We start from the raw sequence: 144179 nt of genomic DNA, 5'->3' as shown, positions 1-144179 counted from the left end.
ACACATCCCATTTTTTTTTAACAGAAAACAGAGGTGTTTTTTGCAAAGTGCCTACCAGTAGATTTTGGCACCTAGCTCATCCGGCACCTAGGGAAACCTACCAAACCTGTGCATTTTTGAAAACTAGAGACCTAGGGGAATCCAAGATGGGGTGACTTGTGGGGCTCTGACCAGGTTCTGTTATCCAGAATCCTTTGCAAACCTCAAAATGTGGCTAAAAAATCACATTTTCCTCATATTTCGGTGACAGAAAGTTCTGGAATCTGAGAGGAGCCACAAATTTCCTTCCACCCAGCGTTTCCCCAAGTCTCCCGATAAAAATGATTCCTCACTTGTGTGTGTAGGCCTAGCGCCAGCGACAGGAAATGCCCCAAAACACAACGTGGACACATCCCATTTTTTGGCAGAAAACAGAGGTGTTTTTTGCAAAGTGCCTACCTGTAGATTTTGGCCTCTAGCTCAGCCGGCACCTAGGGAAACCTACCAAACCTGTGCATTTATGAAAACTAGAGACCTAGGGGAATCCAAGATTAGGTGACTTGTGGGGCTCTGACCAGGATCTGTTACCCAGAATCCTTTACAAACCTCAAAATTTGGCTAAAAAAACATATTTTCCTCACATTTTGGTGACAGAAAGTTCTGGAATCTGAGAGGAGCCACACATTTCCTTCCACCCAGCGTTCCCCCAAGTCTCCCGATAAAAATGGTACCTCACTTGTGTGGGTAGGCCTAGCGCCCACAAAAGGAAATGGCCCAAAACATAACATTGACACATCACATTTTTTCACAGAAAACAGTGCCTACCTGTGGATTTTGGCCTCTAGCTCAGCCAGGACCTGGAGAAACCTAGCAAACCAGCACATTTCTGAAAACTAGACATCTAGGGGAATCCAAGATGGGGTGACTTGTGGGGCTCTGACCAGGTTCTGTTATCCAGAATCCTTTGCAAACCTCAAAATTTGGCTAAAAAAACACATTTTCCTCACATTTCGGTGATAGAAAGTTCTGGAATCTGAGAGGAGCCACAAATTTCCTTCCACCCAGCGTTCCCCCAAGTCTCCCGATAAAAATGGTACCTCACTTGTGTGGGTAGGCCTAGCGCCCACAAAAGGAAATGGCCCAAAACACAACATGGACACATCCCATTTTTTCACAGAAAACAGTGCCTACCTGTGGATTTTGGCCTCTAGCTCAGCCAGCACCTGGGGAAACCTAGCAAACCAGCACAATTCTGAAAACTAGACATCTAGGGGAATCCAAGATGGGGTGACTTGTGGGGCTCTGACCAGGTTCTGTTACCCAGAATCCTTTGCAAACCTCAAAATTTGGCCAACAAAACACTTTTTTATTCTCATTTCGGTGACAGAAAGTTCTGGAATCTGAGAGGAGCCACAAATTTCCTTCCACCCAGCATTCCCCCAAGTCTCCCGATACAAATGGTACCTCACTTGTGTGGGTAGGCCTAGCGCCCACGAATGGAAATGGCCCAAAACACAACGTGGACACATCCCATTTTTTTTTAACAGAAAACAGAGGTGTTTTTTGCAAAGTGCCTACCAGTAGATTTTGGCACCTAGCTCATCCGGCACCTAGGGAAACCTACCAAACCTGTGCATTTTTGAAAACTAGAGACCTAGGGGAATCCAAGATGGGGTGACTTGTGGGGCTCTGACCAGGTTCTGTTATCCAGAATCCTTTGCAAACCTCAAAATGTGGCTAAAAAATCACATTTTCCTCATATTTCGGTGACAGAAAGTTCTGGAATCTGAGAGGAGCCACAAATTTCCTTCCACCCAGCGTTTCCCCAAGTCTCCCGATAAAAATGATTCCTCACTTGTGTGTGTAGGCCTAGCGCCAGCGACAGGAAATGCCCCAAAACACAACGTGGACACATCCCATTTTTTGGCAGAAAACAGAGGTGTTTTTTGCAAAGTGCCTACCTGTAGATTTTGGCCTCTAGCTCAGCCGGCACCTAGGGAAACCTACCAAACCTGTGCATTTATGAAAACTAGAGACCTAGGGGAATCCAAGATGAGGTGACTTGTGGGGCTCTGACCAGGATCTGTTACCCAGAATCCTTTACAAACCTCAAAATTTGGCTAAAAAAACATATTTTCCTCACATTTTGGTGACAGAAAGTTCTGGAATCTGAGAGGAGCCACACATTTCCTTCCACCCAGCGTTCCCCCAAGTCTCCCGATAAAAATGGTACCTCACTTGTGTGGGTAGGCCTAGCGCCCACAAAAGGAAATGGCCCAAAACACAACATTTACACATCACATTTTTTCACAGAAAACAATGCCTACCTGTGGATTTTGGCCTCTAGCTCAGCCAGGACCTGGGGAAACCTAGCAAACCAGCACATTTCTGAAAACTAGACATCTAGGGGAATCCAAGATGGGGTGACTTGTGGGGCTCTGACCAGGTTCTGTTTCCCAGAATCCTTTACAAACCTCAAAATTTGGCTAAAAAAACACATTTTCCTCACATTTCGGTGACAGAAAGTTCTGGAATCTGAGAGGAGCCACAAATTTCCTTCCACCCAGCGTTCCCCCAAGTCTCCCGATAAAAATGGTACCTCACTTGTGTGGGTAGGCCTAGCGCCCACAAAAGGAAATGGCCCAAAACACAACATGGACACATCCCATTTTTTCACAGAAAACAGTGCCTACCTGTGGATTTTGGCCTCTAGCTCAGCCAGCACCTGGGGAAAACCTAGCAAACCAGCACATTTCTGAAAACTAGACATCTAGGGGAATCCAAGATGAGGTGACTTGTGGGGCTCTGACCAGGTTCTGTTACCCAGAATCCTTTGCAAACCTCAAAATTCGGCTAAAAAAACACATTTTCCTCATATTTCGGTGATAGAAAGTTCTGGAATCTGAGAGGAGCCACAAATTTCCTTCTACCCAGCGTTCCCCCAAGTCTCCCGATAAAAATGGTACCTCACTTGTGTGGGTAGGCCTAGCGCCCACGAAAGGAAATGGCCCAAAACACAACATGGACACATCCCATTGTTTTTTACAGAAAACAGAGGTGTTTTTTGCAAAGTGCCTACCTGTAGATTTTGGCCCCTAGGTCAGCCGACACCTAGGGAAACCTACCAAACCTGTGAATTTTTGAAAATTAGAGACCTAGGGGAATCCAAGATGGGGTGACTTGTGGGGCTCTGACCAGGTTCTGTTTCCCAGAATCCTTTGCAAACCTCAAAATTTGGCTAAAAAAACACATTTTCCTCACATTTCGGTGACAGAAAGTTCTGGAATCTGAGAGGAGCCACAAATTTCCTTCCACCCAGCGTTCCCCCAAGTCTCCCAATAAAAATGGTACCTCACTTGTGTGGGTAGGCCTAGCGCCCACGAAAGGAAATGGCCCAAAACACAACGTGGACACATCCCATTTTTTTTACAGAAAACAGAGGTGTTTTTTGCAAAGTGCCTACCTGTGGATTTTGGCCTCTAGCCCAGCCGGCACCTGCGGAAACCTAGCAAACCAGCTCATTTCTGAAAACTAGAGACCTAGGGGAATCCAAGATGGGGTGACTTGTGGGGCTCTGACCAGGTTCTGTTACCCAGAATCCTTTGCAAACCTCAAAATTTGGCCAACAAAACACTTTTTCCTCTCATTTCGGTGACAGAAAGTTCTGGAATCTGAGAGGAGCCACAAATTTCCTTCCACCCAGCATTCCCCCAAGTCTCCCGATACAAATGGTACCTCACTTGTGTGGGTAGGCCTAGCGCCCACGAATGGAAATGGCCCAAAACACAACGTGGACACATCCCATTTTTTTTTAACAGAAAACAGAGGTGTTTTTTGCAAAGTGCCTACCAGTAGATTTTGGCACCTAGCTCATCCGGCACCTAGGGAAACCTACCAAACCTGTGCATTTTTGAAAACTAGAGACCTAGGGGAATCCAAGATGGGGTGACTTGTGGGGCTCTGACCAGGTTCTGTTATCCAGAATCCTTTGCAAACCTCAAAATGTGGCTAAAAAATCACATTTTCCTCATATTTCGGTGACAGAAAGTTCTGGAATCTGAGAGGAGCCACAAATTTCCTTCCACCCAGCGTTTCCCCAAGTCTCCCGATAAAAATGATTCCTCACTTGTGTGTGTAGGCCTAGCGCCAGCGACAGGAAATGCCCCAAAACACAACGTGGACACATCCCATTTTTTGGCAGAAAACAGAGGTGTTTTTTGCAAAGTGCCTACCTGTAGATTTTGGCCTCTAGCTCAGCCGGCACCTAGGGAAACCTACCAAACCTGTGCATTTATGAAAACTAGAGACCTAGGGGAATCCAAGATGAGGTGACTTGTGGGGCTCTGACCAGGATCTGTTACCCAGAATCCTTTACAAACCTCAAAATTTGGCTAAAAAAACATATTTTCCTCACATTTTGGTGACAGAAAGTTCTGGAATCTGAGAGGAGCCACACATTTCCTTCCACCCAGCGTTCCCCCAAGTCTCCCGATAAAAATGGTACCTCACTTGTGTGGGTAGGCCTAGCGCCCACAAAAGGAAATGGCCCAAAACACAACATTTACACATCACATTTTTTCACAGAAAACAATGCCTACCTGTGGATTTTGGCCTCTAGCTCAGCCAGGACCTGGGGAAACCTAGCAAACCAGCACATTTCTGAAAACTAGACATCTAGGGGAATCCAAGATGGGGTGACTTGTGGGGCTCTGACCAGGTTCTGTTTCCCAGAATCCTTTACAAACCTCAAAATTTGGCTAAAAAAACACATTTTCCTCACATTTCGGTGACAGAAAGTTCTGGAATCTGAGAGGAGCCACAAATTTCCTTCCACCCAGCGTTCCCCCAAGTCTCCCGATAAAAATGGTACCTCACTTGTGTGGGTAGGCCTAGCGCCCACAAAAGGAAATGGCCCAAAACACAACATGGACACATCCCATTTTTTCACAGAAAACAGTGCCTACCTGTGGATTTTGGCCTCTAGCTCAGCCAGCACCTGGGGAAACCTAGCAAACCAGCACATTTCTGAAAACTAGACATCTAGGGGAATCCAAGATGAGGTGACTTGTGGGGCTCTGACCAGGTTCTGTTACCCAGAATCCTTTGCAAACCTCAAAATTCGGCTAAAAAAACACATTTTCCTCATATTTCGGTGATAGAAAGTTCTGGAATCTGAGAGGAGCCACAAATTTCCTTCTACCCAGCGTTCCCCCAAGTCTCCCGATAAAAATGGTACCTCACTTGTGTGGGTAGGCCTAGCGCCCACGAAAGGAAATGGCCCAAAACACAACATGGACACATCCCATTGTTTTTTACAGAAAACAGAGGTGTTTTTTGCAAAGTGCCTACCTGTAGATTTTGGCCCCTAGGTCAGCCGACACCTAGGGAAACCTACCAAACCTGTGAATTTTTGAAAATTAGAGACCTAGGGGAATCCAAGATGGGGTGACTTGTGGGGCTCTGACCAGGTTCTGTTTCCCAGAATCCTTTGCAAACCTCAAAATTTGGCTAAAAAAACACATTTTCCTCACATTTCGGTGACAGAAAGTTCTGGAATCTGAGAGGAGCCACAAATTTCCTTCCACCCAGCGTTCCCCCAAGTCTCCCAATAAAAATGGTACCTCACTTGTGTGGGTAGGCCTAGCGCCCACGAAAGGAAATGGCCCAAAACACAACGTGGACACATCCCATTTTTTTTACAGAAAACAGAGGTGTTTTTTGCAAAGTGCCTACCTGTGGATTTTGGCCTCTAGCCCAGCCGGCACCTGCGGAAACCTAGCAAACCAGCTCATTTCTGAAAACTAGAGACCTAGGGGAATCCAAGATGGGGTGACTTGTGGGGCTCTGACCAGGTTCTGTTACCCAGAATCCTTTGCAAACCTCAAAATTTGGCCAACAAAACACTTTTTCCTCTCATTTCGGTGACAGAAAGTTCTGGAATCTGAGAGGAGCCACAAATTTCCTTCCACCCAGCATTCCCCCAAGTCTCCCGATACAAATGGTACCTCACTTGTGTGGGTAGGCCTAGCGCCCACGAATGGAAATGGCCCAAAACACAACGTGGACACATCCCATTTTTTTTTAACAGAAAACAGAGGTGTTTTTTGCAAAGTGCCTACCAGTAGATTTTGGCACCTAGCTCATCCGGCACCTAGGGAAACCTACCAAACCTGTGCATTTTTGAAAACTAGAGACCTAGGGGAATCCAAGATGGGGTGACTTGTGGGGCTCTGACCAGGTTCTGTTATCCAGAATCCTTTGCAAACCTCAAAATGTGGCTAAAAAATCACATTTTCCTCATATTTCGGTGACAGAAAGTTCTGGAATCTGAGAGGAGCCACAAATTTCCTTCCACCCAGCGTTTCCCCAAGTCTCCCGATAAAAATGATTCCTCACTTGTGTGTGTAGGCCTAGCGCCAGCGACAGGAAATGCCCCAAAACACAACGTGGACACATCCCATTTTTTGGCAGAAAACAGAGGTGTTTTTTGCAAAGTGCCTACCTGTAGATTTTGGCCTCTAGCTCAGCCGGCACCTAGGGAAACCTACCAAACCTGTGCATTTATGAAAACTAGAGACCTAGGGGAATCCAAGATTAGGTGACTTGTGGGGCTCTGACCAGGATCTGTTACCCAGAATCCTTTACAAACCTCAAAATTTGGCTAAAAAAACATATTTTCCTCACATTTTGGTGACAGAAAGTTCTGGAATCTGAGAGGAGCCACACATTTCCTTCCACCCAGCGTTCCCCCAAGTCTCCCGATAAAAATGGTACCTCACTTGTGTGGGTAGGCCTAGCGCCCACAAAAGGAAATGGCCCAAAACATAACATTGACACATCACATTTTTTCACAGAAAACAGTGCCTACCTGTGGATTTTGGCCTCTAGCTCAGCCAGGACCTGGAGAAACCTAGCAAACCAGCACATTTCTGAAAACTAGACATCTAGGGGAATCCAAGATGGGGTGACTTGTGGGGCTCTGACCAGGTTCTGTTATCCAGAATCCTTTGCAAACCTCAAAATTTGGCTAAAAAAACACATTTTCCTCACATTTCGGTGATAGAAAGTTCTGGAATCTGAGAGGAGCCACAAATTTCCTTCCACCCAGCGTTCCCCCAAGTCTCCCGATAAAAATGGTACCTCACTTGTGTGGGTAGGCCTAGCGCCCACGAAAGGAAATGGCCCAAAACACAACATGGACACATCCCATTTTTTTTACTGAAAAAAGAGGTGTTTTTTGCAAAGTGCCTACCTGTAGATTTTGGCCCCTAGGTCAGCTGGCACCTAGGAAAACCTACCAAACCTGTGCATTTTTGAAAATTAGAGACCTAGGGGAATCCAAGATGGGGTGACTTGTGGGGCTCTGACCAGGTTCTGTTTCCCAGAATCCTTTCCAAACCTCAAAATTTGGCTAAAAAAACACATTTTCCTCACATTTCGGTGACAGAAAGTTCTGGAATCTGAGAGGAGCCACAAATTTCCTTCCACCCAGCGTTCCCCCAAGTCTCCCGATAAAAATGGTACCTCACTTGTGTGGGTAGGCCTAGCGCCCACAAAAGGAAATGGCCCAAAACACAACATGGACACATCCCATTTTTTCACAGAAAACAGTGCCTACCTGTGGATTTTGGCCTCTAGCTCAGCCAGCACCTGGGGAAACCTAGCAAACCAGCACATTTCTGAAAACTAGACATCTAGGGGAATCCAAGATGAGGTGACTTGTGGGGCTCTGACCAGGTTCTGTTACCCAGAATCCTTTGCAAACCTCAAAATTCGGCTAAAAAAACACATTTTCCTCATATTTCGGTGATAGAAAGTTCTGGAATCTGAGAGGAGCCACAAATTTCCTTCTACCCAGCGTTCCCCCAAGTCTCCCGATAAAAATGGTACCTCACTTGTGTGGGTAGGCCTAGCGCCCACGAAAGGAAATGGCCCAAAACACAACATGGACACATCCCATTGTTTTTTACAGAAAACAGAGGTGTTTTTTGCAAAGTGCCTACCTGTAGATTTTGGCCCCTAGGTCAGCCGACACCTAGGGAAACCTACCAAACCTGTGAATTTTTTAAAATTAGAGACCTAGGGGAATCCAAGATGGGGTGACTTGTGGGGCTCTGACCAGGTTCTGTTTCCCAGAATCCTTTGCAAACCTCAAAATTTGGCTAAAAAAACACATTTTCCTCACATTTCGGTGACAGAAAGTTCTGGAATCTGAGAGGAGCCACAAATTTCCTTCCACCCAGCATTCCCCCAAGTCTCCCGATACAAATGGTACCTCACTTGTGTGGGTAGGCCTAGCGCCCACGAATGGAAATGGCCCAAAACACAACGTGGACACATCCCATTTTTTTTTAACAGAAAACAGAGGTGTTTTTTGCAAAGTGCCTACCAGTAGATTTTGGCACCTAGCTCATCCGGCACCTAGGGAAACCTACCAAACCTGTGCATTTTTGAAAACTAGAGACCTAGGGGAATCCAAGATGGGGTGACTTGTGGGGCTCTGACCAGGTTCTGTTATCCAGAATCCTTTGCAAACCTCAAAATGTGGCTAAAAAATCACATTTTCCTCATATTTCGGTGACAGAAAGTTCTGGAATCTGAGAGGAGCCACAAATTTCCTTCCACCCAGCGTTTCCCCAAGTCTCCCGATAAAAATGATTCCTCACTTGTGTGTGTAGGCCTAGCGCCAGCGCCAGGAAATGCCCCAAAACACAACGTGGACACATCCCATTTTTTGGCAGAAAACAGAGGTGTTTTTTGCAAAGTGCCTACCTGTAGATTTTGGCCTCTAGCTCAGCGGGCACCTAGGGAAACCTACCAAACCTGTGCATTTATGAAAACTAGATACCTAGGGGAATCCAAGATGAGGTGACTTGTGGGGCTCTGACCAGGATCTGTTACCCAGAATCCTTTACAAACCTCAAACTTTGGCTAAAAAAATATATTTTCCTCACATTTCGGTGACAGAAAGTTCTGGAATCTGAGAGGAGACACAAATTTCCTTCCACCCAGCGTTCCCCCAAGTCTCCCGATAAAAATGGTACCTCAATTGTGTGGGTACGCCTAGCGCCCACGAAAGGAAATGGCCCAAATCACAACATGGACACATCCCATTTTTTTTACAGAAAACAGAGGTGTTTTTTGCAAAGTGCCTACCTGTAGATTTTGGCCCCTAGGTCAGCCGGCACCTAGGGAAACCTACCAAACCTGTGCATTTTTGAAAATTAGAGACCTAGGGGAATCCAAGATGGGGTGACTTGTGGGGCTCTGACCAGGTTCTGTTTCCCAGAATCCTTTGCAAACCTCAAAATTTGGCTAAAAAAACACATTTTCCTCACATTTCGGTGACAGAAAGTTCTGGAATCTGAGAGGAGCCACAAATTTCCTTCCACCCAGCGTTCCCCCAAGTCTCCCGATAAAAATGGTACCTCACTTGTGTGGGTAGGCCTAGCGCCCACAAAAGGAAATGGCCCAAAACACAACATGGACACATCCCATTTTTTCACAGAAAACAGTGCCTACCTGTGGATTTTGGCCTCTAGCTCAGCCAGCACCTGGGGAAACCTAGCAAACCAGCACATTTCTGAAAACTAGACATCTAGGGGAATCCAAGATGGGGTGACTTGTGGGGCTCTGACCAGGTTCTGTTACCCAGAATCCTTTGCAAACCTCAAAATTTGGCTAAAAAAACACATTTTCCTCACATTTCGGTGATAGAAAGTTCTGGAATCTGAGAGGAGCCACAAATTTCCTTCCACCCAGCGTTCCCCCAAGTCTCCCGATAAAAATGGTACCTCAATTGTGTGGGTACGCCTAGCGCCCACGAAAGGAAATGGCCCAAATCACAACATGGACACATCCCATTTTTTTTACAGAAAACAGAGGTGTTTTTTGCAAAGTGCCTACCTGTAGATTTTGGCCCCTAGGTCAGCCGGCACCTAGGGAAACCTACCAAACCTGTGCATTTTTGAAAATTAGAGACCTAGGGGAATCCAAGATGGGGTGACTTGTGGGGCTCTGACCAGGTTCTGTTTCCCAGAATCCTTTGCAAACCTCAAAATTTGGCTAAAAAAACACATTTTCCTCACATTTCGGTGACAGAAAGTTCTGGAATCTGAGAGGAGCCACAAATTTCCTTCCACCCAGCGTTCCCCCAAGTCTCCCGATAAAAATGGTACCTCACTTGTGTGGGTAGGCCTAGCGCCCACGAAAGGAAATGGCCCAAAACACAACGTGGACACATCCCATTTTTTTTACAGAAAACAGAGGTGTTTTTTGCAAAGTGCCTACCTGTGGATTTTGGCCTCTAGCTCAGCCGGCACCTGCGGAAACGTAGCAAACCAGCTCATTTCTGAAAACTAGAGACCTAGGGGAATCCAAGATGGGGTGACTTGTGGGGCTCTGACCAGGTTCTGTTACCCAGAATCCTTTGCAAACCTCAAAATTTGGCCAACAAAACACTTTTTCCTCTCATTTCGGTGACAGAAAGTTCTGGAATCTGAGAGGAGCCACAAATTTCCTTCCACCCAGCATTCCCCCAAGTCAACCGATAAAAATGGTACCTCACTTGTGTGGGTAGGCCTAGCGCCCACGAATGGAAATGGCCCAAAACACAACGTGGACACATCCCATTTTTTTTTACAGAAAACAGAGGTGTTTTTTGCAAAGTGCCTACCAGTAGATTTTGGCCCCTAGCTCATCCGGCACCTAGGGAAACCTACCAAACCTGTGCATTTTTGAAAACTAGAGACCTAGGGGAATCCAAGATGGGGTGACTTGTGGGGCTCTGACCAGGTTCTGTTATCCAGAATCCTTTGCAAACCTCAAAATGTGGCTAAAAAATCACATTTTCCTCATATTTCGGTGACAGAAAGTTCTGGAATCTGAGAGGAGCCACAAATTTCCTTCCACCCAGCGTTTCCCCAAGTCTCCAGATAAAAATGATTCTTCACTTGTGTGTGTAGGCCTAGCGCCAGCGACAGGAAATGCCCCAAAACACAACGTGGACACATCCCATTTTTTGGCAGAAAACAGAGGTGTTTTTTGCAAAGTGCCTACCTGTAGATTTTGGCCTCTAGCTCAGCCGGCACCTAGGGAAACCTACCAAACCTGTGCATTTATGAAAACTAGAGACCTAGGGGAATCCAAGATGAGGTGACTTGTGGGGCTCTGACCAGGATCTGTTACCCAGAATCCTTTACAAACCTCAAAATTTGGCTAAAAAAACATATTTTCCTCACATTTCGCTGACAGAAAGTTCTGGAATCTGAGAGGAGCCACAAATTTCCTTCCACCCAGCGTTTCCCCAAGTCTCCCGATAAAAATGATTCCTCACTTGTGTGTGTAGGCCTAGCGCCAGCGACAGGAAATGCCCCAAAACACAACGAGGACACATCCCATTTTTTGGCAGAAAACAGAGGTGTTTTTTGCAAAGTGCCTACCTGTAGATTTTGGCCTCTAGCTCAGCCGGCACCTAGGGAAACCTACCAAACCTGTGCATTTATGAAAACTAGAGACCTAGGGGAATCCAAGATGAGGTGACTTGTGGGGCTCTGACCAGGATCTGTTACCCAGAATCCTTTACAAACCTCAAAATTTGGCTAAAAAAACATATTTTCCTCACATTTTGGTGACAGAAAGTTCTGGAATCTGAGAGGAGCCACAAATGTCCTTCCACCCAGCGTTCCCCCAAGTCTCCCGATAAAAATGGTACCTCACTTGTGTGGGTAGGCCTAGCGCCCACAAAAGGAAATGGCCCAAAACACAACATTGACACATCACATTTTTTCACAGAAAACAGTGCCTACCTGTGGATTTTGGCCTCTAGCTCAGCCAGGACCTGGGGAAACCTAGCAAACCAGCACATTTCTGAAAACTAGACATCTAGGGGAATCCAAGATGGGGTGACTTGTGGGGCTCTGACCAGGTTCTGTTACCCAGAATCCTTTGCAAACCTCAAAATTTGGCTAAAAAAACACATTTTCCACACATTTCGGTGATAGAAAGTTCTGGAATCTGAGAGGAGCCACAAATTTCCTTCCACCCAGCGTTCCCCCAAGTCTCCCGATAAAAATGGTACCTCACTTGTGTGGGTAGGCCTAGCGCCCACGAAAGGAAATGGCCCAAAACACAACATGGATACATCCCATTTTTTTTACTGAAAACAGAGGTGTTTTTTGCAAAGTGCCTACCTGTAGATTTTGGCCCCTAGGTCAGCTGGCACCTAGGAAAACCTACCAAACCTGTACATTTTTGAAAATTAGAGACCTAGGGGAATCCAAGATGGGGTGACTTGTGGGGCTCTGACCAGGTTCTGTGTCCCAGAATCCTTTCAAAACCTCAAAATTTGGCTAAAAAAACACATTTTCCTCGCATTCCGGTGACAGAAAGTTCTGGAATCTGAGAGGAGCCACAAATTTCCTTCCACCCAGCGTTCCCCCAAGTCTCCCGATAAAAATGGTACCTCACTTGTGTGGGTAGGCCTAGCGCCCACAAAAGGAAATGGCCCAAAACACAACATGGACACATCCCATTTTTTCACAGAAAACAGTGCCTACCTGTGGATTTTGGCCTCTAGCTCAGCCAGCACCTGGGGAAACCTAGCAAACCAGCACATTTCTGAAAACTAGACATCTAGGGGAATCCAAGATGAGGTGACTTGTGGGGCTCTGACCAGGTTGTGTTACCCAGAATCCTTTGCAAACCTCAAAATTTGGCCAACAAAACACTTTTTCCTCTCATTTCGGTGACAGAAAGTTCTGGAATCTGAGAGGAGCCACAAATTTCCTTCCACCCAGCATTCCCCCAAGTCAACCGATAAAAATGGTACTTCACTTGTGTGGGTAGGCCTAGCGCCCACGAATGGAAATGGCCCAAAACACAACGTGGACACATCCCATTTTTTTTTACAGAAAACAGAGGTGTTTTTTGCAAAGTGCCTACCAGTAGATTTTGGCCCCTAGCTCATCCGGCACCTAGGGAAACCTACCTGTGCATTTTTGAAAACTAGAGACCTAGGGGAATCCAAGATGGGGTGACTTGTGGGGCTCTGACCAGGTTCTGTTATCCAGAATCCTTTGCAAACCTCAAAATGTGGCTAAAAAATCACATTTTCCTCATATTTCGGTGACAGAAAGTTCTGGAATCTGAGAGGAGCCACAAATTTCCTTCCACCCAGCGTTTCCCCAAGTCTCCCGATAAAAATGATTCCTCACTTGTGTGTGTAGGCCTAGCGCCAGCGACAGGAAATGCCCCAAAACACAACGTGGACACATCCCATTTTTTGGCAGAAAACAGAGGTGTTTTTTGCAAAGTGCCTACCTGTAGATTTTGGCCTCTAGCTCAGCCGGCACCTAGGGAAACCTACCAAACCTGTGCATTTATGAAAACTAGAGACCTAGGGGAATCCAAGATGAGGTGACTTGTGGGGCTCTGACCAGGATCTGTTACCCAGAATCCTTTACAAACCTCAAAATTTGGCTAAAAAAACATATTTTCCTCACATTTTGGTGACAGAAAGTTCTGGAATCTGAGAGGAGCCACACATTTCCTTCCACCCAGCGTTCCCCCAAGTCTCCCGATAAAAATGGTACCTCACTTGTGTGGGTAGGCCTAGCGCCCACAAAAGGAAATGGCCCAAAACACAACATTTACACATCACATTTTTTCACAGAAAACAATGCCTACCTGTGGATTTTGGCCTCTAGCTCAGCCAGGACCTGGGGAAACCTAGCAAACCAGCACATTTCTGAAAACTAGACATCTAGGGGAATCCAAGATGGGGTGACTTGTGGGGCTCTGACCAGGTTCTGTTTCCCAGAATCCTTTACAAACCTCAAAATTTGGCTAAAAAAACACATTTTCCTCACATTTCGGTGACAGAAAGTTCTGGAATCTGAGAGGAGCCACAAATTTCCTTCCACCCAGCGTTCCCCCAAGTCTCCCGATAAAAATGGTACCTCACTTGTGTGGGTAGGCCTAGCGCCCACAAAAGGAAATGGCCCAAAACACAACATGGACACATCCCATTTTTTCACAGAAAACAGTGCCTACCTGTGGATTTTGGCCTCTAGCTCAGCCAGCACCTGGGGAAACCTAGCAAACCAGCACAATTCTGAAAACTAGACATCTAGGGGAATCCAAGATGGGGTGACTTGTGGGGCTCTGACCAGGTTCTGTTTCCCAGAATCCTTTACAAACCTCAAAATTTGGCTAAAAAAACACATTTTCCTCATATTTCGGTGACAGAAAGTTCTGGAATCTGAGAGGAGCCACAAATTTCCTTCCACCCAGCGTTCCCCCAAGTCTCCCGATAAAAATGGTACCTCACTTGTGTGGGTAGGCCTAGCGCCCACAAAAGGAAATGGCCCAAAACACAACATGGACACATCCCATTTTTTCACAGAAAACAGTGCCTACCTGTGGATTTTGGCCTCTAGCTCAGCCAGCACCTGGGGAAACCTAGCAAACCAGCACAATTCTGAAAACTAGACATCTAGGGGAATCCAAGATGAGGTGACTTGTGGGGCTCTGACCAGGTTCTGTTACCCAGAATCCTTTGCAAACCTCAAAATTTGGCCAACAAAACACTTTTTCCTCTCATTTTGGTGACAGAAAGTTCTGGAATCTGAGAGGAGCCACAAATTTCCTTCCACCCAGCATTCCCCCAACTCAACCGATAAAAATGGTACCTCACTTGTGTGGGTAGGCCTAGCGCCCACAAAAGGAAATGGCCCAAAACACAACATTGACACATCACATTTTTTCACAGAAAACAATGCCTACCTGTGGATTTTGGCCTCTAGCTCAGCCAGGACCTGGGGAAACCTAGCAAACCAGCACATTTCTGAAAACTAGACATCTAGGGGAATCCAAGATGGGGTGACTTGTGGGGCTCTGACCAGGTTCTGTTTCCCAGAATCCTTTACAAACCTCAAAATTTGGCTAAAAAAACACATTTTCCTCACATTTCGGTGACAGAAAGTTCTGGAATCTGAGAGGAGCCACAAATTTCCTTCCACCCAGCGTTCCCCCAAGTCTCCCGATAAAAATGGTACCTCACTTGTGTGGGTAGGCCTAGCGCCCACAAAAGGAAATGGCCCAAAACACAACATGGACACATCCCATTTTTTCACAGAAAACAGTGCCTACCTGTGGATTTTGGCCTCTAGCTCAGCCAGCACCTGGGGAAACCTAGCAAACCAGCACAATTCTGAAAACTAGACATCTAGGGGAATCCAAGATGGGGTGACTTGTGGGGCTCTGACCAGGTTCTGTTTCCCAGAATCCTTTACAAACCTCAAAATTTGGCTAAAAAAACACATTTTCCTCATATTTCGGTGACAGAAAGTTCTGGAATCTGAGAGGAGCCACAAATTTCCTTCCACCCAGCGTTCCCCCAAGTCTCCCGATAAAAATGGTACCTCACTTGTGTGGGTAGGCCTAGCGCCCACAAAAGGAAATGGCCCAAAACACAACATGGACACATCCCATTTTTTCACAGAAAACAGTGCCTACCTGTGGATTTTGGCCTCTAGCTCAGCCAGCACCTGGGGAAACCTAGCAAACCAGCACAATTCTGAAAACTAGACATCTAGGGGAATCCAAGATGAGGTGACTTGTGGGGCTCTGACCAGGTTCTGTTACCCAGAATCCTTTGCAAACCTCAAAATTTGGCCAACAAAACACTTTTTCCTCTCATTTTGGTGACAGAAAGTTCTGGAATCTGAGAGGAGCCACAAATTTCCTTCCACCCAGCATTCCCCCAACTCAACCGATAAAAATGGTACCTCACTTGTGTGGGTAGGCCTAGCGCCCACGAATGGAAATGGCCCAAAACACAACGTGGACACATCCCATTTTTTTTTACAGAAAACAGAGGTGTTTTTTGCAAAGTGCCTACCAGTAGATTTTGGCCCCTAGCTCATCCGGCACCTAGGGAAACCTACCAAACCTGTGCATTTTTGAAAACTAGAGACCTAGGGGAATCCAAGATGGGGTGACTTGTGGGGCTCTGACCAGGTTCTGTTATCCAGAATCCTTTGCAAACCTCAAACTGTGGCTAAAAAATCACATTTTCCTCATATTTCGGTGACAGAAAGTTCTGGAATCTGAGAGGAGCCACAAATTTCCTTCCACCCAGCGTTTCCCCAAGTCTCCCGATAAAAATGATTCCTCACTTGTGTGTGTAGGCCTAGCGCCAGCGACAGGAAATGCCCCAAAACACAACGTGGACACATCCCATTTTTTGGCAGAAAACAGAGGTGTTTTTTGCAAAGTGCCTACCTGTAGATTTTGGCCTCTAGCTCAGCCGGCACCTAGGGAAACCTACCAAACCTGTGCATTTATGAAAACTAGAGACCTAGGGGAATCCAAGATGAGGTGACTTGTGGGGCTCTGACCAGGATCTGTTACCCAGAATCCTTTACAAACCTCAAAATTTGGCTAAAAAAACATATTTTCCTCACATTTTGGTGACAGAAAGTTCTGGAATCTGAGAGGAGCCACACATTTCCTTCCACCCAGCGTTCCCCCAAGTCTCCCGATAAAAATGGTACCTCACTTGTGTGGGTAGGCCTAGCGCCCACAAAAGGAAATGGCCCAAAACACAACATTGACACATCACATTTTTTCACAGAAAACAGTGCCTACCTGTGGATTTTGGCCTCTAGCTCAGCCAGGACCTGGAGAAACCAGCAAACCAGCACATTTCTGAAAACTAGACATCTAGGGGAATCCAAGATGGGGTGACTTGTGGGGCTCTGACCAGGTTCTGTTACCCAGAATCCTTTGCAAACCTCAAAATTTGGCTAAAAAAACACATTTTCCTCACATTTCGGTGATAGAAAGTTCTGGAATCTGAGAGGAGCCACAAATTTCCTTCCACCCAGCGTTCCCCCAAGTCTCCCGATAAAAATGGTACCTCACTTGTGTGGGTAGGCCTAGCGCCCACGAAAGGAAATGGCCCAAAACACAACATGGACACATCCCATTTTTTTTACTGAAAAAAGAGGTGTTTTTTGCAAAGTGCCTACTGTAGATTTTGGCCCCTAGGTCAGCTAGCACCTAGGAAAACCTACCAAACCTGTGCATTTTTGAAAATTAGAGACCTAGGGGAATCCAAGATGGGGTGACTTGTGGGGCTCTGACCAGGTTCTGTTTCCCAGAATCCTTTCCAAATCTCAAAATTTGGCTAAAAAAACACATTTTCCTCACATTTCGGTGACAGAAAGTTCTGGAATCTGAGAGGAGCCACAAATTTCCTTCCACCCAGCGTTCCCCCAAGTCTCCCGATAAAAATGGTACCTCACTTGTGTGGGTAGGCCTAGCGCCCACAAAAGGAAATGGCCCAAAACACAACATGGACACATCCCATTTTTTCACAGAAAACAGTGCCTACCTGTGGATTTTGGCCTCTAGCTCAGCCAGCACCTGGGGAAACCTAGCAAACCAGCACATTTCTGAAAACTAGACATCTAGGGGAATCCAAGATGAGGTGACTTGTGGGGCTCTGACCAGGTTCTGTTACCCAGAATCCTTTGCAAACCTCAAAATTCGGCTAAAAAAACACATTTTCCTCATATTTCGGTGATAGAAAGTTCTGGAATCTGAGAGGAGCCACAAATTTCCTTCTACCCAGCGTTCCCCCAAGTCTCCCGATAAAAATGGTACCTCACTTGTGTGGGTAGGCCTAGCGCCCACGAAAGGAAATGGCCCAAAACACAACATGGACACATCCCATTGTTTTTTACAGAAAACAGAGGTGTTTTTTGCAAAGTGCCTACCTGTAGATTTTGGCCCCTAGGTCAGCCGACACCTAGGGAAACCTACCAAACCTGTGAATTTTTGAAAATTAGAGACCTAGGGGAATCCAAGATGGGGTGACTTGTGGGGCTCTGACCAGGTTCTGTTTCCCAGAATCCTTTGCAAACCTCAAAATTTGGCTAAAAAAACACATTTTCCTCACATTTCGGTGACAGAAAGTTCTGGAATCTGAGAGGAGCCACAAATTTCCTTCCACCCAGCGTTCCCCCAAGTCTCCCAATAAAAATGGTACCTCACTTGTGTGGGTAGGCCTAGCGCCCACGAAAGGAAATGGCCCAAAACACAACGTGGACACATCCCATTTTTTTTACAGAAAACAGAGGTGTTTTTTGCAAAGTGCCTACCTGTGGATTTTGGCCTCTAGCCCAGCCGGCACCTGCGGAAACCTAGCAAACCAGCTCATTTCTGAAAACTAGAGACCTAGGGGAATCCAAGATGGGGTGACTTGTGGGGCTCTGACCAGGTTCTGTTACCCAGAATCCTTTGCAAACCTCAAAATTTGGCCAACAAAACACTTTTTCCTCTCATTTCGGTGACAGAAAGTTCTGGAATCTGAGAGGAGCCACAAATTTCCTTCCACCCAGCATTCCCCCAAGTCTCCCGATACAAATGGTACCTCACTTGTGTGGGTAGGCCTAGCGCCCACGAATGGAAATGGCCCAAAACACAACGTGGACACATCCCATTTTTTTTTAACAGAAAACAGAGGTGTTTTTTGCAAAGTGCCTACCAGTAGATTTTGGCACCTAGCTCATCCGGCACCTAGGGAAACCTACCAAACCTGTGCATTTTTGAAAACTAGAGACCTAGGGGAATCCAAGATGGGGTGACTTGTGGGGCTCTGACCAGGTTCTGTTATCCAGAATCCTTTGCAAACCTCAAAATGTGGCTAAAAAATCACATTTTCCTCATATTTCGGTGACAGAAAGTTCTGGAATCTGAGAGGAGCCACAAATTTCCTTCCACCCAGCGTTTCCCCAAGTCTCCCGATAAAAATGATTCCTCACTTGTGTGTGTAGGCCTAGCGCCAGCGACAGGAAATGCCCCAAAACACAACGTGGACACATCCCATTTTTTGGCAGAAAACAGAGGTGTTTTTTGCAAAGTGCCTACCTGTAGATTTTGGCCTCTAGCTCAGCCGGCACCTAGGGAAACCTACCAAACCTGTGCATTTATGAAAACTAGATACCTAGGGGAATCCAAGATGAGGTGACTTGTGGGGCTTTGACCAGGATCTGTTACCCAGAATCCTTTACAAACCTCAAAATTTGGCTAAAAAAATATATTTTCCTCATATTTCGGTGACAGAAAGTTCTGAAATCTGAGAGGAGCCACAAATTTCCTTCCACCCAGCGTTCCCCCAAGTCTCCCGATAAAAATGGTACCTCACTTGTGTGGGTAGGCCTAGCGCCCACAAAAGGAAATGGCCCAAAACACAACATGGACACATCACATTTTTTCACAGAAAACAGTGCCTACCTGTGGATTTTGGCCTCTAGCTCAGCCAGCACCTGGGGAAACCTAGCAAACCAGCACATTTCTGAAAACTAGACATCTAGGGGAATCCAAGATGAGGTGACTTGTGGGGCTCTGACCAGGTTGTGTTACCCAGAATCCTTTGCAAACCTCAAAATTTGGCCAACAAAACACTTTTTCCTCTCATTTCGGTGACAGAAAGTTCTGGAATCTGAGAGGAGCCACAAATTTCCTTCCACCCAGCATTCCCCCAAGTCAACCGATAAAAATGGTACTTCACTTGTGTGGGTAGGCCTAGCGCCCACGAATGGAAATGGCCCAAAACACAACGTGGACACATCCCATTTTTTTTTACAGAAAACAGAGGTGTTTTTTGCAAAGTGCCTACCAGTAGATTTTGGCCCCTAGCTCATCCGGCACCTAGGGAAACCTACCTGTGCATTTTTGAAAACTAGAGACCTAGGGGAATCCAAGATGGGGTGACTTGTGGGGCTCTGACCAGGTTCTGTTATCCAGAATCCTTTGCAAACCTCAAAATGTGGCTAAAAAATCACATTTTCCTCATATTTCGGTGACAGAAAGTTCTGGAATCTGAGAGGAGCCACAAATTTCCTTCCACCCAGCGTTTCCCCAAGTCTCCCGATAAAAATGATTCCTCACTTGTGTGTGTAGGCCTAGCGCCAGCGACAGGAAATGCCCCAAAACACAACGTGGACACATCCCATTTTTTGGCAGAAAACAGAGGTGTTTTTTGCAAAGTGCCTACCTGTAGATTTTGGCCTCTAGCTCAGCCGGCACCTAGGGAAACCTACCAAACCTGTGCATTTATGAAAACTAGAGACCTAGGGGAATCCAAGATGAGGTGACTTGTGGGCTCTGACCAGGATCTGTTACCCAGAATCCTTTACAAACCTCAAAATTTGGCTAAAAAAACATATTTTCCTCACATTTTGGTGACAGAAAGTTCTGGAATCTGAGAGGAGCCACAAATTTCCTTCCACCCAGCGTTCCCCCAAGTCTCCCGATAAAAATGGTACCTCACTTGTGTGGGTAGGCCTAGCGCCCACAAAAGGAAATGGCCCAAAACACAACATTGACACATCACATTTTTTCACAGAAAACAGTGCCTACCTGTGGATTTTGGCCTCTAGCTCAGCCAGGACCTGGGGAAACCTAGCAAACCAGCACATTTCTGAAAACTAGACATCTAGGGGAATCCAAGATGGGGTGACTTGTGGGGCTCTGACCAGGTTCTGTTACCCAGAATCCTTTGCAAACCTCAAAATTTGGCTAAAAAAACACATTTTCCACACATTTCGGTGATAGAAAGTTCTGGAATCTGAGAGGAGCCACAAATTTCCTTCCACCCAGCGTTCCCCCAAGTCTCCCGATAAAAATGGTACCTCACTTGTGTGGGTAGGCCTAGCGCCCACGAAAGGAAATGGCCCAAAACACAACATGGACACATCCCATTTTTTTTACTGAAAACAGAGGTGTTTTTTGCAAAGTGCCTACCTGTAGATTTTGGCCCCTAGGTCAGCTGGCACCTAGGAAAACCTACCAAACCTGTGCATTTTTGAAAATTAGAGACCTAGGGGAATCCAAGATGGGGTGACTTGTGGGGCTCTGACCAGGTTCTGTTTCCCAGAATCCTTTCAAAACCTCAAAATTTGGCTAAAAAAACAAATTTTCCTCACATTTCGGTGACAGAAAGTTCTGGAATCTGAGAGGAGCCACAAATTTCCTTCCACCCAGCGTTCCCCCAAGTCTCCCGATAAAAATGGTACCTCACTTGTGTGGGTAGGCCTAGCGCCCACAAAAGGAAATGGCCCAAAACACAACATGGACACATCCCATTTTTTCACAGAAAACAGTGCCTACCTGTGGATTTTGGCCTCTAGCTCAGCCAGCACCTGGGGAAACCTAGCAAACCAGCACATTTCTGAAAACTAGACATCTAGGGGAATCCAAGATGAGGTGACTTGTGGGGCTCTGACCAGGTTCTGTTACCCAGAATCCTTTGCAATCCTCAAAATTTGGCCAACAAAACACTTTTTCCTCTCATTTCGGTGACAGAAAGTTCTGGAATCTGAGAGGAGCCACAAATTTCCTTCCACCCAGCATTCCCCCAAGTCAACCGATAAAAATGGTACTTCACTTGTGTGGGTAGGCCTAGCGCCCACGAATGGAAATGGCCCAAAACACAACGTGGACACATCCCATTTTTTTTTACAGAAAACAGAGGTGTTTTTTGCAAAGTGCCTACCAGTAGATTTTGGCCCCTAGCTCATCCGGCACCTAGGGAAACCTACCTGTGCATTTTTGAAAACTAGAGACCTAGGGGAATCCAAGATGGGGTGACTTGTGGGGCTCTGACCAGGTTCTGTTATCCAGAATCCTTTGCAAACCTCAAAATGTGGCTAAAAAATCACATTTTCCTCATATTTCGGTGACAGAAAGTTCTGGAATCTGAGAGGAGCCACAAATTTCCTTCCACCCAGCGTTTCCCCAAGTCTCCCGATAAAAATGATTCCTCACTTGTGTGTGTAGGCCTAGCGCCAGCGACAGGAAATGCCCCAAAACACAACGTGGACACATCCCATTTTTTGGCAGAAAACAGAGGTGTTTTTTGCAAAGTGCCTACCTGTAGATTTTGGCCTCTAGCTCAGCCGGCACCTAGGGAAACCTACCAAACCTGTGCATTTATGAAAACTAGAGACCTAGGGGAATCCAAGATGAGGTGACTTGTGGGGCTCTGACCAGGATCTGTTACCCAGAATCCTTTACAAACCTCAAAATTTGGCTAAAAAAACATATTTTCCTCACATTTTGGTGACAGAAAGTTCTGGAATCTGAGAGGAGCCACAAATTTCCTTCCACCCAGCGTTCCCCCAAGTCTCCCGATAAAAATGGTACCTCACTTGTGTGGGTAGGCCTAGCGCCCACAAAAGGAAATGGCCCAAAACACAACATTGACACATCACATTTTTTCACAGAAAACAATGCCTACCTGTGGATTTTGGCCTCTAGCTCAGCCAGGACCTGGGGAAACCTAGCAAACCAGCACATTTCTGAAAACTAGACATCTAGGGGAATCCAAGATGGGGTGACTTGTGGGGCTCTGACCAGGTTCTGTTACCCAGAATCCTTTGCAAACCTCAAAATTTGGCTAAAAAAACACATTTTCCTCACATTTCGGTGATAGAAAGTTCTGGAATCTGAGAGGAGCCACAAATTTCCTTCCACCCAGCGTTCCCCCAAGTCTCCCGATAAAAATGGTACCTCACTTGTGTGGGTAGGCCTAGCGCCCACGAAAGGAAATGGCCCAAAACACAACATGGACACATCCCATTTTTTTTACTGAAAAAAGAGGTGTTTTTTGCAAAGTGCCTACCTGTAGATTTTGGCCCCTAGGTCCGCTGGCACCTAGGAAAACCTACCAAACCTGTGCATTTTTGAAAATTAGAGACCTAGGGGAATCCAAGATGGGGTGACTTGTGGGGCTCTGACCAGGTTCTGTTTCCCAGAATCCTTTCCAAACCTCAAAATTTGGCTAAAAAAACACATTTTCCTCACATTTCGGTGACAGAAAGTTCTGGAATCTGAGAGGAGCCACAAATTTCCTTCCACCCAGCGTTCCCCCAAGTCTCCCGATAAAAATGGTACCTCACTTGTGTGGGTAGGCCTAGCGCCCACAAAAGGAAATGGCCCAAAACACAACATGGACACATCCCATTTTTTCACAGAAAACAGTGCCTACCTGTGGATTTTGGCCTCTAGCTCAGCCAGCACCTGGGGAAACCTAGCAAACCAGCACATTTCTGAAAACTAGACATCTAGGGGAATCCAAGATGAGGTGACTTGTGGGGCTCTGACCAGGTTCTGTTACCCAGAATCCTTTGCAAACCTCAAAATTTGGCTAAAAAAACACATTTTCCTCATATTTCGGTGATAGAAAGTTCTGGAATCTGAGAGGAGCCACAAATTTCCTTCTACCCAGCGTTCCCCCAAGTCTCCCGATAAAAATGGTACCTCACTTGTGTGGGTAGGCCTAGCGCCCACGAAAGGAAATGGCCCAAAACACAACATGGACACATCCCATTTTTTTTACAGAAAACAGAGGTGTTTTTTGCAAAGTGCCTACCTGTAGATTTTGGCCCCTAGGTCAGCCGGCACCTAGGGAAACCTACCAAACCTGTGCATTTTTGAAAATTAGAGACCTAGGGGAATCCAAGATGGGGTGACTTGTGGGGCTCTGACCAGGTTCTGTTTCCCAGAATCCTTTGCAAACCTCAAAATTTGGCTAAAAAAACACATTTTCCTCACATTTCGGTGACAGAAAGTTCTGGAATCTGAGAGGAGCCACAAATTTCCTTCCACCCAGGGTTCCCTCAAGTCTCCCGATAAAAATGGTACCTCACTTGTGTGGGTAGGCCTAGCGCCCACAAAAGGAAATGGCCCAAAACACAACGTGGACACATCCCATTTTTTTTTACAGAAAACAGAGGTGTTTTTTGCAAAGTGCCTACCAGTAGATTTTGGCCCCTAGCTCATCCGGCACCTAGGGAAACCTACCAAACCTGTGCATTTTTGAAAACTAGAGACCTAGGGGAATCCAAGATGGGGTGACTTGTGGGGCTCTGACCAGGTTCTGTTATCCAGAATCCTTTGCAAACCCCAAAATGTGGCTAAAAAATCACATTTTCCTCATATTTCGGTGACAGAAAGTTCTGGAACCTGAGAGGAGCCACAAATTTCCTTCCACCCAGCGTTTCCCCAAGTCTCCCGATAAAAATGATTCCTCACTTGTGTGTGTAGGCCTAGCGCCAGCGACAGGAAATGCCCCAAAACACAACGAGGACACATCCCATTTTTTGGCAGAAAACAGAGGTGTTTTTTGCAAAGTGCCTACCTGTAGATTTTGGCCTCTAGCTCAGCCGGCACCTAGGGAAACCTACCAAACCTGTGCATTTATGAAAACTAGAGACCTAGGGGAATCCAAGATGAGGTGACTTGTGGGGCTCTGACCAGGATCTGTTACCCAGAATCCTTTACAAACCTCAAAATTTGGCTAAAAAAACATATTTTCCTCACATTTTGGTGACAGAAAGTTCTGGAATCTGAGAGGAGCCACACATTTCCTTCCACCCAGCGTTCCCCCAAGTCTCCCGATAAAAATGGTACCTCACTTGTGTGGGTAGGCCTAGCGCCCACAAAAGGAAATGGCCCAAAACACAACATTGACACATCACATTTTTTCACAGAAAACAGTGCCTACCTGTAGATTTTGGCCTCTAGCTCAGCCGGCACCTAGGGAAACCTACCAAACCTGTGCATTTATGAAAACTAGATACCTAGGGGAATCCAAGATGAGGTGACTTGTGGGGCTCTGACCAGGATCTGTTACCCAGAATCCTTTACAAACCTCAAAATTTGGCTAAAAAAATATATTTTCCTCACATTTCGGTGACAGAAAGTTCTGGAATCTGAGAGGAGCCACAAATTTCCTTCCACCCAGCGTTCCCCCAAGTCTCCCGATAAAAATGGTACCTCACTTGTGTGGGTAGGCCTAGCGCCCACAAAAGGAAATGGCCCAAAACACAACATGGACACATCACATTTTTTCACAGAAAACAGTGCCTACCTGTGGATTTTGGCCTCTAGCTCAGCCAGCACCTGGGGAAACCTAGCAAACCAGCACATTTCTGAAAACTAGACATCTAGGGGAATCCAAGATGGGGTGACTTGTGGGGCTCTGACCAGGTTCTGTTACCCAGAATCCTTTGCAAACCTCAAAATTTGGCTAAAAAAACACATTTTCCTCACATTTCGGTGATAGAAAGTTCTGGAATCTGAGAGGAGCCACAAATTTCCTTCCACCCAGCGTTCCCCCAAGTCTCCCGATACAAATGGTACCTCACTTGTGTGGGTAGGCCTAGCGCCCACGAAAGGAAATGGCCCAAAACACAACATGGACACATCCCATTTTTTTTACTGAAAACAGAGGTGTTTTTTTGCAAAGTGCCTACCTGTAGATTTTGGCCCCTAGGTCAGCCGGCACCTAGGGAAACCTACCAAACCTGTGCATTTTTGAAAATTAGAGACCTAGGGGAATCCAAGATGGGGTGACTTGTGGGGCTCTGACCAGGTTCTGTTTCCCAGAATCCTTTGCAAACCTCAAAATTTGGCTAAAAAAACACATTTTCCTCACATTTCGGTGACAGAAAGTTCTGGAATCTGAGAGGAGGCACAAATTTCCTTCCACCCAGCGTTCCCCCAAGTCTCCCGATAAAAATGGTACCTCACTTGTGTGGGTAGGCCTAGCGCCCACGAAAGGAAATGGCCCAAAACACAACGTGGACACATCCCATTTTTTTTTTACAGAAAACAGAGGTGTTTTTTGCAAAGTGCCTACCTGTGGATTTTGGCCTCTAGCTCAGCCGGCACCTGCGGAAACGTAGCAAACCAGCTCATTTCTGAAAACTAGAGACCTAGGGGAATCCAAGATGGGGTGACTTGTGGGGCTCTGACCAGGTTCTGTTTCCCAGAATCCTTTCCAAACCTCAAAATTTGGCTAAAAAAACACATTTTCCTCACATTTCGGTGACAGAAAGTTCTGGAATCTGAGAGGAGCCACAAATTTCCTTCCACCCAGCGTTCCCCCAAGTCTCCCGATAAAAATGGTACCTCACTTGTGTGGGTAGGCCTAGCGCCCACAAAAGGAAATGGCCCAAAACACAACATGGACACATCCCATTTTTTCACAGAAAACAGTGCCTACCTGTGGATTTTGGCCTCTAGCTCAGCCAGCACCTGGGGAAACCTAGCAAACCAGCACATTTCTGAAAACTAGACATCTAGGGGAATCCAAGATGAGGTGACTTGTGGGGCTCTGACCAGGTTCTGTTACCCAGAATCCTTTGCAAACCTCAAAATTCGGCTAAAAAAACACATTTTCCTCATATTTCGGTGATAGAAAGTTCTGGAATCTGAGAGGAGCCACAAATTTCCTTCTACCCAGCGTTCCCCCAAGTCTCCCGATAAAAATGGTACCTCACTTGTGTGGGTAGGCCTAGCGCCCACGAAAGGAAATGGCCCAAAACACAACATGGACACATCCCATTGTTTTTTACAGAAAACAGAGGTGTTTTTTGCAAAGTGCCTACCTGTAGATTTTGGCCCCTAGGTCAGCCGACACCTAGGGAAACCTACCAAACCTGTGAATTTTTGAAAATTAGAGACCTAGGGGAATCCAAGATGGGGTGACTTGTGGGGCTCTGACCAGGTTCTGTTTCCCAGAATCCTTTGCAAACCTCAAAATTTGGCTAAAAAAACACATTTTCCTCACATTTCGGTGACAGAAAGTTCTGGAATCTGAGAGGAGCCACAAATTTCCTTCCACCCAGCGTTCCCCCAAGTCTCCCAATAAAAATGGTACCTCACTTGTGTGGGTAGGCCTAGCGCCCATGAAAGGAAATGGCCCAAAACACAACGTGGACACATCCCATTTTTTTTACAGAAAACAGAGGTGTTTTTTGCAAAGTGCCTACCTGTGGATTTTGGCCTCTAGCCCAGCCGGCACCTGCGGAAACCTAGCAAACCAGCTCATTTCTGAAAACTAGAGACCTAGGGGAATCCAAGATGGGGTGACTTGTGGGGCTCTGACCAGGTTCTGTTACCCAGAATCCTTTGCAAACCTCAAAATTTGGCCAACAAAACACTTTTTCCTCTCATTTCGGTGACAGAAAGTTCTGGAATCTGAGAGGAGCCACAAATTTCCTTCCACCCAGCATTCCCCCAAGTCTCCCGATACAAATGGTACCTCACTTGTGTGGGTAGGCCTAGCGCCCACGAATGGAAATGGCCCAAAACACAACGTGGACACATCCCATTTTTTTTTAACAGAAAACAGAGGTGTTTTTTGCAAAGTGCCTACCAGTAGATTTTGGCACCTAGCTCATCCGGCACCTAGGGAAACCTACCAAACCTGTGCATTTTTGAAAACTAGAGACCTAGGGGAATCCAAGATGGGGTGACTTGTGGGGCTCTGACCAGGTTCTGTTATCCAGAATCCTTTGCAAACCTCAAAATGTGGCTAAAAAATCACATTTTCCTCATATTTCGGTGACAGAAAGTTCTGGAATCTGAGAGGAGCCACAAATTTCCTTCCACCCAGCGTTTCCCCAAGTCTCCCGATAAAAATGATTCCTCACTTGTGTGTGTAGGCCTAGCGCCAGCGACAGGAAATGCCCCAAAACACAACGTGGACACATCCCATTTTTTGGCAGAAAACAGAGGTGTTTTTTGCAAAGTGCCTACCTGTAGATTTTGGCCTCTAGCTCAGCCGGCACCTAGGGAAACCTACCAAACCTGTGCATTTATGAAAACTAGAGACCTAGGGGAATCCAAGATGAGGTGACTTGTGGGGCTCTGACCAGGATCTGTTACCCAGAATCCTTTACAAACCTCAAAATTTGGCTAAAAAAACATATTTTCCTCACATTTTGGTGACAGAAAGTTCTGGAATCTGAGAGGAGCCACACATTTCCTTCCACCCAGCGTTCCCCCAAGTCTCCCGATAAAAATGGTACCTCACTTGTGTGGGTAGGCCTAGCGCCCACAAAAGGAAATGGCCCAAAACACAACATTGACACATCACATTTTTTCACAGAAAACAGTGCCTACCTGTGGATTTTGGCCTCTAGCTCAGCCAGGACCTGGAGAAACCTAGCAAACCAGCACATTTCTGAAAACTAGACATCTAGGGGAATCCAAGATGGGGTGACTTGTGGGGCTCTGACCAGGTTCTGTTACCCAGAATCCTTTGCAAACCTCAAAATTTGGCTAAAAAAACACATTTTCCTCACATTTCGGTGATAGAAAGTTCTGGAATCTGAGAGGAGCCACAAATTTCCTTCCACCCAGCGTTCCCCCAAGTCTCCCGATAAAAATGGTACCTCACTTGTGTGGGTAGGCCTAGCGCCCACGAAAGGAAATGGCCCAAAACACAACGTGGACACATCCCATTTTTTTTACAGAAAACAGAGGTGTTTTTTGCAAAGTGCCTACCTGTAGATTTTGGCCCCTAGGTCAGCCGGCACCTAGGGAAACCTACCAAACCTGTGCATTTTTGAAAATTAGAGACCTAGGGGAATCCAAGATGGGGTGACTTGTGGGGCTCTGACCAGGTTCTGTTTCCCAGAATCCTTTGCAAACCTCAAAATTTGGCTAAAAAAACACATTTTCCTCACATTTCGGTGACAGAAAGTTCTGGAATCTGAGAGGAGCCACAAATTTCCTTCCACCCAGCGTTCCCCCAAGTCTCCCGATAAAAATGGTACCTCACTTGTGTGGGTAGGCCTAGCGCCCACGAAAGGAAATGGCCCAAAACACAACGTGGACACATCCCATTTTTTTTACAGAAAACAGAGGTGTTTTTTGCAAAGTGCCTACCTGTGGATTTTGGCCTCTAGCTCAGCCGGCACCTGCGGAAACGTAGCAAACCAGCTAATTTCTGAAAACTAGAGACCTAGGGGAATCCAAGATGGGGTGACTTGTGGGGCTCTGACCAGGTTCTGTTACCCAGAATCCTTTGCAAACCTCAAAATTTGGCCAACAAAACACTTTTTCCTCTCATTTCGGTGACAGAAAGTTCTGGAATCTGAGAGGAGCCACAAATTTCCTTCCACCCAGCATTCCCCCAAGTCAACCGATAAAAATGGTACCTCACTTGTGTGGGTAGGCCTAGCGCCCACGAATGGAAATGGCCCAAAACACAACGTGGACACATCCCATTTTTTTTTACAGAAAACAGAGGTGTTTTTTGCAAAGTGCCTACCAGTAGATTTTGGCCCCTAGCTCATCCGGCACCTAGGGAAACCTACCAAACCTGTGCATTTTTGAAAACTAGAGACCTAGGGGAATCCAAGATGGGGTGACTTGTGGGGCTCTGACCAGGTTCTGTTATCCAGAATCCTTTGCAAACCTCAAAATGTGGCTAAAAAATCACATTTTCCTCATATTTCGGTGACAGAAAGTTCTGGAATCTGAGAGGAGCCACAAATTTCCTTCCACCCAGCGTTTCCCCAAGTCTCCAGATAAAAATGATTCTTCACTTGTGTGTGTAGGCCTAGCGCCAGCGACAGGAAATGCCCCAAAACACAACGTGGACACATCCCATTTTTTGGCAGAAAACAGAGGTGTTTTTTGCAAAGTGCCTACCTGTAGATTTTGGCCTCTAGCTCAGCCGGCACCTAGGGAAACCTACCAAACCTGTGCATTTATGAAAACTAGAGACCTAGGGGAATCCAAGATGAGGTGACTTGTGGGGCTCTGACCAGGATCTGTTACCCAGAATCCTTTACAAACCTCAAAATTTGGCTAAAAAAACATATTTTCCTCACATTTCGCTGACAGAAAGTTCTGGAATCTGAGAGGAGCCACAAATTTCCTTCCACCCAGCGTTTCCCCAAGTCTCCCGATAAAAATGATTCCTCACTTGTGTGTGTAGGCCTAGCGCCAGCGACAGGAAATGCCCCAAAACACAACGTGGACACATCCCATTTTTTGGCAGAAAACAGAGGTGTTTTTTGCAAAGTGCCTACCTGTAGATTTTGGCCTCTAGCTCAGCCGGCACCTAGGGAAACCTACCAAACCTGTGCATTTATGAAAACTAGAGACCTAGGGGAATCCAAGATGAGGTGACTTGTGGGGCTCTAACCAGGATCTGTTACCCAGAATCCTTTACAAACCTCAAAATTTGGCTAAAAAAACATATTTTCCTCACATTTTGGTGACAGAAAGTTCTGGAATCTGAGAGGAGCCACAAATTTCCTTCCACCCAGCGTTCCCCCAAGTCTCCCGATAAAAATGGTACCTCACTTGTGTGGGTAGGCCTAGCGCCCACAAAAGGAAATGGCCCAAAACACAACATTGACACATCACATTTTTTCACAGAAAACAGTGCCTACCTGTGGATTTTGGCCTCTAGCTCAGCCAGGACCTGGGGAAACCTAGCAAACCAGCACATTTCTGAAAACTAGACATCTAGGGGAATCCAAGATGGGGTGACTTGTGGGGCTCTGACCAGGTTCTGTTACCCAGAATCCTTTGCAAACCTCAAAATTTGGCTAAAAAAACACATTTTCCACACATTTCGGTGATAGAAAGTTCTGGAATCTGAGAGGAGCCACAAATTTCCTTCCACCCAGCGTTCCCCCAAGTCTCCCGATAAAAATGGTACCTCACTTGTGTGGGTAGGCCTAGCGCCCACGAAAGGAAATGGCCCAAAACACAACATGGATACATCCCATTTTTTTTACTGAAAACAGAGGTGTTTTTTGCAAAGTGCCTACCTGTAGATTTTGGCCCCTAGGTCAGCTGGCACCTAGGAAAACCTACCAAACCTGTACATTTTTGAAAATTAGAGACCTAGGGGAATCCAAGATGGGGTGACTTGTGGGGCTCTGACCAGGTTCTGTTTCCCAGAATCCTTTCAAAACCTCAAAATTTGGCTAAAAAAAACACATTTTCCTCGCATTCCGGTGACAGAAAGTTCTGGAATCTGAGAGGAGCCACAAATTTCCTTCCACCCAGCGTTCCCCCAAGTCTCCCGATAAAAATGGTACCTCACTTGTGTGGGTAGGCCTAGCGCCCACAAAAGGAAATGGCCCAAAACACAACATGGACACATCCCATTTTTTCACAGAAAACAGTGCCTACCTGTGGATTTTGGCCTCTAGCTCAGCCAGCACCTGGGGAAACCTAGCAAACCAGCACAATTCTGAAAACTAGACATCTAGGGGAATCCAAGATGAGGTGACTTGTGGGGCTCTGACCAGGTTCTGTTACCCAGAATCCTTTGCAAACCTCAAAATTTGGCCAACAAAACACTTTTTCCTCTCATTTTGGTGACAGAAAGTTCTGGAATCTGAGAGGAGCCACAAATTTCCTTCCACCCAGCATTCCCCCAACTCAACCGATAAAAATGGTACCTCACTTGTGTGGGTAGGCCTAGCGCCCACAAAAGGAAATGGCCCAAAACACAACATTGACACATCACATTTTTTCACAGAAAACAATACCTACCTGTGGATTTTGGCCTCTAGCTCAGCCAGGACCTGGGGAAACCTAGCAAACCAGCACATTTCTGAAAACTAGACATCTAGGGGAATCCAAGATGGGGTGACTTGTGGGGCTCTGACCAGGTTCTGTTTCCCAGAATCCTTTACAAACCTCAAAATTTGGCTAAAAAAACACATTTTCCTCACATTTCGGTGACAGAAAGTTCTGGAATCTGAGAGGAGCCACAAATTTCCTTCCACCCAGCGTTCCCCCAAGTCTCCCGATAAAAATGGTACCTCACTTGTGTGGGTAGGCCTAGCGCCCACAAAAGGAAATGGCCCAAAACACAACATGGACACATCCCATTTTTTCACAGAAAACAGTGCCTACCTGTGGATTTTGGCCTCTAGCTCAGCCAGCACCTGGGGAAACCTAGCAAACCAGCACAATTCTGAAAACTAGACATCTAGGGGAATCCAAGATGGGGTGACTTGTGGGGCTCTGACCAGGTTCTGTTTCCCAGAATCCTTTACAAACCTCAAAATTTGGCTAAAAAAACACATTTTCCTCATATTTCGGTGACAGAAAGTTCTGGAATCTGAGAGGAGCCACAAATTTCCTTCCACCCAGCGTTCCCCCAAGTCTCCCGATAAAAATGGTACCTCACTTGTGTGGGTAGGCCTAGCGCCCACAAAAGGAAATGGCCCAAAACACAACATGGACACATCCCATTTTTTCACAGAAAACAGTGCCTACCTGTGGATTTTGGCCTCTAGCTCAGCCAGCACCTGGGGAAACCTAGCAAACCAGCACAATTCTGAAAACTAGACATCTAGGGGAATCCAAGATGAGGTGACTTGTGGGGCTCTGACCAGGTTCTGTTACCCAGAATCCTTTGCAAACCTCAAAATTTGGCCAACAAAACACTTTTTCCTCTCATTTTGGTGACAGAAAGTTCTGGAATCTGAGAGGAGCCACAAATTTCCTTCCACCCAGCATTCCCCCAACTCAACCGATAAAAATGGTACCTCACTTGTGTGGGTAGGCCTAGCGCCCACGAATGGAAATGGCCCAAAACACAACGTGGACACATCCCATTTTTTTTTACAGAAAACAGAGGTGTTTTTTGCAAAGTGCCTACCAGTAGATTTTGGCCCCTAGCTCATCCGGCACCTAGGGAAACCTACCAAACCTGTGCATTTTTGAAAACTAGAGACCTAGGGGAATCCAAGATGGGGTGACTTGTGGGGCTCTGACCAGGTTCTGTTATCCAGAATCCTTTGCAAACCTCAAACTGTGGCTAAAAAATCACATTTTCCTCATATTTCGGTGACAGAAAGTTCTGGAATCTGAGAGGAGCCACAAATTTCCTTCCACCCAGCGTTTCCCCAAGTCTCCCGATAAAAATGATTCCTCACTTGTGTGTAGGCCTAGCGCCAGCGACAGGAAATGCCCCAAAACACAACGTGGACACATCCCATTTTTTGGCAGAAAACAGAGGTGTTTTTTGCAAAGTGCCTACCTGTAGATTTTGGCCTCTAGCTCAGCCGGCACCTAGGGAAACCTACCAAACCTGTGCATTTATGAAAACTAGAGACCTAGGGGAATCCAAGATGAGGTGACTTGTGGGGCTCTGACCAGGATCTGTTACCCAGAATCCTTTACAAACCTCAAAATTTGGCTAAAAAAACATATTTTCCTCACATTTTGGTGACAGAAAGTTCTGGAATCTGAGAGGAGCCACACATTTCCTTCCACCCAGCGTTCCCCCAAGTCTCCCGATAAAAATGGTACCTCACTTGTGTGGGTAGGCCTAGCGCCCACAAAAGGAAATGGCCCAAAACACAACATTGACACATCACATTTTTTCACAGAAAACAGTGCCTACCTGTGGATTTTGGCCTCTAGCTCAGCCAGGACCTGGAGAAACCAGCAAACCAGCATATTTCTGAAAACTAGACATCTAGGGGAATCCAAGATGGGGTGACTTGTGGGGCTCTGACCAGGTTCTGTTACCCAGAATCCTTTGCAAACCTCAAAATTTGGCTAAAAAAACACATTTTCCTCACATTTCGGTGATAGAAAGTTCTGGAATCTGAGAGGAGCCACAAATTTCCTTCCACCCAGCATTCCCCCAAGTCTCCCGATAAAAATGGTACCTCACTTGTGTGGGTAGGCCTAGCGCCCACGAAAGGAAATGGCCCAAAACACAACATGGACACATCCCATTTTTTTTACTGAAAAAAGAGGTGTTTTTTGCAAAGTGCCTACTGTAGATTTTGGCCCCTAGGTCAGCTAGCACCTAGGAAAACCTACCAAACCTGTGCATTTTTGAAAATTAGAGACCTAGGGGAATCCAAGATGGGGTGACTTGTGGGGCTCTGACCAGGTTCTGTTTCCCAGAATCCTTTCCAAATCTCAAAATTTGGCTAAAAAAACAAATTTTCCTCACATTTCGGTGACAGAAAGTTCTGGAATCTGAGAGGAGCCACAAATTTCCTTCCACCCAGCGTTCCCCCAAGTCTCCCGATAAAAATGGTACCTCACTTGTGTGGGTAGGCCTAGCGCCCACAAAAGGAAATGGCCCAAAACACAACATGGACACATCCCATTTTTTCACAGAAAACAGTGCCTACCTGTGGATTTTGGCCTCTAGCTCAGCCAGCACCTGGGGAAACCTAGCAAACCAGCACATTTCTGAAAACTAGACATCTAGGGGAATCCAAGATGAGGTGACTTGTGGGGCTCTGACCAGGTTCTGTTACCCAGAATCCTTTGCAAACCTCAAAATTCGGCTAAAAAAACACATTTTCCTCATATTTCGGTGATAGAAAGTTCTGGAATCTGAGAGGAGCCACAAATTTCCTTCTACCCAGCGTTCCCCCAAGTCTCCCGATAAAAATGGTACCTCACTTGTGTGGGTAGGCCTAGCGCCCACGAAAGGAAATGGCCCAAAACACAACATGGACACATCCCATTGTTTTTTACAGAAAAACAGAGGTGTTTTTTGCAAAGTGCCTACCTGTAGATTTTGGCCCCTAGGTCAGCCGACACCTAGGGAAACCTACCAAACCTGTGAATTTTTGAAAATTAGAGACCTAGGGGAATCCAAGATGGGGTGACTTGTGGGGCTCTGACCAGGTTCTGTTTCCCAGAATCCTTTGCAAACCTCAAAATTTGGCTAAAAAAACACATTTTCCTCACATTTCGGTGACAGAAAGTTCTGGAATCTGAGAGGAGCCACAAATTTCCTTCCACCCAGCGTTCCCCCAAGTCTCCCAATAAAAATGGTACCTCACTTGTGTGGGTAGGCCTAGCGCCCACGAAAGGAAATGGCCCAAAACACAACGTGGACACATCCCATTTTTTTTACAGAAAACAGAGGTGTTTTTTGCAAAGTGCCTACCTGTGGATTTTGGCCTCTAGCCCAGCCGGCACCTGCGGAAACCTAGCAAACCAGCTCATTTCTGAAAACTAGAGACCTAGGGGAATCCAAGATGGGGTGACTTGTGGGGCTCTGACCAGGTTCTGTTACCCAGAATCCTTTGAAACCTCAAAATTTGGCCAACAAAACACTTTTTCCTCTCATTTCGGTGACAGAAAGTTCTGGAATCTGAGAGGAGCCACAAATTTCCTTCCACCCAGCATTCCCCCAAGTCTCCCGATACAAATGGTACCTCACTTGTGTGGGTAGGCCTAGCGCCCACGAATGGAAATGGCCCAAAACACAACGTGGACACATCCCATTTTTTTTTAACAGAAAACAGAGGTGTTTTTTGCAAAGTGCCTACCAGTAGATTTTGGCACCTAGCTCATCCGGCACCTAGGGAAACCTACCAAACCTGTGCATTTTTGAAAACTAGAGACCTAGGGGAATCCAAGATGGGGTGACTTGTGGGGCTCTGACCAGGTTCTGTTATCCAGAATCCTTTGCAAACCTCAAAATGTGGCTAAAAAATCACATTTTCCTCATATTTCGGTGACAGAAAGTTCTGGAATCTGAGAGGAGCCACAAATTTCCTTCCACCCAGCGTTTCCCCAAGTCTCCCGATAAAAATGATTCCTCACTTGTGTGTGTAGGCCTAGCGCCAGCGACAGGAAATGCCCCAAAACACAACGTGGACACATCCCATTTTTTGGCAGAAAACAGAGGTGTTTTTTGCAAAGTGCCTACCTGTAGATTTTGGCCTCTAGCTCAGCCGGCACCTAGGGAAACCTACCAAACCTGTGCATTTAAGAAAACTAGATACCTAGGGGAATCCAAGATGAGGTGACTTGTGGGGCTTTGACCAGGATCTGTTACCCAGAATCCTTTACAAACCTCAAAATTTGGCTAAAAAAATATATTTTCCTCACATTTCGGTGACAGAAAGTTCTGGAATCTGAGAGGAGCCACAAATTTCCTTCCACCCAGCGTTCCCCCAAGTCTCCTGATAAAAATGGTACCTCACTTGTGTGGGTACGCCTAGCGCCCACGAAAGGAAATGGCCCAAATCACAACATGGACACATCCCATTTTTTTTACTGAAAACAGAGGTGTTTTTTGCAAAGTGCCTACCTTTAGATTTTGGCCCCTAGGTCAGCCGGCACCTAGGGAAACCTACCAAACCTGTGCATTTTTGAAAATTAGAGACCTAGGGGAATCCAAGATGGGGTGACTTGTGGGGCTCTGACCAGGTTCTGTTTCCCAGAATCCTTTGCAAACCTCAAAATTTGGCTAAAAAAACACATTTTCCTCACATTTCGGTGACAGAAAGTTCTGGAATCTGAGAGGAGCCACAAATTTCCTTCCACCCAGCGTTCCCCCAAGTCTCCCGATAAAAATGGTACCTCACTTGTGTGGGTAGGCCTAGCGCCCACGAAAGGAAATGGCCCAAAACACAACGTGGACACATCCCATTTTTTTTACAGAAAACAGAGGTGTTTTTTGCAAAGTGCCTACCTGTGGATTTTGGCCTCTAGCTCAGCCGGCACCTGCGGAAACGTAGCAAACCAGCTCATTTCTGAAAACTAGAGACCTAGGGGAATCCAAGATGGGGTGACTTGTGGGGCTCTGACCAGGTTCTGTTACCCAGAATCCTTTGCAAACCTCAAAATTTGGCCAACAAAACACTTTTTCCTCTCATTTCGGTGACAGAAAGTTCTGGAATCTGAGAGGAGCCACAAATTTCCTTCCACCCAGCATTCCCCCAAGTCAACCGATAAAAATGGTACCTCACTTGTGTGGGTAGGCCTAGCGCCCACGAATGGAAATGGCCCAAAACACAACGTGGACACATCCCATTTTTTTTTACAGAAAACAGAGGTGTTTTTTGCAAAGTGCCTACCAGTAGATTTTGGCCCCTAGCTCATCCGGCACCTAGGGAAACCTACCAAACCTGTGCATTTTTGAAAACTAGAGACCTAGGGGAATCCAAGATGGGGTGACTTGTGGGGCTCTGACCAGGTTCTGTTATCCAGAATCCTTTGCAAACCTCAAAATGTGGCTAAAAAATCACATTTTCCTCATATTTCGGTGACAGAAAGTTCTGGAATCTGAGAGGAGCCACAAATTTCCTTCCACCCAGCGTTTCCCCAAGTCTCCAGATAAAAATGATTCTTCACTTGTGTGTGTAGGCCTAGCGCCAGCGACAGGAAATGCCCCAAAACACAACGTGGACACATCCCATTTTTTGGCAGAAAACAGAGGTGTTTTTTGCAAAGTGCCTACCTGTAGATTTTGGCCTCTAGCTCAGCCGGCACCTAGGGAAACCTACCAAACCTGTGCATTTATGAAAACTAGAGACCTAGGGGAATCCAAGATGAGGTGACTTGTGGGGCTCTGACCAGGATCTGTTACCCAGAATCCTTTACAAACCTCAAAATTTGGCTAAAAAAACATATTTTCCTCACATTTCGCTGACAGAAAGTTCTGGAATCTGAGAGGAGCCACAAATTTCCTTCCACCCAGCGTTTCCCCAAGTCTCCCGATAAAAATGATTCCTCACTTGTGTGTGTAGGCCTAGCGCCAGCGACAGGAAATGCCCCAAAACACAACGTGGACACATCCCATTTTTTGGCAGAAAACAGAGGTGTTTTTTGCAAAGTGCCTACCTGTAGATTTTGGCCTCTAGCTCAGCCGGCACCTAGGGAAACCTACCAAACCTGTGCATTTATGAAAACTAGAGACCTAGGGGAATCCAAGATGAGGTGACTTGTGGGCTCTGACCAGGATCTGTTACCCAGAATCCTTTACAAACCTCAAAATTTGGCTAAAAAAACATATTTTCCTCACATTTTGGTGACAGAAAGTTCTGGAATCTGAGAGGAGCCACAAATTTCCTTCCACCCAGCGTTCCCCCAAGTCTCCCGATAAAAATGGTACCTCACTTGTGTGGGTAGGCCTAGCGCCCACAAAAGGAAATGGCCCAAAACACAACATTGACACATCACATTTTTTCACAGAAAACAGTGCCTACCTGTGGATTTTGGCCTCTAGCTCAGCCAGGACCTGGGGAAACCTAGCAAACCAGCACATTTCTGAAAACTAGACATCTAGGGGAATCCAAGATGGGGTGACTTGTGGGGCTCTGACCAGGTTCTGTTACCCAGAATCCTTTGCAAACCTCAAAATTTGGCTAAAAAAACACATTTTCCACACATTTCGGTGATAGAAAGTTCTGGAATCTGAGAGGAGCCACAAATTTCCTTCCACCCAGCGTTCCCCCAAGTCTCCCGATAAAAATGGTACCTCACTTGTGTGGGTAGGCCTAGCGCCCACGAAAGGAAATGGCCCAAAACACAACATGGACACATCCCATTTTTTTTACTGAAAACAGAGGTGTTTTTTGCAAAGTGCCTACCTGTAGATTTTGGCCCCTAGGTCAGCTGGCACCTAGGAAAACCTACCAAACCTGTGCATTTTTGAAAATTAGAGACCTAGGGGAATCCAAGATGGGGTGACTTGTGGGGCTCTGACCAGGTTCTGTTTCCCAGAATCCTTTCAAAACCTCAAAATTTGGCTAAAAAAACAAATTTTCCTCACATTTCGGTGACAGAAAGTTCTGGAATCTGAGAGGAGCCACAAATTTCCTTCCACCCAGCGTTCCCCCAAGTCTCCCGATAAAAATGGTACCTCACTTGTGTGGGTAGGCCTAGCGCCCACAAAAGGAAATGGCCCAAAACACAACATGGACACATCCCATTTTTTCACAGAAAACAGTGCCTACCTGTGGATTTTGGCCTCTAGCTCAGCCAGCACCTGGGGAAACCTAGCAAACCAGCACATTTCTGAAAACTAGACATCTAGGGGAATCCAAGATGAGGTGACTTGTGGGGCTCTGACCAGGTTCTGTTACCCAGAATACTTTGCAAACCTCAAAATTTGGCCAACAAAACACTTTTTCCTCTCATTTCGGTGACAGAAAGTTCTGGAATCTGAGAGGAGCCACAAATTTCCTTCCACCCAGCATTCCCCCAAGTCAACCGATAAAAATGGTACTTCACTTGTGTGGGTAGGCCTAGCGCCCATGAATGGAAATGGCCCAAAACACAACGTGGACACATCCCATTTTTTTTTACAGAAAACAGAGGTGTTTTTTGCAAAGTGCCTACCAGTAGATTTTGGCCCCTAGCTCATCCGGCACCTAGGGAAACCTACCTGTGCATTTTTGAAAACTAGAGACCTAGGGGAATCCAAGATGGGGTGACTTGTGGGGCTCTGACCAGGTTCTGTTATCCAGAATCCTTTGCAAACCTCAAAATGTGGCTAAAAAATCACATTTTCCTCATATTTCGGTGACAGAAAGTTCTGGAATCTGAGAGGAGCCACAAATTTCCTTCCACCCAGCGTTTCCCCAAGTCTCCCGATAAAAATGATTCCTCACTTGTGTGTGTAGGCCTAGCGCCAGCGACAGGAAATGCCCCAAAACACAACGTGGACACATCCCATTTTTTGGCAGAAAACAGAGGTGTTTTTTGCAAAGTGCCTACCTGTAGATTTTGGCCTCTAGCTCAGCCGGCACCTAGGGAAACCTACCAAACCTGTGCATTTATGAAAACTAGAGACCTAGGGGAATCCAAGATGAGGTGACTTGTGGGGCTCTGACCAGGATCTGTTACCCAGAATCCTTTACAAACCTCAAAATTTGGCTAAAAAAACATATTTTCCTCACATTTTGGTGACAGAAAGTTCTGGAATCTGAGAGGAGCCACAAATTTCCTTCCACCCAGCGTTCCCCCAAGTCTCCCGATAAAAATGGTACCTCACTTGTGTGGGTAGGCCTAGCGCCCACAAAAGGAAATGGCCCAAAACACAACATTGACACATCACATTTTTTCACAGAAAACAATGCCTACCTGTGGATTTTGGCCTCTAGCTCAGCCAGGACCTGGGGAAACCTAGCAAACCAGCACATTTCTGAAAACTAGACATCTAGGGGAATCCAAGATGGGGTGACTTGTGGGGCTCTGACCAGGTTCTGTTACCCAGAATCCTTTGCAAACCTCAAAATTTGGCTAAAAAAACACATTTTCCTCACATTTCGGTGATAGAAAGTTCTGGAATCTGAGAGGAGCCACAAATTTCCTTCCACCCAGCGTTCCCCCAAGTCTCCCGATAAAAATGGTACCTCACTTGTGTGGGTAGGCCTAGCGCCCACGAAAGGAAATGGCCCAAAACACAACATGGACACATCCCATTTTTTTTACTGAAAAAAGAGGTGTTTTTTGCAAAGTGCCTACCTGTAGATTTTGGCCCCTAGGTCCGCTGGCACCTAGGAAAACCTACCAAACCTGTGCATTTTTGAAAATTAGAGACCTAGGGGAATCCAAGATGGGGTGACTTGTGGGGCTCTGACCAGGTTCTGTTTCCCAGAATCCTTTCCAAACCTCAAAATTTGGCTAAAAAAACACATTTTCCTCACATTTCGGTGACAGAAAGTTCTGGAATCTGAGAGGAGCCACAAATTTCCTTCCACCCAGCGTTCCCCCAAGTCTCCCGATAAAAATGGTACCTCACTTGTGTGGGTAGGCCTAGCGCCCACAAAAGGAAATGGCCCAAAACACAACATGGACACATCCCATTTTTTCACAGAAAACAGTGCCTACCTGTGGATTTTGGCCTCTAGCTCAGCCAGCACCTGGGGAAACCTAGCAAACCAGCACATTTCTGAAAACTAGACATCTAGGGGAATCCAAGATGAGGTGACTTGTGGGGCTCTGACCAGGTTCTGTTACCCAGAATCCTTTGCAAACCTCAAAATTTGGCTAAAAAAACACATTTTCCTCATATTTCGGTGATAGAAAGTTCTGGAATCTGAGAGGAGCCACAAATTTCCTTCTACCCAGCGTTCCCCCAAGTCTCCCGATAAAAATGGTACCTCACTTGTGTGGGTAGGCCTAGCGCCCACGAAAGGAAATGGCCCAAAACACAACATGGACACATCCCATTTTTTTTACAGAAAACAGAGGTGTTTTTTGCAAAGTGCCTACCTGTAGATTTTGGCCCCTAGGTCAGCCGGCACCTAGGGAAACCTACCAAACCTGTGCATTTTTGAAAATTAGAGACCTAGGGGAATCCAAGATGGGGTGACTTGTGGGGCTCTGACCAGGTTCTGTTTCCCAGAATCCTTTGCAAACCTCAAAATTTGGCTAAAAAAACACATTTTCCTCACATTTCGGTGACAGAAAGTTCTGGAATCTGAGAGGAGCCACAAATTTCCTTCCACCCAGGGTTCCCTCAAGTCTCCCGATAAAAATGGTACCTCACTTGTGTGGGTAGGCCTAGCGCCCACAAAAGGAAATGGCCCAAAACACAACGTGGACACATCCCATTTTTTTTTACAGAAAACAGAGGTGTTTTTTGCAAAGTGCCTACCAGTAGATTTTGGCCCCTAGCTCATCCGGCACCTAGGGAAACCTACCAAACCTGTGCATTTTTGAAAACTAGAGACCTAGGGGAATCCAAGATGGGGTGACTTGTGGGGCTCTGACCAGGTTCTGTTATCCAGAATCCTTTGCAAACCCCAAAATGTGGCTAAAAAATCACATTTTCCTCATATTTCGGTGACAGAAAGTTCTGGAACCTGAGAGGAGCCACAAATGTCCTTCCACCCAGCGTTTCCCCAAGTCTCCCGATAAAAATGATTCCTCACTTGTGTGTGTAGGCCTAGCGCCAGCGACAGGAAATGCCCCAAAACACAACGAGGACACATCCCATTTTTTGGCAGAAAACAGAGGTGTTTTTTGCAAAGTGCCTACCTGTAGATTTTGGCCTCTAGCTCAGCCGGCACCTAGGGAAACCTACCAAACCTGTGCATTTATGAAAACTAGAGACCTAGGGGAATCCAAGATGAGGTGACTTGTGGGGCTCTGACCAGGATCTGTTACCCAGAATCCTTTACAAACCTCAAAATTTGGCTAAAAAAACATATTTTCCTCACATTTTGGTGACAGAAAGTTCTGGAATCTGAGAGGAGCCACAAATTTCCTTCCACCCAGCGTTCCCCCAAGTCTCCCGATAAAAATGGTACCTCACTTGTGTGGGTAGGCCTAGCGCCCACAAAAGGAAATGGCCCAAAACACAACATTGACACATCACATTTTTTCACAGAAAACAGTGCCTACCTGTAGATTTTGGCCTCTAGCTCAGCCGGCACCTAGGGAAACCTACCAAACCTGTGCATTTATGAAAACTAGATACCTAGGGGAATCCAAGATGAGGTGACTTGTGGGGCTCTGACCAGGATCTGTTACCCAGAATCCTTTACAAACCTCAAAATTTGGCTAAAAAAATATATTTTCCTCACATTTCGGTGACAGAAAGTTCTGGAATCTGAGAGGAGCCACAAATTTCCTTCCACCCAGCGTTCCCCCAAGTCTCCCGATAAAAATGGTACCTCACTTGTGTGGGTAGGCCTAGCGCCCACAAAAGGAAATGGCCCAAAACACAACATGGACACATCACATTTTTTCACAGAAAACAGTGCCTACCTGTGGATTTTGGCCTCTAGCTCAGCCAGCACCTGGGGAAACCTAGCAAACCAGCACATTTCTGAAAACTAGACATCTAGGGGAATCCAAGATGGGGTGACTTGTGGGGCTCTGACCAGGTTCTGTTACCCAGAATCCTTTGCAAACCTCAAAATTTTGCTAAAAAAACACATTTTCCTCACATTTCGGTGATAGAAAGTTCTGGAATCTGAGAGGAGCCACAAATTTCCTTCCACCCAGCGTTCCCCCAAGTCTCCCGATACAAATGGTACCTCACTTGTGTGGGTAGGCCTAGCGCCCACGAAAGGAAATGGCCCAAAACACAACATGGACACATCCCATTTTTTTTACTGAAAACAGAGGTGTTTTTTTGCAAAGTGCCTACCTGTAGATTTTGGCCCCTAGGTCAGCCGGCACCTAGGGAAACCTACCAAACCTGTGCATTTTTGAAAATTAGAGACCTAGGGGAATCCAAGATGGGGTGACTTGTGGGGCTCTGACCAGGTTCTGTTTCCCAGAATCCTTTGCAAACCTCAAAATTTGGCTAAAAAAACACATTTTCCTCACATTTCGGTGACAGAAAGTTCTGGAATCTGAGAGGAGGCACAAATTTCCTTCCACCCAGCGTTCCCCCAAGTCTCCCGATAAAAATGGTACCTCACTTGTGTGGGTAGGCCTAGCGCCCACGAAAGGAAATGGCCCAAAACACAACGTGGACACATCCCATTTTTTTTTTACAGAAAACAGAGGTGTTTTTTGCAAAGTGCCTACCTGTGGATTTTGGCCTCTAGCTCAGCCGGCACCTGCGGAAACGTAGCAAACCAGCTCATTTCTGAAAACTAGAGACCTAGGGGAATCCAAGATGGGGTGACTTGTGGGGCTCTGACCAGGTTCTGTTTCCCAGAATCCTTTCCAAACCTCAAAATTTGGCTAAAAAAACACATTTTCCTCACATTTCGGTGACAGAAAGTTCTGGAATCTGAGAGGAGCCACAAATTTCCTTCCACCCAGCGTTCCCCCAAGTCTCCCGATAAAAATGGTACCTCACTTGTGTGGGTAGGCCTAGCGCCCACAAAAGGAAATGGCCCAAAACACAACATGGACACATCCCATTTTTTCACAGAAAACAGTGCCTACCTGTGGATTTTGGCCTCTAGCTCAGCCAGCACCTGGGGAAACCTAGCAAACCAGCACATTTCTGAAAACTAGACATCTAGGGGAATCCAAGATGAGGTGACTTGTGGGGCTCTGACCAGGTTCTGTTACCCAGAATCCTTTGCAAACCTCAAAATTCGGCTAAAAAAACACATTTTCCTCATATTTCGGTGATAGAAAGTTCTGGAATCTGAGAGGAGCCACAAATTTCCTTCTACCCAGCGTTCCCCCAAGTCTCCCGATAAAAATGGTACCTCACTTGTGTGGGTAGGCCTAGCGCCCACGAAAGGAAATGGCCCAAAACACAACATGGACACATCCCATTGTTTTTTACAGAAAACAGAGGTGTTTTTTGCAAAGTGCCTACCTGTAGATTTTGGCCCCTAGGTCAGCCGACACCTAGGGAAACCTACCAAACCTGTGAATTTTTGAAAATTAGAGACCTAGGGGAATCCAAGATGGGGTGACTTGTGGGGCTCTGACCAGGTTCTGTTTCCCAGAATCCTTTGCAAACCTCAAAATTTGGCTAAAAAAACACATTTTCCTCACATTTCGGTGACAGAAAGTTCTGGAATCTGAGAGGAGCCACAAATTTCCTTCCACCCAGCGTTCCCCCAAGTCTCCCAATAAAAATGGTACCTCACTTGTGTGGGTAGGCCTAGCGCCCATGAAAGGAAATGGCCCAAAACACAACGTGGACACATCCCATTTTTTTTACAGAAAACAGAGGTGTTTTTTGCAAAGTGCCTACCTGTGGATTTTGGCCTCTAGCCCAGCCGGCACCTGCGGAAACCTAGCAAACCAGCTCATTTCTGAAAACTAGAGACCTAGGGGAATCCAAGATGGGGTGACTTGTGGGGCTCTGACCAGGTTCTGTTACCCAGAATCCTTTGCAAACCTCAAAATTTGGCCAACAAAACACTTTTTCCTCTCATTTCGGTGACAGAAAGTTCTGGAATCTGAGAGGAGCCACAAATTTCCTTCCACCCAGCATTCCCCCAAGTCTCCCGATACAAATGGTACCTCACTTGTGTGGGTAGGCCTAGCGCCCACGAATGGAAATGGCCCAAAACACAACGTGGACACATCCCATTTTTTTTTAACAGAAAACAGAGGTGTTTTTTGCAAAGTGCCTACCAGTAGATTTTGGCACCTAGCTCATCCGGCACCTAGGGAAACCTACCAAACCTGTGCATTTTTGAAAACTAGAGACCTAGGGGAATCCAAGATGGGGTGACTTGTGGGGCTCTGACCAGGTTCTGTTATCCAGAATCCTTTGCAAACCTCAAAATGTGGCTAAAAAATCACATTTTCCTCATATTTCGGTGACAGAAAGTTCTGGAATCTGAGAGGAGCCACAAATTTCCTTCCACCCAGCGTTTCCCCAAGTCTCCCGATAAAAATGATTCCTCACTTGTGTGTGTAGGCCTAGCGCCAGCGACAGGAAATGCCCCAAAACACAACGTGGACACATCCCATTTTTTGGCAGAAAACAGAGGTGTTTTTTGCAAAGTGCCTACCTGTAGATTTTGGCCTCTAGCTCAGCCGGCACCTAGGGAAACCTACCAAACCTGTGCATTTATGAAAACTAGAGACCTAGGGGAATCCAAGATGAGGTGACTTGTGGGGCTCTGACCAGGATCTGTTACCCAGAATCCTTTACAAACCTCAAAATTTGGCTAAAAAAACATATTTTCCTCACATTTTGGTGACAGAAAGTTCTGGAATCTGAGAGGAGCCACACATTTCCTTCCACCCAGCGTTCCCCCAAGTCTCCCGATAAAAATGGTACCTCACTTGTGTGGGTAGGCCTAGCGCCCACAAAAGGAAATGGCCCAAAACACAACATTGACACATCACATTTTTTCACAGAAAACAGTGCCTACCTGTGGATTTTGGCCTCTAGCTCAGCCAGGACCTGGAGAAACCTAGCAAACCAGCACATTTCTGAAAACTAGACATCTAGGGGAATCCAAGATGGGGTGACTTGTGGGGCTCTGACCAGGTTCTGTTACCCAGAATCCTTTGCAAACCTCAAAATTTGGCTAAAAAAACACATTTTCCTCACATTTCGGTGATAGAAAGTTCTGGAATCTGAGAGGAGCCACAAATTTCCTTCCACCCAGCGTTCCCCCAAGTCTCCCGATAAAAATGGTACCTCACTTGTGTGGGTAGGCCTAGCGCCCACGAAAGGAAATGGCCCAAAACACAACATGGACACATCCCATTTTTTTTACTGAAAAAAGAGGTGTTTTTTGCAAAGTGCCTACCTGTAGATTTTGGCCCCTAGGTCAGCTGGCACCTAGGAAAACCTACCAAACCTGTGCATTTTTGAAAATTAGAGACCTAGGGGAATCCAAGATGGGGTGACTTGTGGGGCTCTGACCAGGTTCTGTTTCCCAGAATCCTTTCCAAACCTCAAAATTTGGCTAAAAAAACACATTTTCCTCACATTTCGGTGACAGAAAGTTCTGGAATCTGAGAGGAGCCACAAATTTCCTTCCACCCAGCGTTCCCCCAAGTCTCCCGATAAAAATGGTACCTCACTTGTGTGGGTAGGCCTAGCGCCCACAAAAGGAAATGGCCCAAAACACAACATGGACACATCCCATTTTTTCACAGAAAACAGTGCCTACCTGTGGATTTTGGCCTCTAGCTCAGCCAGCACCTGGGGAAACCTAGCAAACCAGCACATTTCTGAAAACTAGACATCTAGGGGAATCCAAGATGAGGTGACTTGTGGGGCTCTGACCAGGTTCTGTTACCCAGAATCCTTTGCAAACCTCAAAATTCGGCTAAAAAAACACATTTTCCTCATATTTCGGTGATAGAAAGTTCTGGAATCTGAGAGGAGCCACAAATTTCCTTCTACCCAGCGTTCCCCCAAGTCTCCCGATAAAAATGGTACCTCACTTGTGTGGGTAGGCCTAGCGCCCACGAAAGGAAATGGCCCAAAACACAACATGGACACATCCCATTGTTTTTTACAGAAAACAGAGGTGTTTTTTGCAAAGTGCCTACCTGTAGATTTTGGCCCCTAGGTCAGCCGACACCTAGGGAAACCTACCAAACCTGTGCATTTTTGAAAACTAGAGACCTAGGGGAATCCAAGATGGGGTGACTTGTGGGGCTCTGACCAGGTTCTGTTTCCCAGAATCCTTTGCAAACCTCAAAATTTGGCTAAAAAAACACATTTTCCTCACATTTCGGTGACAGAAAGTTCTGGAATCTGAGAGGAGCCACAAATTTCCTTCCACCCAGCATTCCCCCAAGTCTCCCGATACAAATGGTACCTCACTTGTGTAGGTAGGCCTAGCGCCCACGAATGGAAATGGCCCAAAACACAACGTGGACACATCCCATTTTTTTTTAACAGAAAACAGAGGTGTTTTTTGCAAAGTGCCTACCAGTAGATTTTGGCACCTAGCTCATCCGGCACCTAGGGAAACCTACCAAACCTGTGCATTTTTGAAAACTAGAGACCTAGGGGAATCCAAGATGGGGTGACTTGTGGGGCTCTGACCAGGTTCTGTTATCCAGAATCCTTTGCAAACCTCAAAATGTGGCTAAAAAATCACATTTTCCTCATATTTCGGTGACAGAAAGTTCTGGAATCTGAGAGGAGCCACAAATTTCCTTCCACCCAGCGTTTCCCCAAGTCTCCCGATAAAAATGATTCCTCACTTGTGTGTGTAGGCCTAGCGCCAGCGCCAGGAAATGCCCCAAAACACAACGTGGACACATCCCATTTTTTGGCAGAAAACAGAGGTGTTTTTTGCAAAGTGCCTACCTGTAGATTTTGGCCTCTAGCTCAGCCGGCACCTAGGGAAACCTACCAAACCTGTGCATTTATGAAAACTAGATACCTAGGGGAATCCAAGATGAGGTGACTTGTGGGGCTCTGACCAGGATCTGTTACCCAGAATCCTTTACAAACCTCAAAATTTGGCTAAAAAAATATATTTTCCTCACATTTCGGTGACAGAAAGTTCTGGAATCTGAGAGGAGCCACAAATTTCCTTCCACCCAGCGTTCCCCCAAGTCTCCCGATAAAAATGGTACCTCACTTGTGTGGGTAGGCCTAGCGCCCACAAAAGGAAATGGCCCAAAACACAACATGGACACATCACATTTTTTCACAGAAAACAGTGCCTACCTGTGGATTTTGGCCTCTAGCTCAGCCAGCACCTGGGGAAACCTAGCAAACCAGCACATTTCTGAAAACTAGACATCTAGGGGAATCCAAGATGGGGTGACTTGTGGGGCTCTGACCAGGTTCTGTTACCCAGAATCCTTTGCAAACCTCAAAATTTGGCTAAAAAAACACATTTTCCTCACATTTCGGTGATAGAAAGTTCTGGAATCTGAGAGGAGCCACAAATTTCCTTCCACCCAGCGTTCCCCCAAGTCTCCCGATAAAAATGGTACCTCAATTGTGTGGGTACGCCTAGCGCCCACGAAAGGAAATGGCCCAAATCACAACATGGACACATCCCATTTTTTTTACTGAAAACAGAGGTGTTTTTTGCAAAGTGCCTACCTGTAGATTTTGGCCCCTAGGTCAGCCGGCACCTAGGGAAACCTACCAAACCTGTGCATTTTTGAAAATTAGAGACCTAGGGGAATCCAAGATGGGGTGACTTGTGGGGCTCTGACCAGGTTCTGTTTCCCAGAATCCTTTGCAAACCTCAAAATTTGGCTAAAAAAACACATTTTCCTCACATTTCGGTGACAGAAAGTTCTGGAATCTGAGAGGAGCCACAAATTTCCTTCCACCCAGCGTTCCCCCAAGTCTCCCGATAAAAATGGTACCTCACTTGTGTGGGTAGGCCTAGCGCCCACGAAAGGAAATGGCCCAAAACACAACGTGGACACATCCCATTTTTTTTACAGAAAACAGAGGTGTTTTTTGCAAAGTGCCTACCTGTGGATTTTGGCCTCTAGCTCAGCCGGCACCTGCGGAAACGTAGCAAACCAGCTAATTTCTGAAAACTAGAGACCTAGGGGAATCCAAGATGGGGTGACTTGTGGGGCTCTGACCAGGTTCTGTTACCCAGAATCCTTTGCAAACCTCAAAATTTGGCCAACAAAACACTTTTTCCTCTCATTTCGGTGACAGAAAGTTCTGGAATCTGAGAGGAGCCACAAATTTCCTTCCACCCAGCATTCCCCCAAGTCAACCGATAAAAATGGTACCTCACTTGTGTGGGTAGGCCTAGCGCCCACGAATGGAAATGGCCCAAAACACAACGTGGACACATCCCATTTTTTTTTACAGAAAACAGAGGTGTTTTTTGCAAAGTGCCTACCAGTAGATTTTGGCCCCTAGCTCATCCGGCACCTAGGGAAACCTACCAAACCTGTGCATTTTTGAAAACTAGAGACCTAGGGGAATCCAAGATGGGGTGACTTGTGGGGCTCTGACCAGGTTCTGTTATCCAGAATCCTTTGCAAACCTCAAAATGTGGCTAAAAAATCACATTTTCCTCATATTTCGGTGACAGAAAGTTCTGGAATCTGAGAGGAGCCACACATTTCCTTCCACCCAGCGTTTCCCCAAGTCTCCAGATAAAAATGATTCTTCACTTGTGTGTGTAGGCCTAGCGCCAGCGACAGGAAATGCCCCAAAACACAACGTGGACACATCCCATTTTTTGGCAGAAAACAGAGGTGTTTTTTGCAAAGTGCCTACCTGTAGATTTTGGCCTCTAGCTCAGCCGGCACCTAGGGAAACCTACCAAACCTGTGCATTTATGAAAACTAGAGACCTAGGGGAATCCAAGATGAGGTGACTTGTGGGGCTCTGACCAGGATCTGTTACCCAGAATCCTTTACAAACCTCAAAATTTGGCTAAAAAAACATATTTTCCTCACATTTCGGTGACAGAAAGTTCTGGAATCTGAGAGGAGCCACAAATTTCCTTCCACCCAGCGTTTCCCCAAGTCTCCCGATAAAAATGATTCCTCACTTGTGTGTGTAGGCCTAGCGCCAGCGACAGGAAATGCCCCAAAACACAACGTGGACACATCCCATTTTTTGGCAGAAAACAGAGGTTTTTTTGCAAAGTGCCTACCTGTAGATTTTGGCCTCTAGCTCAGCCGGCACCTAGGGAAACCTACCAAACCTGTGCATTTATGAAAACTAGAGACCTAGGGGAATCCAAGATGAGGTGACTTGTGGGGCTCTGACCAGGATCTGTTACCCAGAATCCTTTACAAACCTCAAAATTTGGCTAAAAAAACATATTTTCCTCACATTTTGGTGACAGAAAGTTCTGGAATCTGAGAGGAGCCACAAATTTCCTTCCACCCAGCGTTCCCCCAAGTCTCCCGATAAAAATGGTACCTCACCTGTGTGGGTAGGCCTAGCGCCCACAAAAGGAAATGGCCCAAAACACAACATTGACACATCACATTTTTTCACAGAAAACAGTGCCTACCTGTGGATTTTGGCCTCTAGCTCAGCCAGGACCTGGGGAAACCTAGCAAACCAGCACATTTCTGAAAACTAGACATCTAGGGGAATCCAAGATGGGGTGACTTGTGGGGCTCTGACCAGGTTCTGTTACCCAGAATCCTTTGCAAACCTCAAAATTTGGCTAAAAAAACACATTTTCCACACATTTCGGTGATAGAAAGTTCTGGAATCTGAGAGGAGCCACAAATTTCCTTCCACCCAGCGTTCCCCCAAGTCTCCCGATAAAAATGGTACCTCACTTGTGTGGGTAGGCCTAGCGCCCACGAAAGGAAATGGCCCAAAACACAACATGGATACATCCCATTTTTTTTACTGAAAACAGAGGTGTTTTTTGCAAAGTGCCTACCTGTAGATTTTGGCCCCTAGGTCAGCTGGCACCTAGGAAAACCTACCAAACCTGTACATTTTTGAAAATTAGAGACCTAGGGGAATCCAAGATGGGGTGACTTGTGGGGCTCTGACCAGGTTCTGTTTCCCAGAATCCTTTCAAAACCTCAAAATTTGGCTAAAAAAACACATTTTCCTCGCATTCCGGTGACAGAAAGTTCTGGAATCTGAGAGGAGCCACAAATTTCCTTCCACCCAGCGTTCCCCCAAGTCTCCCGATAAAAATGGTACCTCACTTGTGTGGGTAGGCCTAGCGCCCACAAAAGGAAATGGCCCAAAACACAACATGGACACATCCCATTTTTTCACAGAAAACAGTGCCTACCTGTGGATTTTGGCCTCTAGCTCAGCCAGCACCTGGGGAAACCTAGCAAACCAGCACATTTCTGAAAACTAGACATCTAGGGGAATCCAAGATGAGGTGACTTGTGGGGCTCTGACCAGGTTGTGTTACCCAGAATCCTTTGCAAACCTCAAAATTTGGCCAACAAAACACTTTTTCCTCTCATTTTGGTGACAGAAAGTTCTGGAATCTGAGAGGAGCCACAAATTTCCTTCCACCCAGCATTCCCCCAAGTCAACCGATAAAAATGATACTTCACTTGTGTGGGTAGGCCTAGCGCCCACGAATGGAAATGGCTCAAAACACAACGTGGACACATCCCATTTTTTTTTACAGAAAACAGAGGTGTTTTTTGCAAAGTGCCTACCAGTAGATTTTGGCCCCTAGCTCATCCGGCACCTAGGGAAACCTACCTGTGCATTTTTGAAAACTAGAGACCTAGGGGAATCCAAGATGGGGTGACTTGTGGGGCTCTGACCAGGTTCTGTTATCCAGAATCCTTTGCAAACCTCAAAATGTGGCTAAAAAATCACATTTTCCTCATATTTCGGTGACAGAAAGTTCTGGAATCTGAGAGGAGCCACAAATTTCCTTCCACCCAGCGTTTCCCCAAGTCTCCCGATAAAAATGATTCCTCACTTGTGTGTGTAGGCCTAGCGCCAGCGACAGGAAATGCCCCAAAACACAACGTGGACACATCCCATTTTTTGGCAGAAAACAGAGGTGTTTTTTGCAAAGTGCCTACCTGTAGATTTTGGCCTCTAGCTCAGCCGGCACCTAGGGAAACCTACCAAACCTGTGCATTTATGAAAACTAGAGACCTAGGGGAATCCAAGATGAGGTGACTTGTGGGGCTCTGACCAGGATCTGTTACCCAGAATCCTTTACAAACCTCAAAATTTGGCTAAAAAAACATATTTTCCTCACATTTTGGTGACAGAAAGTTCTGGAATCTGAGAGGAGCCACACATTTCCTTCCACCCAGCGTTCCCCCAAGTCTCCCGATAAAAATGGTACCTCACTTGTGTGGGTAGGCCTAGCGCCCACAAAAGGAAATGGCCCAAAACACAACATTGACACATCACATTTTTTCACACAAAACAATGCCTACCTGTGGATTTTGGCCTCTAGCTCAGCCAGGACCTGGGGAAACCTAGCAAACCAGCACATTTCTGAAAACTAGACATCTAGGGGAATCCAAGATGGGGTGACTTGTGGGGCTCTGACCAGGTTCTGTTTCCCAGAATCCTTTACAAACCTCAAAATTTGGCTAAAAAAACACATTTTCCTCACATTTCGGTGACAGAAAGTTCTGGAATCTGAGAGGAGCCACAAATTTCCTTCCACCCAGCGTTCCCCCAAGTCTCCCGATAAAAATGGTACCTCACTTGTGTGGGTAGGCCTAGCGCCCACAAAAGGAAATGGCCCAAAACACAACATGGACACATCCCATTTTTTCACAGAAAACAGTGCCTACCTGTGGATTTTGGCCTCTAGCTCAGCCAGCACCTGGGGAAACCTAGCAAACCAGCACAATTCTGAAAACTAGACATCTAGGGGAATCCAAGATGGGGTGACTTGTGGGGCTCTGACCAGGTTCTGTTTCCCAGAATCCTTTACAAACCTCAAAATTTGGCTAAAAAAACACATTTTCCTCATATTTCGGTGACAGAAAGTTCTGGAATCTGAGAGGAGCCACAAATTTCCTTCCACCCAGCGTTCCCCCAAGTCTCCCGATAAAAATGGTACCTCACTTGTGTGGGTAGGCCTAGCGCCCACAAAAGGAAATGGCCCAAAACACAACATGGACACATCCCATTTTTTCACAGAAAACAGTGCCTACCTGTGGATTTTGGCCTCTAGCTCAGCCAGCACCTGGGGAAACCTAGCAAACCAGCACAATTCTGAAAACTAGACATCTAGGGGAATCCAAGATGAGGTGACTTGTGGGGCTCTGACCAGGTTCTGTTACCCAGAATCCTTTGCAAACCTCAAAATTTGGCCAACAAAACACTTTTTCCTCTCATTTTGGTGACAGAAAGTTCTGGAATCTGAGAGGAGCCACAAATTTCCTTCCACCCAGCATTCCCCCAACTCAACCGATAAAAATGGTACCTCACTTGTGTGGGTAGGCCTAGCGCCCACAAAAGGAAATGGCCCAAAACACAACATTGACACATCACATTTTTTCACAGAAAACAATGCCTACCTGTGGATTTTGGCCTCTAGCTCAGCCAGGACCTGGGGAAACCTAGCAAACCAGCACATTTCTGAAAACTAGACATCTAGGGGAATCCAAGATGGGGTGACTTGTGGGGCTCTGACCAGGTTCTGTTTCCCAGAATCCTTTACAAACCTCAAAATTTGGCTAAAAAAACACATTTTCCTCACATTTCGGTGACAGAAAGTTCTGGAATCTGAGAGGAGCCACAAATTTCCTTCCACCCAGCGTTCCCCCAAGTCTCCCGATAAAAATGGTACCTCACTTGTGTGGGTAGGCCTAGCGCCCACAAAAGGAAATGGCCCAAAACACAACATGGACACATCCCATTTTTTCACAGAAAACAGTGCCTACCTGTGGATTTTGGCCTCTAGCTCAGCCAGCACCTGGGGAAACCTAGCAAACCAGCACAATTCTGAAAACTAGACATCTAGGGGAATCCAAGATGAGGTGACTTGTGGGGCTCTGACCAGGTTCTGTTACCCAGAATCCTTTGCAAACCTCAAAATTTGGCCAACAAAACACTTTTTCCTCTCATTTTGGTGACAGAAAGTTCTGGAATCTGAGAGGAGCCACAAATTTCCTTCCACCCAGCATTCCCCCAACTCAACCGATACAAATGGTACCTCACTTGTGTGGGTAGGCCTAGCGCCCACAAAAGGAAATGGCCCAAAACACAACATTGACACATCACATTTTTTCACAGAAAACAATGCCTACCTGTGGATTTTGGCCTCTAGCTCAGCCAGGACCTGGGGAAACCTAGCAAACCAGCACATTTCTGAAAACTAGACATCTAGGGGAATCCAAGATGGGGTGACTTGTGGGGCTCTGACCAGGTTCTGTTTCCCAGAATCCTTTACAAACCTCAAAATTTGGCTAAAAAAACACATTTTCCTCACATTTCGGTGACAGAAAGTTCTGGAATCTGAGAGGAGCCACAAATTTCCTTCCACCCAGCGTTCCCCCAAGTCTCCCGATAAAAATGGTACCTCACTTGTGTGGGTAGGCCTAGCGCCCACAAAAGGAAATGGCCCAAAACACAACATGGACACATCCCATTTTTTCACAGAAAACAGTGCCTACCTGTGGATTTTGGCCTCTAGCTCAGCCAGCACCTGGGGAAACCTAGCAAACCAGCACAATTCTGAAAACTAGACATCTAGGGGAATCCAAGATGGGGTGACTTGTGGGGCTCTGACCAGGTTCTGTTTCCCAGAATCCTTTACAAACCTCAAAATTTGGCTAAAAAAACACATTTTCCTCATATTTCGGTGACAGAAAGTTCTGGAATCTGAGAGGAGCCACAAATTTCCTTCCACCCAGCGTTCCCCCAAGTCTCCCGATAAAAATGGTACCTCACTTGTGTGGGTAGGCCTAGCGCCCACAAAAGGAAATGGCCCAAAACACAACATGGACACATCCCATTTTTTCACAGAAAACAGTGCCTACCTGTGGATTTTGGCCTCTAGCTCAGCCAGCACCTGGGGAAACCTAGCAAACCAGCACAATTCTGAAAACTAGACATCTAGGGGAATCCAAGATGAGGTGACTTGTGGGGCTCTGACCAGGTTCTGTTACCCAGAATCCTTTGCAAACCTCAAAATTTGGCCAACAAAACACTTTTTCCTCTCATTTTGGTGACAGAAAGTTCTGGAATCTGAGAGGAGCCACAAATTTCCTTCCACCCAGCATTCCCCCAACTCAACCGATAAAAATGGTACCTCACTTGTGTGGGTAGGCCTAGCGCCCACGAATGGAAATGGCCCAAAACACAACGTGGACACATCCCATTTTTTTTTACAGAAAACAGAGGTGTTTTTTGCAAAGTGCCTACCAGTAGATTTTGGCCCCTAGCTCATCCGGCACCTAGGGAAACCTACCAAACCTGTGCATTTTTGAAAACTAGAGACCTAGGGGAATCCAAGATGGGGTGACTTGTGGGGCTCTGACCAGGTTCTGTTATCCAGAATCCTTTGCAAACCTCAAACTGTGGCTAAAAAATCACATTTTCCTCATATTTCGGTGACAGAAAGTTCTGGAATCTGAGAGGAGCCACAAATTTCCTTCCACCCAGCGTTTCCCCAAGTCTCCCGATAAAAATGATTCCTCACTTGTGTGTGTAGGCCTAGCGCCAGCGACAGGAAATGCCCCAAAACACAACGTGGACACATCCCATTTTTTGGCAGAAAACAGAGGTGTTTTTTGCAAAGTGCCTACCTGTAGATTTTGGCCTCTAGCTCAGCCGGCACCTAGGGAAACCTACCAAACCTGTGCATTTATGAAAACTAGAGACCTAGGGGAATCCAAGATGAGGTGACTTGTGGGGCTCTGACCAGGATCTGTTACCCAGAATCCTTTACAAACCTCAAAATTTGGCTAAAAAAACATATTTTCCTCACATTTCGGTGACAGAAAGTTCTGGAATCTGAGAGGAGCCACAAATTTCCTTCCACCCAGCGTTTCCCCAAGTCTCCCGATAAAAATGATTCCTCACTTGTGTGTGTAGGCCTAGCGCCCACGAATGGAAATGGCCCAAAACACAACGTGGACACATCCCATTTTTTTTTACAGAAAACAGAGGTGTTTTTTGCAAAGTGCCTACCAGTAGATTTTGGCCCCTAGCTCATCCGGCACCTAGGGAAACCTACCAAACCTGTGCATTTTTGAAAACTAGAGACCTAGGGGAATCCAAGATGGGGTGACTTGTGGGGCTCTGACCAGGTTCTGTTATCCAGAATCCTTTGCAAACCTCAAACTGTGGCTAAAAAATCACATTTTCCTCATATTTCGGTGACAGAAAGTTCTGGAATCTGAGAGGAGCCACAAATTTCCTTCCACCCAGCGTTTCCCCAAGTCTCCCGATAAAAATGATTCCTCACTTGTGTGTGTAGGCCTAGCGCCAGCGACAGGAAATGCCCCAAAACACAACGTGGACACATCCCATTTTTTGGCAGAAAACAGAGGTGTTTTTTGCAAAGTGCCTACCTGTAGATTTTGGCCTCTAGCTCAGCCGGCACCTAGGGAAACCTACCAAACCTGTGCATTTATGAAAACTAGAGACCTAGGGGAATCCAAGATGAGGTGACTTGTGGGGCTCTGACCAGGATCTGTTACCCAGAATCCTTTACAAACCTCAAAATTTGGCTAAAAAAACATATTTTCCTCACATTTCGGTGACAGAAAGTTCTGGAATCTGAGAGGAGCCACAAATTTCCTTCCACCCAGCGTTTCCCCAAGTCTCCCGATAAAAATGATTCCTCACTTGTGTGTGTAGGCCTAGCGCCAGCGACAGGAAATGCCCCAAAACACAACGTGGACACATCCCATTTTTTGGCAGAAAACAGAGGTGTTTTTTGCAAAGTGCCTACCTGTAGATTTTGGCCTCTAGCTCAGCCGGCACCTAGGGAAACCTACCAAACCTGTGCATTTATGAAAACTAGAGACCTAGGGGAATCCAAGATGAGGTGACTTGTGGGGCTCTGACCAGGATCTGTTACCCAGAATCCTTTACAAACCTCAAAATTTGGCTAAAAAAACATATTTTCCTCACATTTTGGTGACAGAAAGTTCTGGAATCTGAGAGGAGCCACAAATTTCCTTCCACCCAGCGTTCCCCCAAGTCTCCCGATAAAAATGGTACCTCACCTGTGTGGGTAGGCCTAGCGCCCACAAAAGGAAATGGCCCAAAACACAACATTGACACATCACATTTTTTCACAGAAAACAGTGCCTACCTGTGGATTTTGGCCTCTAGCTCAGCCAGGACCTGGGGAAACCTAGCAAACCAGCACATTTCTGAAAACTAGACATCTAGGGGAATCCAAGATGGGGTGACTTGTGGGGCTCTGACCAGGTTCTGTTACCCAGAATCCTTTGCAAACCTCAAAATTTGGCTAAAAAAACACATTTTCCACACATTTCGGTGATAGAAAGTTCTGGAATCTGAGAGGAGCCACAAATTTCCTTCCACCCAGCGTTCCCCCAAGTCTCCCGATAAAAATGGTACCTCACTTGTGTGGGTAGGCCTAGCGCCCACGAAAGGAAATGGCCCAAAACACAACATGGATACATCCCATTTTTTTTACTGAAAACAGAGGTGTTTTTTGCAAAGTGCCTACCTGTAGATTTTGGCCCCTAGGTCAGCTGGCACCTAGGAAAACCTACCAAACCTGTACATTTTTGAAAATTAGAGACCTAGGGGAATCCAAGATGGGGTGACTTGTGGGGCTCTGACCAGGTTCTGTTTCCCAGAATCCTTTCAAAACCTCAAAATTTGGCTAAAAAAACACATTTTCCTCGCATTCCGGTGACAGAAAGTTCTGGAATCTGAGAGGAGCCACAAATTTCCTTCCACCCAGCGTTCCCCCAAGTCTCCCGATAAAAATGGTACCTCACTTGTGTGGGTAGGCCTAGCGCCCACAAAAGGAAATGGCCCAAAACACAACATGGACACATCCCATTTTTTCACAGAAAACAGTGCCTACCTGTGGATTTTGGCCTCTAGCTCAGCCAGCACCTGGGGAAACCTAGCAAACCAGCACATTTCTGAAAACTAGACATCTAGGGGAATCCAAGATGAGGTGACTTGTGGGGCTCTGACCAGGTTGTGTTACCCAGAATCCTTTGCAAACCTCAAAATTTGGCCAACAAAACACTTTTTCCTCTCATTTCGGTGACAGAAAGTTCTGGAATCTGAGAGGAGCCACAAATTTCCTTCCACCCAGCATTCCCCCAAGTCAACCGATAAAAATGATACTTCACTTGTGTGGGTAGGCCTAGCGCCCACGAATGGAAATGGCTCAAAACACAACGTGGACACATCCCATTTTTTTTTACAGAAAACAGAGGTGTTTTTTGCAAAGTGCCTACCAGTAGATTTTGGCCCCTAGCTCATCCGGCACCTAGGGAAACCTACCTGTGCATTTTTGAAAACTAGAGACCTAGGGGAATCCAAGATGGGGTGACTTGTGGGGCTCTGACCAGGTTCTGTTATCCAGAATCCTTTGCAAACCTCAAAATGTGGCTAAAAAATCACATTTTCCTCATATTTCGGTGACAGAAAGTTCTGGAATCTGAGAGGAGCCACAAATTTCCTTCCACCCAGCGTTTCCCCAAGTCTCCCGATAAAAATGATTCCTCACTTGTGTGTGTAGGCCTAGCGCCAGCGACAGGAAATGCCCCAAAACACAACGTGGACACATCCCATTTTTTGGCAGAAAACAGAGGTGTTTTTTGCAAAGTGCCTACCTGTAGATTTTGGCCTCTAGCTCAGCCGGCACCTAGGGAAACCTACCAAACCTGTGCATTTATGAAAACTAGAGACCTAGGGGAATCCAAGATGAGGTGACTTGTGGGGCTCTGACCAGGATCTGTTACCCAGAATCCTTTACAAACCTCAAAATTTGGCTAAAAAAACATATTTTCCTCACATTTTGGTGACAGAAAGTTCTGGAATCTGAGAGGAGCCACACATTTCCTTCCACCCAGCGTTCCCCCAAGTCTCCCGATAAAAATGGTACCTCACTTGTGTGGGTAGGCCTAGCGCCCACAAAAGGAAATGGCCCAAAACACAACATTGACACATCACATTTTTTCACAGAAAACAATGCCTACCTGTGGATTTTGGCCTCTAGCTCAGCCAGGACCTGGGGAAACCTAGCAAACCAGCACATTTCTGAAAACTAGACATCTAGGGGAATCCAAGATGGGGTGACTTGTGGGGCTCTGACCAGGTTCTGTTTCCCAGAATCCTTTACAAACCTCAAAATTTGGCTAAAAAAACACATTTTCCTCACATTTCGGTGACAGAAAGTTCTGGAATCTGAGAGGAGCCACAAATTTCCTTCCACCCAGCGTTCCCCCAAGTCTCCCGATAAAAATGGTACCTCACTTGTGTGGGTAGGCCTAGCGCCCACAAAAGGAAATGGCCCAAAACACAACATGGACACATCCCATTTTTTCACAGAAAACAGTGCCTACCTGTGGATTTTGGCCTCTAGCTCAGCCAGCACCTGGGGAAACCTAGCAAACCAGCACAATTCTGAAAACTAGACATCTAGGGGAATCCAAGATGGGGTGACTTGTGGGGCTCTGACCAGGTTCTGTTTCCCAGAATCCTTTACAAACCTCAAAATTTGGCTAAAAAAACACATTTTCCTCATATTTCGGTGACAGAAAGTTCTGGAATCTGAGAGGAGCCACAAATTTCCTTCCACCCAGCGTTCCCCCAAGTCTCCCGATAAAAATGGTACCTCACTTGTGTGGGTAGGCCTAGCGCCCACAAAAGGAAATGGCCCAAAACACAACATGGACACATCCCATTTTTTCACAGAAAACAGTGCCTACCTGTGGATTTTGGCCTCTAGCTCAGCCAGCACCTGGGGAAACCTAGCAAACCAGCACAATTCTGAAAACTAGACATCTAGGGGAATCCAAGATGAGGTGACTTGTGGGGCTCTGACCAGGTTCTGTTACCCAGAATCCTTTGCAAACCTCAAAATTTGGCCAACAAAACACTTTTTCCTCTCATTTTGGTGACAGAAAGTTCTGGAATCTGAGAGGAGCCACAAATTTCCTTCCACCCAGCATTCCCCCAACTCAACCGATAAAAATGGTACCTCACTTGTGTGGGTAGGCCTAGCGCCCACAAAAGGAAATGGCCCAAAACACAACATTGACACATCACATTTTTTCACAGAAAACAATGCCTACCTGTGGATTTTGGCCTCTAGCTCAGCCAGGACCTGGGGAAACCTAGCAAACCAGCACATTTCTGAAAACTAGACATCTAGGGGAATCCAAGATGGGGTGACTTGTGGGGCTCTGACCAGGTTCTGTTTCCCAGAATCCTTTACAAACCTCAAAATTTGGCTAAAAAAACACATTTTCCTCACATTTCGGTGACAGAAAGTTCTGGAATCTGAGAGGAGCCACAAATTTCCTTCCACCCAGCGTTCCCCCAAGTCTCCCGATAAAAATGGTACCTCACTTGTGTGGGTAGGCCTAGCGCCCACAAAAGGAAATGGCCCAAAACACAACATGGACACATCCCATTTTTTCACAGAAAACAGTGCCTACCTGTGGATTTTGGCCTCTAGCTCAGCCAGCACCTGGGGAAACCTAGCAAACCAGCACAATTCTGAAAACTAGACATCTAGGGGAATCCAAGATGGGGTGACTTGTGGGGCTCTGACCAGGTTCTGTTTCCCAGAATCCTTTACAAACCTCAAAATTTGGCTAAAAAAACACATTTTCCTCATATTTCGGTGACAGAAAGTTCTGGAATCTGAGAGGAGCCACAAATTTCCTTCCACCCAGCGTTCCCCCAAGTCTCCCGATAAAAATGGTACCTCACTTGTGTGGGTAGGCCTAGCGCCCACAAAAGGAAATGGCCCAAAACACAACATGGACACATCCCATTTTTTCACAGAAAACAGTGCCTACCTGTGGATTTTGGCCTCTAGCTCAGCCAGCACCTGGGGAAACCTAGCAAACCAGCACAATTCTGAAAACTAGACATCTAGGGGAATCCAAGATGAGGTGACTTGTGGGGCTCTGACCAGGTTCTGTTACCCAGAATCCTTTGCAAACCTCAAAATTTGGCCAACAAAACACTTTTTCCTCTCATTTTGGTGACAGAAAGTTCTGGAATCTGAGAGGAGCCACAAATTTCCTTCCACCCAGCATTCCCCCAACTCAACCGATAAAAATGGTACCTCACTTGTGTGGGTAGGCCTAGCGCCCACGAATGGAAATGGCCCAAAACACAACGTGGACACATCCCATTTTTTTTTACAGAAAACAGAGGTGTTTTTTGCAAAGTGCCTACCAGTAGATTTTGGCCCCTAGCTCATCCGGCACCTAGGGAAACCTACCAAACCTGTGCATTTTTGAAAACTAGAGACCTAGGGGAATCCAAGATGGGGTGACTTGTGGGGCTCTGACCAGGTTCTGTTATCCAGAATCCTTTGCAAACCTCAAACTGTGGCTAAAAAATCACATTTTCCTCATATTTCGGTGACAGAAAGTTCTGGAATCTGAGAGGAGCCACAAATTTCCTTCCACCCAGCGTTTCCCCAAGTCTCCCGATAAAAATGATTCCTCACTTGTGTGTGTAGGCCTAGCGCCAGCGACAGGAAATGCCCCAAAACACAACGTGGACACATCCCATTTTTTGGCAGAAAACAGAGGTGTTTTTTGCAAAGTGCCTACCTGTAGATTTTGGCCTCTAGCTCAGCCGGCACCTAGGGAAACCTACCAAACCTGTGCATTTATGAAAACTAGAGACCTAGGGGAATCCAAGATGAGGTGACTTGTGGGGCTCTGACCAGGATCTGTTACCCAGAATCCTTTACAAACCTCAAAATTTGGCTAAAAAAACATATTTTCCTCACATTTTGGTGACAGAAAGTTCTGGAATCTGAGAGGAGCCACACATTTCCTTCCACCCAGCGTTCCCCCAAGTCTCCCGATAAAAATGGTACCTCACTTGTGTGGGTAGGCCTAGCGCCCACAAAAGGAAATGGCCCAAAACACAACATTGACACATCACATTTTTTCACAGAAAACAGTGCCTACCTGTGGATTTTGGCCTCTAGCTCAGCCAGGACCTGGAGAAACCAGCAAACCAGCACATTTCTGAAAACTAGACATCTAGGGGAATCCAAGATGGGGTGACTTGTGGGGCTCTGACCAGGTTCTGTTACCCAGAATCCTTTGCAAACCTCAAAATTTGGCTAAAAAAACACATTTTCCTCACATTTCGGTGATAGAAAGTTCTGGAATCTGAGAGGAGCCACAAATTTCCTTCCACCCAGCGTTCCCCCAAGTCTCCCGATAAAAATGGTACCTCACTTGTGTGGGTAGGCCTAGCGCCCACGAAAGGAAATGGCCCAAAACACAACATGGACACATCCCATTTTTTTTACTGAAAAAAGAGGTGTTTTTTGCAAAGTGCCTACTGTAGATTTTGGCCCCTAGGTCAGCTAGCACCTAGGAAAACCTACCAAACCTGTGCATTTTTGAAAATTAGAGACCTAGGGGAATCCAAGATGGGGTGACTTGTGGGGCTCTGACCAGGTTCTGTTTCCCAGAATCCTTTCCAAATCTCAAAATTTGGCTAAAAAAACACATTTTCCTCACATTTCGGTGACAGAAAGTTCTGGAATCTGAGAGGAGCCACAAATTTCCTTCCACCCAGCGTTCCCCCAAGTCTCCCGATAAAAATGGTACCTCACTTGTGTGGGTAGGCCTAGCGCCCACAAAAGGAAATGGCCCAAAACACAACATGGACACATCCCATTTTTTCACAGAAAACAGTGCCTACCTGTGGATTTTGGCCTCTAGCTCAGCCAGCACCTGGGGAAACCTAGCAAACCAGCACTTTTCTGAAAACTAGACATCTAGGGGAATCCAAGATGAGGTGACTTGTGGGGCTCTGACCAGGTTCTGTTACCCAGAATCCTTTGCAAACCTCAAAATTCGGCTAAAAAAACACATTTTCCTCATATTTCGGTGATAGAAAGTTCTGGAATCTGAGAGGAGCCACAAATTTCCTTCTACCCAGCGTTCCCCCAAGTCTCCCGATAAAAATGGTACCTCACTTGTGTGGGTAGGCCTAGCGCCCACGAAAGGAAATGGCCCAAAACACAACATGGACACATCCCATTGTTTTTTACAGAAAACAGAGGTGTTTTTTGCAAAGTGCCTACCTGTAGATTTTGGCCCCTAGGTCAGCCGACACCTAGGGAAACCTACCAAACCTGTGAATTTTTGAAAATTAGAGACCTAGGGGAATCCAAGATGGGGTGACTTGTGGGGCTCTGACCAGGTTCTGTTTCCCAGAATCCTTTGCAAACCTCAAAATTTGGCTAAAAAAACACATTTTCCTCACATTTCGGTGACAGAAAGTTCTGGAATCTGAGAGGAGCCACAAATTTCCTTCCACCCAGCGTTCCCCCAAGTCTCCCAATAAAAATGGTACCTCACTTGTGTGGGTAGGCCTAGCGCCCACGAAAGGAAATGGCCCAAAACACAACGTGGACACATCCCATTTTTTTTACAGAAAACAGAGGTGTTTTTTGCAAAGTGCCTACCTGTGGATTTTGGCCTCTAGCCCAGCCGGCACCTGCGGAAACCTAGCAAACCAGCTCATTTCTGAAAACTAGAGACCTAGGGGAATCCAAGATGGGGTGACTTGTGGGGCTCTGACCAGGTTCTGTTACCCAGAATCCTTTGCAAACCTCAAAATTTGGCCAACAAAACACTTTTTCCTCTCATTTCGGTGACAGAAAGTTCTGGAATCTGAGAGGAGCCACAAATTTCCTTCCACCCAGCATTCCCCCAAGTCTCCCGATACAAATGGTACCTCACTTGTGTGGGTAGGCCTAGCGCCCACGAATGGAAATGGCCCAAAACACAACGTGGACACATCCCATTTTTTTTTAACAGAAAACAGAGGTGTTTTTTGCAAAGTGCCTACCAGTAGATTTTGGCACCTAGCTCATCCGGCACCTAGGGAAACCTACCAAACCTGTGCATTTTTGAAAACTAGAGACCTAGGGGAATCCAAGATGGGGTGACTTGTGGGGCTCTGACCAGGTTCTGTTATCCAGAATCCTTTGCAAACCTCAAAATGTGGCTAAAAAATCACATTTTCCTCATATTTCGGTGACAGAAAGTTCTGGAATCTGAGAGGAGCCACAAATTTCCTTCCACCCAGCGTTTCCCCAAGTCTCCCGATAAAAATGATTCCTCACTTGTGTGTGTAGGCCTAGCGCCAGCGACAGGAAATGCCCCAAAACACAACGTGGACACATCCCATTTTTTGGCAGAAAACAGAGGTGTTTTTTGCAAAGTGCCTACCTGTAGATTTTGGCCTCTAGCTCAGCCGGCACCTAGGGAAACCTACCAAACCTGTGCATTTATGAAAACTAGATACCTAGGGGAATCCAAGATGAGGTGACTTGTGGGGCTTTGACCAGGATCTGTTACCCAGAATCCTTTACAAACCTCAAAATTTGGCTAAAAAAATATATTTTCCTCACATTTCGGTGACAGAAAGTTCTGGAATCTGAGAGGAGCCACAAATTTCCTTCCACCCAGCGTTCCCCCAAGTCTCCCGATAAAAATGGTACCTCACTTGTGTGGGTAGGCCTAGCGCCCACAAAAGGAAATGGCCCAAAACACAACATGGACACATCACATTTTTTCACAGAAAACAGTGCCTACCTGTGGATTTTGGCCTCTAGCTCAGCCAGCACCTGGGGAAACCTAGCAAACCAGCACATTTCTGAAAACTAGACATCTAGGGGAATCCAAGATGGGGTGACTTGTGGGGCTCTGACCAGGTTCTGTTACCCAGAATCCTTTGCAAACCTCAAAATTTGGCTAAAAAAACACATTTTCCTCACATTTCGGTGATAGAAAGTTCTGGAATCTGAGAGGAGCCACAAATTTCCTTCCACCCAGCATTCCCCCAAGTCTCCTGATAAAAATGGTACCTCACTTGTGTGGGTACGCCTAGCGCCCACGAAAGGAAATGGCCCAAATCACAACATGGACACATCCCATTTTTTTTACTGAAAACAGAGGTGTTTTTTGCAAAGTGCCTACCTTTAGATTTTGGCCCCTAGGTCAGCCGGCACCTAGGGAAACCTACCAAACCTGTGCATTTTTGAAAATTAGAGACCTAGGGGAATCCAAGATGGGGTGACTTGTGGGGCTCTGACCAGGTTCTGTTTCCCAGAATCCTTTGCAAACCTCAAAATTTGGCTAAAAAAACACATTTTCCTCACATTTCGGTGACAGAAAGTTCTGGAATCTGAGAGGAGCCACAAATTTCCTTCCACCCAGCGTTCCCCCAAGTCTCCCGATAAAAATGGTACCTCACTTGTGTGGGTAGGCCTAGCGCCCACGAAAGGAAATGGCCCAAAACACAACGTGGACACATCCCATTTTTTTTACAGAAAACAGAGGTGTTTTTTGCAAAGTGCCTACCTGTGGATTTTGGCCTCTAGCTCAGCCGGCACCTGCGGAAACGTAGCAAACCAGCTCATTTCTGAAAACTAGAGACCTAGGGGAATCCAAGATGGGGTGACTTGTGGGGCTCTGACCAGGTTCTGTTACCCAGAATCCTTTGCAAACCTCAAAATTTGGCCAACAAAACACTTTTTCCTCTCATTTCGGTGACAGAAAGTTCTGGAATCTGAGAGGAGCCACAAATTTCCTTCCACCCAGCATTCCCCCAAGTCAACCGATAAAAATGGTACCTCACTTGTGTGGGTAGGCCTAGCGCCCACGAATGGAAATGGCCCAAAACACAACGTGGACACATCCCATTTTTTTTTACAGAAAACAGAGGTGTTTTTTGCAAAGTGCCTACCAGTAGATTTTGGCCCCTAGCTCATCCGGCACCTAGGGAAACCTACCAAACCTGTGCATTTTTGAAAACTAGAGACCTAGGGGAATCCAAGATGGGGTGACTTGTGGGCTCTGACCAGGTTCTGTTATCCAGAATCCTTTGCAAACCTCAAAATGTGGCTAAAAAATCACATTTTCCTCATATTTCGGTGACAGAAAGTTCTGGAATCTGAGAGGAGCCACAAATTTCCTTCCACCCAGCGTTTCCCCAAGTCTCCAGATAAAAATGATTCTTCACTTGTGTGTGTAGGCCTAGCACCAGCGACAGGAAATGCCCCAGAACACAACGTGGACACATCCCATTTTTTGGCAGAAAACAGAGGTGTTTTTTGCAAAGTGCCTACCTGTAGATTTTGGCCTCTAGCTCAGCCGGCACCTAGGGAAACCTACCAAACCTGTGCATTTATGAAAACTAGAGACCTAGGGGAATCCAAGATGAGGTGACTTGTGGGGCTCTGACCAGGATCTGTTACCCAGAATCCTTTACAAACCTCAAAATTTGGCTAAAAAAACATATTTTCATCACATTTCGCTGACAGAAAGTTCTGGAATCAGAGAGGAGCCACAAATTTCCTTCCACCCAGCGTTTCCCCAAGTCTCCCGATAAAAATGATTCCTCACTTGTGTGTGTAGGCCTAGCGCCAGCGACAGGAAATGCCCCAAAACACAACGTGGACACATCCCATTTTTTGGCAGAACACAGAGGTGTTTTTTGCAAAGTGCCTACCTGTAGATTTTGGCCTCTAGCTCAGCCGGCACCTAGGGAAACCTACCAAACCTGTGCATTTATGAAAACTAGAGACCTAGGGGAATCCAAGATGAGGTGACTTGTGGGGCTCTGACCAGGATCTGTTACCCAGAATCCTTTACAAACCTCAAAATTTGGCTAAAAAAACATATTTTCCTCACATTTTGGTGACAGAAAGTTCTGGAATCTGAGAGGAGCCACAAATTTCCTTCCACCCAGCGTTCCCCCAAGTCTCCCGATAAAAATGGTACCTCACTTGTGTGGGTAGGCCTAGCGCCCACAAAAGGAAATGGCCCAAAACACAACATTGACACATCACATTTTTTCACAGAAAACAGTGCCTACCTGTGGATTTTGGCCTCTACCTCAGCCAGGACCTGGGGAAACCTAGCAAACCAGCACATTTCTGAAAACTAGACATCTAGGGGAATCCAAGATGGGGTGACTTGTGGGGCTCTGACCAGGTTCTGTTACCCAGAATCCTTTGCAAACCTCAAAATTTGGCTAAAAAAACACATTTTCCACACATTTCGGTGATAGAAAGTTCTGGAATCTGAGAGGAGCCACAAATTTCCTTCCACCCAGCGTTCCCCCAAGTCTCCCGATAAAAATGGTACCTCACTTGTGTGGGTAGGCCTAGCGCCCACGAAAGGAAATGGCCCAAAACACAACATGGATACATCCCATTTTTTTTACTGAAAACAGAGGTGTTTTTTGCAAAGTGCCTACCTGTAGATTTTGGCCCCTAGGTCAGCTGGCACCTAGGAAAACCTACCAAACCTGTGCATTTTTGAAAATTAGAGACCTAGGGGAATCGAAGATGGGGTGACTTGTGGGGCTCTGACCAGGTTCTGTTTCCCAGAATCCTTTCAAAACCTCAAAATTTGGCTAAAAAAACAAATTTTCCTCACATTTCGGTGACAGAAAGTTCTGGAATCTGAGAGGAGTCACAAATTTCCTTCCACCCAGCGTTCCCCCAAGTCTCCCGATAAAAATGGTACCTCACTTGTGTGGGTAGGCCTAGCGCCCACAAAAGGAAATGGCCCAAAACACAACATGGACACATCCCATTTTTTCACAGAAAACAGTGCCTACCTGTGGATTTTGGCCTCTAGCTCAGCCAGCACCTGGGGAAACCTAGCAAACCAGCACATTTCTGAAAACTAGACATCTAGGGGAATCCAAGATGAGGTGACTTGTGGGGCTCTGACCAGGTTCTGTTACCCAGAATCCTTTGCAAACCTCAAAATTTGGCCAACAAAACACTTTTTCCTCTCATTTCGGTGACAGAAAGTTCTGGAATCTGAGAGGAGCCACAAATTTCCTTCCACCCAGCATTCCCCCAAGTCAACCGATAAAAATGGTACTTCACTTGTGTGGGTAGGCCTAGCGCCCACGAATGGAAATGGCCCAAAACACAACGTGGACACATCCCATTTTTTTTTACAGAAAACAGAGGTGTTTTTTGCAAAGTGCCTACCAGTAGATTTTGGCCCCTAGCTCATCCGGCACCTAGGGAAACCTACCTGTGCATTTTTGAAAACTAGAGACCTAGGGGAATCCAAGATGGGGTGACTTGTGGGGCTCTGACCAGGTTCTGTTATCCAGAATCCTTTGCAAACCTCAAAATGTGGCTAAAAAATCACATTTTCCTCATATTTCGGTGACAGAAAGTTCTGGAATCTGAGAGGAGCCACAAATTTCCTTCCACCCAGCGTTTCCCCAAGTCTCCCGATAAAAATGATTCCTCACTTGTGTGTGTAGGCCTAGCGCCAGCGACAGGAAATGCCCCAAAACACAACGTGGACACATCCCATTTTTTGGCAGAAAACAGAGGTGTTTTTTGCAAAGTGCCTACCTGTAGATTTTGGCCTCTAGCTCAGCCGGCACCTAGGGAAACCTACCAAACCTGTGCATTTATGAAAACTAGAGACCTAGGGGAATCCAAGATGAGGTGACTTGTGGGGGTCTGACCAGGATCTGTTACCCAGAATCCTTTACAAACCTCAAAATTTGGCTAAAAAAACATATTTTCCTCACATTTTGGTGACAGAAAGTTCTGGAATCTGAGAGGAGCCACAAATTTCCTTCCACCCAGCGTTCCCCCAAGTCTCCCGATAAAAATGGTACCTCACTTGTGTGGGTAGGCCTAGCGCCCACAAAAGGAAATGGCCCAAAACACAACATTGACACATCACATTTTTTCACAGAAAACAATGCCTACCTGTGGATTTTGGCCTCTAGCTCAGCCAGGACCTGGGGAAACCTAGCAAACCAGCACATTTCTGAAAACTAGACATCTAGGGGAATCCAAGATGGGGTGACTTGTGGGGCTCTGACCAGGTTCTGTTACCCAGAATCCTTTGCAAACCTCAAAATTTGGCTAAAAAAACACATTTTCCTCACATTTCGGTGATAGAAAGTTCTGGAATCTGAGAGGAGCCACAAATTTCCTTCCACCCAGCGTTCCCCCAAGTCTCCCGATAAAAATGGTACCTCACTTGTGTGGGTAGGCCTAGCGCCCACGAAAGGAAATGGCCCAAAACACAACATGGACACATCCCATTTTTTTTACTGAAAAAAGAGGTGTTTTTTGCAAAGTGCCTACCTGTAGATTTTGGCCCCTAGGTCAGCTGGCACCTAGGAAAACCTACCAAACCTGTGCATTTTTGAAAACTAGAGACCTAGGGGAATCCAAGATGGGGTGACTTGTGGGGCTCTGACCAGGTTCTGTTATCCAGAATCCTTTGCAAACCCCAAAATGTGGCTAAAAAATCACATTTTCCTCATATTTCGGTGACAGAAAGTTCTGGAACCTGAGAGGAGCCACAAATTTCCTTCCACCCAGCGTTTCCCCAAGTCTCCCGATAAAAATGATTCCTCACTTGTGTGTGTAGGCCTAGCGCCAGCGACAGGAAATGCCCCAAAACACAACGAGGAAACATCCCATTTTTTGGCAGAAAACAGAGGTGTTTTTTGCAAAGTGCCTACCTGTAGATTTTGGCCTCTAGCTCAGCCGGCACCTAGGGAAACCTACCAAACCTGTGCATTTATGAAAACTAGAGACCTAGGGGAATCCAAGATGAGGTGACTTGTGGGGCTCTGACCAGGATCTGTTACCCAGAATCCTTTACAAACCTCAAAATTTGGCTAAAAAAACATATTTTCCTCACATTTTGGTGACAGAAAGTTCTGGAATCTGAGAGGAGCCACAAATTTCCTTCCACCCAGCGTTCCCCCAAGTCTCCCGATAAAAATGGTACCTCACTTGTGTGGGTAGGCCTAGCGCCCACAAAAGGAAATGGCCCAAAACACAACATTGACACATCACATTTTTTCACAGAAAACAGTGCCTACCTGTAGATTTTGGCCTCTAGCTCAGCCGGCACCTAGGGAAACCTACCAAACCTGTGCATTTATGAAAACTAGATACCTAGGGGAATCCAAGATGAGGTGACTTGTGGGGCTCTGACCAGGATCTGTTACCCAGAATCCTTTACAAACCTCAAAATTTGGCTAAAAAAATATATTTTCCTCACATTTCGGTGACAGAAAGTTCTGGAATCTGAGAGGAGCCACAAATTTCCTTCCACCCAGCGTTCCCCCAAGTCTCCCGATAAAAATGGTACCTCACTTGTGTGGGTAGGCCTAGCGCCCACAAAAGGAAATGGCCCAAAACACAACATGGACACTTCCCATTTTTTCACAGAAAACAGTGCCTACCTGTGGATTTTGGCCTCTAGCTCAGCCAGCACCTGGGGAAACCTAGCAAACCAGCACATTTCTGAAAACTAGACATCTAGGGGAATCCAAGATGAGGTGACTTGTGGGGCTCTGACCAGGTTCTGTTACCCAGAATCCTTTGCAAACCTCAAAATTCGGCTAAAAAAACACATTTTCCTCATATTTCGGTGATAGAAAGTTCTGGAATCTGAGAGGAGCCACAAATTTCCTTCTACCCAGCGTTCCCCCAAGTCTCCCGATAAAAATGGTACCTCACTTGTGTGGGTAGGCCTAGCGACCACGAAAGGAAATGGCCCAAAACACAACATGGACACATCCCATTTTTTTTACAGAAAACAGAGGTGTTTTTTGCAAAGTGCCTACCTGTAGATTTTGGCTCCTAGGTCAGCCGGCACCTAGGGAAACCTACCAAACCTGTGCATTTTTGAAAATTAGAGACCTAGGGGAATCCAAGATGGGGTGACTTGTGGGGCTCTGACCAGGTTCTGTTTCCCAGAATCCTTTGCAAACCTCAACATTTGGCTAAAAAAACACATTTTCCTCACATTTCGGTGACAGAAAGTTCTGGAATCTGAGAGGAGCCACAAATTTCCTTCCACCCAGCGTTCCCCCAAGTCTCCCAATAAAAATGGTACCTCACTTGTGTGGGTAGGCCTAGCGCCCACGAAAGGAAATGGCCCAAAACACAACGTGGACACATCCCATTTTTTTTACAGAAAACAGAGGTGTTTTTTGCAAAGTGCCTACCTGTGGATTTTGGCCTCTAGCCCAGCCGGCGCCTGCGGAAACCTAGCAAACCAGCTCATTTCTGAAAACTAGAGACCTAGGGGAATCGAAGATGGGGTGACTTGTGGGGCTCTGACCAGGTTCTGTTACCCAGAATCCTTTGCAAACCTCAAAATTTGGCCAACAAAACACATTTTCCTCTCATTTCGGTGACAGAAAGTTCTGGAATCTGAGAGGAGCCACAAATTTCCTTCCACCCAGCATTCCCCCAAGTCTCCCGATACAAATGGTACCTCACTTGTGTGGGTAGGCCTAGCGCCCACGAATGGAAATGGCCCAAAACACAACGTGGACACATCCCATTTTTTTTTTACAGAAAACAGAGGTGTTTTTTGCAAAGTGCCTACCAGTAGATTTTGGCCCCTAGCTCATCCGGCACCTAGGGAAAACTACCAAACCTGTGCATTTTTGAAAACTAGAGACCTAGGGGAATCCAAGATGGGGTGACTTGTGGGGCTCTGACCAGGTTCTGTTATCCAGAATCCTTTGCAAACCTCAAAATGTGGCTAAAAAATCACATTTTCCTCATATTTCGGTGACAGAAAGTTCTGGAATCTGAGAGGAGCCACAAATTTCCTTCCACCCAGCGTTTCCCCAAGTCTCCCGATAAAAATGATTCCTCACTTGTGTGTGTAGGCCTAGCGCCAGCGCCAGGAAATGCCCCAAAACACAACGTGGACACATCCCATTTTTTGGCAGAAAACAGAGGTGTTTTTTACAAAGTGCCTACCTGTAGATTTTGGCCTCTAGCTCAGCCGGCACCTAGGGAAACCTACCAAACCTGTGCATTTATGAAAACTAGATACCTAGGGGAATCCAAGATGAGGTGACTTGTGGGGCTCTGACCAGGATCTGTTACCCAGAATCCTTTACAAACCTCAAAATTTGGCTAAAAAAATATATTTTCCTCACATTTCGGTGACAGAAAGTTCTGGAATCTGAGAGGAGCCACAAATTTCCTTCCACCCAGCGTTCCCCCAAGTCTCCCGATAAAAATGGTACCTCACTTGTGTGGGTAGGCCTAGCGCCCACAAAAGGAAATGGCCCAAAACACAACATGGACACATCACATTTTTTCACAGAAAACAGTGCCTACCTGTGGATTTTGGCCTCTAGCTCAGCCAGCACCTGGGGAAACCTAGCAAACCAGCACATTTCTGAAAACTAGACATCTAGGGGAATCCAAGATGGGGTGACTTGTGGGGCTCTGACCAGGTTCTGTTACCCAGAATCCTTTGCAAACCTCAAAATTTGGCTAAAAAAACACATTTTCCTCACATTTCGGTGATAGAAAGTTCTGGAATCTGAGAGGAGCCACAAATTTCCTTCCACCCAGCGTTCCCCCAAGTCTCCCGATAAAAATGGTACCTCACTTGTGTGGGTAGGCCTAGCGCCCACGAAAGGAAATGGCCCAAAACACAACATGGACACATCCCATTTTTTTTACTGAAAACAGAGGTGTTTTTTGCAAAGTGCCTACCTGTAGATTTTGGCCCCTAGGTCAGCCGGCACCTAGGGAAACCTACCAAACCTGTGCATTTTTGAAAATTAGAGACTTAGGGGAATCCAAGATGGGGTGACTTGTGGGGCTCTGACCAGGTTCTGTTTCCCAGAGTCCTTTGCAAACCTCAAAATTTGGCTAAAAAAATACATTTTCCTCACATTTCGGTGACAGAAAGTTCTGGAATCTGAGAGGAGCCACAAATTTCCTTCCACCCAGCGTTCCCCCAAGTCTCCCGATAAAAATGGTACCTCACTTGTGTGGGTAGGCCTAGCGCCCACGAAAGGAAATGGCCCAAAACACAACGTGGACACATCCCATTTTTTTTTTACAGAAAACAGAGGTGTTTTTTGCAAAGTGCCTACCTGTGGATTTTGGCCTCTAGCTCAGCCGGCACCTGCGGAAACGTAGCAAACCAGCTCATTTCTGAAAACTAGAGACCTAGGGGAATCCAAGATGGGGTGACTTGTGGGGCTCTGACCAGGTTCTGTTACCCAGAATCCTTTGCAAACCTCAAAATTTGGCCAACAAAACACCTTTTCCTCTCATTTCGGTGACAGAAAGTTCTGGAATCTGAAAGGAGCCACAAATTTCCTTCCACCCAGCATTCCCCCAAGTCTCCCGATACAAATGGTACCTCACTTGTGTGGGTAGGCCTAGCGCCCACGAATGGAAATGGCCCAAAACACAACGTGGACACATCCCATTTTTTTTTTACAGAAAACAGAGGTGTTTTTTGCAAAGTTCCTACCAGTAGATTTTGGCCCCTAGCTCATCCGGCACCTAGGGAAACCTACCAAACCTGTGCATTTTTTAAAACTAGAGACCTAGGGGAATCCAAGATGGGGTGACTTGTGGGGCTCTGACCAGGTTCTGTTATCCAGAATCCTTTGCAAACCTCAAAATGTGGCTAAAAAATCACATTTTCCTCATATTTCGGTGACAGAAAGTTCTGGAATCTGAGAGGAGCCACAAATTTCCTTCCACCCAGCGTTTCCCCAAGTCTCCCGATAAAAATGATTCCTCACTTGTGTGTGTAGGCCTAGCGCCAGCGCCAGGAAATGCCCCAAAACACAACGTGGACACATCCCATTTTTTGGCAGAAAACAGAGGTGTTTTTTGCAAAGTGCCTACCTGTAGATTTTGGCCTCTAGCTCAGCCGGCACCTAGGGAAACCTACCAAACCTGTGCATTTATGAAAACTAGATACCTAGGGGAATCCAAGATGAGGTGACTTGTGGGGCTCTGACCAGGATCTGTTACCCAGAATCCTTTACAAACCTCAAAATTTGGTTAAAAAAATATATTTTCCTCACATTTCGGTGACAGAAAGTTCTGGAATCTGAGAGGAGCCACAAATTTCCTTCCACCCAGCGTTCCCCCAAGTCTCCCGATAAAAATGGTACCTCACTTGTGTGGGTAGGCCTAGCGCCCACAAAAGGAAATGGCCCAAAACACAACATGGACACATCACATTTTTTCACAGAAAACAGTGCCTACCTGTGGATTTTGGCCTCTAGCTCACCCAGCACCTGGGGAAACCTAGCAAACCAGCACATTTCTGAAAACTAGATACCTAGGGGAATCCAAGATGGGGTGACTTGTGGGGCTCTGACCAGGTTCTGTTTCCCAGAATCCTTTGCAAACCTCAAAATTTGGCTAAAAAAACACATTTTCCTCACATTTCGGTGACAGAAAGTTCTGGAATCTGAGAGGAGCCACAAATTTCCTTCCACCCAGCGTTCCCCCAAGTCTCCCAATAAAAATGGTACCTCACTTGTGTGGGTAGGCCTAGCGCCCACGAAAGGAAATGGCCCAAAACACAACGTGGACACATCCCATTTTTTTTACAGAAAACAGAGGTGTTTTTTGCAAAGTGCCTACCTGTGGATTTTGGCCTCTAGCCCAGCCGGCACCTGCGGAAACCTAGCAAACCAGCTCATTTCTGAAAACTAGAGACCTAGGGGAATCGAAGATGGGGTGACTTGTGGGGCTCTGACCAGGTTCTGTTACCCAGAATCCTTTGCAAACCTCAAAATTTGGCCAACAAAACACTTTTTCCTCTCATTTCGGTGACAGAAAGTTCTGGAATCTGAGAGGAGCCACAAATTTCCTTCCACCCAGCATTCCCCCAAGTCAACCGATAAAAATGGTACCTCACTTGTGTGGGTAGGCCTAGCGCCCACGAATGGAAATGGCCCAAAACACAACGTGGACACATCCCATTTTTTTTTACAGAAAACAGAGGTGTTTTTTGCAAAGTGCCTACCAGTAGATTTTGGCCCCTAGCTCATCCGGCACCTAGGGAAACCTACCAAACCTGTGCATTTTTGAAAACTAGAGACCTAGGGGAATCCAAGATGGGGTGGCTTGTGGGGCTCTGACCAGGTTCTGTTATCCAGAATCCTTTGCAAACCTCAAAATGTGGCTAAAAAATCACATTTTCCTCATATTTCGGTGACAGAAAGTTCTGGAATCTGAGAGGAGCCACAAATTTCCTTCCACCCAGCGTTTCCCCAAGTCTCCAGATAAAAATGATTCTTCACTTGTGTGTGTAGGCCTAGCGCCAGCGACAGGAAATGCCCCAAAACACAACGTGGACACATCCCATTTTTTGGCAGAAAACAGAGGTGTTTTTTGCAAAGTGCCTACCTGTAGATTTTGGCCTCTAGCTCAGCCGGCACCTAGGGAAACCTACCAAACCTGTGCATTTATGAAAACTAGAGACCTAGGGGAATCCAAGATGAGGTGACTTGTGGGGCTCTGACCAGGATCTGTTACCCAGAATCCTTTACAAACCTCAAAATTTGGCTAAAAAAACATATTTTCCTCACATTTCGCTGACAGAAAGTTCTGGAATCTGAGAGGAGCCACAAATTTCCTTCCACCCAGCGTTTCCCCAAGTCTCCCGATAAAAATGATTCCTCACTTGTGTGTGTAGGCCTAGCGCCAGCGACAGGAAATGCCCCAAAACACAACGTGGACACATCCCATTTTTTGGCAGAAAACAGAGGTGTTTTTTGCAAAGTGCCTACCTGTAGATTTTGGCCTCTAGCTCAGCCGGCACCTAGGGAAACCTACCAAACCTGTGCATTTATGAAAACTAGAGACCTAGGGGAATCCAAGATGAGGTGACTTGTGGGGCTCTGACCAGGATCTGTTACCCAGAATCCTTTACAAACCTCAAAATTTGGCTAAAAAAACATATTTTCCTCACATTTTGGTGACAGAAAGTTCTGGAATCTGAGAGGAGCCACAAATTTCCTTCCACCCAGCGTTCCCCCAAGTCTCCCGATAAAAATGGTACCTCACTTGTGTGGGTAGGCCTAGCGCCCACAAAAGGAAATGGCCCAAAAGACAACATTGACACATCACATTTTTTCACAGAAAACAGTGCCTACCTGTAGATTTTGGCCTCTAGCTCAGCCGGCACCTAGGGAAACCTACCAAACCTGTGCATTTATGAAAACTAGATACGTAGGGGAATCCAAGATGAGGTGACTTGTGGGGCTCTGACCAGGATCTGTTACCCAGAATCCTTTACAAACCTCAAAATTTGGCTAAAAAAATATATTTTCCTCACATTTCGGTGACAGAAAGTTCTGGAATCTGAGAGGAGCCACAAATTTCCTTCCACCCAGCGTTCCCCCAAGTCTCCCGATAAAAATGGTACCTCACTTGTGTGGGTAGGCCTAGCGCCCACAAAAGGAAATGGCCCAAAACACAACATGGACACATCACATTTTTTCACAGAAAACAGTGCCTACCTGTGGATTTTGGCCTCTAGCTCAGCCAGCACCTGGGGAAACCTAGAAAACCAGCACATTTCTGAAAACTAGACATCTAGGGGAATCCAAGATGGGGTGACTTGTGGGGCTCTGACCAGGTTCTGTTACCCAGAATCCTTTGCAAACCTCAAAATTTGGCTAAAAAAACACATTTTCCTCACATTTCGGTGATAGAAAGTTCTGGAATCTGAGAGGAGCCACAAATTTCCTTCCACCCAGCGTTCCCCCAAGTCTCCCGATACAAATGGTACCTCACTTGTGTGGGTAGGCCTAGCGCCCACGAAAGGAAATGGCCCAAAACACAACATGGACACATCCCATTTTTTTTACTGAAAACAGAGGTGTTTTTTTGCAAAGTGCCTACCTGTAGATTTTGGCCCCTAGGTCAGCCGGCACCTAGGGAAACCTACCAAACCTGTGCATTTTTGAAAATTAGAGACCTAGGGGAATCCAAGATGGGGTGACTTGTGGGGCTCTGACCAGGTTCTGTTTCCCAGAATCCTTTGCAAACCTCAAAATTTGGCTAAAAAAACACATTTTCCTCACATTTCGGTGACAGAAAGTTCTGGAATCTGAGAGGAGGCACAAATTTCCTTCCACCCAGCGTTCCCCCAAGTCTCCCGATAAAAATGGTACCTCACTTGTGTGGGTAGGCCTAGCGCCCACGAAAGGAAATGGCCCAAAACACAACGTGGACACATCCCATTTTTTTTTTACAGAAAACAGAGGTGTTTTTTGCAAAGTGCCTACCTGTGGATTTTGGCCTCTAGCTCAGCCGGCACCTGCGGAAACGTAGCAAACCAGCTCATTTCTGAAAACTAGAGACCTAGGGGAATCCAAGATGGGGTGACTTGTTGGGCTCTGACCAGGTTCTGTTTCCCAGAATCCTTTCCAAACCTCAAAATTTGGCTAAAAAAACACATTTTCCTCACATTTCGGTGACAGAAAGTTCTGGAATCTGAGAGGAGCCACAAATTTCCTTCCACCCAGCGTTCCCCCAAGTCTCCCGATAAAAATGGTACCTCACTTGTGTGGGTAGGCCTAGCGCCCACAAAAGGAAATGTCCCAAAACACAACATGGACACATCCCATTTTTTCACAGAAAACAGTGCCTACCTGTGGATTTTGGCCTCTAGCTCAGCCAGCACCTGGGGAAACCTAGCAAACCAGCACATTTCTGAAAACTAGACATCTAGGGGAATCCAAGATGAGGTGACTTGTGGGGCTCTGACCAGGTTCTGTTACCCAGAATCCTTTGCAAACCTCAAAATTCGGCTAAAAAAACACATTTTCCTCATATTTCGGTGATAGAAAGTTCTGGAATCTGAGAGGAGCCACAAATTTCCTTCTACCCAGCGTTCCCCCAAGTCTCCCGATAAAAATGGTACCTCACTTGTGTGGGTAGGCCTAGCGACCACGAAAGGAAATGGCCCAAAACACAACATGGACACATCCCATTTTTTTTTACAGAAAACAGAGGTGTTTTTTGCAAAGTGCCTACCTGTAGATTTTGGCCCCTAGGTCAGCCGGCACCTAGGGAAACCTACCAAACCTGTGCATTTTTGAAAATTAGAGACCTAGGGGAATCCAAGATGGGGTGACTTGTGGGGCTCTGACCAGGTTCTGTTTCCCAGAATCCTTTGCAAACCTCAAAATTTGGCTAAAAAAACACATTTTCCTCACATTTCGGTGACAGAAAGTTCTGGAATCTGAGAGGAGCCACAAATTTCCTTCCACCCAGCGTTCCCCCAAGTCTCCCAATAAAAATGGTACCTCACTTGTGTGGGTAGGCCTAGCGCCCACGAAAGGAAATGGCCCAAAACACAACGTGGACACATCCCATTTTTTTTACAGAAAACAGAGGTGTTTTTTGCAAAGTGCCTACCTGTGGATTTTGGCCTCTAGCCCAGCCGGCACCTGCGGAAACCTAGCAAACCAGCTCATTTCTGAAAACTAGAGACCTAGGGGAATCGAAGATGGGGTGACTTGTGGGGCTCTGACCAGGTTCTGTTTCCCAGAATCCTTTGCAAACCTCAAAATTTGGCTAAAAAAACACATTTTCCTCACATTTCGGTGACAGAAAGTTCTGGAATCTGAGAGGAGCCACAAATTTCCTTCCACCCAGCGTTCCCCCAAGTCTCCCAATAAAAATGGTACCTCACTTGTGTGGGTAGGCCTAGCGCCCACGAAAGGAAATGGCCCAAAACACAACGTGGACACATCCCATTTTTTTTACAGAAAACAGAGGTGTTTTTTGCAAAGTGCCTACCTGTAGATTTTGGCCCCTAGGTCAGCCGGCACCTAGGGAAACCTACCAAACCTGTGCATTTTTGAAAATTAGAGACCTAGGGGAATCCAAGATGGGGTGACTTGTGGGGCTCTGACCAGGTTCTGTTTCCCAGAATCCTTTGCAAACCTCAAAATTTGGCTAAAAAAACACATTTTCCTCACATTTCGGTGACAGAAAGTTCTGGAATCTGAGAGGAGCCACAAATTTCCTTCCACCCAGCGTTCCCCCAAGTCTCCCAATAAAAATGGTACCTCACTTGTGTGGGTAGGCCTAGCGCCCACGAAAGGAAATGGCCCAAAACACAACGTGGACACATCCCATTTTTTTTACAGAAAACAGAGGTGTTTTTTGCAAAGTGCCTACCTGTGGATTTTGGCCTCTAGCCCAGCCGGCACCTGCGGAAACCTAGCAAACCAGCTCATTTCTGAAAACTAGAGACCTAGGGGAATCGAAGATGGGGTGACTTGTGGGGCTCTGACCAGGTTCTGTTACCCAGAATCCTTTGCAAACCTCAAAATTTGGCCAACAAAACACATTTTCCTCTCATTTCGGTGACAGAAAGTTCTGGAATCTGAGAGGAGCCACAAATTTCCTTCCACCCAGCATTCCCCCAAGTCTCCCGATACAAATGGTACCTCACTTGTGTGGGTAGGCCTAGCGCCCACGAATGGAAATGGCCCAAAACACAACGTGGACACATCCCATTTTTTTTTTACAGAAAACAGAGGTGTTTTTTGCAAAGTGCCTACCAGTAGATTTTGGCCCCTAGCTCATCCGGCACCTAGGGAAACCTACCAAACCTGTGCATTTTTGAAAACTAGAGACCTAGGGGAATCCAAGATGGGGTGACTTGTGGGGCTCTGACCAGGTTCTGTTATCCAGAATCCTTTGCAAACCTCAAAATGTGGCTAAAAAATCACATTTTCCTCATATTTCGGTGACAGAAAGTTCTGGAATCTGAGAGGAGCCACAAATTTCCTTCCACCCAGCGTTTCCCCAAGTCTCCCGATAAAAATGATTCCTCACTTGTGTGTGTAGGCCTAGCGCCAGCGCCAGGAAATGCCCCAAAACACAACGTGGACACATCCCATTTTTTGGCAGAAAACAGAGGTGTTTTTTACAAAGTGCCTACCTGTAGATTTTGGCCTCTAGCTCAGCCGGCACCTAGGGAAACCTACCAAACCTGTGCATTTATGAAAACTAGATACCTAGGGGAATCCAAGATGAGGTGACTTGTGGGGCTCTGACCAGGATCTGTTACCCAGAATCCTTTACAAACCTCAAAATTTGGCTAAAAAAATATATTTTCCTCACATTTCGGTGACAGAAAGTTCTGGAATCTGAGAGGAGCCACAAATTTCCTTCCACCCAGCGTTCCCCCAAGTCTCCCGATAAAAATGGTACCTCACTTGTGTGGGTAGGCCTAGCGCCCACAAAAGGAAATGGCCCAAAACACAACATGGACACATCACATTTTTTCACAGAAAACAGTGCCTACCTGTGGATTTTGGCCTCTAGCTCAGCCAGCACCTGGGGAAACCTAGCAAACCAGCACATTTCTGAAAACTAGACATCTAGGGGAATCCAAGATGGGGTGACTTGTGGGGCTCTGACCAGGTTCTGTTACCCAGAATCCTTTGCAAACCTCAAAATTTGGCTAAAAAAACACATTTTCCTCACATTTCGGTGATAGAAAGTTCTGGAATCTGAGAGGAGCCACAAATTTCCTTCCACCCAGCGTTCCCCCAAGTCTCCCGATAAAAATGGTACCTCACTTGTGTGGGTAGGCCTAGCGCCCACGAAAGGAAATGGCCCAAAACACAACATGGACACATCCCATTTTTTTTACTGAAAACAGAGGTGTTTTTTGCAAAGTGCCTACCTGTAGATTTTGGCCCATAGGTCAGCCGGCACCTAGGGAAACCTACCAAACCTGTGCATTTTTGAAAATTAGAGACCTAGGGGAATCCAAGATGGGGTGACTTGTGGGGCTCTGACCAGGTTCTGTTTCCCAGAGTCCTTTGCAAACCTCAAAATTTGGCTAAAAAAACACATTTTCCTCACATTTCGGTGACAGAAAGTTCTGGAATCTGAGAGGAGCCACAAATTTCCTTCCACCCAGCGTTCCCCCAAGTCTCCCGATAAAAATGGTACCTCACTTGTGTGGGTAGGCCTAGCGCCCACGAAAGGAAATGGCCCAAAACACAACGTGGACACATCCCATTTTTTTTTACAGAAAACAGAGGTGTTTTTTGCAAAGTGCCTACCTGTGGATTTTGGCCTCTAGCTCAGCCGGCACCTGCGGAAACGTAGCAAACCAGCTCATTTCTGAAAACTAGAGACCTAGGGGAATCCAAGATGAGGTGACTTGTGGGGCTCTGACCAGGTTCTGTTACCCAGAATCCTTTGCAAACCTCAAAATTTGGCCAACAAAACACTTTTTCCTCTCATTTCGGTGACAGAAAGTTCTGGAATCTGAGAGGAGCCACAAATTTCCTTCCACCCAGCATTCCCCCAAGTCTCCCGATACAAATGGTACCTCACTTGTGTGGGTAGGCCTAGCGCCCACGAATGGAAATGGCCCAAAACACAACGTGGACACATCCCATTTTTTTTTTACAGAAAACAGAGGTGTTTTTTGCAAAGTGCCTACCAGTAGATTTTGGCCCCTAGCTCATCCGGCACCTAGGGAAACCTACCAAACCTGTGCATTTTTGAAAACTAGAGACCTAGAGGAATCCAAGATGGGGTGACTTGTGGGGCTCTGACCAGGTTCTGTTATCCAGAATCCTTTGCAAACCTCAAAATGTGGCTAAAAAATCACATTTTCCTCATATTTCGGTGACAGAAAGTTCTGGAATCTGAGAGGAGCCACAAATTTCCTTCCACCCAGCGTTTCCCCAAGTCTCCCGATAAAAATGATTCCTCACTTGTGTGTGTAGGCCTAGCGCCAGCGCCAGGAAATGCCCCAAAACACAACGTGGACACATCCCATTTTTTGGCAGAAAACAGAGGTGTTTTTTGCAAAGTGCCTACCTGTAGATTTTGGCCTCTAGCTCAGCCGGCACCTAGGGAAACCTACCAAACCTGTGCATTTATGAAAACTAGATACCTAGGGGAATCCAAGATGAGGTGACTTGTGGGGCTCTGACCAGGATCTGTTACCCAGAATCCTTTACAAACCTCAAAATTTGGCTAAAAAAATATATTTTCCTCACATTTCGGTGACAGAAAGTTCTGGAATCTGAGAGGAGCCACAAATTTCCTTCCACCCAGCGTTCCCCCAAGTCTCCCGATAAAAATGGTACCTCACTTGTGTGGGTAGGCCTAGCGCCCACAAAAGGAAATGGCCCAAAACACAACATGGACACATCACATTTTTTCACAGAAAACAGTGCCTACCTGTGGATTTTGGCCTCTAGCTCACCCAGCACCTGGGGAAACCTAGCAAACCAGCACATTTCTGAAAACTAGACATCTAGGGGAATCCAAGATGGGGTGACTTGTGGGGCTCTGACTAGGTTCTGTTACCCAGAATCCTTTGCAAACCTCAAAATTTGGCTAAAAAAACACATTTTCCTCACATTTCGGTGATAGAAAGTTCTGGAATCTGAGAGGAGCCACAAATTTCCTTCCACCCAGCGTTCCCCCAAGTCTCCCGATAAAAATGGTACCTCACTTGTGTGGGTAGGCCTAGCGCCCACGAAAGGAAATGGCCCAAAACACAACATGGACACATCCCATTTTTTTTACTGAAAACAGAGGTGTTTTTTGCTAAGTGCCTACCTGTAGATTTTGGCCCCTAGGTCAGCCGGCACCTAGGGAAACCTACCAAACCTGTGCATTTTTGAAAATTAGAGACCTAGGGGAATCCAAGATGGGGTGACTTGTGGGGCTCTGACCAGGTTCTGTTTCCCAGAATCCTTTGCAAACCTCAAAATTTGGCTAAAAAAACACATTTTCCTCACATTTCGGTGACAGAAAGTTCTGGAATCTGAGAGGAGCCACAAATTTCCTTCCACCCAGCGTTCCCCCAAGTCTCCCAATAAAAATGGTACCTCACTTGTGTGGGTAGGCCTAGCGCCCACGAAAGGAAATGGCCCAAAACACAACGTGGACACATCCCATTTTTTTTACAGAAAACAGAGGTGTTTTTTGCAAAGTGCCTACCTGTGGATTTTGGCCTCTAGCCCAGCCGGCACCTGCGGAAACCTAGCAAACCAGCTCATTTCTGAAAACTAGAGACCTAGGGGAATCGAAGATGGGGTGACTTGTGGGGCTCTGACCAGGTTCTGTTACCCAGAATCCTTTGCAAACCTCAAAATTTGGCCAACAAAACACTTTTTCCTCTCATTTCGGTGACAGAAAGTTCTGGAATCTGAGAGGAGCCACAAATTGCCTTCCACCCAGCATTCCCCCAAGTCAACCGATAAAAATGGTACCTCACTTGTGTGGGTAGGCCTAGCGCCCACGAATGGAAATGGCCCAAAACACAACGTGGACACATCCCATTTTTTTTTACAGAAAACAGAGGTGTTTTTTGCAAAGTGCCTACCAGTAGATTTTGGCCCCTAGCTCATCCGGCACCTAGGGAAACCTACCAAACCTGTGCATTTTTGAAAACTAGAGACCTAGGGGAATCCAAGATGGGGTGACTTGTGGGGCTCTGACCAGGTTCTGTTATCCAGAATCCTTTGCAAACCTCAAAATGTGGCTAAAAAATCACATTTTCCTCATATTTCGGTGACAGAAAGTTCTGGAATCTGAGAGGAGCCACAAATTTCCTTCCACCCAGCGTTTCCCCAAGTCTCCAGATAAAAATGATTCTTCACTTGTGTGTGTAGGCCTAGCGCCAGCGACAGGAAATGCCCCAAAACACAACGTGGACACATCCCATTTTTTGGCAGAAAACAGAGGTGTTTTTTGCAAAGTGCCTACCTGTAGATTTTGGCCTCTAGCTCAGCCGGCACCTAGGGAAACCTACCAAACCTGTGCATTTATGAAAACTAGAGACCTAGGGGAATCCAAGATGAGGTGACTTGTGGGGCTCTGACCAGGATCTGTTACCCAGAATCCTTTACAAACCTCAAAATTTGGCTAAAAAAACATATTTTCCTCACATTTCGCTGACAGAAAGTTCTGGAATCTGAGAGGAGCCACAAATTTCCTTCCACCCAGCGTTCCCCCAAGTCTCCCGATAAAAATGGTACCTCACTTGTGTGGGTAGGCCTAGCGCCCACAAAAGGAAATGTCCCAAAACACAACATGGACACATCCCATTTTTTCACAGAAAACAGTGCCTACCTGTGGATTTTGGCCTCTAGCTCAGCCAGCACCTGGGGAAACCTAGCAAACCAGCACATTTCTGAAAACTAGACATCTAGGGGAATCCAAGATGAGGTGACTTGTGGGGCTCTGACCAGGTTCTGTTACCCAGAATCCTTTGCAAACCTCAAAATTCGGCTAAAAAAACACATTTTCCTCATATTTCGGTGATAGAAAGTTCTGGAATCTGAGAGGAGCCACAAATTTCCTTCTACCCAGCGTTCCCCCAAGTCTCCCGATAAAAATGGTACCTCACTTGTGTGGGTAGGCCTAGCGACCACGAAAGGAAATGGCCCAAAACACAACATGGACACATCCCATTTTTTTTTACAGAAAACAGAGGTGTTTTTTGCAAAGTGCCTACCTGTAGATTTTGGCCCCTAGGTCAGCCGGCACCTAGGGAAACCTACCAAACCTGTGCATTTTTGAAAATTAGAGACCTAGGGGAATCCAAGATGGGGTGACTTGTGGGGCTCTGACCAGGTTCTGTTTCCCAGAATCCTTTGCAAACCTCAAAATTTGGCTAAAAAAACACATTTTCCTCACATTTCGGTGACAGAAAGTTCTGGAATCTGAGAGGAGCCACAAATTTCCTTCCACCCAGCGTTCCCCCAAGTCTCCCAATAAAAATGGTACCTCACTTGTGTGGGTAGGCCTAGCGCCCACGAAAGGAAATGGCCCAAAACACAACGTGGACACATCCCATTTTTTTTACAGAAAACAGAGGTGTTTTTTGCAAAGTGCCTACCTGTGGATTTTGGCCTCTAGCCCAGCCGGCACCTGCGGAAACCTAGCAAACCAGCTCATTTCTGAAAACTAGAGACCTAGGGGAATCGAAGATGGGGTGACTTGTGGGGCTCTGACCAGGTTCTGTTTCCCAGAATCCTTTGCAAACCTCAAAATTTGGCTAAAAAAACACATTTTCCTCACATTTCGGTGACAGAAAGTTCTGGAATCTGAGAGGAGCCACAAATTTCCTTCCACCCAGCGTTCCCCCAAGTCTCCCAATAAAAATGGTACCTCACTTGTGTGGGTAGGCCTAGCGCCCACGAAAGGAAATGGCCCAAAACACAACGTGGACACATCCCATTTTTTTTACAGAAAACAGAGGTGTTTTTTGCAAAGTGCCTACCTGTAGATTTTGGCCCCTAGGTCAGCCGGCACCTAGGGAAACCTACCAAACCTGTGCATTTTTGAAAATTAGAGACCTAGGGGAATCCAAGATGGGGTGACTTGTGGGGCTCTGACCAGGTTCTGTTTCCCAGAATCCTTTGCAAACCTCAAAATTTGGCTAAAAAAACACATTTTCCTCACATTTCGGTGACAGAAAGTTCTGGAATCTGAGAGGAGCCACAAATTTCCTTCCACCCAGCGTTCCCCCAAGTCTCCCAATAAAAATGGTACCTCACTTGTGTGGGTAGGCCTAGCGCCCACGAAAGGAAATGGCCCAAAACACAACGTGGACACATCCCATTTTTTTTACAGAAAACAGAGGTGTTTTTTGCAAAGTGCCTACCTGTGGATTTTGGCCTCTAGCCCAGCCGGCACCTGCGGAAACCTAGCAAACCAGCTCATTTCTGAAAACTAGAGACCTAGGGGAATCGAAGATGGGGTGACTTGTGGGGCTCTGACCAGGTTCTGTTACCCAGAATCCTTTGCAAACCTCAAAATTTGGCCAACAAAACACATTTTCCTCTCATTTCGGTGACAGAAAGTTCTGGAATCTGAGAGGAGCCACAAATTTCCTTCCACCCAGCATTCCCCCAAGTCTCCCGATACAAATGGTACCTCACTTGTGTGGGTAGGCCTAGCGCCCACGAATGGAAATGGCCCAAAACACAACGTGGACACATCCCATTTTTTTTTTACAGAAAACAGAGGTGTTTTTTGCAAAGTGCCTACCAGTAGATTTTGGCCCCTAGCTCATCCGGCACCTAGGGAAACCTACCAAACCTGTGCATTTTTGAAAACTAGAGACCTAGGGGAATCCAAGATGGGGTGACTTGTGGGGCTCTGACCAGGTTCTGTTATCCAGAATCCTTTGCAAACCTCAAAATGTGGCTAAAAAATCACATTTTCCTCATATTTCGGTGACAGAAAGTTCTGGAATCTGAGAGGAGCCACAAATTTCCTTCCACCCAGCGTTTCCCCAAGTCTCCCGATAAAAATGATTCCTCACTTGTGTGTGTAGGCCTAGCGCCAGCGCCAGGAAATGCCCCAAAACACAACGTGGACACATCCCATTTTTTGGCAGAAAACAGAGGTGTTTTTTACAAAGTGCCTACCTGTAGATTTTGGCCTCTAGCTCAGCCGGCACCTAGGGAAACCTACCAAACCTGTGCATTTATGAAAACTAGATACCTAGGGGAATCCAAGATGAGGTGACTTGTGGGGCTCTGACCAGGATCTGTTACCCAGAATCCTTTACAAACCTCAAAATTTGGCTAAAAAAATATATTTTCCTCACATTTCGGTGACAGAAAGTTCTGGAATCTGAGAGGAGCCACAAATTTCCTTCCACCCAGCGTTCCCCCAAGTCTCCCGATAAAAATGGTACCTCACTTGTGTGGGTAGGCCTAGCGCCCACAAAAGGAAATGGCCCAAAACACAACATGGACACATCACATTTTTTCACAGAAAACAGTGCCTACCTGTGGATTTTGGCCTCTAGCTCAGCCAGCACCTGGGGAAACCTAGCAAACCAGCACATTTCTGAAAACTAGACATCTAGGGGAATCCAAGATGGGGTGACTTGTGGGGCTCTGACCAGGTTCTGTTACCCAGAATCCTTTGCAAACCTCAAAATTTGGCTAAAAAAACACATTTTCCTCACATTTCGGTGATAGAAAGTTCTGGAATCTGAGAGGAGCCACAAATTTCCTTCCACCCAGCGTTCCCCCAAGTCTCCCGATAAAAATGGTACCTCACTTGTGTGGGTAGGCCTAGCGCCCACGAAAGGAAATGGCCCAAAACACAACATGGACACATCCCATTTTTTTTACTGAAAACAGAGGTGTTTTTTGCAAAGTGCCTACCTGTAGATTTTGGCCCATAGGTCAGCCGGCACCTAGGGAAACCTACCAAACCTGTGCATTTTTGAAAATTAGAGACCTAGGGGAATCCAAGATGGGGTGACTTGTGGGGCTCTGACCAGGTTCTGTTTCCCAGAGTCCTTTGCAAACCTCAAAATTTGGCTAAAAAAACACATTTTCCTCACATTTCGGTGACAGAAAGTTCTGGAATCTGAGAGGAGCCACAAATTTCCTTCCACCCAGCGTTCCCCCAAGTCTCCCGATAAAAATGGTACCTCACTTGTGTGGGTAGGCCTAGCGCCCACGAAAGGAAATGGCCCACAACACAACGTGGACACATCCCATTTTTTTTTACAGAAAACAGAGGTGTTTTTTGCAAAGTGCCTACCTGTGGATTTTGGCCTCTAGCTCAGCCGGCACCTGCGGAAACGTAGCAAACCAGCTCATTTCTGAAAACTAGAGACCTAGGGGAATCCAAGATGAGGTGACTTGTGGGGCTCTGACCAGGTTCTGTTACCCAGAATCCTTTGCAAACCTCAAAATTTGGCCAACAAAACACTTTTTCCTCTCATTTCGGTGACAGAAAGTTCTGGAATCTGAGAGGAGCCACAAATTTCCTTCCACCCAGCATTCCCCCAAGTCTCCCGATACAAATGGTACCTCACTTGTGTGGGTAGGCCTAGCGCCCACGAATGGAAATGGCCCAAAACACAACGTGGACACATCCCATTTTTTTTTTACAGAAAACAGAGGTGTTTTTTGCAAAGTGCCTACCAGTAGATTTTGGCCCCTAGCTCATCCGGCACCTAGGGAAACCTACCAAACCTGTGCATTTTTGAAAACTAGAGACCTAGGGGAATCCAAGATGGGGTGACTTGTGGGGCTCTGACCAGGTTCTGTTATCCAGAATCCTTTGCAAACCTCAAAATGTGGCTAAAAAATCACATTTTCCTCATATTTCGGTGACAGAAAGTTCTGGAATCTGAGAGGAGCCACAAATTTCCTTCCACCCAGCGTTTCCCCAAGTCTCCCGATAAAAATGATTCCTCACTTGTGTGTGTAGGCCTAGCGCCAGCGCCAGGAAATGCCCCAAAACACAACGTGGACACATCCCATTTTTTTGCAGAAAACAGAGGTGTTTTTTGCAAAGTGCCTACCTGTAGATTTTGGCCTCTAGCTCAGCCGGCACCTAGGGAAACCTACCAAACCTGTGCATTTATGAAAACTAGATACCTAGGGGAATCCAAGATGAGGTGACTTGTGGGGCTCTGACCAGGATCTGTTACCCAGAATCCTTTACAAACCTCAAAATTTGGCTAAAAAAATATATTTTCCTCACATTTCGGTGACAGAAAGTTCTGGAATCTGAGAGGAGCCACAAATTTCCTTCCACCCAGCGTTCCCCCAAGTCTCCCGATAAAAATGGTACCTCACTTGTGTGGGTAGGCCTAGCGCCCACAAAAGGAAATGGCCCAAAACACAACATGGACACATCACATTTTTTCACAGAAAACAGTGCCTACCTGTGGATTTTGGCCTCTAGCTCACCCAGCACCTGGGGAAACCTAGCAAACCAGCACATTTCTGAAAACTAGACATCTAGGGGAATCCAAGATGGGGTGACTTGTGGGGCTCTGACTAGGTTCTGTTACCCAGAATCCTTTGCAAACCTCAAAATTTGGCTAAAAAAACACATTTTCCTCACATTTCGGTGATAGAAAGTTCTGGAATCTGAGAGGAGCCACAAATTTCCTTCCACCCAGCGTTCCCCCAAGTCTCCCGATAAAAATGGTACCTCACTTGTGTGGGTAGGCCTAGCGCCCACGAAAGGAAATGGCCCAAAACACAACATGGACACATCCCATTTTTTTTACTGAAAACAGAGGTGTTTTTTGCTAAGTGCCTACCTGTAGATTTTGGCCCCTAGGTCAGCCGGCACCTAGGGAAACCTACCAAACCTGTGCATTTTTGAAAATTAGAGACCTAGGGGAATCCAAGATGGGGTGACTTGTGGGGCTCTGACCAGGTTCTGTTTCCCAGAATCCTTTGCAAACCTCAAAATTTGGCTAAAAAAACACATTTTCCTCACATTTCGGTGACAGAAAGTTCTGGAATCTGAGAGGAGCCACAAATTTCCTTCCACCCAGCGTTCCCCCAAGTCTCCCAATAAAAATGGTACCTCACTTGTGTGGGTAGGCCTAGCGCCCACGAAAGGAAATGGCCCAAAACACAACGTGGACACATCCCATTTTTTTTACAGAAAACAGAGGTGTTTTTTGCAAAGTGCCTACCTGTGGATTTTGGCCTCTAGCCCAGCCGGCACCTGCGGAAACCTAGCAAACCAGCTCATTTCTGAAAACTAGAGACCTAGGGGAATCGAAGATGGGGTGACTTGTGGGGCTCTGACCAGGTTCTGTTACCCAGAATCCTTTGCAAACCTCAAAATTTGGCCAACAAAACACTTTTTCCTCTCATTTCGGTGACAGAAAGTTCTGGAATCTGAGAGGAGCCACAAATTTCCTTCCACCCAGCATTCCCCCAAGTCAACCGATAAAAATGGTACCTCACTTGTGTGGGTAGGCCTAGCGCCCACGAATGGAAATGGCCCAAAACACAACGTGGACACATCCCATTTTTTTTTACAGAAAACAGAGGTGTTTTTTGCAAAGTGCCTACCAGTAGATTTTGGCCCCTAGCTCATCCGGCACCTAGGGAAACCTACCAAACCTGTGCATTTTTGAAAACTAGAGACCTAGGGGAATCCAAGATGGGGTGACTTGTGGGGCTCTGACCAGGTTCTGTTATCCAGAATCCTTTGCAAACCTCAAAATGTGGCTAAAAAATCACATTTTCCTCATATTTCGGTGACAGAAAGTTCTGGAATCTGAGAGGAGCCACAAATTTCCTTCCACCCAGCGTTTCCCCAAGTCTCCAGATAAAAATGATTCTTCACTTGTGTGTGTAGGCCTAGCGCCAGCGACAGGAAATGCCCCAAAACACAACGTGGACACATCCCATTTTTTGGCAGAAAACAGAGGTGTTTTTTGCAAAGTGCCTACCTGTAGATTTTGGCCTCTAGCTCAGCCGGCACCTAGGGAAACCTACCAAACCTGTGCATTTATGAAAACTAGAGACCTAGGGGAATCCAAGATGAGGTGACTTGTGGGGCTCTGACCAGGATCTGTTACCCAGAATCCTTTACAAACCTCAAAATTTGGCTAAAAAAACATATTTTCCTCACATTTCGCTGACAGAAAGTTCTGGAATCTGAGAGGAGCCACAAATTTCCTTCCACCCAGCGTTTCCCCAAGTCTCCCGATAAAAATGATTCCTCACCTGTGTGTGTAGGCCTAGCGCCAGCGACAGGAAATGCCCCAAAACACAACGTGGACACATCCCATTTTTTGGCAGAAAACAGAGGTGTTTTTTGCAAAGTGCCTACCTGTAGATTTTGGCCTCTAGCTCAGCCGGCACCTAGGGAAACCTACCAAACCTGTGCATTTCTGAAAACTAGAGACCTAGGGGAATCCAAGATGAGGTGACTTGTGGGGCTCTGACCAGGATCTGTTACCCAGAATCCTTTACAAACCTCAAAATTTGGCTAAAAAAACATATTTTCCTCACATTTTGGTGACAGAAAGTTCTGGAATCTGAGAGGAGCCACAAATTTCCTTCCACCCAGCGTTCCCCCAAGTCTCCCGATAAAAATGGTACCTCACTTGTGTGGGTAGGCCTAGCGCCCACAAAAGGAAATGGCCCAAAACACAACATTGACACATCACATTTTTTCACAGAAAACAGTGCCTACCTGTGGATTTTGGCCTCTAGCTCAGCCAGGACCTGGGGAAACCTAGCAAACCAGCACATTTCTGAAAACTAGACATCTAGGGGAATCCAAGATGGGGTGACTTGTGGGGCTCTGACCAGGTTCTGTTACCCAGAATCCTTTGCAAACCTCAAAATTTGGCTAAAAAAACACATTTTCCACACATTTCGGTGATAGAAAGTTCTGGAATCTGAGAGGAGCCACAAATTTCCTTCCACCCAGCGTTCCCCAACTCTCCCGATAAAAATGGTACCTCACTTGTGTGGGTAGGCCTAGCGCCCACGAAAGGAAATGGCCCAAAACACAACATGGATACATCCCATTTTTTTTACTGAAAACAGAGGTATTTTTTGCAAAGTGCCTACCTGTAGATTTTGGCCCCTAGGTCAGCTGGCACCTAGGAAAACCTACCAAACCTGTGCATTTTTGAAAATTAGAGACCTAGGGGAATCCAAGATGGGGTGACTTGTGGGGCTCTGACCAGGTTCTGTTTCCCAGAATCCTTTCAAAACCTCAAAATTTGGCTAAAAAAACAAATTTTCCTCACATTTCGGTGACAGAAAGTTCTGGAATCTGAGAGGAGCCACAAATTTCCTTCCACCCAGCGTTCCCCCAAGTCTCCCGATAAAAATGGTACCTCACTTGTGTGGGTAGGCCTAGCGCCCACAAAAGGAAATGGCCCAAAACACAACATGGACACATCCCATTTTTTCACAGAAAACAGTGCCTACCTGTGGATTTTGGCCTCTAGCTCAGCCAGCACCTGGGGAAACCTAGCAAACCAGCACATTTCTGAAAACTAGACATCTAGGGGAATCCAAGATGAGGTGACTTGTGGGGCTCTGACCAGGTTCTGTTACCCAGAATCCTTTGCAAACCTCACAATTTGGCCAACAAAACACTTTTTCCTCTCATTTCGGTGACAGAAAGTTCTGGAATCTGAGAGGAGCCACAAATTTCCTTCCACCCAGCATTCCCCCAAGTCAACCGATAAAAATGGTACTTCACTTGTGTGGGTAGGCCTAGCGCCCACGAATGGAAATGGCCCAAAACACAACGTGGACACATCCCATTTTTTTTTACAGAAAACAGAGGTGTTTTTTGCAAAGTGCCTACCAGTAGATTTTGGCCCCTAGCTCATCCGGCACCTAGGGAAACCTACCTGTGCATTTTTGAAAACTAGAGACCTAGGGGAATCCAAGATGGGGTGACTTGTGGGGCTCTGACCAGGTTCTGTTATCCAGAATCCTTTGCAAACCTCAAAATGTGGCTAAAAAATCACATTTTCCTCATATTTCGGTGACAGAAACTTCTGGAATCTGAGAGGAGCCACAAATTTCCTTCCACCCAGCGTTTCCCCAAGTCTCCCGATAAAAATGATTCCTCACTTGTGTGTGTAGGCCTAGCGCCAGCGACAGGAAATGCCCCAAAACACAACGTGGACACATCCCATTTTTTGGCAAAAAACAGAGGTGTTTTTTGCAACGTGCCTACCTGTAGATTTTGGCCTCTAGCTCAGCCGGCACCTAGGGAAACCTACCAAACCTGTGCATTTATGAAAACTAGAGACCTAGGGGAATCCAAGATGAGGTGACTTGTGGGGGTCTGACCAGGATCTGTTACCCAGAATCCTTTACAAACCTCAAAATTTGGCTAAAAAAACATATTTTCCTCACATTTTGGTGACAGAAAGTTCTGGAATCTGAGAGGAGCCACAAATTTCCTTCCACCCAGCGTTCCCCCAAGTCTCCCGATAAAAATGGTACCTCACTTGTGTGGGTAGGCCTAGCGCCCACAAAAGGAAATGGCCCAAAACACAACATTGACACATCACATTTTTTCACAGAAAACAATGCCTACCTGTGGATTTTGGCCTCTAGCTCAGCCAGGACCTGGGGAAACCTAGCAAACCAGCACATTTCTGAAAACTAGACATCTAGGGGAATCCAAGATGGGGTGACTTGTGGGGCTCTGACCAGGTTCTGTTACCCAGAATCCTTTGCAAACCTCAAAATTTGGCTAAAAAAACACATTTTCCTCACATTTCGGTGATAGAAAGTTCTGGAATCTGAGAGGAGCCACAAATTTCCTTCCACCCAGCGTTCCCCCAAGTCTCCCGATAAAAATGGTACCTCACTTGTGTGGGTAGGCCTAGCGCCCACGAAAGGAAATGGCCCAAAACACAACATGGACACATCCCATTTTTTTTACTGAAAAAAGAGGTGTTTTTTGCAAAGTGCCTACCTGTAGATTTTGGCCCCTAGGTCAGCTGGCACCTAGGAAAACCTACCAAACCTGTGCATTTTTGAAAATTAGAGACCTAGGGGAATCCAAGATGGGGTGACTTGTGGGGCTCTGACCAGGTTCTGTTTCCCAGAATCCTTTCCAAACCTCAAAATTTGGCTAAAAAAACACATTTTCCTCACATTTCGGTGACAGAAAGTTCTGGAATCTGAGAGGAGCCACAAATTTCCTTCCACCCAGCGTTCCCCCAAGTCTCCCGATAAAAATGGTTCCTCACTTGTGTGGGTAGGCCTAGCGCCCACAAAAGGAAATGGCCCAAAACACAACATGGACACATCCCATTTTTTCACAGAAAACAGTGCCTACCTGTGGATTTTGGCCTCTAGCTCAGCCAGCACCTGGGGAAACCTAGCAAACCAGCACATTTCTGAAAACTAGACATCTAGGGGAATCCAAGATGAGGTGACTTGTGGGGCTCTGACCAGGTTCTGTTACCCAGAATCCTTTGCAAACCTCAAAATTTGGCTAAAAAAACACATTTTCCTCATATTTCGGTGATAGAAAGTTCTGGAATCTGAGAGGAGCCACAAATTTCCTTCTACCCAGCATTCCCCCAAGTCTCCCGATAAAAATGGTACCTCACTTGTGTGGGTAGGCCTAGCGCCCACGAAAGGAAATGGCCCAAAACACAACATGGACACATCCCATTTTTTTTACAGAAAACAGAGGTGTTTTTTGCAAAGTGCCTACCTGTAGATTTTGGCCCCTAGGTCAGCCGGCACCTAGGGAAACCTACCAAACCTGTGCATTTTTGAAAATTAGAGACCTAGGGGAATCCAAGATGGGGTGACTTGTGGGGCTCTGACCAGGTTCTGTTTCCCAGAATCCTTTGCAAACCTCAAAATTTGGCTAAAAAAACACATTTTCCTCACATTTCGGTGACAGAAAGTTCTGGAATCTGAGAGGAGCCACAAATTTCCTTCCACCCAGCGTTCCCTCAAGTCTCCCGATAAAAATGGTACCTCACTTGTGTGGGTAGGCCTAGCGCCCACAAAAGGAAATGGCCCAAAACACAACGTGGACACATCCCATTTTTTTTTACAGAAAACAGAGGTGTTTTTTGCAAAGTGCCTACCAGTAGATTTTGGCCCCTAGCTCATCCGGCACCTAGGGAAACCTACCAAACCTGTGCATTTTTAAAAACTAGAGACCTAGGGGAATCCAAGATGAGGTGACTTGTGGGGCTCTGACCAGGTTCTGTTATCCAGAATCCTTTGCAAACCCCAAAATGAGGCTAAAAAATCACATTTTCCTCACATTTCGGTGACAGAAAGTTCTGGAATCTGAGAGGAGCCACAAATTTCCTTCCACCCAGCGTTTCCCCAAGTCTCCCGATAAAAATGATTCCTCACTTGTGTGTGTAGGCCTAGCGCCAGCGACAGGAAATGCCCCAAAACACAACGAGGACACATCCCATTTTTTGGCAGAAAACAGAGGTGTTTTTTGCAAAGTGCCTACCTGTAGATTTTGGCCTCTAGCTCAGCCGGCACCTAGGGAAACCTACCAAACCTGTGCATTTATGAAAACTAGAGACCTAGGGGAATCCAAGATGAGGTGACTTGTGGGGCTCTGACCAGGATCTGTTACCCAGAATCCTTTACAAACCTCAAAATTTGGCTAAAAAAACATATTTTCCTCACATTTTGGTGACAGAAAGTTCTGGAATCTGAGAGGAGCCACAAATTTCCTTCCACCCAGCGTTCCCCCAAGTCTCCCGATAAAAATGGTACCTCACTTGTGTGGGTAGGCCTAGCGCCCACAAAAGGAAATGGCCCAAAACACAACATTGACACATCACATTTTTTCACAGAAAACAGTGCCTACCTGTAGATTTTGGCCTCTAGCTCAGCCGGCACCTAGGGAAACCTACCAAACCTGTGCATTTATGAAAACTATATACCTAGGGGAATCCAAGATGAGGTGACTTGTGGGGCTCTGACCAGGATCTGTTACCCAGAATCCTTTACAAACCTCAAAATTTGGCTAAAAAAATATATTTTCCTCACATTTCGGTGACAGAAAGTTCTGGAATCTGAGAGGAGCCACAAATTTCCTTCCACCCAGCGTTCCCCCAAGTCTCCCGATAAAAATGGTACCTCACTTGTGTGGGTAGGCCTAGCGCCCACAAAAGGAAATGGCCCAAAACACAACATGGACACATCACATTTTTTCACAGAAAACAGTGCCTACCTGTGGATTTTGGCCTCTAGCTCAGCCAGCACCTGGGGAAACCTAGCAAACCAGCACATTTCTGAAAACTAGACATCTAGGGGAATCCAAGATGGGGTGACTTGTGGGGCTCTGACCAGGTTCTGTTACCCAGAATCCTTTGCAAACCTCAAAATTTGGCTAAAAAAACACATTTTCCTCACATTTCGGTGATAGAAAGTTCTGGAATCTGAGAGGAGCCACAAATTTCCTTCCACCCAGCGTTCCCCCAAGTCTCCCGATAAAAATGGTACCTCACTTGTGTGGGTAGGCCTAGCGCCCACGAAAGGAAATGGCCCAAAACACAACATGGACACATCCCATTTTTTTTACTGAAAACAGAGGTGTTTTTTGCAAAGTGCCTACCTGTAGATTTTGGCCCCTAGGTCAGCCGGCACCTAGGGAAACCTACCAAACCTGTGCATTTTTGAAAATTAGAGACCTAGGGGAATCCAAGATGGGGTGACTTGTGGGGCTCTGACCAGGTTCTGTTTCCCAGAGTCCTTTGCAAACCTCAAAATTTGGCTAAAAAAACACATTTTCCTCACATTTCGGTGACAGAAACTTCTGGAATCTGAGAGGAGCCACAAATTTCCTTCCACCCAGCGTTCCCCCAAGTCTCCCGATAAAAATGGTACCTCACTTGTATGGGTAGGCCTAGCGCCCACGAAAGGAAATGGCCCAAAACACAACGTGGACACATCCCATTTTTTTTTACAGAAAACAGAGGTGTTTTTTGCAAAGTGCCTACCTGTGGATTTTGGCCTCTAGCTCAGCCGGCACCTGCGGAAACGTAGCAAACCAGCTCATTTCTGAAAACTAGAGACCTAGGGGAATCCAAGATGGGGTGACTTGTGGGGCTCTGACCAGGTTCTGTTACCCAGAATCCTTTGCAAACCTCAAAATTTGGCCAACAAAACACTTTTTCCTCTCATTTCGGTGACAGAAAGTTCTGGAATCTGAGAGGAGCCACAAATTTCCTTCCACCCAGCATTCCCCCAAGTCTCCCGATACAAATGGTACCTCACTTGTGTGGGTAGGCCTAGCGCCCACGAATGGAAATGGCCCAAAACACAACGTGGACACATCCCATTTTTTTTTTACAGAAAACAGAGGTGTTTTTTGCAAAGTGCCTACCAGTAGATTTTGGCCCCTAGCTCATCCGGCACCTAGGGAAACCTACCAAACCTGTGCATTTTTGAAAACTAGAGACCTAGGGGAATCCAAGATGGGGTGACTTGTGGGGCTCTGACCAGGTTCTGTTATCCAGAATCCTTTGCAAACCTCAAAATGTGGCTAAAAAATCACATTTTCCTCATATTTCGGTGACAGAAAGTTCTGGAATCTGAGAGGAGCCACAAATTTCCTTCCACCCAGCGTTTCCCCAAGTCTCCCGATAAAAATGATTCCTCACTTGTGTGTGTAGGCCTAGCGCCAGCGCCAGGAAATGCCCCAAAACACAACGTGGACACATCCCATTTTTTGTCAGAAAACAGAGGTGTTTTTTGCAAAGTGCCTACCTGTAGATTTTGGCCTCTAGCTCAGCCGGCACCTAGGGAAACCTACCAAACCTGTGCATTTATGAAAACTAGATACCTAGGGGAATCCAAGATGAGGTGACTTGTGGGGCTCTGACCAGGATCTGTTACCCAGAATCCTTTACAAACCTCAAAATTTGGCTAAAAAAATATATTTTCCTCACATTTCGGTGACAGAAAGTTCTGGAATCTGAGAGGAGCCACAAATTTCCTTCCACCCAGCGTTCCCCCAAGTCTCCCGATAAAAATGGTACCTCACTTGTGTGGGTAGGCCTAGCGCCCACAAAAGGAAATGGCCCAAAACACAACATGGACACATCACATTTTTTCACAGAAAACAGTGCCTACCTGTGGATTTTGGCCTCTAGCTCACCCAGCACCTGGGGAAACCTAGCAAACCAGCACATTTCTGAAAACTAGACATCTAGGGGAATCCAAGATGGGGTGACTTGTGGGGCTCTGACCAGGTTCTGTTACCCAGAATCCTTTGCAAACCTCAAAATTTGGCTAAAAAAACACATTTTCCTCACATTTCGGTGATAGAAAGTTCTGGAATCTGAGAGGAGCCACAAATTTCCTTCCACCCAGCGTTCCCCCAAGTCTCCCGATAAAAATGGTACCTCACTTGTGTGGGTAGGCCTAGCGCCCACGAAAGGAAATGGCCCAAAACACAACATGGACACATCCCATTTTTTTTACTGAAAACAGAGGTGTTTTGTGCAAAGTGCCTACCTGTAGATTTTGGCCCCTAGGTCAGCCGGCACCTAGGGAAACCTACCAAACCTGTGCATTTTTGAAAATTAGAGACCTAGGGGAATCCAAGATGGGGTGACTTGTGGGGCTCTGACCAGGTTCTGTTTCCCAGAATCCTTTGCAAACCTCAAAATTTGGCTAAAAAAACACATTTTCCTCACATTTCGGTGACAGAAAGTTCTGGAATCTGAGAGGAGCCACAAATTTCCTTCCACCCAGCGTTCCCCCAAGTCTCCCAATAAAAATGGTACCTCACTTGTGTGGGTAGGCCTAGCGCCCACGAAAGGAAATGGCCCAAAACACAACGTGGACACATCCCATTTTTTTTTACTGAAAACAGAGGTGTTTTTTGCAAAGTGCCTACCTGTGGATTTTGGCCTCTAGCCCAGCCGGCACCTGCGGAAACCTAGCAAACCAGCTCATTTCTGAAAACTAGAGACCTAGGGGAATCGAAGATGGGGTGACTTGTGGGGCTCTGACCAGGTTCTGTTTCCCAGAATCCTTTGCAAACCTCAAAATTTGGCCAACAAAACACTTTTTCCTCTCATTTCGGTGACAGAAAGTTCTGGAATCTGAGAGGAGCCACAAATTTCCTTCCACCCAGCATTCCCCCAAGTCTCCCGGTACAAATGGTACCTCACTTGTGTGGGTAGGCCTAGCGCCCACGAATGGAAATGGCCCAAAACACAACGTGGACACATCCCATTTTTTTTTTACAGAAAACAGAGGTGTTTTTTGCAAAGTGCCTACCAGTAGATTTTGGCCCTAGCTCATCCGGCACCTAGGGAAACCTACCAAACCTGTGCATTTTTTAAAACTAGAGACCTAGGGGAATCCAAGATGGGGTGACTTGTGGGGCTCTGACCAGGTTCTGTTATCCAGAATCCTTTGCAAACCTCAAAATGTGGCTAAAAAATCACATTTTCCTCATATTTCGGTGACAGAAAGTTCTGGAATCTGAGAGGAGCCACAAATTTCCTTCCACCCAGCGTTTCCCCAAGTCTCCCGATAAAAATGATTCCTCACTCGTGTGTGTAGGCCTAGCGCCAGCGCCAGGAAATGCCCCAAAACACAACGTGGACACATCCCATTTTTTGGCAGAAAACAGAGGTGTTTTTTACAAAGTGCCTACCTGTAGATTTTGGCCTCTAGCTCAGCCGGCACCTAGGGAAACCTACCAAACCTGTGCATTTATGAAAACTAGATACCTAGGGGAATCCAAGATGAGGTGACTTGTGGGGCTCTGACCAGGATCTGTTACCCAGAATCCTTTACAAACCTCAAAATTTGGCTAAAAAAATATATTTTCCTCACATTTCGGTGACAGAAAGTTCTGGAATCTGAGAGGAGCCACAAATTTCCTTCCACCCAGCGTTCCCCCAAGTCTCCCGATAAAAATGGTACCTCACTTGTGTGGGTAGGCCTAGCGCCCACAAAAGGAAATGGCCCAAAACACAACATGGACACATCACATTTTCTCACAGAAAACAGTGCCTACCTGTGGATTTTGGCCTCTAGCTCAGCCAGCACCTGGGGAAACCTAGCAAACCAGCACATTTCTGAAAACTAGACATCTAGGGGAATCCAAGATGGGGTGACTTGTGGGGCTCTGACCAGGTTCTGTTACCCAGAATCCTTTGCAAACCTCAAAATTTGGCTAAAAAAACACATTTTCCTCACATTTCGGTGATAGAAAGTTCTGGAATCTGAGAGGAGCCACAAATTTCCTTCCACCCAGCGTTCCCCTAAGTCTCCCGATAAAAATGGTACCTCACTTTTGTGGGTAGGCCTAGCGCCCACGAAAGGAAATGGCCCAAAACACAACATGGACACATCCCATTTTTTTTACTGAAAACAGAGGTGTTTTTTGCAAAGTGCCTACCTGTAGATTTTGGCCCCTAGGTCAGCCGGCACCTAGGGAAACCTACCAAACCTGTGCATTTTTGAAAATTAGAGACCTAGGGGAATCCAAGATGGGGTGACTTGTGGGGCTCTGACCAGGTTCTGTTTCCCAGAATCCTTTGCAAACCTCAAAATTTGGCTAAAAAAACAAATTTTCCTCACATTTCGGTGACAGAAAGTTCTGGAATCTGAGAGGAGACACAAATTTCCTTCCACCCAGCGTTCCCCCAAGTCTCCCGATAAAAATGGTACCTCACTTGTGTGGGTAGGCCTAGCGCCCACGAAAGGAAATGGCCCAAAACACAACGTGGACACATCCCATTTTTTTTTACAGAAAACAGAGGTGTTTTTTGCAAAGTGCCTACCTGTGGATTTTGGCCTCTAGCTCAGCCGGCACCTGCGGAAACGTAGCAAACCAGCTCATTTCTGAAAACTAGAGACCTAGGGGAATCCAAGATGGGGTGACTTGTGGGGCTCTGACCAGGTTCTGTTACCCAGAATCCTTTGCAAACCTCAAAATTTGGCCAACAAAACACTTTTTCCTCTCATTTCGGTGACAGAAAGTTCTGGAATCTGAGAGGAGCCACAAATTTCCTTCCACCCAGCATTCCCCCAAGTCAACCGATAAAAATGGTACCTCACTTGTGTGGGTAGGCCTAGCGCCCACGAATGGAAATGGCCCAAAACACAACGTGGACACATCCCATTTTTTTTTTACAGAAAACAGAGCTGTTTTTTGCAAAGTGCCTACCAGTAGATTTTGGCCCCTAGCTCATCCGGCACCTAGTGAAACCTACCAAACCTGTGCATTTTTGAAAACTAGAGACCTAGGGGAATCCAAGATGGGGTGACTTGTGGGGCTCTGACCAGGTTCTGTTATCCAGAATCCTTTGCAAACCTCAAAATGTGGCTAAAAAATCACATTTTCCTCATATTTCGGTGACAGAAAGTTCTGGAATCTGAGAGGAGCCACAAATTTCCTTCCACCCAGCGTTTCCCCAAGTCTCCAGATAAAAATGATTCCTCACTTGTGTGTGTAGGCCTAGCGCCAGCGACAGGAAATGCCCCAAAACACAACGTGGACACATGCCATTTTTTGGCAGAAAACAGAGGTGTTTTTTGCAAAGTGCCTACCTGTAGATTTTGGCCTCTAGCTCAGCCGGCACCTAGGGAAACCTACCAAACCTGTGCATTTATGAAAACTAGAGACCTAGGGGAATCCAAGATGAGGTGACTTGTGGGGCTCTGACCAGGATCTGTTACCCAGAATCCTTTACAAACCTCAAAATTTGGCTAAAAAAACATATTTTCCTCACATTTCGGTGACAGAAAGTTCTGGAATCTGAGAGGAGCCACAAATTTCCTTCCACCCAGCGTTTCCCCAAGTCTCCCGATAAAAATGATTCCTCACTTGTGTGTGTAGGCCTAGCGCCAGCGACAGGAAATGCCCCAAAACACAACGTGGACACATCCCATTTTTTGGCAGAAAACAGAGGTGTTTTTTGCAAAGTGCCTACCTGTAGATTTTGGCCTCTAGCTCAGCCGGCACCTAGGGAAACCTACCAAACCTGTGCATTTATGAAAACTAGAGACCTAGGGGAATCCAAGATGAGGTGACTTGTGGGGCTCTGACCAGGATCTGTTACCCAGAATCCTTTACAAACGTCAAAATTTGGCTAAAAAAACATATTTTCCTCACATTTCGGTGACAGAAAGTTCTGGAATCTGAGAGGAGCCACAAATTTCCTTCCACCCAGCGTTTCCCCAAGTCTCCCGATAAAAATGATTCCTCACTTGTGTGTGTAGGCCTAGCGCCAGCGACAGGAAATGCCCCAAAACACAACGTGGACACATCCCATTTTTTGGCAGAAAACAGAGGTGTTTTTTGCAAAGTGCCTACCTGTAGATTTTGGCCTCTAGCTCAGCCGGCACCTAGGGAAACCTACCAAACCTGTGCATTTATGAAAACTAGAGACCTAGGGGAATCCAAGATGAGGTGACTTGTGGGGCTCTGACCAGGATCTGTTGGCCAGAATCCTTTACAAACCTCAAAATTTGGCTAAAAAAACATATTTTCCTCACATTTTGGTGACAGAAAGTTCTGGAATCTGAGAGGAGCCACAAATTTCCTTCCACCCAGCGTTCCCCCAAGTCTCCCGATAAAAATGGTACCTCACTTGTGTGGGTAGGCCTAGCGCCCACAAAAGGAAATGGCCCAAAACACAACATTGACACATCACATTTTTTCACAGAAAACAGTGCTTACCTGTGGATTTTGGCCTCTAGCTCAGCCAGGACCTGGGGAAACCTAGCAAACCAGCACATTTCTGAAAACTAGACATCTAGGGGAATCCAAGATGGGGTGACTTGTGGGGCTCTGACCAGGTTCTGTTTCCCAGAATCCTTTGCAAACCTCAAAATTTGGCTAAAAAAACAAATTTTCCTCACATTTCGGTGACAGAAAGTTCTGGAATCTGAGAGGAGACACAAATTTCCTTCCACCCAGCGTTCCCCCAAGTCTCCCGATAAAAATGGTACCTCACTTGTGTGGGTAGGCCTAGCGCCCACGAAAGGAAATGGCCCAAAACACAACGTGGACACATCCCATTTTTTTTTACAGAAAACAGAGGTGTTTTTTGCAAAGTGCCTACCTGTGGATTTTGGCCTCTAGCTCAGCCGGCACCTGCGGAAACGTAGCAAACCAGCTCATTTCTGAAAACTAGAGACCTAGGGGAATCCAAGATGGGGTGACTTGTGGGGCTCTGACCAGGTTCTGTTACCCAGAATCCTTTGCAAACCTCAAAATTTGGCCAACAAAACACTTTTTCCTCTCATTTCGGTGACAGAAAGTTCTGGAATCTGAGAGGAGCCACAAATTTCCTTCCACCCAGCATTCCCCCAAGTCAACCGATAAAAATGGTACCTCACTTGTGTGGGTAGGCCTAGCGCCCACGAATGGAAATGGCCCAAAACACAACGTGGACACATCCCATTTTTTTTTTACAGAAAACAGAGCTGTTTTTTGCAAAGTGCCTACCAGTAGATTTTGGCCCCTAGCTCATCCGGCACCTAGTGAAACCTACCAAACCTGTGCATTTTTGAAAACTAGAGACCTAGGGGAATCCAAGATGGGGTGACTTGTGGGGCTCTGACCAGGTTCTGTTATCCAGAATCCTTTGCAAACCTCAAAATGTGTCTAAAAAATCACATTTTCCTCATATTTCGGTGACAGAAAGTTCTGGAATCTGAGAGGAGCCACAAATTTCCTTCCACCCAGCGTTTCCCCAAGTCTCCAGATAAAAATGATTCCTCACTTGTGTGTGTAGGCCTAGCGCCAGCGACAGGAAATGCCCCAAAACACAACGTGGACACATCCCATTTTTTGGCAGAAAACAGAGGTGTTTTTTGCAAAGTGCCTACCTGTAGATTTTGGCCTCTAGCTCAGCCGGCACCTAGGGAAACCTACCAAACCTGTGCATTTATGAAAACTAGAGACCTAGGGGAATCCAAGATGGGGTGACTTGTGGGGCTCTGACCAGGTTCTGTTATCCAGAATCCTTTGCAAACCTCAAAATGTGGCTAAAAAATCACATTTTCCTCATATTTCGGTGACAGAAAGTTCTGGAATCTGAGAGGAGCCACAAATTTCCTTCCACCCAGCGTTTCCCCAAGTCTCCCGATAAAAATGATTCCTCACTTGTGTGTGTAGGCCTAGCGCCAGCGCCAGGAAATGCCCCAAAACACAACGTGGACACATCCCATTTTTTGGCAGAAAACAGAGGTGTTTTTTACAAAGTGCCTACCTGTAGATTTTGGCCTCTAGCTCAGCCGGCACCTAGGGAAACCTACCAAACCTGTGCATTTATGAAAACTAGATACCTAGGGGAATCCAAGATGAGGTGACTTGTGGGGCTCTGACCAGGATCTGTTACCCAGAATCCTTTACAAACCTCAAAATTTGGCTAAAAAAATATATTTTCCTCACATTTCGGTGACAGAAAGTTCTGGAATCTGAGAGGAGCCACAAATTTCCTTCCACCCAGCGTTCCCCCAAGTCTCCCGATAAAAATGGTACCTCACTTGTGTGGGTAGGCCTAGCGCCCACAAAAGGAAATGGCCCAAAACACAACATGGACACATCACATTTTCTCACAGAAAACAGTGCCTACCTGTGGATTTTGGCCTCTAGCTCAGCCAGCACCTGGGGAAACCTAGCAAACCAGCACATTTCTGAAAACTAGACATCTAGGGGAATCCAAGATGGGGTGACTTGTGGGGCTCTGACCAGGTTCTGTTACCCAGAATCCTTTGCAAACCTCAAAATTTGGCTAAAAAAACACATTTTCCTCACATTTCGGTGATAGAAAGTTCTGGAATCTGAGAGGAGCCACAAATTTCCTTCCACCCAGCGTTCCCCCAAGTCTCCCGATAAAAATGGTACCTCACTTTTGTGGGTAGGCCTAGCGCCCACGAAAGGAAATGGCCCAAAACACAACATGGACACATCCCATTTTTTTTACTGAAAACAGAGGTGTTTTTTGCAAAGTGCCTACCTGTAGATTTTGGCCCCTAGGTCAGCCGGCACCTAGGGAAACCTACCAAACCTGTGCATTTTTGAAAATTAGAGACCTAGGGGAATCCAAGATGGGGTGACTTGTGGGGCTCTGACCAGGTTCTGTTTCCCAGAATCCTTTGCAAACCTCAAAATTTGGCTAAAAAAACAAATTTTCCTCATATTTCGGTGACAGAAAGTTCTGGAATCTGAGAGGAGCCACAAATTTCCTTCCACCCAGCGTTTCCCCAAGTCTCCAGATAAAAATGATTCCTCACTTGTGTGTGTAGGCCTAGCGCCAGCGACAGGAAATGCCCCAAAACACAACGTGGACACATCCCATTTTTTGGCAGAAAACAGAGGTGTTTTTTGCAAAGTGCCTACCTGTGGATTTTGGCCTCTAGCCCAGCCGGCACCTGCGGAAACCTAGCAAACCAGCTCATTTCTGAAAACTAGAGACCTAGGGGAATCGAAGATGGGGTGACTTGTGGGGCTCTGACCAGGTTCTGTTACCCAGAATCCTTTGCAAACCTCAAAATTTGGCCAACAAAACACTTTTTCCTCTCATTTCGGTGACAGAAAGTTCTGGAATCTGAGAGGAGCCACAAATTTCCTTCCACCCAGCATTCCCCCAAGTCTCCCGGTACAAATGGTACCTCACTTGTGTGGGTAGGCCTAGCGCCCACGAATGGAAATGGCCCAAAACACAACGTGGACACATCCCATTTTTTTTTTACAGAAAACAGAGGTGTTTTTTGCAAAGTGCCTACCAGTAGATTTTGGCCCCTAGCTCATCCGGCACCTAGGGAAACCTACCAAACCTGTGCATTTTTTAAAACTAGAGACCTAGGGGAATCCAAGATGGGGTGACTTGTGGGGCTCTGACCAGGTTCTGTTATCCAGAATCCTTTGCAAACCTCAAAATGTGGCTAAAAAATCTCATTTTCCTCATATTTCGGTGACAGAAAGTTCTGGAATCTGAGAGGAGCCACAAATTTCCTTCCACCCAGCGTTTCCCCAAGTCTCCCGATAAAAATGATTCCTCACTTGTGTGTGTAGGCCTAGCGCCAGCGCCAGGAAATGCCCCAAAACACAACGTGGACACATCCCATTTTTTGGCAGAAAACAGAGGTGTTTTTTACAAAGTGCCTACCTGTAGATTTTGGCCTCTAGCTCAGCCGGCACCTAGGGAAACCTACCAAACCTGTGCATTTATGAAAACTAGATACCTAGGGGAATCCAAGATGAGGTGACTTGTGGGGCTCTGACCAGGATCTGTTACCCAGAATCCTTTACAAACCTCAAAATTTGGCTAAAAAAATATATTTTCCTCACATTTCGGTGACAGAAAGTTCTGGAATCTGAGAGGAGCCACAAATTTCCTTCCACCCAGCGTTCCCCCAAGTCTCCCGATAAAAATGGTACCTCACTTGTGTGGGTAGGCCTAGCGCCCACAAAAGGAAATGGCCCAAAACACAACATGGACACATCACATTTTCTCACAGAAAACAGTGCCTACCTGTGGATTTTGGCCTCTAGCTCAGCCAGCACCTGGGGAAACCTAGCAAACCAGCACATTTCTGAAAACTAGACATCTAGGGGAATCCAAGATGGGGTGACTTGTGGGGCTCTGACCAGGTTCTGTTACCCAGAATCCTTTGCAAACCTCAAAATTTGGCTAAAAAAACACATTTTCCTCACATTTCGGTGATAGAAAGTTCTGGAATCTGAGAGGAGCCACAAATTTCCTTCCACCCAGCGTTCCCCCAAGTCTCCCGATAAAAATGGTACCTCACTTTTGTGGGTAGGCCTAGCGCCCACGAAAGGAAATGGCCCAAAACACAACATGGACACATCCCATTTTTTTTACTGAAAACAGAGGTGTTTTTTGCAAAGTGCCTACCTGTAGATTTTGGCCCCTAGGTCAGCCGGCACCTAGGGAAACCTACCAAACCTGTGCATTTTTGAAAATTAGAGACCTAGGGGAATCCAAGATGGGGTGACTTGTGGGGCTCTGACCAGGTTCTGTTTCCCAGAATCCTTTGCAAACCTCAAAATTTGGCTAAAAAAACAAATTTTCCTCACATTTCGGTGACAGAAAGTTCTGGAATCTGAGAGGAGACACAAATTTCCTTCCACCCAGCGTTCCCCCAAGTCTCCCGATAAAAATGGTACCTCACTTGTGTGGGTAGGCCTAGCGCCCACGAAAGGAAATGGCCCAAAACACAACGTGGACACATCCCATTTTTTTTTACAGAAAACAGAGGTGTTTTTTGCAAAGTGCCTACCTGTGGATTTTGGCCTCTAGCTCAGCCGGCACCTGCGGAAACGTAGCAAACCAGCTCATTTCTGAAAACTAGAGACCTAGGGGAATCCAAGATGGGGTGACTTGTGGGGCTCTGACCAGGTTCTGTTACCCAGAATCCTTTGCAAACCTCAAAATTTGGCCAACAAAACACTTTTTCCTCTCATTTCGGTGACAGAAAGTTCTGGAATCTGAGAGGAGCCACAAATTTCCTTCCACCCAGCATTCCCCCAAGTCAACCGATAAAAATGGTACCTCACTTGTGTGGGTAGGCCTAGCGCCCACGAATGGAAATGGCCCAAAACACAACGTGGACACATCCCATTTTTTTTTTACAGAAAACAGAGCTGTTTTTTGCAAAGTGCCTACCAGTAGATTTTGGCCCCTAGCTCATCCGGCACCTAGTGAAACCTACCAAACCTGTGCATTTTTGAAAACTAGAGACCTAGGGGAATCCAAGATGGGGTGACTTGTGGGGCTCTGACCAGGTTCTGTTATCCAGAATCCTTTGCAAACCTCAAAATGTGGCTAAAAAATCACATTTTCCTCATATTTCGGTGACAGAAAGTTCTGGAATCTGAGAGGAGCCACAAATTTCCTTCCACCCAGCGTTTCCCCAAGTCTCCAGATAAAAATGATTCCTCACTTGTGTGTGTAGGCCTAGCGCCAGCGACAGGAAATGCCCCAAAACACAACGTGGACACATGCCATTTTTTGGCAGAAAACAGAGGTGTTTTTTGCAAAGTGCCTACCTGTAGATTTTGGCCTCTAGCTCAGCCGGCACCTAGGGAAACCTACCAAACCTGTGCATTTATGAAAACTAGAGACCTAGGGGAATCCAAGATGAGGTGACTTGTGGGGCTCTGACCAGGATCTGTTACCCAGAATCCTTTACAAACCTCAAAATTTGGCTAAAAAAACATATTTTCCTCACATTTCGGTGACAGAAAGTTCTGGAATCTGAGAGGAGCCACAAATTTCCTTCCACCCAGCGTTTCCCCAAGTCTCCCGATAAAAATGATTCCTCACTTGTGTGTGTAGGCCTAGCGCCAGCGACAGGAAATGCCCCAAAACACAACGTGGACACATCCCATTTTTTGGCAGAAAACAGAGGTGTTTTTTGCAAAGTGCCTACCTGTAGATTTTGGCCTCTAGCTCAGCCGGCACCTAGGGAAACCTACCAAACCTGTGCATTTATGAAAACTAGAGACCTAGGGGAATCCAAGATGAGGTGACTTGTGGGGCTCTGACCAGGATCTGTTACCCAGAATCCTTTACAAACCTCAAAATTTGGCTAAAAAAACATATTTTCCTCACATTTCGGTGTCAGAAAGTTCTGGAATCTGAGAGGAGCCACAAATTTCCTTCCACCCAGCGTTTCCCCAAGTCTCCCGATAAAAATGATTCCTCACTTGTGTGTGTAGGCCTAGCGCCAGCGACAGGAAATGCCCCAAAACACAACGTGGACACATCCCATTTTTTGGCAGAAAACAGAGGTGTTTTTTGCAAAGTGCCTACCTGTAGATTTTGGCCTCTACCTCAGCCGGCACCTAGGGAAACCTACCAAACCTGTGCATTTATGAAAACTAGAGACCTAGGGGAATCCAAGATGAGGTGACTTGTGGGGCTCTGACCAGGATCTGTTGGCCAGAATCCTTTACAAACCTCAAAATTTGGCTAAAAAAACATATTTTCCTCACATTTTGGTGACAGAAAGTTCTGGAATCTGAGAGGAGCCACAAATTTCCTTCCACCCAGCGTTCCCCCAAGTCTCCCGATAAAAATGGTACCTCACTTGTGTGGGTAGGCCTAGCGCCCACAAAAGGAAATGGCCCAAAACACAACATTGACACATCACATTTTTTCACAGAAAACAGTGCTTACCTGTGGATTTTGGCCTCTAGCTCAGCCAGGACCTGGGGAAACCTAGCAAACCAGCACATTTCTGAAAACTAGACATCTAGGGGAATCCAAGATGGGGTGACTTGTGGGGCTCTGACCAGGTTCTGTTTCCCAGAATCCTTTGCAAACCTCAAAATTTGGCTAAAAAAACAAATTTTCCTCACATTTCGGTGACAGAAAGTTCTGGAATCTGAGAGGAGACACAAATTTCCTTCCACCCAGCGTTCCCCCAAGTCTCCCGATAAAAATGGTACCTCACTTGTGTGGGTAGGCCTAGCGCCCACGAAAGGAAATGGCCCAAAACACAACGTGGACACATCCCATTTTTTTTTACAGAAAACAGAGGTGTTTTTTGCAAAGTGCCTACCTGTGGATTTTGGCCTCTAGCTCAGCCGGCACCTGCGGAAACGTAGCAAACCAGCTCCTTTCTGAAAACTAGAGACCTAGGGGAATCCAAGATGGGGTGACTTGTGGGGCTCTGACCAGGTTCTGTTACCCAGAATCCTTTGCAAACCTCAAAATTTGGCCAACAAAACACTTTTTCCTCTCATTTCGGTGACAGAAAGTTCTGGAATCTGAGAGGAGCCACAAATTTCCTTCCACCCAGCATTCCCCCAAGTCAACCGATAAAAATGGTACCTCACTTGTGTGGGTAGGCCTAGCGCCCACGAATGGAAATGGCCCAAAACACAACGTGGACACATCCCATTTTTTTTTTACAGAAAACAGAGCTGTTTTTTGCAAAGTGCCTACCAGTAGATTTTGGCCCCTAGCTCATCCGGCACCTAGTGAAACCTACCAAACCTGTGCATTTTTGAAAACTAGAGACCTAGGGGAATCCAAGATGGGGTGACTTGTGGGGCTCTGACCAGGTTCTGTTATCCAGAATCCTTTGCAAACCTCAAAATGTGTCTAAAAAATCACATTTTCCTCATATTTCGGTGACAGAAAGTTCTGGAATCTGAGAGGAGCCACAAATTTCCTTCCACCCAGCGTTTCCCCAAGTCTCCAGATAAAAATGATTCCTCACTTGTGTGTGTAGGCCTAGCGCCAGCGACAGGAAATGCCCCAAAACACAACGTGGACACATCCCATTTTTTGGCAGAAAACAGAGGTGTTTTTTGCAAAGTGCCTACCTGTAGATTTTGGCCTCTAGCTCAGCCGGCACCTAGGGAAACCTACCAAACCTGTGCATTTATGAAAACTAGAGACCTAGGGGAATCCAAGATGAGGTGACTTGTGGGGCTCTGACCAGGATCTGTTACCCAGAATCCTTTACAAACCTCAAAATTTGGCTAAAAAAACATATTTTCCTCACATTTCGGTGACAGAAAGTTCTGGAATCTGAGAGGAGCCACAAATTTCCTTCCACCCAGCGTTTCCCCAAGTCTCCCGATAAAAATGATTCCTCACTTGTGTGTGTAGGCCTAGCGCCAGCGACAGGAAATGCCCCAAAACACAACGTGGACACATCCCATTTTTTGGCAGAAAACAGAGGTGTTTTTTGCAAAGTGCCTACCTGTAGATTTTGGCCTCTAGCTCAGCCGGCACCTAGGGAAACCTACCAAACCTGTGCATTTATGAAAACTAGAGACCTAGGGGAATCCAAGATGAGGTGACTTGTGGGGCTCTGACCAGGATCTGTTACCCAGAATCCTTTACAAACCTCAAAATTTGGCTAAAAAAACATATTTTCCTCACATTTCGGTGACAGAAAGTTCTGGAATCTGAGAGGAGCCACAAATTTCCTTCCACCCAGCGTTTCCCCAAGTCTCCCGATAAAAATGATTCCTCACTTGTGTGTGTAGGCCTAGCGCCAGCGACAGGAAATGCCCCAAAACACAACGTGGACACATCCCATTTTTTGGCAGAAAACAGAGGTGTTTTTTGCAAAGTGCCTACCTGTAGATTTTGGCCTCTAGCTCAGCCGGCACCTAGGGAAACCTACCAAACCTGTGCATTTATGAAAACTAGAGACCTAGGGGAATCCAAGATGAGGTGACTTGTGGGGCTCTGACCAGGATCTGTTGGCCAGAATCCTTTACAAACCTCAAAATTTGGCTAAAAAAACATATTTTCCTCACATTTTGGTGACAGAAAGTTCTGGAATCTGAGAGGAGCCACAAATTTCCTTCCACCCAGCGTTCCCCCAAGTCTCCCGATAAAAATGGTACCTCACTTGTGTGGGTAGGCCTAGCGCCCACAAAAGGAAATGGCCCAAAACACAACATTGACACATCACATTTTTTCACAGAAAACAGTGCTTACCTGTGGATTTTGGCCTCTAGCTCAGCCAGGACCTGGGGAAACCTAGCAAACCAGCACATTTCTGAAAACTAGACATCTAGGGGAATCCAAGATGGGGTGACTTGTGGGGCTCTGACCAGGTTCTGTTACCCAGAATCCTTTGCAAACCTCAAAATTTGGCTAAAAAAAACACATTTTCCTCACATTTCGGTGATAGAAAGTTCTGGAATCTGAGAGGAGCCACAAATTTCCTTCCACCCAGCGTTCCCCCAAGTCTCCTGATAAAAATGGTACCTCACTTGTGTGGGTAGGCCTAGCGCCCACGAAAGGAAATGGCCCAAAACACAACATGGATACATCCCATTTTTTTTACTGAAAACAGAGGTGTTTTTTGCAAAGTGCCTACCTATAGATTTTGGCCCCTAGGTCAGCTGGCACCTAGGAAAACCTACCAAACCTGTGCATTTTTGAAAATTAGAGACCTAGGGGAATCCAAGATGGGGTGACTTGTGGGGCTCTGACCAGGTTCTGTTTCCCAGAATCCTTTCCAAACCTCAAAATTTGGCTAAAAAAACACATTTTCCTCACATTTCGGTGACAGAAAGTTCTGGAATCTGAGAGGAGCGACAAATTTCCTTCCACCCAGCGTTCCCCCAAGTCTCCCGATAAAAATGGTACCTCACTTGTGTGGGTAGGCCTAGCGCCCACAAAAGGAAATGGCCCAAAACACAACATGGACACATCCCATTTTTTCACAGAAAACAGTGCCTACCTGTGGATTTTGGCCTCTAGCTCAGCCAGCACCTGGGGAAACCTAGCAAACCAGCACATTTCTGAAAACTAGACATCTAGGGGAATCCAAGATGAGGTGACTTGTGGGGCTCTGACCAGGTTCTGTTACCCAGAATCCTTTGCAAACCTCAAAATTTGGCCAACAAAACACTTTTTCCTCTCATTTCGGTGACAGAAAGTTCTGGAATCTGAGAGGAGCCACAAATTTCCTTCCACCCAGCATTCCCCCAAGTCAACCGATAAAAATGGTACTTCACTTGTGTGGGTAGGCCTAGCGCCCACGAATGGAAATGGCCCAAAACACAACGTGGACACATCCCATTTTTTTTTACAGAAAACAGAGGTGTTTTTTGCAAAGTGCCTACCAGTAGATTTTGGCCCCTAGCTCATCCGGCACCTAGGGAAACCTACCAAACCTGTGCATTTTTGAAAACTAGAGACCTAGGGGAATCCAAGATGGGGTGACTTGTGGGGCTCTGACCAGGTTCTGTTATCCAGAATCCTTTGCAAACCTCAAAATGTGGCTAAAAAATCACATTTTCCTCATATTTCGGTGACAGAAAGTTCTGGAATCTGAGAGGAGCCACAAATTTCCTTCCACCCAGCGTTTCCCCAAGTCTCCCGATAAAAATGATTCCTCACTTGTGTGTGTAGGCCTAGCGCCAGCGCCAGGAAATGCCCCAAAACACAACGTGGACACATCCCATTTTTTGGCAGAAAACAGAGGTGTTTTTTGCAAAGTGCCTACCTGTAGATTTTGGCCTCTAGCTCAGCCGGCACCTAGGGAAACCTACCAAACCTGTGCATTTATGAAAACTAGAGACCTAGGGGAATCCAAGATGAGGTGACTTGTGGGGCTCTGACCAGGATCTGTTACCCAGAATCCTTTACAAACCTCAAAATTTGGCTAAAAAAACATATTTTCCTCACATTTTGGTGACAGAAAGTTCTGGAATCTGAGAGGAGCCACAAAATTCCTTCCACCCAGCGTTCCCCCAAGTCTCCCGATAAAAATGGTACCTCACTTGTGTGGGTAGGCCTAGCGCCCACAAAAGGAAATGGCCCAAAACACAACATTGACACATCACATTTTTTCACAGAAAACAGTGCCTACCTGTGGATTTTGGCCTCTAGCTCAGCCAGGACCTGGGGAAACCTAGCAAACCAGCACATTTCTGAAAACTAGACATCTAGGGGAATCCAAGATGGGGTGACTTGTGGGGCTCTGACCAGGTTCTGTTACCCAGAATCCTTTGCAAACCTCAAAATTTGGCTAAAAAAACACATTTTCCTCACATTTCGGTGATAGAAAGTTCTGGAATCTGAGAGGAGCCACAAATTTCCTTCCACCCAGCGTTCCCCCAAGTCTCCCGATAAAAATGGTACCTCACTTGTGTGGGTAGGCCTAGCGCCCACGAAAGGAAATGGCCCAAAACACAACATGGATACATCCCATTTTTTTTACTGAAAACAGAGGTGTTTTTTGCAAAGTGCCTACCTGTAGATTTTGGCCCCTAGGTCAGCTGGCACCTAGGAAAACCTACCAAACCTGTGCATTTTTGAAAATTACAGACCTAGGGGAATCCAAGATGGGGTGACTTGTGGGGCTCTGACCAGGTTCTGTTTCCCAGAATCCTTTCCAAACCTCAAAATTTGGCTAAAAAAACACATTTTCCTCACATTTCGGTGACAGAAAGTTCTGGAATCTGAGAGGAACCACAAATTTCCTTCCACCCAGCGTTCCCCCAAGTCTCCCGATAAAAATGGTACCTCACTTGTGTGGGTAGGCCTAGCGCCCACAAAAGGAAATGGCCCAAAACACAACATGGACACATCCCATTTTTTCACAGAAAACAGTGCCCTCTTGTGGATTTTGGCCTCTAGCTCAGCCAGCACCTGGGGAAACCTAGCAAACCAGCACATTTCTGAAAACTAGACATCTAGGGGAATCCAAGATGAGGTGACTTGTGGGGCTCTGACCAGGTTCTGTTACCCAGAATCCTTTGCAAACCTCAAAATTTGGCAAACAAAACACTTTTTCCTCTCATTTCGGTGACAGAAAGTTCTGGAATCTGAGAGGAGCCACAAATTTCCTTCGACCCAGCATTCCCCCAAGTCAACCGATAAAAATGGTACTTCACTTGTGTGGGTAGGCCTAGCGCCCACGAATGGAAATGGCCCAAAAAACAACGTGGACACATCCCATTTTTTTTTTACAGAAAACAGAGGTGTTTTTTGCAAAGTGCCTACCAGTAGATTTTGGCCCCTAGCTCATCCGGCACCTAGGGAAACCTACCAAACCTGTGCATTTTTGAAAACTAGAGACCTAGGGGAATCGAAGATGGGGTGACTTGTGGGGCTCTGACCAGGTTCTGTTATCCAGAATCCTTTGCAAACCTCAAAATGTGGCTAAAAAATCACATTTTCCTCATATTTCGGTGACAGAAAGTTCTGGAATCTGAGAGGAGCCACAAATTTCCTTCCACCCAGCGTTTCCCCAAGTCTCCCGATAAAAATGATTCCTCACTTGTGTGTGTAGGCCTAGCGCCAGCGCCAGGAAATGCCCCAAAACACAACGTGGACACATCCCATTTTTTGGCAGAAAACAGAGGTGTTTTTTGCAAAGTGCCTACCTGTAGATTTTGGCCTCTAGCTCAGCCGGCACCTAGGAAAACCTACCAAACCTGTGCATTTATGAAAACTAGGGACCTAGGGGAATCCAAGATGAGGTGACTTGGGGCTCTGACCAGGATCTGTTACCCAGAATCCTTTACAAACCTCAAAATTTGGCTAAAAAAACATATTTTCCTCACATTTTGGTGACAGAAAGTTCTGGAATCTGAGAGGAGCCACAAATTTCCTTCCACCCAGCGTTCCCCCAAGTCTCCCGATAAAAATGGTACCTCACTTGTGTGGGTAGGCCTAGCGCCCACAAAAGGAAATGGCCCAAAACACAACATTGACACATCACATTTTTTCACAGAAAACAGTGCCTACCTGTGGATTTTGGCCTCTAGCTCAGCCAGGACCTGGGGAAACCTAGCAAACCAGCACATTTCTGAAAACTAGACATCTAGGGGAATCCAAGATGGGGTGATTTGTGGGGCTCTGACCAGGTTCTGTTACCCAGAATCCTTTGCAAACCTCAAAATTTGGCTAAAAAAACACATTTTCCTCACATTTCGGTGATAGAAAGTTCTGGAATCTGAGAGGAGCCACAAATTTCCTTCCACCCAGCGTTCCCCCAAGTCTCCCGATAAAAATGGTACCTCACTTGTGTGGGTAGGCCTAGCGCCCACGAAAGGAAATGGCCCAAAACACAACATGGACACATCCCATTTTTTTTACTGAAAAAAGAGGTGTTTTTTGCAAAGTGCCTACCTGTAGATTTTGGCCCCTAGGTCAGCTGGCACCTAGGAAAACCTACCAAACCTGTGCATTTTTGAAAATTAGAGACATAGGGGAATCCAAGATGGGGTGACTTGTGGGGCTCTGACCAGGTTCTGTTTCCCAGAATCCTTTCCAAACCTCAAAATTTGGCTAAAAAAACACATTTTCCTCACATTTCGGTGACAGAAAGTTCTGGAATCTGAGAGGAGCCACAAATTTCCTTCCACCCAGCGTTCCCCCAAGTCTCCCGATAAAAATGGTACCTCACTTGTGTGGGTAGGCCTAGCGCCCACAAAAGGAAATGGCCCAAAACACAACATGGACACATACCATTTTTTCACAGAAAACAGTGCCTACCTGTGGATTTTGGCCTCTAGCTCAGCCAGCACCTGGGGAAACCTAGCAAACCAGCACATTTCTGAAAACTAGACATCTAGGGGAATCCAAGATGAGGTGACTTGTGGGGCTCTGACCAGGTTCTGTTACCCAGAATCCTTTGCAAACCTCAAAATTTGGCTAAAAAAACACATTTTCCTCATATTTCGGTGATAGAAAGTTCTGGAATCTGAGAGGAGCCACAAATTTCCTTCTACCCAGCGTTCCCCCAAGTCTCCCGATAAAATTTTTACCTCACTTGTGTGGGTAGGCCTAGCGCCCACGAAAGGAAATGGCCCAAAACACAACATGGACACATCCCATTTTTTTTACAGAAAACAGAGGTGTTTTTTGCAAAGTGCCTACCTGTAGATTTTGGCCCCTAGGTCAGCCGGCACCTAGGGAAACCTACCAAACCTGTGCATTTTTGAAAATTAGAGACCTAGGGGAATCCAAGATGGGGTGACTTGTGGGGCTCTGACCAGGTTCTGTTTCCCAGAATCCTTTGCAAACCTCAAAATTTGGCTAAAAAAACACATTTTCCTCACATTTCGGTGACAGAAAGTTCTGGAATCTGAGAGGAGCCACAAATTTCCTTCCACCCAGCGTTCCCCGCAAGTCTCCCAATAAAAATGGTACCTCACTTGTGTGGGTAGGCCTAGCGCCCACGAAAGGAAATGGCCCAAAACACAACGTGGACACATCCCATTTTTTTTACAGAAAACAGAGGTGTTTTTTGCAAAGTGCGTACCTGTGGATTTTGGCCTCTAGCCCAGCAGGCACCTGCGGAAACCTAGCAAACCAGCTCATTTCTGAAAACTAGAGACCTAGGGGAATCCAAGATGGGGTGTCTTGTGGGGCTCTGACCAGGTTCTGTTACCCAGAATCCTTTGCAAACCTCAAAATTTGGCCAACAAAACACTTTTTCCTCTCATTTCGGTGACAGAAAGTTCTGGAATCTGAGAGGAGCCACAAATTTCCTTCTACCCAGCGTTCCCTCAAGTCTCCCGATAAAAATGGTACCTCACTTGTGTGGGTAGGCCTAGCGCCCACAAAAGGAAATGGCCCAAAACACAACATGGACACATCACATTTTTTCACAGAAAACAGTGCCTACCTGTGGATTTTGGCCTCTAGCTCAGCCAGCACCTGGGGAAACCTAGCAAACCAGCACATTTCTGAAAACTAGACATCTAGGGGAATCCAAGATGGGGTGACTTGTGGGGCTCTGATCAGGTTCTGTTACCCAGAATCCTTTGCAAACCTCAAAATTTGGCTAAAAAAACACATTTTCCTCACATTTCGGTGATAGAAAGTTCTGGAATCTGAGAGGAGCCACAAATTTCCTTCCACCCAGCGTTCCCCCAAGTCTTCCGATAAAAATTGTACCTCAATTGTGTGGGTAGGCCTAGCGCCCACGAAAGGAAATGGCCCAAAACACAACATGGACACATCCCATTTTTTTTACTGAAAACAGAGGTGTTTTTTGCAAAGTGCCTACCTGTAGATTTTGGCCCCTAGGTCAGCCGGCACCTAGGGAAACCTACCAAACCTGTGCATTTTTGAAAATTAGAGACCTAGGGGAATCCAAGATGGGGTGACTTGTGGGGCTCTGACCAGGTTCTGTTTCCCAGAATCCTTTGCAAACCTCAAAATGTGGCTAAAAAAACACATTTTCCTCACATTTCGGTGACAGAAAGTTCTGGAATCTGAGAGGAGCCACAAATTTCCTTCCACCCAGTGTTCCCTCAAGTCTCCCGATAAAAATGGTACCTCACTTGTGTGGGTAGGCCTAGCGCCCACGAAAGGAAATGGCCCAAAACACAACGTGGACACATCCCATTTTTTTTACAGAAAACAGAGGTGTTTTTTACAAAGTGCCTACCTGTGGATTTTGGCCTCTAGCTCAGCCGGCACCTGCGGAAACCTAGCAAACCAGCTCATTTCTGAAAACTAGAGACCTAGGGGAATCCAAGATGGGGTGACTTGTGGGGCTCTGACCAGGTTCTGTTACCCAGAATCCTTTGCAAACCTCAAAATTTGGCCAACAAAACACTTTTTCCTCTCATTTCGGTGACAGAAAGTTCTGGAATCTGAGAGGAGCCACAAATTTCCTTCCACCCAGCATTCCCCCAAGTCTCCCGATAAAAATGGTACCTCACTTGTGTGGGTAGGCCTAGCGCCCACGAATGGAAATGGCCCAAAACACAACGTGGACACATCCCATTTTTTTTAACAGATAACAGAGGTGTTTTTTGCAAAGTGCCTACCAGTAGATTGTGCCCCCTAGCTCATCCGGCACCATGGGAAACCTACCAAACCTGTGCATTTTTGAAAACTAGAGACCTAGGGGAATCCAAGATGGGGTGACTTGTGGGGCTCTGACCAGGTTCTGTTATCCAGAATCCTTTGCAAACCTCAAAATGTGGCTAAAAAATCAATTTTTCCTCATATTTCGGTGACAGAAAGTTCTGGAATCTGAGAGGAGCCACAAATTTCCTTCCACCCAGCGTTTCCCCAAGTCTCCCGATAAAAATTATTCCTCACTTGTGTGTGTAGGCCTAGCGCCAGCGACAGGAAATGCCCCAAAACACAACGTGGACACATCCCATTTTTTGGTAGAAAACAGAGGTGTTTTTTGCAAAGTGCCTACCTGTAGATTTTGACCTCTAGCTCAGCCGGCACCTAGGGAAACCTACCAAACCTGTGCATTTATGAAAACTAGAGACCTAGGGGAATCCAAGATGGGGTGACTTGTGGAGCTCTGACCAGGATCTGTTACCCAGAATCCTTTACAAACCTCAAAATTTGGCTAAAAAACATATTTTCCTCACATTTCGGTGACAGAAAGTTCTGGAATCTGAGAGGAGCCACAAATTTCCTTCCACCCAGCGTTCCCCCAAGTCTCCCGATAAAAATGGTACCTCACTTGTGTGGGTAGGCCTAGCGCCCACAAAAGGAAATGGCCCAAAACACAACATGGACACATCACATTTTTTCACAGAAAACAGTGCCTACCTGTGGATTTTGGCCTCTAGCTCAGCCAGCACCTGGGGAAACCTACCAAACCAGCACATTTCTGAAAACTAGACATCTAGGGGAATCCAAGATGGGGTGACTTGTGGGGCTCTGACCAGGTTCTGTTACCCAGAATCCTTTGCAAACCTCAAAATTTGGCTAAAAAAACACATTTTCCTCACATTTCGGTGACAGAAAGTTCTGGAATCTGAGAGAAGCCACAAATTTCCTTCCACCCAGCGTTCCCCCAAGTCTCCCGATAAAAATGGTACCTCACTTGTGTGGGTAGGCCTAGCGCCCACGAAAGGAATTGGCCCAAAACACAACGTGGACACATCCCATTTTTTTTACAGAAAACAGAGGTGTTTTTTGCAAAGTGCCTACCTGTGGATTTTGGCCTCAAGCTCACCCGGCACCTGCGGAAACCTAGCAAACCAGCTCATTTCTGAAAACTAGAGACCTAGGGGAATCCAAGATGGGGTGACTTGTGGGGCTCTAACCAGGTTCTGTTTCCCAGAATCCTTTGCAAACCTCAAAATTTGGCTAAAAAAACACATTTTCCTCACATTTCGGTGACAGAAAGTTCTGGAATCTGAGAGGAGCCACAAATTTCCTTCCACCCAGCGTTCCCTCAAGTCTCCCGATAAAAATGGTACCTCACTTGTGTGGGTAGGCCTAGCGCCCACGAAAGGAAATGGCCCAAAACACAACGTGGACACATCCCATTTTTTTTACAGAAAACAGAGCTGTTTTTTACAAAGTGCCTACCTGTGGATTTTGGCCTCTAGCTCAGCCGGCACCTGCGGAAACGTAGCAAACCAGCTCATTTCTGAAAACTAGAGACCTAGGGGAATCCAAGATGGGGTGACTTGTGGGGCTCTGACCAGGTTCTGTTACCCAGAATCCTTTGCAAACCTCAAAATTTGGCCAACAAAACACTTTTTCCTCTCATTTCGGTGACAGAAAGTTCTGGAATCTGAGAGGAGCCACAAATTTCCTTCCACCCAGCATTCCCCCAAGTCTCCCGATAAAAATGGTACCTCACTTGTGTGGGTAGGCCTAGCGCCCACGAATGGAAATGGCCCAAAACACAACGTGGACACATCCCATTTTTTTTTACAGATCACAGAGGTGTTTTTTGCAAAGTGCCTACCAGTAGATTGTGGCCCCTAGCTCATCCGGCACCTAGGGAAACCTACCAAACCTGTGCATTTTTGAAAACTAGAGACCTAGGGGAATCCAAGATGGGGTGACTTGTGGGGCTCTGACCAGGTTCTGTTATCCAGAATCCTTTGCAAACCTCAAAATGTGGCTAAAAAATCAAATTTTCCTCATATTTCGGTGACAGAAAGTTCTGGAATCTGAGAGGAGCCACAAATTTCCTTCCACCCAGCGTTTCCCCAAGTCTCCCGATAAAAATGATTCCTCACTTGTGTGTGTAGGCCTAGCGACAGGAAATGCCCCAAAACACAATGTGGACACATCCAATTTTTTGGCAGAAATAGAGGTGTTTTTTGCAAAGTGCCTACCTGTAGATTTTGGCCTCTAGCTCAGCCGGCACCTAGGGAAACCTACCAAACCTGTGCATTTATGAAAACTAGAGACCTAGGGGAATCCAAGATGGGGTGACTCGTGGGGCTCTGACCAGGATCTGTCACCCAGAATCCTTTACAAACCTCAAAATTTGGCTAAAAAAACATATTTTCTTCACATTTCGGTGACAGAAAGTGCTGGAATCTGAGAGGCGCCACAAATTTCCTTCCACCCAGCGTTTCCCCAAGTCTCCCGATAAAAATGATTCCTCACTTGTGTGTGTAGGCCTAGCGCCAGCGCCAGGAAATGCCCCAAAACACAACGTGGACACATCCCATTTTTTGTCAGAAAACAGAGGTGTTTTTTGCAAAGTGCCTACCTGTAGATTTTGGCCTCTAGCTCAGCCGGCACCTAGGGAAACCTACCAAACCTGTGCATTTATGAAAACTAGATACCTAGGGGAATCCAAGATGAGGTGACTTGTGGGGCTCTGACCAGGATCTGTTACCCAGAATCCTTTACAAACCTCAAAATTTGGCTAAACAAATATATTTTCCTCACATTTCGGTGACAGAAAGTTCTGGAATCTGAGAGGAGCCACAAATTTCCTTCCACCCAGCGTTCCCCCAAGTCTCCCGATAAAAATGGTACCTCACTTGTGTGGGTAGGCCTAGCGCCCACAAAAGGAAATGGCCCAAAACACAACATGGACACATCAAATTTTTTCACAGAAAACAGTGCCTACCTGTGGATTTTGGCCTCTAGCTCAGCCAGCACCTGGGGAAACCTACCAAACCAGCACATTTCTGAAAACTAGACATCTAGGGGAATCCAAGATGGGGTGACTTGTGGGGCTCTGACCAGGTTCTGTTACCCAGAATCCTTTGCAAACCTCAAAATTTGGCTAAAAAAACACATTTTCCTCACATTTCGGTGACAGAAAGTTCTGGAATCTGAGAGAAGCCACAAATTTCCTTCCACCCAGCGTTCCCCCAAGTCTCCCGATAAAAATGGTACCTCACTTGTGTGGGTAGGCCTAGCGCCCACGAAAGGAATTGGCCCAAAACACAACGTGGACACATCCCATTTTTTTTACAGAAAACAGAGGTGTTTTTTGCAAAGTGCCTACCTGTGGATTTTGGCCTCAAGCTCAGCCGGCACCTGCGGAAACCTAGCAAACCAGCTCATTTCTGAAAACTAGAGACCTAGGGGAATCCAAGATGGGGTGACTTGTGGGGCTCTAACCAGGTTCTGTTTCCCAGAATCCTTTGCAAACCTCAAAATTTGGCTAAAAAAACACATTTTCCTCACATTTCGGTGACAGAAAGTTCTGGAATCTGAGAGGAGCCACAAATTTCCTTCCACCCAGCGTTCCCTCAAGTCTCCCGATAAAAATGGTACCTCACTTGTGTGGGTAGGCCTAGCGCCCACGAAAGGAAATGGCCCAAAACACAACGTGGACACATCCCATTTTTTTTACAGAAAACAGAGCTGTTTTTTACAAAGTGCCTACCTGTGGATTTTGGCCTCTAGCTCAGCCGGCACCTGCGGAAACGTAGCAAACCAGCTCATTTCTGAAAACTAGAGACCTAGGGGAATCCAAGATGGGGTGACTTGTGGGGCTCTGACCAGGTTCTGTTACCCAGAATCCTTTGCAAACCTCAAAATTTGGCCAACAAAACACTTTTTCCTCTCATTTCGGTGACAGAAAGTTCTGGAATCTGAGAGGAGCCACAAATTTCCTTCCACCCAGCATTCCCCCAAGTCTCCCGATAAAAATGGTACCTCACTTGTGTGGGTAGGCCTAGCGCCCACGAATGGAAATGGCCCAAAACACAACGTGGACACATCCCATTTTTTTTTACAGATCACAGAGGTGTTTTTTGCAAAGTGCCTACCAGTAGATTGTGGCCCCTAGCTCATCCGGCACCTAGGGAAACCTACCAAACCTGTGCATTTTTGAAAACTAGAGACCTAGGGGAATCCAAGATGGGGTGACTTGTGGGGCTCTGACCAGGTTCTGTTATCCAGAATCCTTTGCAAACCTCAAAATGTGGCTAAAAAATCAAATTTTCCTCATATTTCGGTGACAGAAAGTTCTGGAATCTGAGAGGAGCCACAAATTTCCTTCCACCCAGCGTTTCCCCAAGTCTCCCGATAAAAATGATTCCTCACTTGTGTGTGTAGGCCTAGCGACAGGAAATGCCCCAAAACACAATGTGGACACATCCAATTTTTTGGCAGAAATAGAGGTGTTTTTTGCAAAGTGCCTACCTGTAGATTTTGGCCTCTAGCTCAGCCGGCACCTAGGGAAACCTACCAAACCTGTGCATTTATGAAAACTAGAGACCTAGGGGAATCCAAGATGGGGTGACTCGTGGGGCTCTGACCAGGATCTGTCACCCAGAATCCTTTACAAACCTCAAAATTTGGCTAAAAAAACATATTTTCTTCACATTTCGGTGACAGAAAGTGCTGGAATCTGAGAGGCGCCACAAATTTCCTTCCACCCAGCGTTTCCCCAAGTCTCCCGATAAAAATGATTCCTCACTTGTGTGTGTAGGCCTAGCGCCAGCGCCAGGAAATGCCCCAAAACACAACGTGGACACATCCCATTTTTTGTCAGAAAACAGAGGTGTTTTTTGCAAAGTGCCTACCTGTAGATTTTGGCCTCTAGCTCAGCCGGCACCTAGGGAAACCTACCAAACCTGTGCATTTATGAAAACTAGATACCTAGGGGAATCCAAGATGAGGTGACTTGTGGGGCTCTGACCAGGATCTGTTACCCAGAATCCTTTACAAACCTCAAAATTTGGCTAAAAAAATATATTTTCCTCACATTTCGGTGACAGAAAGTTCTGGAATCTGAGAGGAGCCACAAATTTCCTTCCACCCAGCGTTCCCCCAAGTCTCCCGATAAAAATGGTACCTCACTTGTGTGGGTAGGCCTAGCGCCCACAAAAGGAAATGGCCCAAAACACAACATGGACACATCACATTTTTTCACAGAAAACAGTGCCTACCTGTGGATTTTGGCCTCTAGCTCACCCAGCACCTGGGGAAACCTAGCAAACCAGCACATTTCTGAAAACTAGACATCTAGGGGAATCCAAGATGGGGTGACTTGTGGGGCTCTGACCAGGTTCTGTTACCCAGAATCCTTTGCAAACCTCAAAATTTGGCTAAAAAAACACATTTTCCTCACATTTCGGTGACAGAAAGTTCTGGAATCTGAGAGGAGCCACAAATTTCCTTCCACCCAGCGTTCCCTCAAGTCTCCCGATAAAAATGGTACCTCACTTGTGTGGGTAGGCCTAGCGCCCACGAAAGGAAATGGCCCAAAACACAACGTGGACACATCCCATTTTTTTTACAGAAAACAGAGCTGTTTTTTACAAAGTGCCTACCTGTGGATTTTGGCCTCTAGCTCAGCCGGCACCTGCGGAAACGTAGCAAACCAGCTCATTTCTGAAAACTAGAGACCTAGGGGAATCCAAGATGGGGTGACTTGTGGGGCTCTGACCAGGTTCTGTTACCCAGAATCCTTTGCAAACCTCAAAATTTGGCCAACAAAACACTTTTTCCTCTCATTTCGGTGACAGAAAGTTCTGGAATCTGAGAGGAGCCACAAATTTCCTTCCACCCAGCATTCCCCCAAGTCTCCCGATAAAAATGGTACCTCACTTGTGTGGGTAGGCCTAGCGCCCACGAATGGAAATGGCCCAAAACACAACGTGGACACATCCCATTTTTTTTTACAGATCACAGAGGTGTTTTTTGCAAAGTGCCTACCAGTAGATTGTGGCCCCTAGCTCATCCGGCACCTAGGGAAACCTACCAAACCTGTGCATTTTTGAAAACTAGAGACCTAGGGGAATCCAAGATGGGGTGACTTGTGGGGCTCTGACCAGGTTCTGTTATCCAGAATCCTTTGCAAACCTCAAAATGTGGCTAAAAAATCAAATTTTCCTCATATTTCGGTGACAGAAAGTTCTGGAATCTGAGAGGAGCCACAAATTTCCTTCCACCCAGCGTTTCCCCAAGTCTCCCGATAAAAATGATTCCTCACTTGTGTGTGTAGGCCTAGCGACAGGAAATGCCCCAAAACACAATGTGGACACATCCAATTTTTTGGCAGAAATAGAGGTGTTTTTTGCAAAGTGCCTACCTGTAGATTTTGGCCTCTAGCTCAGCCGGCACCTAGGGAAACCTACCAAACCTGTGCATTTATGAAAACTAGAGACCTAGGGGAATCCAAGATGGGGTGACTCGTGGGGCTCTGACCAGGATCTGTCACCCAGAATCCTTTACAAACCTCAAAATTTGGCTAAAAAAACATATTTTCTTCACATTTCGGTGACAGAAAGTGCTGGAATCTGAGAGGCGCCACAAATTTCCTTCCACCCAGCGTTTCCCCAAGTCTCCCGATAAAAATGGTACCTCACTTGTGTGGGTAGGCCTAGCGCCCACAAAAGGAAATGGCCCAAAACACAACATGGACACATCACATTTTTTCACAGAAAACAGTGCCTACCTGTGGATTTTGGCCTCTAGCTCAGCCAGCACCTGGGGAAACCTAGCAAACCAGCACATTTTTGAAAACTAGACACCTAGGGAAATCGAAGATCGGGTGACTTGTGGGGCTCTGACCAGGTTCTGTTACCCAGAATCCTTTGCAAACCTCACAATTTGGCTAACAAAACACATTTTCCTCACATTTCGGTGACAGAAAGTTCTGGAATCTGAGAGGAGCCACAAATTTCCTTCCCCCCAGAGTTCCCCCAAGTCTCCCGATAAAAATGGTGCCTCACTTGTGTGGGTAGACCTAGCGCCCACGAAAGGAAATGGCCCAAAACACAACATGGACACATCACATTTTTTCACAGAAAACAGTGCCTACCTGTGGATTTTGGCCTCTAGCTCAGCCGGCACCTGGGGAAACCTAGCAAACCAGCTCATTTGTGAAAACTAGACACCTAGGGGAATCCAAGATGGGGTGACTTGTGGGGCTCTGACCTGGTTCTGTTACCCAGAATCCTTTGCAAACCTCAACATTTGGCCAACAAAACACTTTTTCCTCTCATTTCGGTGACAGAAAGTTCTGGAATCTGAGAGGAGCCACAAATGTCCTTCTACCCAGCGTTCCCCCAAGTCTCCCGATAAAAATGGTACCTCACTTGTGTGGGTGGGCCTAGCGCCCACGAAAGGAAATGGCCTAAAACACATCGTGGACACATCCCATTTTTTGACAGAAAACAGAGGTGTTTTTTGCAAAGTGCCTACCTGTGGATTTTGGGCCTCTAGCTCTAGCCGTCCCCAGGGCGGGGCAGAAATGGCCTAAAATAAATTTGCCCTCCCATCCCCCTGGGAGCGACCCTTGCCTACGGGGTCGCTCCCCTTGCGTGACGGCGCAAAAAAAAGATCCCCAGTGCCTACTGCCCCCCTTGGGGGCAGATTCACCTAAAATCGGCCGATTTGCCCCCAAAGCGGGCAGAAATGACCTAAATACAATTTGCCCCTCCAGGGGAGCGACCCTTGCCTAAGGGGATGCGCCCCATCTGTAAAACAACAACAACTAAAAAAATCCCCGGTGCCTAGAGGTTTCTGCCCCTCTTTGGGGCAGATCGGCCTAATTAAATTAGGCTGAAATGGCCTAAAATAATTTGCCTCCCAGGGGAACGACCCTTGCCTAAGGGGGCGCTCCCCTTACGTGAAATTCACGAACAAAAAATAAAGCTCCCTGGTGTCTAGTGGTTTCGGTCCCCCTTGGGGGCAGATTGGCCTAAAAAAAATAGGCCAATCTGCCTCCAAGAAATGGCCTAAATATTATTTGCCCCCTATGGGAGCGACCCTTGCCTAAGGGGTCGCTCCCCACCTCTAAAACAAAAAACTGAACAAAAACAAAACAAACAAAAAAAATGTATCCCTGGTGCCTAGAGGTTTCTGCCCCCCCCGCCCCTCCCCCCCCCCGGAGCGACCCTTGCCCAAGGGGTCGCTCCCTTATGTCAATTTCATTTTTTAAATACATCCCTGGTGTCTAGTGGGCGTTTTGACAGCCGGATTGCTTTCAATCCAGCTGCCAAAACGCAGAGAGACTTCAAAGGGAAGGAGATAACTTTCCTTCCCTTTGAAGCCTCTCTCGGCCTCCACCACGTGATCGGAAGAGAAATGCAAATCATTTCTCTACCGATCGCGCTGGAAGCTGAGCTTAAGCCAGTCTACACCGGTTCCGGGATCCCCCAGCCCTGCTCTGGCACGAAACTGGACAAAGGACCCCTGACCAGTACCTCCCCGGGGAGGTGCCCAGAGCTTCTCCAGTGTGTCCCAGACCTCTGCCATCTTGGAAACAGAGGTGTTGGGGGCACACTGGACTGCTCTGAGTGGCCAGTGCCAGCAGGTGACGTCAGAGACCCCCTCTGATAGGCTCTTACCTTTCTTGGAAGCCAATCCTCCTTTCTTGGTAGCCAAACCTCCTTTTCTGGCTATTTAGGGTCTCTCCTCTGGGGTATTCTTCCGATCACGAATGCAATAGCTCACCATAGTTCCTCTGCACTTCCCTCTTCGACTTCTGCCAAGGATCGGCCGCTGACTGCTCCAGGACGCCTGCAAAACCGCAACAAAGTAGCAAGACGACTACCAGCAACATTGTAGCGCCTCATCCTGCCGGCTTTCTCGACTCTTTCCTGGTGGTGCATGCTCTGGGGGCTGTCTGCCTTCACCCTGCACTGGAAGCCAAGAAGAAATCTCCAGTGGGTTGATGGAATCTTCCCCCTGCTAACGCAGGCACCAAAAGACTGCATCACTGGTCCTCTGGGTCCGCTCTCATCCTGACGAGCGTGGTCCCTGGAACACAGGAACTCTATCCAAGTGACCCTCACAGTCCAGTGATCCTTCAGTCCAAGTTTGGTGGAGGTAAGCCCTTGCCTCCCCATGCTAGACTGTAACTCTGTGTACTGCGTGATTTGCAGCTGCTCCGGCTTCTGTGCACTTCTCCAAGGATTCCTTTGTGCATAGCCTAGCCTGGGTCCCCAGCACTCCGTCCTGCAGTGCTCAACCCTCTGAGTTGGACTCCGACGTCGTGGGACCCTCCTTTGTGACTCTGAGCCATCTCTGGTTCACAAATCTTCTAAGTGCCTGCTCTGGTACTTCTGTGGGTGCTGCCTGCTTTTGTCGGGGCTCTCTGAGTTGCTGAACGCCCCCTCTGTCTCCTCCTCCAAGGGGCGACATCCTGGTCCTTCCTGGTCCCCAGTAGCACCCAAAAACCTCTACTGTGACCCTTGCAGCTAGCAAGGCTTGGTTGTGGTATTTCTGCATGAAAACCCTTCTGCAACCTCCAGCACGCCATGGGACATCTTCCATCCAAAGGAGAAGTTCCTAGCTCTCTTCGTTGTTGCAGAATCCTAAGCTTCTTCCATCCAGAGGCAGCTTTCTTGCACCTTCATCCGGGGTTTCCTGGGCTCCTGTCCCCCCTGGACACTATCGCGACTCTTGGACTTGGTCCCCTTGCCTTGCAGGTCCTCAGGTCCAGGAATCCGTCTTCAGTGCTTTGCTAGTGTTTGTGGTTCTTGCAGAATCCCCCTATCACGACTATTGTGTCCTATTGGGGTAGTAGATGTACTTTACTCCTACTTTTCAGGGTCTTGGGGTGGGGTATCTTGGACACCCTGACTGTTTTCTTACAGTCCCAGCGACCCTCTACAGGCTCCCATAGGTCTAGGGTCCATTCGTGATTCGCATTCCACTTTTGGAGAATATGGTTTGTGTTGCCCCTAGACATATGTTCACCTATTGCATCCTATTGTAATTCTACACTGTTTGCATTACTTTTCTTACTATTACTTACCTGTTTTGGGTTTGTGTACATATGACTTGTGTATATTGCTTACCATCTAACTGAGGGTACTCACTGAGATACTTGTGGCATATTGTCATAAAAATAAAGTACCTTTATTTTTAGTAACTCTGAGTATTGTGTTTTCTTATGATATTGTGCTATATGATATAAGTGGTATAGTAGGAGATTTACATGTCTCCTAGTTCAGTCTAAGCTTTGCCATAGCTACCTTCTATCAGCCTAAGCTGCTAGAAACACCTCTATTCTACTAATAAGGGATAACTGGACCTGGCACAGGGTGTAACTACCACAAGGTACCCACTATAAGCCAGGCCAGCCTCCTACAAATGGCATATTTAACTTACTTGTTAGTCCGTACTAAAGTGCACTATCTGTGCTTAGGGCCTGTAAATTAAATGCGACTAGTGGGCCTGCAGCACTGAGTGTGCCACCCACATATGCAGCCCCTTAACCATGTCTCAGGCCTGCCATTGCAAGGTCTGTGTGTGCAGTTTCAGCTCCACTTCAACTTGGCATTTAAAACTACTTGCGAAGCCTTAAATCCCCTTTTTCTACATATAAGTCACTCATAGGGCTGGCTGCTATGTAGGTAAAAGGCACTTATGTGTTTTGTATGTCCTGATAGTGAAAAATGCATTCATTCTTTTTCCACTAGTGTGAGGCCTGCTCCTCTCATAAACTAGCATTAGAACTGCCCTCATAAACTCTTAAGTTGTAGATTCTGATCTGGAAGAAGTAGCCATGTCTTGTTTGGTATTGCCACAATGAAAATAGAAAATCCTGCTTACTGGTGAAGTTGGATTTAATATTACTATTTAAAAAATGTAACTTTTATAATGTGGGCATTTCTCTGTACTTACTGCCATCTGTGCCTTACAGCCTGCCTCTAATCCACGTCTGGCCTGTGCTGGTGGACAGCTCACATTATACACTTCACCCATACAACCATAAACACAGGACACACAGTCATATCTGTATTCATCTGCATACCGAATGTGTCTTTCTGGGCAGGAAGGGTGGAGGGGCTCACACTTTTCAAAGGCAAGTGGCCTACCCTCACACGGAGGACTGATAGTCCCCCACAGGGAGCCTGGCAGACAGGCATGGGGTGAAAGGGGAGCTTGTGCACCTCAGAACCACTCTTTGAAGTTTCCCCCACTTCAAAGGCATTTTGGGTATATAAACTGGGTCTCGGACCACACCAAATCAGACACTGCTGGACGTACACCTGCATCCTGTCAGAGCAACTGCCTGGCTGCCCAAAGGACTCATCTACACTGCTTTGTTGAGAAGAACTGCTGCCCTACTCGCCTCTAACTCTGCTTTCCTCCAGAAGTGTTCTCCAAGGGCTTGGATTGAGCTTTCCTCCTGTTTCTGAAGTCTCAGGGCCAACAAAGACCACCTTTTCAAGAAAATCCTTGTGCATTGAAAATCGACATGCAACACCTGCAGAAATCAACGCAAAGCCTGCACTGTGGCTGGCAAATCGCTGCATTGCTGACCAGAACGACACAGCACTGACTTCCAGACTGGAAATTCGATGCAGCGCCTGCTCCTTTTTCCAGCGCATCAAGGATTTTAAAAGCATCGCCCCCAGGCTTCAAAATATTCCTGCATCACAGTGAGGAGCCAAGACTGTGCACCTGAAAAACAATGCTACCTCTTGCAGCGTGGAAAGAAACTACGCTTTGTCTGTGCCGCGCCGGAAAATCCGACGCAACAACTTATCTTTCCATGCATCTCCTCCTCTGTAGTCTCTGTGCATCATTAATTTTGACGCATCCCAGGTACTGTGTGTTACAAAGAAACAACTGTTGATTTTTAAGGATTGAGACTCTATCCTTTTAAAAGTGATATTTTAACTTGTGCTTACTGGATGTTTGTCGTTTTGATCTAATTTTATTCAGATAAATATTATCTATTTTTCTAAACCTGTGTGGTGTATTTGTGTGGTGTTTTCACTGTTCGATGTTTACCTCTGCCAAATAGAAACCTTAAGAAGCACTGCTTGCCTATTCTCTTTTTGTAGGTAAAAATGTGCCCCATAATGTTAAGTGCGGTGCACTCCTGCCCTTTCCCTTTTGTGCACCCCTGCCCTATCCCTTTCACGCAGCGCAGCAAGGTTGCTTGCTGTGTTGCGCTTTGTGAAAAAAAAGCAGATTTGGGTCTAAGTTCCAGGAACATGTGTAATGGAGCACAATAAGGTATATTAGGTTGAGGGAGCTCCCACAATACACCAGTGTGCCGTACCAAGGATGGTCACAAGGGGTCCCTAATCAAGTCAGCCACACACCGCACTGTATAGACACCAGGAAACAGTACCAGGAGCTATCACTATGGGTCCCAGGCCCGTCAGAGTCCACTCTGTACGGGGACAACTAAAGACTCTTGCAAGATGGAAACTGTGACGTGACGGAACAACGGTGAAAGGAAAACACCTCCCGTGCAAAGTGGCAGACTCTGATCCGACATCCACCTGCCCATAATGCATTAAACAATCCATAAAACAAGACGAACGCTTCGCCCCTAACAAAGCAAAATACAGTTTGCATTAGACTTTAGTTTCCTAGTTTTCTATAGTACATTTACAAACGTTCTTCTGCATCTGTGGACATGATCTCCAAATACTTAGTCGCCCTAACATTCGCAAGGGTCGGAATTAAAGCGTAAACCTGTAAGAACCTTATTGCTTGTCATCGTGCGCATGTAGTGCTCGCATCCTAAAATAAGTTGCAATTCTCAACCTGCTGAGAGATTACACAGACAAGGACAACCTGGAGCGTGAGAGGGAGGAAGAACTGTAAACCCTAACCCCTCCTTCCCACTGAACTCCCCACACTGCCCCAAGAAACCAAACCCCCTTTACTACTTCTTTCATATATAAACTGACTGTGTTGTTAAAATGTGATTTGAAACAAAGTTGAAGTGGACTGGGTGCTGAGGGTCAGGAAGTCTTGGAAACTCTACCTGCCATAACAACATCTGATAGTGCTGAAGGTGACAAATCCTTGAATGAATTTGAATCAACCTTACTTATGCTGGATAAGCACTTTCTGCCCAAGGTTTATATTATTTTACAACACTTCTACTTTGGGAAACGCAAGTAGAATGAAGATGAATCCATTGAGGAGTTTGTGACACCATTGCGCAAACTAGCTTCGTCCTGCAATTTTGGTGAGAATCTAGAAGAGTGCATTAGAGACCAATTCATGCTTGAATGCAAATGTGACAAAGTAAGAGAAGCTTTATGGGCTAAAAATGACCCAACGTTGGATGAAGTATTGATTATTGCTAAACAAGTTGAACACTCTATGGCTTGCATTGAAAATTTGAGGAAATCAAGAAATGCTTCTATGGATGTCCAGATTCTAGACACCTAGGGGCATATTTATACTCTGTTTGCGCTGAATGTGCGTCAAAATGTTTGACGCACAATCGGTGCAAACCCTGCCCCATATTTATACTTTGACGTCTGACCCTGCGGGCGTCAAAATTCCACCATGTGCGTCATTTTTTGGAAGGGGGAACCAGCCGTCCGTTAATTATATGCAAGGTAGGCGTTCCCTTCCAAAAAATGACTTTAAGGCCTGTGCCCCATATTTATACTCTGACGTCATTTTGACGCACAGGAGGGGGTGGGCCTTAAAAAACGATGCACAGCCTGATGGGCGCGTTTTTTAATGCCTGGGTCAGGGCAGGCGTTAAGGGACCTGTGGGCTCGGAAGGAGCCCAGAGGTGCCCTCCCCTGCCCCCAGGGACACCCCCTGCCACCCTTGCCCACCCCAGGAGGACAACCAAGGATGGAGGGACCCATCCCAGGGAAGTAAAGGTAAGTATTTTTTTCAGATTTTTTTTGTGGCATGGGGGGCCTGATTTGGGCCCCCCTACATGCCACTATGCCCAATGACCATGCCCAGGGGACATAAGTCCCCTGGGCATGGCCATTGGGCAAGGGGGCATGACTCCTGTCTTTGCTAAGACAGGAGTCATGTCAATGGAGGTTGGGCGTCAAAAAAAATGGCGCAAATCCGGTTTGAGGCCTGAATTTTGCCTCAGACCTGACTTGCCCCATTTTTTTACACACAACCCCCATTTTCCCATACGCCGGCGCTGCCTGGTGTGAGTCATTTTTTTGACGCACACCAGTCCGCAGCGCCGGCTAATGTCATTCCATAAATAAGGCGTCCGCATGGCGCATTGGAATGGCGTTAGCCGGCGGTAAAAGTTTTGACGCACAACTGCATTGGCGCAGTTGTGCGTCAAAAAGTATAAATATGGGCCCAAATCTAAAAACAGATCTCAAGCAAGCAACAGAGAAAGACTTTCATGTTTTAGATGTGGTTCTACAACCCATCTTGCTAATAGTAAAGATTGTCCTGCAATTCATGCTACGTGTAACAAATGTTCCAAGAAAGGTAATTTTGCCAAATACTGTAGATCGTTAGCTAAATCTAGAGTCAAGATTCAGGAAGTTGAATGTGATGACGATCGAGAGTTTGTTCTTCAGATTAACAATGTCAATTGTGTCGCTGACGAACGTTGTCAGTACCCTTCGGATAATGTGGAGGTCAATGGGACATCAATCTCAATGATGATGGATTCAGGTGCCAATCTTTCTCTAGTCTCAGTGTCAGATTTTATGAAGCACTTCAAGGGGAAAGTTTTGTTACTGGATCCTGATATCATTCCTTACAGTTATGGCGGCAAACCCTTTGAGCTGAAAGGATACTTTGAAGCTACCATAACTTTCAGAAGGAACACAATTACTGGGAAAATATATGTTCCAGTGGTTGGCGACACAATTCTAAGTTCGCCACATCAGAAGATATTGAATCCCAATTCTATTCCTCAAGTGTTGGTTCAGAATGTGTGTAGTATCAAAAATGACATTATGGGGAAATTTCTGATGCATTTACCTCAAAAGTTGGATGTTTTGCAGGGTACAAACATGGTATTTGTCTTAAGGAGGCATGTAAGTTCAGGAATATCCCTTTCACATTGCAGGATAAAGTAAAGTCTGAGTTCCAAAGGTTACAATCAGCAGGAATAATTGAGGAGGTGGAGGCTGCACAATGGGTTGCCCCATTGTTGTTGCTGTGAAAAAATCTGGTGATATCAGACTCTGCGTGGACCTTAGGCATCGCAACAAAGCTGTAATTGAAGACAAATTTCCATTACCCAACATCAGTGAAATGGTCCATCTTCTAGGAGATGCTAAGTACTTCACAACATTAGATTTGAGTTCAGCCTACCACCAGGTTCAATTGTGTGAAGAATCCAAATTGCTTACTTCGTTCATCACTCTCTTTGGTGTGTTTAAATTTAATAGGATGCCCTTCGGGTTGTGCTCAGCAGCTTCTGTGTCTCAAAGACTTATGTACAAGATCCTTGGTAAGACAAAAGGTGTAAGTTTCTTTCAGGATGATGTTCTTATTTTCTCCGACACTCTTGAACAACATCTCTTTAAAGTTAGGGAAGTCTTGCAGATTTTCTGTAGTAAGGGTATCACACTAATGGAGAGAACTGCAAGTTTGCATGTTCAGAGATCACTTACTTGGGTCATCTTATTTTTTCTGATGGTGTGAAACCGGAGGAAGATTTGGTTAAAACTATTGTTGACTTAGCTGATCCTGTAAGAAGGGAAGATGTGCAAGTGTTCTTAGGTATGGCTGAGTTTTACTCTAAATACGTTCCCAATTTTGCTAGTAGATCCAGTTGCATTAGAGAGTTACTGAAGAAGGGTGTTGAATTTGTGTGGTCAGAGAAATACAAGAAGGAATTTGAAGATTTAAAGAATGAATTATCTTCTGGCCAATGCCTCAGCAGCTTTCGTCCAGGGTTTCCTGGCTGTGTTATAACAGATGCATCAGATAAAGGTTTAGGAATTGTTCTTAAGCAAAAGTACGACGGTAAGGATGTCACGATTGCATTTGCTTCCAGAGCATTGAGGGGGACGGAGTCCAGGTATTCCACCATTAAAAAAGAGGCACGGGAAATGTATTGGGCGATAAAGAAATTTAAACAATTTCTTTGGGGTTCTCAGTTTGTAGTGCAATCCGATCACAAACCTCTACAAGAAGTTTTTGATAAAAAGGGGCTAGACTACATTTCCACGCGTATCTGCAAGTGGATTGTTGGTCTCCAAGATTTCCAATTCTCTGTTTAGATATGTCCCAGGGTGTGAGAACCATACAGCAGACTGTTTGTCAAGACTAAGATCACTTTGTTGGGACCAAGATACAGATTGTAGTACATGGTGGGTTGATGAGGATGTCAAAGTGTGCGCGTTGACTGGTGGTTGTATCACTGAGGAGGAATGGTTAATGGAGTTAAGTAATGATCAAATTTTAGGACGTGTTAAGGATTTGATACAGTCTAATCGCATTCCAGCTGATTGTGACAAGGATAATGTGTATAAAAGGGTTCGGAATGAGCTGTCTGTTGAGAACGGTTTTGTCTTGAGGGGTGGGAGGCTAGTGCCTCCATCTGGCATACGAGATAGGTTGTTACGCCTTGCATATTTGGGTCACCATGGTATTTGGAAAACCCAAGAACGTTTAAGAGGATTTTATTGGTGGCCGGGAATCGATTTAGCGTTAGAAAGAGCTGTTCGCGACTGTGTAGAATGCAAATTTGCTGATAAAACGCTTAAGTGTAGGTCCCGTCCCTTGGAGATTAGGCAAATTCCGAAGGAGGTGTTGGAGGATGTTGCGTTAGATATTATGGGACCTGTAGTCTGTGGTTCTGCTTCTAAGTATATTGTTGTATTAATGGACATGTCTCGTTGGCCTGAAATCTTGGTTACCTCTGATATAACATCTCAGTCAATAACAAACGTCCTTACAGGGGTATTTGCTATGGAAGGAAACCCCAAGTGCATTATAACAGACAATGGGGTTTAATTTACCTCGAAGCACATGTGTGAGTTCTTAGCGTCTAGAGATATCCTACATAAGAGAAGTGCCCTACACCATCCTGAAACCAATGGGATGGTTGAGCGCTTTAATAGGACGTTAAAGGAAGCCATTGAAGTAGCCAAATTGACGGGGCATAGTTGGGTGGACGCAGTCAAATCCAAAGTTGAAAGTTATAGTTACACACCACATAACAGTACTTGTCAGTCTCCTTTTGTATTGTTCAGGAAAAGAGTGCCCAACACCAAGATAAGTCCCCCCTGGGTGAATAAGTATATTGGAAAGGAGTTGAATCACAAGAATGTTAAGGAACTAGCTGTAGCCAAAGAGAAGATTCTGCAAGAGAAGAGGAAATTAACACATGATCTTCGTAAAGCTGTTAAGCTTCTTATTGTTGCAGTTGGAGATTCTGTCAAGATTAAGCTACCAAAAGGAATTCGCACAAATTTCTCTCACTACAGTAAAACATTTAAAGTTATCAAAGTGTTTAAGGGGTCTGTCAAAGTGGATGATGAGCGCATTTTGAATTTGAACAGAGTGGTCAAAGTGTAAATGAAAATCTTCTCTCGTCTTTTTAATTTAAAGGGGGAAGATAGTGTGGTGTGTTATACATATTCTCTATTGTAATTTGTGTGTTTATTACATGTTGTATCTTTCTATGTCATTATTGTGTCTCCCTTAGTTTTAGGTTCTCCCTAGTTGGTTGCTTCCACCTCTCTCCCTTCTATCTCTTGTCCCCTTAGACTCTTCGGAATATAGAATGTTGAGTCTAGCGAGGACCTGGGAGTGGAGTGGATGCACTTGGTCTTCATGGTGGATGAGGTTTCCTTTGTGGATTATATTTGAAATAAATCTGTATCATATCGCAACTCTGCTGTTTCTACATTTGTTCCTGTTGTGGCCTGTCCAAGAATACTACAATCTCAACTGGGGAGGCGTAGGATTTTGACACATTCTAAGGTTTATCATTAATGGTAAATCTGGGAATGTGCCAAAATCCATGGGTGGATGCATGGGGATCCCGATGCTTCCACCCATGGAACGCCTTCCCAGGGCAGAGTATTACAAGACAATGATTTTTGCTGCATTGCATCATTCTAGATTTATCAAGCCAGGCAAGGCCCTGTGTAGCCGTTTTAGTTATAGCTCCATGCACGTTATTTTAACACACTAGGCTACTGGGCACTTTAACCTAGATATATTTTATTCAGCTTCACATTGTTATTTTTACAATAACCATTTCTACGGTCTTGTTTTATTTTCATCTATCTATCTCTTTTCGCCTAGCCCAGCACTGTGTTCTCAAACAAGACATTCTTGATCAGTCTGTGCTTCATTCAAGGCTACAGTTCAGTACATAGCCGGTGAACATGGTAGAAGTTTAGTCTCCAACATTCGTAGAAAATACACATCCTTACGTAGGGACATTTTCTCAGAATATCAGCTATGTTGTTATATAAACACTTCCTTGTCCATTACACGTTAGAGGGAGATTCCAGCCAGGGAACCACGACTATATGCTGATTGCTGAATGCTTCACTACAGATACTAACGCAGACCACAGGCCTTTGCTCAGATATGGAGGTTGATGTCTTCCCAGGGGAACCTGAAAGGCAGAATTAGAGCTTCACATGCTGTGCTCAAATTATAACCTAGATAGGAAATAGACCCTCGATTATAATGACAATATGATAGCGTTGTTTTTATGCTTCACTCTTCTCATCACCATTTTAATACTGTCATGTTGTGTCGTCCTGGTTATTGCAGCTCACGCTTTGCTATCTAAGATGCAGTCATTTTAATAAACTAATCATTGAAACATATACTGCTTCTGTTTATCATTTATATATGAGGCTGAATTGTAAATGAGAGAACCGGATGCGACCTGAGTGACCACGACTTCCCTGAGAAGCCTAATATGTCATGCGCTCGACTGCCCAATCATCACTATCCCCCGGTAGAGATGAGGCACTGCTAGTTGGCCGGAGCAAAACCCGGATTTAGAAGGGCAGGTGTCACCTGCAGGGGGTTAGACTCAGTCTCCCACATCACGGACGATCCTGCTGCTCAAAATCTAGTAGTCTCATTAGAATAATGAGAGCCTACGCGAAAGCCCCACAAGGTTGTCTTGCGAGGCTTGATAGATCTAACTTAAGAGTTGCGGCGCTCTTGCTCCCCCCACCAGGACACAAGAGCGATGCAACTCTTTGTTATTAATGTCCCTTAGACTATGGTGTACAAGATGCACTCAGGGCATTCAAGTTAAAAGTCACTAGTGGACTTCAGCAGGTACTGTGCCACCTAGTACAGTGGCAGTGAAACCATGACATTACGGTTGCATAAAACAAGCTTGTAAAAATAGCTACAAAAATAGCTTCACAGGTTCAACATTTAGACCTGCATTGGACCTGTCAAAAGTAACCCTTTTGACAGGTAAAACCCTTCCTTTTAAATATTAATAAGTGATTCTTACATACCGCAAGGCAGGGCTGCAGGGTATATTAAATGTTGGAGATGTAGAAATTTAAAGTTAGCACGGCCTTACAGTGACTAAGCCCCAAAACCTATTTCACTGTACAAAGGCTGGTTGTTCCATAGGGAAATGCTGGCAAGCAATGACTTCCATATTTCAAACTAAGGGGCATATTTATACTCTGTTTGCACCGAATTAGCGTCATTTTTTCTAACTCTAATTTGGTGCAAAACTTACCCCATATTTATACTGTTAACGCGTCCTTCTATGTTAATTTATTACACATTAGGACTCGTTTTAGGCCAATGAATCTTGTGACCCAATGGAGAGACACCGTAGGACGAAATAACTGATCAATATATCAAGCAATATATCAATAATGTCATCAATATTTACCACCACAATGCACCTTACTTTGGATGAAGACATCAAATTGTCGACGTAACCATGATCTCTCAGCCATGAATAACCACACCTTTTGATAGAATTTTATGAATTTTATTCCCTATTGATTACAATCTACTAGCAAAAGTGTCAATCTCAAAACCAAGAAGCATAAGAGCATAGTCACAATATGGCAACTGTGATAAGATTTCAATAATGCAAAAATCACGAACATAAGAACATAGCACGGCGTGAACATAGACCAGAATACAAATAATATCACGTAAATCTCAGTTCAGCATAGTGTAACGTCAGTCTTTGTCTATTGCGTCAGTCAGAGTGATCACCTGTCCTAACCACTAATTAGCATCAGCATGTTGGGCTTCAGGCAAAATAATTTAGAAAATCAATTTACAAAACATCTAAATATGGCATCTATAAAAAGGACCAGTTGGTACCTAGAAAGGAAAAGCAAACAAATTACAAATCACATTGTCATAATTACCCTCCAAGGATTAGGTCAGCATATAGGATCAGTCTTCGTCTTCAGGACATCAGTCGTATCGCCATCAGTCTAACCTTGACTAAAGGACAGGGGACGCTTCCCTCATAAGGAGGAGAAACGTAAAGGGGCAGTCTATGGGTGAGGATGGTTTATTAAGTCTCAAAGTCACCAAACAGAGTGACAGAGTTTCTGGATGAAATCAATAGCATTCCCTACCTAGTTCCAACAACCTTTCTGTGACATGGGTTTTTATCCCTTTTTCGCAATACCTTCCCCCAAAATTCTATTGGACATTTGTTATACGCCACAATCTTTAACCTATCAAATCATACATTAGGTAATCCTAATTGTCACCCCACGATAATTCATAACACTTTGATTGGTCTTCATAATTGACGTCTTCGGTGGGGGCACATCCGGCAGTTGCTTCATGGTTTGGCACGTCTTCTCGGGTCATGAGTTCCTTTGTCCATGGTTTAAACGTCCTTGTACATTACATTAATCTACATTTGTTTCAACTTCTTATATAAAACTTATACCAAAGAGGCAAGCATGCGGATGGGAACAGAATCACAAAAGATACATGAATCTACCAAGTTGTAAGAAAAGAACATTTGCAGGGTCATGGCCCTTTGCGAGTCAGCACACTGAAAAACAGAAAGAAAATGCCTTTAATATGAGAGCCAGGCAGCTAAACTGCAGCTCACGCTAACTTAAGGCCTATAAGGTTTTAATATAAATGCAATATCGCAATCGTTAATATAAACCATAGCATGAACAGTTTTACTCATTATTATTAGTTTGCGTATATATATATATATATTGGTGGCCACACACATTACAGTCGTAATTCAGGTGCACGTTTAAGCAAACACTAATTATTGTTGTTTTCTATGCAGCATCATTAAGCATTGATATAAGCATTTCTCTTTTAGCATATGTAATATCTAAACTACGCTCTCTCAGTACTTTGACGCTATACCTGTCTAGCGCCAAATTTATGGAGTTAAAGTCATTTTTTTGATGTGGAACCCTATCTTGCCTTAATGAGATGAAAGGTAGGCGTTCCCGTGCAAAAAAATTACTCTATGGCCTTAAAGCTATATTTATACTCCCGTGCAAAAATGGTGCACGGGAGGGAGGAGGGGTCAAAAAATGGTGCAAAGCTTACTTTGCCCCATTTTTTAATGCCTGGGTCAGGGCAGGCATTAGGGGACCTGTGGACCTATTTCCTTGGTGGAACACCATGGAATAAGTCCACAGGTGCCCTCCCCTGACCCAAGGGACACCCCCACCCACACCAGAGGGACAGCGGAGGATGGGGGACCCCATCCCAGGTAAGTATAGGTAAGTAGAGGTAAGTATTTTATTTTATTTTTTAAAGTGTCATATGGGGCCCTGAAATAGGCCCCCATACATGACACAGGGTGCAATGGCCATGCCCAGGGGACCCTGGTCCCCTGTGCAGGCCATTGGGGTGGTGGGCATGGCTCCTGTCTTTTCTAAGACAGGAGCCATGTGGTATAAATGGTTTTGCGTCAGAAAATGACTCTAGGCAGGTTAGAGTCATTTTATTTTTACTCTAACCTGCCTAGCGTCATTTTTTGGTGCAAAACCCCCATCTTCCATACCGCCAGCCCCACCAGACTAATTTCTTTTTTTTTTTACACTAGCCTAACGTAGCCTGCTTAGCGCCATTATTTAACGCCTGGTTCAGGGCAGGCGTTAGGGAACCTGTGGGCCTATTTCCTTGGTGGAACACCATGGAATAAGTCCACAGGTGCCCTCCCCTGGCCCCAGGGACACCCCCATCCACACCAGAGGGACAGCCGGAAGATGGGGGACCCCATCCCAGGTAAGTATAGGTAAGTATTTTGTCTATTTAAGTGCCATTGTGGGCCCTCTCATGGGCCCCCCTACATGGCACTGGGTGCAATGACCATGGCTTGGGGACCCTTGTCCCCTGTGCTGGCCATTGGGGTGATGGTATGACTCCTGTCTTTTCAAAGACAGGAGTCATGTAGTATGGTGGGTTTTGCACTGAGAAATGACGCTCGGCTGGTTAGATAAAAAATTTTTTTTTACTCTAACCAGCCTAACCTCATTTTTCAGTGCAAAACCCCATTCCCCCATACCGCCACCCTCACCCAGCTAATGTCATTTTTCTTGATGTTAGCCTTAGCCTTAGCTACGGCTTGCGCCGTTCCTTGAATATGGCACCCGGCTGGGGCAGTGGAATGGCGCAAGCCGGCTGTCGGAGGCTGGCCCTCTATGCAGTGTACAAAATCGAGTACACTATGCAGAGGGTTCAGCAACCACACATTGGTTTCCAGCAGTAAAAATTAGACCACCTAATTTTTAAGGTAGCTGGTCGAGCAGTTAGGCTAATCCAGGAGAGGTGCTAAGTATTTGCTATACCCACAAATCCAATCATGCACCACACACACTCAATGAATAACTCAAGACCAGAATTTATAAGAATACTTTCAGACTTTTATGTACATTTTAAGACCAAGATCTTTAGAAGTTATGACTTTTTGAAGTTTTAATAAAGTTAGCCTTTCTGTGCAGAACTACGCACCATAGGAATCAATAGGCAATCACTTACAAAAATGCATTAAAAATCGAACAGTTCTGTTACCAGTCTCTTCTTGTGCAGGATGGTTACAGTAGTTGATGGGCATCTTGTGCCAGCTGAGAGCGTCGGGTGGCTTCCAATTCTGGCAGGAGCAGCGTTGGAAAGGTTCTTGGCACAGGGCTATCTGGATGGGCCACTTGGAAAAGTAGCTGGGTAGCAGATTTAAAGTTGGTGCCTGGGGGTTCCCTGGGGTTGATGGGGTCGCAAGGGGTTGGGGACCCGGGGCACACAGCAGATCCCGTGATGCAAGGCCCAGGGCAGCCAGGTGCAGGACGATTTGGAGGTCTTCGATGCTGTGTGCAACGAAGTCCACTGGAGCTGGAGGTGAGTCTGTTTATGGGCAACTTACAGGACAACGGGGGTGCTCTGGTGAGAGGTTCAGGGTGTTTGTGAAGTCCCTTGACTGGGGCTTCTTACTGATCCTTTCTCCGCTCCGGGAGAGCTGGTTTTCCACTGGTCTGATGTCAGCTGACCAGTACCCAGGGTATTGCTGTATCTCAGTCACTAGGGTCCGCAGTGCAACCAAACGTGGCACAGTTGTGGAGCACTTCTGGGCAGTCATCAGTGTGTCTTTTGGTCCAGCTGTGACTTCCGGTCGGGGAGATATCAGTGATTCAGGGAAGTGACCCTCACTGGCTTATTGTTCCTTTGCAGGTTTCTTGCTTTTCTTGAGTGGTGCCTCCAGGAGGGAGATCTGGGTTCATTCTTGAAGCCTGGAGGTCCCCTGGGTTTCTTGGAGTCGGTCCAGTGTTCAGCTCCTCCTCAGTCACGATTGTCGGGACTCTGTTGCAGCAAGCAGGTGTCTGGGAGCCTCTTCTGGTGCAGCAGGTCCTCTGTTCTCATCCTGGCAAGTTTTTTGGTGCTGGTCTTCCTTTCTTCTTTGGATCCTCTTCAAAATCTAAAATCTTGGGCTAGGGGAGCCCACTAGATACTGAATTTAGTGGGTGTTTTAGTGGGGGGGGTGCGGTAGTATCCAATGGGACACTTACCCCTGGGTGGCTACACCCACTATAACCAAGATAGAGGGTTCACTTTGCATGCAAGCCCTAAGGGGTGGTGCATGCTCAGTGAGGCCACTCCTCCTACCCTTTGTTTCGTTTCCTGCCTTTGCTCCTGCCCAGAGTGGGGGCTTCCAAAGGGGGAAGCCCTCTGCTGCTAGCAGCAGTCTTGGGGGCTCGAGTTTCAGGGGCAGTAGCCCTTTAAAGCTCACTGCCAGGGTGTTGCACATTCCTGAAGGAGGGGGTGTTAGCTCCTCCACCCAGGAGAGGCATTGTCTTACAAACCAGAGAGCCATGGCTCTCCCCCAGATTTGCAGATTGGCTGTCTGGAGTGGCAGGCTGGATGAAACCAGTCAGCAACTCTGCCAGGTAGGTTTAGCTTTTGCAGGGGGCTCCTCTAAGGTGGCCCCTGGGTACATTTAGGGATAAATCCAATACTGATACCAGTCTGGATTTATCATTCTGAGTTGTTTGATACCAAACAACCCAGGGTTCAGAGTAGCCATCATGTGGCTGGTAAACTAGTCTTTGACCACTGTTCAGTACGTGCATTTAAAATGGCTGCCCTGTTCACTCACTATGTCCCAGGTTTGGTAAGGACACAGTAGGGGCACATTGCTCATGCAGCTATGCCCTCACATATAGTATGGTGCACCCTGCCTTAGGGCTGTAAGGCCTGCTAGAGGGATGTCTTACTCAAAACATATGCAACGTATGGGGACAAGGCACACAGGGAGTGTGCCATGTTGAGTTTGTCTTTTTAGATTTGCCCCAGTACACTCAGACTGCAATGGCAGTGCTGGGTGCATCTGGGTGCAGGGCGCTTGAGGGTGGCACAATCATTGTTGCTGCCCTCAGGGGTCTACTCTTAATATCTCTTGCCCTGGGTACTAGGGTACCCATTTACTAGGGACTTATAGTGGTATTTAAGAGGGCATCCAATTGTGCCAAACTTCACAACACATTTTGGGAAAGAGCTCTGGCCCAGGGAACCTGGTTAGCAGGGGTCCTGTGCACTACCAACTTCTAGAACACATCAACATCAGGCAAAAAGTTAGGGCTAACCATGCAAAAAGAGGCCTCCTCTTACACTCCCCTGCGCCCCCAATCGAAAGAGAATGAGACTACCCTTTCCCTAGTGAGTCTTCATATTCTAAGTGGAAGAACCTAGAGAGATCATCTGTATTGGCATGGGCAGTCCCAGGTCTGTGTTCTACTTTAACCCCTTAGTTGCCGGGCCTTACCCCCCACCTCACCTGTGCTGAGCCCTATTTTTGGTTATTTGGGGTAGTTTGCACTTAGACTTTCGTAACTTTTTGTCCACATAAGCTATCAACACCAAATTTGTGTCCTTATTTTCCAACATCCTAGAGATGCAAAGATTGGTGCCTAGAACCAGTGCAGACACCCCTGCACCATGGTGCAAAGGCATCTGTGTTTTTGGCACAATTGGTTTTGTGCAGGAAGGGACACCATAGAAAAACTAATGTAAATAAGATAAGATAATTTTCAAGATGAGTGGTACAGCTTTCTCCAACCAGCCCATATATGTATATATATACTCTTAAAAGAAAGCAGGAAGATATTTATTGCTTAGCTTTTTTGAAATTACGAGAAAGACATTGTGAAGAAAACTTAGCGATGTCATTTTGAGAAAGAAAAATAAAGCAATAATACATGGATACTTATAAATTCAGAGTCTACTTTGATATATCATATAAAGAAAACAAAACTACGGAAGTGAAATTTATAAATAGCACTCAAGTTCTAAAAGGTGTATTTGTCCGTTTTTAGCTTTGCTGATCTCGGGTATTTTATGCTAATGTGCTAAGCTCCCCCATCTGTGAACAAGGCTACGGCTGAAACGCGTTGGGAGGAATACAGTAATCTGTGAATAGTAAAAGCTTTAATCACACTGGAAGTGTCCTGACCTTTCTTGTTATTGCAAGAATTTGTTATATATATATATATATATATATATATTTATATACATATATATATATATGCCCAGATTTATTATTAATTCACACAAAGCAAAACAGCAAGACACAATTCTGAGCTGCGTGAAAGGGAGAGGGCAGGTGTCAGACCTGAGAGCCCTAGGGTGGTCATCCCCCAACTTTCTGTCTGTATTTTGTATGTCCTGGTAGTGAAAAATGCATTCATTCGTTTTCCACTAGTGTGAGGCCTGCTCCTAGCATTAGAACTGCCCTCATAAACTCTTAAGTGGTAGATTCTGATCTGAAAGGAGTAGCCATGTCTTGTTTGGTATTGCCAGAATGGAAATAGAAAATCCTGCTTACTGGTGAAGTTGGATTTAATATTACTATTTTAAAAAATGCCACTTTTATAATGTGGGCATTTCTCTGCACTTACTTCCATTTGTGCCTTACAGCCTGCCTCTAATTCACGTCAGGCCTGTGCTGGTGGACAGCTCACATTGTACACTCCACCCACACAACCATAAACACAGAACACGCAGTCACATCTGCATTCATCTGCACACCGAATTAGTCTTTCTGGGCAAGAAGGGTGGAGGGGCTCACACTTTTTAAAGGCCAGTGGCCTAATCTCACACAAAGGACTGATAGTCCCCAACAGGGAGCCTGGCGGACAGGACTGGACTGAAAGGAGAGATTGTACACATCAAATCACTCTTCGAAGTTTCCCCCACTTCAAAGGCATTTTGGGTATGTAAAGGTCTCTGACCCCACCAAACATACTCTGCTGGACCTACACCTTCACCCTGTCAGAGAAACTGCCTGGCTGCCCAAATGACTCATCTACACTGCTTTGTTGAGAAGGACTGCTGCCCTGCTGGCCTCTAACTCTGCTTTCCTCCAGAAGTGCTCTCCAAGGGCTTGGATTGAGCTTGCCTCCTGTTTCTGAAGTCTCAGAGACAACAAAGACCACATCTTCAAGGAAATCCTTGTGCATCGAAAATCAACATGCAACACCTGCAGAAATCACCGCAAAGCCTGTACTGTGGCTGACAAATCGCTGCACCGCTGACCAGAACGACACAGCACTGACTTCCAGACTGGAAATTCGATCCAGTGCCTGCCTTACGACAGAAAATTTGACACATCGCCTACAGGATCGACGTAGCGCCTGTTCCTTTTTCCAGCGCATTAAAGATTTTAAAAGCATCACCCCTTAGCTCCAAAATATCCCTGAATCACAGTGAGTAGCCAAGACTGCGCACCTGAAAAACAACGCAACCTCTTGCTGTGC

This window comes from Pleurodeles waltl, chromosome 4_2 (assembly GCF_031143425.1).
Source record: "Pleurodeles waltl isolate 20211129_DDA chromosome 4_2, aPleWal1.hap1.20221129, whole genome shotgun sequence".
Lineage (NCBI taxonomy): Eukaryota > Metazoa > Chordata > Amphibia > Caudata > Salamandridae > Pleurodeles > Pleurodeles waltl.
This window is presented reverse-complemented; position numbering follows the sequence as displayed.